This window comes from Arvicola amphibius, chromosome 6 (assembly GCF_903992535.2).
Source record: "Arvicola amphibius chromosome 6, mArvAmp1.2, whole genome shotgun sequence".
NCBI classification, from domain to species: Eukaryota; Metazoa; Chordata; class Mammalia; order Rodentia; family Cricetidae; genus Arvicola; species Arvicola amphibius.
The window spans coordinates 75,347,148-75,486,187 of NC_052052.2; the positions used below are offsets into that span (position 1 = coordinate 75,347,148).

A 139,040-nucleotide genomic window follows, 5' to 3' on the forward strand; every position below is an offset into this window, starting at 1 on the left:
AAGAAACTCAACATATCCTTGCCATATTTCTGGCTAACTATCCCACCTGAGAAATCTAGCCTGAAACATTCTTATCTGAGGCCCAGGAGACCTGGTCACTCTGCAAGGTCTTCTAGGCCTTTGCTCTGGGATCCTCCTGGCAGAAAAGCCAAATCATCTTTTCTCCTCCAGTGGCAGAGAATCTCTGATACAGCACAGCTCAGGCCAGCCGAGCAGTTTTTAGATAGCATTTAGAAATATCCAGTAGGGCAAGCGTCAAACCATGTCACCTGATCTGTAGTTTATGGGACAGAGGTTTCTGCAGACAGAGGCTTCTGTCTGTTAGTCTTTCAGCTAACAAAACTCAGAGTTAGCAATAGCAACCAAAATATGTAGTGACATACAGAGTGCATTTTGTGTGTCAGGGTATTTTCTTTTTAAAAAGTTCTGATTTGTTTAAGGAATTAATAGCCTCCTTTTATAGAACAGGAAACTGAGGTTCAGAGAAGGTAAAGTTTTCCTCCAGGGAAACTTGATCGGAATCTGTGGTTGTAAAGGCCCAGCTTTCCCCATGAGCACAACAGGAGCTTTCAGTTTAACCAGAATGTATTAGCTCTCACTGCTAGGCACTGGCACAGACAGAGCCTGATGGAAGAGAAAGGCAGGGGTATTAATCACAAGTTCTAGTTCTAAGGATGATGAGTGCCCAGGAGAAGTAATTAAGTCATGTGGGTGGTTCATTTTATTTGTGGTACATATGTCTGAAAGCCATCATTAATCCTTTTAGGAAGAGGCAGGGGTTGAAAGATCAGGGTTATAAACAAAGGACAGTAGGGAAATGTATGTGTGTGTGGGGTGAACTCCCACTCAGAAATTCAAGTCTCCTAGAGGATGTGGCATTTTGGTTTGGGATGAGGAACCAAAAGAACATGGCTTGGGGGAGGGAATGCCATGTCCACTCCCTTATTAAGGACAAGTAAAAATAGAACTCTGGTCAGTACTTGCTAAATATTGACCTTCAGAATAATATATAGCCCTCTCATTATTTTGCCCCCTTTCTTACACAGATAGGTCTATAAAGACACAGCCGGAGACAACCTCACATTCAAAAACAGAAAATTCACACAAAACACAACACTGATACACATGCACACATTATTATGTTAAACATATCATATGAATTTATACAAGTTCTTATATTCACAGACTCACAGATACACACAATCTTCTCAGAAAAACAAATGTGTTTATGCTTTCATACACAAGCTTGAACATATCCTCTCTCCACCCACTACTCATTCAGGCAAATAAATGCATGCTTTCATTAACACGCACGAGTTCACACACAAATCTCACCCTGCCTGTCTGGTTAGAGGCGAATGACTAATGGGAAACCATGCACAAAGGCAAGCATCCTAGAAGAGGCCAGGGCTGCTCTTAGCAGTGAGGCTGGTGGGACCGGACTAAACCATCGGAAGACAAACTTGATCTACCAGGCTGAACTTAGAAGTTGCTCAGCCGAGGCTACAGAGTCGGACACTGCACTGGATCCTAGTGATGATGTAAGTTTGCCTGCCTGATTTCCAACGTCTTCCAGAGTTTAATGTCATCCACGGTCAAGTTATGCTATCAGCCCCACCCCAAGGCCGGCCACAGGCTGGAATCTCTGGGGATGTAGAGGCAGTGCAGGCTGCTTTCCAACCTCAGAAGTGTCCTGACACAGTGCAACCCCGAGTGGTTAGTATTAATGATGGTTTAGAAGGGTGGGTCAAGCACTAAGCCCTTCGTGTACATGATATCATGCTCACAACAGCTCTGTGAGGGGGATGGGGTGTGTCCTCTCATCTCACCATTTAAGTGGTTGAGAACACTGCTTGAGCCACAAAAACACTCAGCAAGAGGTGAGGAGTTGAAATTCAACCTGGTCCATCCTATTCTTCCCGAGGTTCGGGTCATAAAGTGCGCATGCGAGTGTGTCTCCCTTGCACCCGAAGCTTGCACCCTGTGCTCACGATGGGACTCTAGACGGTCCCATCCAAATTAGTCCAGCGCCGGACCCTAGCAGGTGTCTGTTGGGGGTTCTAGGACTGACTTGCTGAAGCTGTCAGCAAGAGCTTCAGTTTCCCCATCTCTGACATGGGGGTGGCAGTGCTGACACTGCAGGGAGGGGGCCAGGCTCTCTTGAGGAACAAAGTGAGTGTAGAGTACCCATCTATATACGGCTGCCACCTCCCGCGCCCATCGCCGCAACGCAGCCCCGTCCCCGCCCGAGTCGGGGTACCGCTCGGCGTCCCCATTGTTCAGGAGGGCGGAGATGCTGCTCCCAGCGGACTCCCCGCCCCGGGTCCAGTTCGGAGCCCAGTGGAACAGATGACTTGGCCGGGTGTCTGCTGCGCGGGGCGCGTCCTTTGTCTGCTCGGCGGCGCCGGGTGCCCGAGGCCCGCGTCCCGCTCCGTGGTTAGACAAAGCCGGGGCAGCCGCGAACCGGGCCGGCTCCAGCGCCGCTCGCGCCTCCTGACGTCCCGCCTGCTCCCTCCTGCGTCCTCTGATTGGTCCGCGCCGCTACAAAGAGGCCGGGGAGCGGGCGGGTCACGTGGGTTGACGCGGCTTCCTATTGGTGGATCCCGGCTGTCTATCGAGGAGGGCGGGCAGTGCGCGCTCTGCCGGGTCTCTCCCTCCGCTCCGAGGCCCGCCCGCGGGGCCGGCCGCCTGTCAGAGGGAGGTGGCGATGGTGCGCCCGGTGGCGGCAGCGGCGGCGACGGCTTCCTCGGTTGGACGGCAGGGAGGAGAAGATGACTGACCGACCGACCGGATGAATGAATGAATGGCGGAGCCGAGCGCGCCATGAGGAGCCTGCCGAGCCTGGGCGGCCTCGCCCTGTTGTGTTGCGCGGCGGCCGCCGCCGCTTCAGCTGCCTCGGCGGGGAATGTCACCGGGGGCGGCGGGGCGGAGGGGCAGGTGGTCGTGTCGCCCACCCCGGGGCTGCGGGACCAAGCCAGCCACCCCTTCCCTAAGGCCGCGGCTCCCACGGCGCAGGCCCCGCGGAGCGGCCCCCCGCGCAACACTGTCCGCAGAGCCGGGGCTGCGACCCCGCCAGCCGGCTCCCCGGAGACCACCCCTCTCCGCCCCACCGCGCCACCCGCCGCCACCACCTTCCCGGCTCTAGGCCCTTCGCCCGCCACCCCTTCGGAGGAGGGACGCACTCCAGCCACCCAGCCACCACCCTCCGGACCCGCGCCCAGCACCCTTGAGAGCACAGCTGGCCAGGTGCCGACCACCCCCATAGTCACCACCGCTCAGGCGCCCAGCACTGCCGGGACTCCGACTGCCGAGTCCTGGAACAGCAGCCGCCACAGCAGCGTCCCGCCCACCGCACCTGCCACCGAAGCCCCTGCGCCTCCTCCCCCAGGTGAGTCTAGACGCTTGCTCGCTCTCTGTCCTTTCCCCAGGCACTGCCTGTCTTCACCCCAGCCTCTGTCACCCCGTTCTGGGCACTTCGTGTCCTATAGACTCCCAGGGAAGATCCAGGCTCCAGCTAAGACTCAACACCAATCCTTCAAATCTAGAAAGCCTTTTGTCCCCCCTCACCCGGTGCTGTGCTCCATCCAGAGGGAAGGCTGCTTAGTGCCTCTACCTAAAACAGGGTTTTCTGGCCTTTGTCAGAGTCCCAGAGTGGACACAAACTTTTGGGATCCGCTCAGAAGGCCACCTTGCCTGGGTTATTTGGGGGGAAGTTTGAAAGCCAGAATGGTGCTCTGTCAATCCCCAGGTAAAAACCTGAAGGGATTCCTCGGAAGTTCCAATTTCCTTGTTTCTTTTTATTGGTGTAGTTAACAGATGCTGGTGTGTGTGTGTGGAGGGGGCTGGGGTGGAAAATATACAGAGTGAATTTTGCCTACAAACAGGTCACTTTGGGGCCTGAAATTAAAAATAAAAAATGGCATTGTAATCCATATCTTCTCTGCAAGAGAAGTAGACTTGGTAGATCATTTGGGACAGGTGTGTATCTAGGTTGAGCACATTTATAAATTAGGTTAAATCCCTTCCTTGCACTACTTCATTTTGTCTCAATTCTAAGGTCAGTGCTTGGGCAAATGCCATTTAAGCAAGGATGTCCATTTTTGCCCGTTTAAATCTAGGATGTTCCTTACTGCTGATGTTGACATACCAATTTCTGTTTGCGCTCACAGTAAGAAATACAGCTCTTCTGCTAGTGAAACTCTTGAAGCAAAGTTAAGAGGCAACTGCTGTTCTTTCGCCCTTTGTATCTTAAGTGGGCCAGGAGCTCAACCAGTAATTCCTACCTCTCTAAGACATTTGACAAGTTTCTGAGATCCTTTGCTTTGCATTGGGGTGGAGATTTGCCTAAAGCACTTGTCTAGCTTGATCTGATTCATTGACCTAATTCTTTGGCTCAGTGGTTTACTGTGGAGTCAGGTATGGACTTTGGACTATAATTGAGCTGGTAGAGGATTTTCCCAGATGGTTAAGTCTTGAATTGTAGTTGGAGCTTGGCAAAGGCATAAGTAGGAATGCAGATTATTCACCCCCAAGAAGCCACATTTGGATCTCTTTCAGTTTCAAGGAACATATTAACTAGCCATTTTTTAGACCTGAGATACTTTTTGGCTTTTATAAAGAGATTGACATATTACTAAAGTTAGACTAGTAGTTAAGTATGGACTCTGAAGTCCATTTTTAGGTTCGAATTACAGCTTATTGCCCCCCCCCCCATTTGCCTGTGTAAGTATGAACAGGTCACTTTGCTCTCACTTTCTTCAGTTTTGAGATGAAGGTTATCATAGTCCTTATAGGTTGGCTGTGCAAATTATGTAAGTTGGGCTGAGTGTGTACAGTGATATACTGAGGAAGCAGAGACAAGATCAGTTCAAAGCCAGCCTTGACTACATACCAAAACTCTATCAAGAAAATCAAAAACAAGGAAGAGAAGTTAGGAGAGCAAAAAATATTTCCTTAAGTTAATGCATACCTAACTAATGCTTAGAATAGTTCCTGGAGCATCATGCGCACCACGTGTAATGCCACTTTTCACTATGACCAGCTCTTTTTCTGGTCAGAAAATTATTAGAGAAGCTGAGTGGAGATTTGTGATTTTTATATTTTGTTTTAATAATAGAAAAAGAATGTCAGAATCTTTAAAGTGTTAAGATTACAATATTTAAGTAGAAATTGCATGCTTTTGTTAGTATCTGATAAATACGCATGATGTCATTTCACTTTTATCATTTTAAGTTCAAAAGAAATAACTAGAACCCTACAAAGAAAATGGTAAACATCACTTTATCGCTTCGCTAGCTCCATTCCCTAGAGGTTACTCTTCTTAGCAGTTTGGTGGAGCTTTAAAAGAATGCTCTGGGCATATATCAACACAAAATGCTTTAAGATAATCTTTAGGGCTCAGGGATAGAGATTTGCTTGGTTTGCACCGTCTCTGACACCATCAAAACTTAATCAAATAGTTTGTAAAATTAAAATGCAATAATTCTATACATATTGTTTCAACTTGGTGTATTCACTTACCTAAGTAGCGTAAAACTTAATTTTTTCATATCAGTACTTAGCATCTACCTATTCCTTCCAATAGTTGTGTTTTTCATTGTAAATGTACACAGAATAAGCAGACTTGTTTAACAAGTTCCTTATTTCATTTAATTAATTTATATATACATAGATTACTTTGAAAATCACAGAGAATTCTTAAGTCTATCTGTATTTATTATGTTCTCTGATACTTTGATACCAAATCAATACATATAATTCAAATTAACTTGAAGCGAAGCAAAGCTGGGGTGATGCATATTTACCAATCTGACCTTTCAGTAGTTTCCATGTTGTAATACTCATATGGTTGTCTATCTGTAGCAAACACATTCACGATATCAAACTGAGGTCATTCACCTTTGTTTAAATAGTCTGTAATTTATACTCTTCTGTGAATTCATTCTGTTGTCTATATTTAGTTCTCAGAGACTCAACTGACTTTGTGGCCTTCTGGTAGGCAATTTTAGCCTTACAGTGATATAATTAAGTGGGACTTTTTAATTGTAGCATGAGCTCCATTCTACTTTAGATAGTGAGCATAGCTCTTCGACAGAGATAAACTTCTATTTGAATTTGAAAAAGCTGATTTGGCTTGCAAAGCTGGATATCCTGCCATTGGGGAAGATGGTTGTAGAATTTTATTTCAACATTTCTATGAGGACTGAGTACCATTTACTATATCATTTGCTTGAGCAGGTCTTATAGCTACTATATGAATCAGTAAGAATTTGTCTCCTGGAGATTTAGCTGAAAGCTCTTACCTACCTATCGGTTAGGGCCCAGTTGTTTACAGGGTCACTGATCTGCAAACTGAAACTAATTACCCAGCAGGCAGGCCCTTTCCACTCACAAACCTAGTACAACACTATATGGATTGGTTGGATGAAGAGTGGAGAGAAATGCTGTGATCTTACTAGAGAGTAATAATCAGCAGTAAGGCCCTGAGGTAAGGACAAATGCTTGCTTACTTGTTTGTTTTAAATGAACTTCTGAGGCAGTTAGGAGCTTAGAAGCCACTAAAGGCCAGCATGGCTTGACATTTTAAAAAATACTTCTATAGTCTTAGGTGAAACACCTCTGCCTGTACCTAACACTTGACTAGGCAGAGTCTGGCCTTTGGGAACATGTACAAGTCTGCTTTCCCTGTGCATTTCTTCAGATTTTGCAGATGTGATCGTACTCTGAGTTTAGCTAAATAACTTCAACTTCTTCAATTGGTCTTTGACATGGTTTCGTATTTCTTCACTATCCTGGTCACATCTATTCTGAATCTTTTCAGTCTTTGTGTGACTCCTAAAACAGAGCTGAACTGACCCTAATAATCTGCTTGTCCTCCAGTATAGCTCATAGCAGAGAGAGTGGTGACCATCGTTTAGTACTGATTATGTATTTAGTTCCCTAAGCACACTTTCTTCCTTCCTTTCTTCCTTTATTTCTTTTTTTTTATTTTTGGCAGCCAAATTATGTTGTTGACTCATTGACTATATCAAGATATCAAACTATTTTAACTTATATATAATATATTTAAAAATATATGCTAGATAAATCTTTTATCAGGACTTAGAAATTATTGTAGTTTTCTAAAAATATAGTCTGAAACATTTTCCAAGCTCTTAAGACTGATTATGTTAAATTCAGATGATCTTTTTCACTCCAGATTTGTCTGTCTGTTTACTCCACCTAGGTTGTTCATGACTTGCAGGGTGTTCCTACAGACCAAGTCTAAGCACAAGTCAGGGCAAGTTATAGTTACCTCACTGGAAAAAGAAATTCATGGATGTTAAAACAGTTTGGAGGGAAAGGGGTAATAGTTTAGATTAGTTCTTAAGGGTCTCTCTCTTCCAGCTCTTAAGTTTTGTGATGATTAGATGTATATGATTCAAGGTACCCCATAAGCAATCTTAATTATTTATTTATGATTTAAGATGTTGCTTGGCCAAGCCAGAGAATCCAGTTGAAATCTCTAACTACTATGAGGTATGAATGCAACATTGCAAATGGATTCTTTATTTGCTTGATTTTGTTTAAGATAGGGTCTAGTTGTATAACTCAGGCTGACCTCTAAGTTGTCATCCTCTTGTTGCTGTCTCCCTGGTTTTTGAATGTGCCACTATGCCTGGCTCTTTAGAGTCGATTTGAAAGGAACATTCTAGAAACTCAGGATGCTCCTAGCTGAACCAGAAAATGTTTTCTTTATCCCAACAGTCTCTACTACTAAAGCCCAGAGTTGTCTTATGTGTGGTTATTTGTGACTGTAACATTTATTTTATGAAAAAAACAAACTCTGTAGGCTCCAAAGATAAAGATTCAGAGTCTTTTATCCAAAACCTGTGTGTCTTGATATATTGGAGAATATTTCAGATTTTAGAAAGTTGACAAATACATCATGGTGAAGTTAGGACAATATCTACTAACCAGACTAATGAAGAGTTCCGTATCAACATGCACATTTAGTGGGATAAAGACTGTAAGTAACCTTACATTTGACCAGGTCAGGCTTTGTTGACAAGACAGCATGGTTCTTTACCTGTCTTGGAATACATGCAAGTACTTCTCTCTGGCATTTAGATAGGTTTCACTATGTTACCTAGATTGGTCTTGTATTCAAAGATTCAAGTCATCCTTCTACCTCAGCCTAAGTAACTAAATTACAGGAACTCACCAACATGCCTGGATTCATATAATTTTTCTTCAGCAACTAGTCAATATTTAAGAGCCACACTTGAGCCCTATCTCTGGTGTTGGTCATTTGGCAAAAGCAAGGTAATGCAAAGTCCTAGCTCAACCATGCCAAATGAGAACAGAAAAATTTTATGGCCAATATTACTCTGTGCCTGCCTAGGAAGGGGACTGTATGAGCCAAGTCAGGATCTTTAGCCTTGGGAGAGGGACTATAGGACGCTGATATTAAGAATAGTTCAGAGCTGGGGGATTCTCAGTCAGCACTTAAAGCTTTATAGGTTACCCCTCATCAGAGCTATAGTTCAGGAGCCCATCTTAAACATTGTCCCTTCCCTGGACTAGCTGTGGCTTGGTCCTAGAATTGGTCTGCCTCCCTACCCTCTACACCTCAAGAACTGGAGTAAGTTAGAGGGAAACAGCATGGGCATTTGGATAAAAACATGTGGGCTCCAGACACTGAGAATGCTCTGCACAGCCTTCTGCTTTAAAGACAAAATGGGAGTCTAGTGCATTCTGTGTTTCTCCTGCCTCAGGGCCAGACTGAAGTGTGGGGTGTATAAACCTTAGCACCATGGAGAGATTAAGGGTGGCTGGTACCTCTCCATGGTGTTGTTAAAAGGGAGTCTACTTGAGGCTAATGAAGCTTCAGCCTCTTTTGGTATTTGTTCTAAATCTTGGTACCTTTTGCTACTAAGAGTTACAGAAAAAAATATTTGATTTTGGATCTTCCACTATTTAGCATCAGGTTTGAAGGCTATGAACCACTGTAATAGTAATTGCAAACATGCTGTGCTCCTGGCACAAAATATCTTACATGTGTTAAGTTATTTAATCCTTTGAACAGTGAGATACTGAGTTATATATTATGATCCTTGTTTTTTTTCTGATGCTAGGGATTAAATCCAGGCACTTACACATGAGAAGCATATACTCTATGGGCTATAAACTCAACCCATTTTATAAATAAGGAAGCAGGCCCAGAAGCAGTGCTCTTTGGTATTTATTTTGTGCTGCTCATCCATCTTTAACTTTTTGTTTTATAATGGTTTATTGCTGTGATATTAAACTATAGCTCATCTTTTGATTAGGATTTATCTTGCTTTGATGGATATATTCATCTGAATTATCTTTAGGTCCAGACAGAGATTCTTACATTTTATTGTGTCTTATTCCTTGCCTTAGTGCCTAGTTTTGTGTAGACATTCCTTTATCTGATTAGTTTCTGGAATATCATAAACTCTATAACATTAGTTTAGAATCTTTCAAATAAAATTTCCAGGAGGCCTCTGACTAGTTGAAAATTTACACATTGAAATAATCAGACTAGGTCTTTTATCTTGATTTAACTAAAGACCCATAAAATTAAAGTACATTACTTTTCATCTCAGCATTCTAAAGATGTGTGCATTACCTTTCAGACATCCTGGCTCCCTTATAAAAAGAATGGACCAAAGTATTATATTGCTGTTTTTACTGATTGGCAAATTATGGGTAGAGAATTACTGCTCTAGGGACATTTCATAGAGCAGAAGTAAATAGAGAAAGGTGATCTTGTTTAGCTGAAAGAAGGTTAGATAATATTTTTAGTTTTATATAGCTTTAATCTGTGCTTTTTGCCTTGGTCTTGATTTTTTGTTGCTTTCCTTAAATATAAAAAATCTTTATTGTTAATTTTGGCATTATGTTACAGGTACTTCAGGTCTTTTTAAAATACAGATTTCAGTTTACCTCTTTTTTTTAGTAGAAGCAGTTGCACCATCTTCACTTGTACCTTTAAAAGGAGAGTTTTTTTTTTAAAAAAAAAATTGTGATAAAGAAGATAAAGATTGTACCAAGATCCATATGTGTTTAAATTACAGTAAATACTTACTCAAAAGTAGTAATCTTTTAGGTCTTTCTGCCCAAGTATGTCCAATAAATTATGTAAAATAGTCTCTTTAGTAATACTACTTTTCCATGGGTTACTGTCAGAGAACTCTTTCCCTACTTTCCTTCTCTATTTGCTAATGTGTTCAGTGCAAACTTTTCCTTGTATTCTTCTTACTCTGTCTCATTCTTGGGCCCTACCCGTCTTTCTGTGTTATTTAAGGAGCCAAATTACTCTCTCTGGTGAACAATTTACCACTTTGTCCTTCTTCAGTGCCTCCTCAAAGCCTGATTCTTCTAAGAGATCTTTCTAGATGAACAAAAAGTCCTTGAAGATGTCTTGGTGTCAGGGTGCATGGGGTTGAACCCTTTTTGTGCAGAACAAAACCTGTCTGGTTTTTTTCCTGTGACTTTGACTTTCTTCTTGATGATTTGGTTTTAGTCTACATAATTTAGATTATTAAGCCTATTTGGTAAGGAAATAGCATTTATATAATAAACACATGTAATTCTTTTCAGTACAAGGTTGCTGGAAAAAATGATGAAAGTATTTCAAAATGGATAATATATGTTGTTGTTGTGTTTTGCTTTTTAATGTTGGGAATCAAAGCTTGAATACTGGAAAAGCATTATCACTGAGTCATATATCCAGTCCTGAAGTTTTCATCATTTTTCAGCCTTCCATTCCTTCTAAGGAACAATAAAGAAAAAAGAAACTTTCCTAACAATAAAATATAAACCTTTTAGGGAGCAATTTTCATTTTCTGTTTATGAATAATAAAGCTACTTCTTGTTACATTGATTTGGTATATGAGGCTTAATTTGGTTGAGAAACAAATATTTTCATCTTTCAAATGACAATTTTCTCTGTAGAAATAAAATTAAAGTTAATAGTGAACAGAATGAACCTAATAATTAACAAATATGGTTCTTGAAATACTCAGCATCCTCTAGCGTTTTTCATCTATCTTAGGTTAATTTCTGTGTATTATATGAGTGTAAAAAGGCTTAGTTCCTGCCCTCTTTTGATCCTTATATTGGTAAGTTGGTAGGTTTCACATTTGATCATTTTTATTTCTAGCTGTTGTCCTTGGAATTTGTTTGTTGAGTTTAATTCTTTGGCTGGTTTTTAATTCTTTTGGCTCATATTTCAGTAGCAGAAAGATGATGGTTAGAGATTATGATTGTCTACCTTTCTTTCCTTGACACTAAATAGGGTTCAATATAATAATAATAATAATAAACCAGGCATAATTGAAAATAAGTGGTGCTGAAGATAACAAGTGAAGCAATGGAACTAGATTGGGAAACTCAAGCAAATTTCTCTTTTTCATTTTAAAATACTTTTTAGGGATAGGAATAAAAGGAATCTGTTTTAAATATCTTAATCTACTTCTTCAGCTGTGTTGCCCCAACTGAAATTGCTGGTATAAGAGAAACTTCTATTTTACATCTCCTTTCTTGTCTGTGGCAAAGAATATAGAGTACTTATATGGCCAATTGCTTGTCAGGAATTTAAAATATGTATCATCACTTCTTCAACAAGAAAGGAGTTAATGTCATCATCCTCATTTTATAGATGGCAAATCCTGGGACTCAAGAAGGTTAAAAGGAAAGGGAAAGATCAGTGAGATGACTCAGCTTATTTTTGCCTATCGATAACATGGGTTCATTCCCCTGGACCCTTGTGGCAGAGGAAGAAAACTGGCTCTTGCAAGTCTGATTTCCACATGTATATGCAAGCACACTCTTATGTGCAAGCAAGCATAAACACCTCATCCACCTGTACACTAAATATATAAATATAACAAGAGGGGAGGAAGGAATTGACTCTGACAGTTGTCCCACAAATGATCTCCCACACACTCAGCATGGTACATAAATAAATAAATGTAATTTTAAAGAGGTTATTTACATTTATATCTCCACTGATTAACCCCAACTAAAATTTCATTATTTAGTGATGAAATAAATGGAGTGATTGGTAGTTAAGAGTAGTCATGCAGTATATTCTTGAGGAAAATAATGTAATCATGATTTTTCTCATTTAAAATAAACTTCCCTCTAACTTTTTCCTTTTGCTTATAATAGTAGGGCATGTGGAACTTTGAGAACTCAGATATATTAAATTAATTATTCATTATTATGACTTGGCATTTTCCATTCTATCTTTCTTAGTTGAAAGAAAAGCTAAAGTAAACAAATGAGGATCTGATTACGTTTGTGGAACGGAAAGCTAAGTTAGAAAGCAGAGTCCTTGTCTATAAGATATAAGGACTTGGGGCCCTTTTACTAATCTCACAACTTGTGCAAATAATTTCATTTGTAAAATGAGCTGAGACTTCTGGCCTGTAAATTGGGCTCTGTGGATATTTGTGCTTCCTCAGGTGTTTTTGGAGTTCAGTATTGGCATGTAAGAGGTAAAGTGGGTTTGCTCGTGCAGTCATCAACCTCCAGTCCCGACTTGTCACTCCCATACACTACTTACCTTCCGGTCAGCTTTGTTCTCCTCTGCTTTGTATAACGAGTACAGTACATTCTTTCAGTAGAGATTAAATAATTCTACTACTCTTAAAAGTTTATGGTAAATAGATTATACTAGTTTCCGAATTATTATATAGTCATTAAAAGTCTTTCACTGGGTAGCAAAATACATAGGAAAGAGATTTACCAAAATAGTAATTGATGAAAAGCTAAGTAGGGAGATTGTGAGTAAATTTTAAGTCTTTTCTTTGTGTTTTTGATGAAATTTCCAAGTTGTTTTTTTTTGTTTACTGTATCCAATTAATTCTGTAGTCATAACATAAATATAAAATGAGAACAATGGACAATAGTTGTTATAAGCATGATAAATCTCTGTGTATAAGAGATTAAGTCAGATTATATCACACAAAGTCATTTACCTACAATTCTGTAGTAAGTTTGATGTGCATCTGAGATATTTACTCAGCATCAGTGAGAGGTAATCCTGAAGAAGGAGTCTGCAGAAGATGCTATCTTGATATAAGAAACCTACTGAAGCCTGACAAACCTTAGGTATGCAGAGATGATGGATCATATATATTATACACACACATATGTATATGTGTGTTCTTTGGGGAAGATTAACTGTGTGTTCTTTTTATTTTTTATTCTTTTTTTTATTTTTATTATTATTATATTTTTGGTTTGTTGAGACAGGGTATCTCTGTAGTTTTGGAACCTGTCCTGTAACTAGCTCTTGTAGGCCAGGCTGGCTTCGAATTCACAGAGATCTGCCTGCCTTTGCCTTCTGAGAGCTGGGATTAAAGACATGCACCACCACTGCCCGGCAAACTTTGTATTCTTTAGGAAAGCTGAACATAGGAAATTTGGTCTTTTCTCCATTTTATTTAGTTTAAAGAATTGAAATATGCACTTTAAAATCAACTTATCTTTTACTTGTATAGAAATCTATTCAAAATGGAACAAAAACCTTACTTTAAAACTTGAAACATTCTAGCCGAATATAAGTTCATTGAGTTGTACGGTTTTGGGGTCTGGTTAATGTGGATGTGTCATTTTTATTTGCAATTTTAAAAATATATAATAAAATTTAAAATAAGAACAATTAAAAATTATTTTGTTAAAATAAACTCTGTTTAAATTAAAAAAATACTTTAATTCATGGCATTGTTCACTGTCTTTACCAATAGTGATCTATAATTTTTTCCCCTTAAAGACACAGAGCCCCCTAGAAGTTTGGTTTCAGTCTGCCCATATGGTTTGCAATTATATCAGAGGGGTTGCTTTTATACTGGTAATAGAACAGCTGTTCTATAAGATGTCTTGCCAAGGAGACAACTAAGCTCCAAGGAAAGGAGAAATTTATTCATTTGGAAGAAGGAATGTATTCTGCCTAGTCAAAGAGAAAGTGATAAGGAAAAGGAATGTTTTCAACTTGCATGAGGAATGCTAAATAAAATTTAGTTAGTCAACATTAGGCCCTTGAGATTTTGAAAGCATGTCTCAGTCTTGCATGGTTCTTAGCAACTAGCATATTTTCAGAGATCTTCTTATATTTTCATGATTTATTTTAAGCCTGATTCCTTTACTTCATGTATGTGGGCAGAGAGGAGAGCAGTGAGCAGGATATGATAGTCACAAGTTCCTTTCTAATGTTCATAAAATGTGATTTTTTTGGTTTTAGTATATTCTAGGAAATTTTTGGATATTGGCCACTCTGGAGGAAATTGGTTGAACTGAATAGCTTTTTAGGTGTTCTTCAGCCTTGTCAGTCGTTTATGGAAATGTAATACAGGTGTAGGCGAGGTTATTGGAAATGATGAGAGGGAAGTAGGGGTGCTTTGTGTTCCCGTGTGCTCTTCTGTACTGTTTTCCCATTGAGGCCTGCTTAGATGAGGATGGCGGGACTTTGCTGCTGCAATTTCTCATCTGGCTTTATGTTCCTTACAGTCCTAGTTCTGTGTGTACAGCATTAATAGTACAAACCGCCACCCACTAACAATGTGTGGGATAATGAATAGCTAGACAGTGCACCAAATACTCAAAGCAATTTGGCTGTTGGGTATTATTATACTGAATTGTTGGTGTATTGCCTGAAAACCTATCCAGTTTAACTGGTTTTAATTTTTATGTTAGTTTGTTGTTTCAACTTGTTCACAAATGCAGGACTGAATGGTCCAGCTAACCAGTGGAATGGCAGTCAGAGCTAAATTCCGGTCTTTCTTTCATTGGTTCTGTATGCTATATAGAACACATTTTCTGATGTTCTCATATCTTAGTATTTCTACCCATAGAATGAAATATATTGTTTCCAGTCTTCCAAGGTTTTTGAGCAGTAAAATATATGTAAAAAACACCACATGTACAAGTTTATATGTGACTTTATTTATGTTATTTTTTTTTCTGATTAAATAAACTTTTTTTTATTTAAAAAGTTTCCATCTCCTCCCCTTTTCTTCCCCCTTCCCTCCCCTTCCCCCAAACCCTCCCTCCCTCCCTTTTCAGGCCAAGGAGCCATCGGGGTTCCCTACTCTATGTTAAGACCAAGGTCCTCCCAACTACCCCCAGGTCCAGGAAGGTGATCAACCAAGCTGAGAAGGCTCCCACAGAGCCTGTCCATGCAGAAGAATCAAAGATCAGCGCCTTTGTCCTTGGCTTCTCTGTCAGCCTCCACCATCGGCCACATTCAGAGAGTCTGGTTTGGTCTCATGTTCTATCAGTCCCAATCCAACTGGAGTTGGTGATCTCCCGTTACTTCTGTCCCACCGTCTCCATGGGTGAACACACCCCTCACGGTCCTGACTTTCTTTCTCATGTTCTCTCTCCTTCTGCTCCTCATCAGGACCTTGGGAGCTCAGTCCGGTGCTCCAATATGGGGCTCAGTCATTTTCTTCATCTATCGCCAGGTGGAGGTTCTATGGTGATATGCAAGAAATTCATCAGTATGGCTATAGGAACTGGCCTTTTCAGGCTCCCTCTCCTCAGCTGCCCAAGGAACTAACTGGGGGCGTCTCCCTGGAAACCTGGGAACCCCTCTAGGGTCAAGTCTCTTGACAACCCTCAGATGGCTCCCTAAATTAAGATATATGCTTCCCTGCTCCCATATCCACCCTTCCTGTATCCCAAGCATCCCATTCCTCTGACCTCCCCCCATTCTCCCCTTCACGCTTTTCTCTCCCCATCTTGGGTCTGGTTTACTCTTTTGTATAATAAAGTATGCTGTTTTTTAAAAGTTTGGGATACTTTAGTGCTATTCTTTATTTATTACCCTGATTAAATAAAAATAATAAATTAAGCTTTATAGGTATTTAGTATTATTTCAGTTGATTTTGAGAGGTTTTGCTTGTTTTCGATTTTGGAACAGGGTCTCGATATCTTACCTGAAATTTCACTGAGTGAAAATAGAGTAGCCTTGATCTTAGATCCTCCTGCTCCAGCCTCTTAAGTTCTGGGATTATAGGCATGTGCCACTAGGTCTGGCTCATGGTTGTGCTGTTTTTAATGAATTCTATTTAACCATTTTTACATTTAAATATATAAAGATATATTCATCTTAGAAAATGTAAGTAGTTATAAAGCTTAAAAGTGGACCCAGATATAATGACATTTTAGTGGTAACCACAGATGTTTTTTATTAACATTGTTTTTCTCCCCTTCCCTGTCACTGAGATAATTCTGTATGGATATAATATATAGATACCATCCTTTCACATTTCAGTGTTTTTAAATGACATGCTTTCCAATTGAAGTTGAAAGTAGAAACTTTGGTCTTATTATGTTAATTTATTTTATCAAACTTTGAAAGCCTGGTATGTTCAAATAAACATATTGGTGCTTCCTTATTTTTATGGGAAGAAATTTATCCTATAAAACTTTTTATCACTGAGTTTAATATCTTACTGCTATGCATATTGCTCCATTTCTCAACAGCAATAAATGAGATCACTTATTTGTTAAGAAACAAAAATGCAAGTTGGATTTAGCACTCTAAAGTCAAAGATATAACAGATCTACATGGGAAAATTTATCTTATTTAAACGATTTATTTGTTCTCCATAAAGAGTACAAATCTATTTTAGACAGTGACCAAGACTCTGCATGATACTTTGCTTGGTGTTCTCAGGCAGATCCAGATCAGTCACTTGCTTTTTTGTGTTTCACCAGTACAAACATGCTTTTTCTTGGGTGCAAGGGGACCTATGGTGCCTAAAGCAGTCTGGAACCAAGCCTGGCATGTGGTGTTTTCACTCTTGTGGTGAGAAGCCAAGATACCCATCTGTCCAGCTCATGTATTGCCAAACACTTAGGTGCTATGCTGAGGAAATGGCTTAAATGTAGCTCTGTCCCTCCAGAAACTGGTATTTGTCTTAGAAAATAATCTGTACTTTCTCAATTTTGAACTTTGAAATCAATATAAATGATATAAGTGAATCATATAATGCTATTGAGAAAGGATTAGATTAATGATGTAAATCAGTTTGATAGTGCTAAATAATCCACACTTAGATTAATAGACACCACATACTAAATAGTCAAGATTAGCTTTAATTATTATTAATATTGCTTTATTACCTATCAGTAATATTTGGGTAGCATCAGAGAGAACATTGTCTATTAATTCTAGATTAATAAAGTTATCATTTTCCTTGATAGTCTGATAAGACTGTTATAATCAGGAAGACATACACATTGTCACAGATCAAACTTCTCTTAATAAGTGTTTCTAATATGCAGAGTAGGATCAGTGTTCTCGCAAAGGTTATGCATTATCCTTTAGAGGGACCCAGTTCAAGTGAGAATAATCCCATGCCATGCTGTCAGACATGACAGTACTGGTACTGCTTAGCAATGGGCTACCTAGAAACTATTTTCAAAACACAACTGTAAGTACTCAGGAGTAAGAGGCAGGAGGATCATGATAGCAATACCAGCCTGAGCTACATGAGACCCTACCTCAAAACAAATAAACAAAAACATAGAAGAAAAGGCAACAGCAGCAAATGCAAATGTAAGACTCTTAAGAAATCTTCGGAATAATCACTGTCCAGTCTGGTAGAAGTACATGCCTCTGGGATCTTTTGTTAGTATCAGGCCATAGTCACAAATGACCTAACAAAGTGAAAGTAAGAGTCTGTATGTATGTTCAGTTCTGTATTAGTAGCATGTTGTTATTCTTTTTTTCCAGTTTATTTATTTTTTATTAAAAATTGCCATCTCCTCCCCTCCTCCTCCCCCTTCCCTCCCCTCCCCTCCATCCATACCCCCACTCCCTCCCTCTCCAGGCCAAAGAGCCATCAGGGTTCTCTACACTATGTTGAGTCCAAGGTCCTCCCAACTCCCTCCAGGTCCAGGAAGGTGAGCAACCAAACTGACAAGGCTCACACAGAGCCCGTCCATGTCGTAGAGACCAAGCCCATCGCCATTGTCCTTGGCTCCTCGGTCAGCCTCCACCATCAGCCACTTTCAGAGAGTCCGATTTGGTCGCATGTTCCATCAGTCCCATTCCAAGTGGACTTGGTGGTCTCCCATTAGTTCTGTCCTGCCGTCTCAGTGGGTGAACGCATCCCTCATGGTTCTGACTTTCTTTCTCATGATCTCTCTCCTTCTGCTCCTCATCAGAACTTTGGGAGCTCAGTCCGGTGCTCCAATGTGGGACTCTGTCTCTATCTCCATCCATCGCCAGGTGAAGGTTAAGGCTCACAGTGAGCCCGTCCATGCTGTAGAGTTCACATTCATTGCTGTTGTCCTTTTTTTTTTTTTTTGGTTTTTTGAGACAGAGTTTCTCTGTGGCTTTGGAGCCTGTCCTGGAACTAGCTCTTGTAGACCAGGCTGGCCTCGAACTCACAGATCTGTCTGCCTCTGCCTCCCGAGTGCTGGGATTAAAGGCATGCGCCACCACCGCCCGGCGCATGTTGTTATTCTTAAAGAATATGAAATACACTCTGCATGTAACAAATGTAAATTATTTGAGCTCCCTGGACTTCAATACTACCCCTGTAACATGAGTATAATATTGCTAGTTAATAGAGTTCTTTAGTGTTAACCCTATCATTTAAACTCACTTCTGCCTGAATGCAGAGTTAATGCACTTTTCCCTCTGACTAAATTGTATTACATTGCCAAAGCAGATGGAAGTAGCAGAAAATGGAATAAAGCATCAAGTGGGTACAAAACTCATTTTGGCTTCTGATTTTCTCACCTTTTCTAGCCTCCTCCAGCAAGCTCATATTTTTTTTTTTTTGTTTCTTGACACTTGGTTCCAGTTGTATACAGTGATTCGATCCATTTTTGCTTTCAGTAGCTCCTACAAAAACCAAAATTAGATCAAAGAGTCTTTCTCAAAGGCAGATATGGGTGCTAAGTAGGAGTAAAGAGAGGAGTTGGTGGTGAGAATAATATGAGGACAAACAGGTGCATGAGTATGGAAATGTAAAATAGAACTGAGAAGTAACTGAGATTTTCCTTCAACACCAGATGGTTGAGACTGACCATGTCATTCTTATTAGAATTTAGCAAGTGATACCACACACTGTGAAATGGAAGTATTGATTTTTTTGACTGACAATAAGACCTTTCATAATTAGCATAATATGGACTCTAGATCAAGATGTTGATGTATCATAACATTGTACAAAAGTCATAGACTCATGCTTGTAAATATGAATCTGACTTCTGCCAGTCACTTCAGGTTACAACCATCTCCCTATTTAATGAACTTCTCAGAGAAAAGTTAGTTTCTCTTGGGAAAAGGAATAGTTAGTATTTCAGCTATAGACCCAGCTCCATCTGATACACTCACAAAACATTGACACATGATGTATAAATTTTGGAGGCTTTGTTTGCTAAAAAGAATTGGATAGCTTCAGTGTGTGGGAAATCGATATTCAACAATTATACTATCACACCTGCAAGTGGATAAGAGCAGTGATCAGGTCCAACTTCAGATGTAGAGAACACATATATAATACAAAACCAAATCATGTCATTCTCCTAATTAATAATTTAATATTTATATTGTAGTATAATAGTCCTTTAAGTAAGCAGTAAGTAATCTCTGCCCATAAAGCTCAGGTTGTTTAATATGATTTTAAAGTTCTTCATTATCTCTCTTTGTCTTCAGGTCCTGCATCCCTTTCCTTGTGCTTTAGACTAGTAGAATCCAACTGCCATATTTAGTGCCATATGCATACTTTATGTCATCATTAGTAGTGCTGGAGCAGTTGTCTGTGAAGATCTTTCTCTATGTCAGACTCTAAGCTTTAGATGAGTTTTATGACCTCATTTAATTCTCAAAAGTATAATAAGAAATGTGCATTATCATCCAACCCTGTTAAGCTGGAATTGAAGTTTGGGGATTTTAAATAGATTTTTTACGGCTAGTAGAATGTTGAACCTTGATTTCCATTCAAATCTTTCTAGCACCAAAGCCTGCTTTCTTAATCATTAAGCTAATTAGACTTTTTTTATGCCATTCTTCTGCCTGGAATATCTTTCTCTTCAGTTTAAATAGGAGTCTTAATTGTAAGTATCAGAAGTTACATTCTGATTTAACCAGAAATGGAGTTTATTACAAGGATTTTGAGGAATTCACAAAATTGCCAGGGGAACCAAATGTAGGTCGTGAAGCTGACAGTGATGCCGGATCACACCACCAAATAGGCTGCTGACAGTGGCACTGAGTGAGAACACTGCTGCCCATTGTCATACTAGATCATCCCCTCCTCAGCCACTAGAAAGGGCCTCATGGCCAATCTTTGAATCACTAGTTTCTAATTTTCAAACAAGGACGATAATTTGATTGTTTCATCTTCTGTTGCTGTGTATGTCCTGCTTGCAGGGAAGGCCAGAAAATCAAGACTCTGGCTTGAACCACTTGGTGGGGAATCAGTGCTGGAAAATGTGTATAATTCCTTAACAGAGAAAGGGATTCTGAAGTGGTGGGAAATCATAATAGCAATCTATTGAAAAGAATGTTAGACATAAAAATACCTCTTACAGAGTCTAACAAACTTATTTGTTCTTGAAAAACACCATTCATGCTTCCTTTTACTACACTTGTGTCTTATATGTTCTAACATTACTGAATATATGTTAGGATTACTTGCTTTTAAAGGACTGTTCTTTTAAATATCAACAGTCTGTGTACTAGTTCTCTGTCCTCTTTTCTAAAAGTCCGTGCTTTATTGTTGTTTGCACTTTGAAATCATCTGATGTTTAGCATGGAGGGTTATATTGCACTGAGGTGTACTTTCTTTCCACCTCCACCTCTAGAATGTCATTTCTATAAAGACAGCCCCCAACACCCAAACACAGGCTCCTAGATTAATTTTCCATGTATGTAATTCCTCAGTAATTATTGGATAGGAGAAAACTCCTGAAATAAATTATTTACCTTTGGGAATGAAACCGTAGTCAGAGAGACCTTTGAATGAGTATAGCCAGTTCAGAGCATGTGTCATAGTTTCCAATTAAGCTATAAACAGTAAGTGGGTGGAAACAGCCTATTCTCTTTGGTTTCCTCTTCCTCCTATCTAGAAGCATAACCAGAAAAGGGTAATTGGGAATTTTCTCGCAGACCTGCTACTATGGTCAATAGCAAAATGGCCTGAGGGTACCATTCTTGCTCTATACAAACCCTTTTGTCCCTTCTCCATTATAACCAGCTTTATTCATGATTGTTGTCTATTCTTGAGGAAAAAAGAACTGTTGTACAAACTGCTTTGAATTTATGGTTTTAAAAAATAACCCATTAAAAAGTTAAAAATGGAGACTGAGAGATGTCTCAGTAAAGCACTAGCTGTGCAAGCATGCAGGCCTGATTTTGATCCCCATCACCAGTGTAAAAGGCCAGAGGTGGTGTTGTAGGAGGCACATACAGGAGAATTCCTGGGGCTCACTGAAGCCACACCAGCTGAATATCAAGCCCCATGGTCAGAAAGGAACTCTATCTCAAAATACAAGAGCTGGAGATAGTAACAATGAAGATACTGATATACTACAGAAGTTTTACAACCTGGGCATGGACTTTTGTGTGCATTAATCTTAAACTTGTGCACAAGACACTTGAAATTTTTCAAGTAGATTTTAGACATTTGTAGAAAAGAAAAGGTGTTTTTAAAGTTGCTATTGCTGTTCCGATAGCAACCACTTGCCCCCATTTATAACAACAGGTCTTTTAATGTTTTATCGGAAAGTCAACATTTGTATTTGCTGTGCTTTTTAAATTGATAATCTGTGTAACAGTATCAATTTAAAAATAAATACAATTAAAGTCAGTGATTACTAGTTTTCAGGGATGATAATCACAATTGTCAAGATGTAATTAATTTGTTTCCTTATAATTTAACCAATTTTCAATGCCATCTTCCATCTTTTAACTTGATGGAGGAGGGTCATTGTCTATGTGTTACTTTCATTGGTTAATAAAGAAACTGCCTTGGCCCTTTAATAGGACAGAAAATTAGGTAGGTGGAGTAGACAGAACAGAATTGTGGGAGAAAGAAAGCAGAGTCAGGCAGACGCCTCAGGCAGTCGCCATGCCTCTCCTCTCCAAGACAGATGCAGTTTAAGATCTCTCCTGGTAAGATACCACCTTGTGATGCTACACAGATTACTAAATATGGGTGAAAGCAAGATGTGAGAATTAGCCAATAAGAGGCTGAAACTAATGGGCCAGGCAATTTGTGTGTTATTATTTCCGGGGCTAAGCTAGCCATGTGGGAGCCGGGCGGGATGAAAGGCAGCCCACCCGCCGCTCCTTCCTACATTAACTTAGTCATATAAATTTTCAGATGTTCGTTTCTCTATATGTATCTGTATCTATGCTCAATTTTTTCCACTATACTTCATTAGCATGCTTAAACTCCACATTCCCTTCTTATTTATTGTCATTCTGAGGATTGAACTCAGGGTCTTCAGCATGCTCAGTGAGGATTCAACCATCAGCTAATCATCCAGCTCTGTATTTATTTGTGTTTATGTAATAAGGCAAAGGGTGCACTTTTGGTAATAACTTTACATTTGCTTTACTCATAGCTATTATTGGCAGTTCTTTTATTCATTCATCAGGTCTTTGTAAGTTTTCCACTAGGCACTGAGTGTCTGTTAATGTAGCTACTGGGGGGACAAATAAGACAGTGGAGAATGAGAAAATGGGTAGAGAATAAGAGTAGCAAAGAAGGGACTCCCCACTCAGTTTTCTAAGATGTAGGAGGATGATGAGAAAAGCTTTCTGGATGAAGTTTTCTATGAGCTGAGTCTTGAAAATAAATAGGAAATGTCCAGGTGGTAGAGAAGGTGAATGTAGGGAAATTACATAGAAAAAAGTACAGAGGTAAAAGGGGACATGGATGGGGCATTTGGAAAGTCTTGAGTGGCTAAAACATTATTGGGGTGGTACAGAGAACGGTGAAGTCTGAAACTGGAATGAGTTAGCAGTTTCAAATCATGAACTGCTTCCCATATCATTTTCAGAAATTTTTCTGAAAGCCATGATGAGTTGCAGTGTAACCCAGGAAATGAACATGGTAAGGTTTGTGCTTTGAAAAGATTGTTGTGGAAAATGCACTGTTCTTTCAAAAGTGTGCTGACTCCCAGCAAATGTAATTAAAGGCCACTGGCTATTTCTTTTATTCTTTTCTGTCACCAATTTTCTGGATTAAAGGGCTTTGATGCTAACATAATACTAGAGGGGGCATGAATTAGTTCTCTATCCTCTCTTGTTAAGAAAACATTTGAAACCTATTTGGCTTGTTGATATAATGTTTAGCTTAGATGATTAAAGTAAATCAAATAAAACCAATAGTTATTTTCTTTTATGTACATTTTACTTTCTAACCTTACTGTAAACCTATAGGATCTGGTAAGGGAACTGAGGAGAAATAATGAATTTTCTCAGGGTCATATTTAGTAATGCATAGTTAATAAGCACTATTCAATATTTTATCCTTTTTTTTCATTTACCCCTACCATATTTCATTACTTTACCTGACAAGGCAATATTTATACACTTTTAGCCTGAAGTGTTCCTCCCCCTTAATTATTTCCAGTGCCAACCAAACCAAACCAAACCAAAACTAGTATTATGAGAAAATGTTGGCAAAGCACTTAAACAGTAAGAACTCAGAAACCCTAACAGACCTTAGTTGTTAGAATCACTGTAGGAATAGCAGCTTATCTATGTTCCAAAAATAGTGCATTTGAACTGTTTTGCCATATTCAAATTAATCTTGGTGAAGAGCCTTTGTCTGGCACATATTTGCACTCTGGTTTCTTGTTCAGGAGCTCAGAAACTTTGTCATCACAAATACTGATACAAGGAAGTATGCCATGTGAATAGCTTAAACATGACTTCATTGTGGGAAGAAAATTGGGGCTTTTGCCAAAATTAACATAATAGGATTATAACGACTTTTTCACCTATTATCCATATGGGCAAGCATTTTCTGAACACCTGAATAAGATATTGTCTCTTTTTTATTGAGCTTTACATTTTTCTCTGTTCCCTTCCCTGCCTCTCCCGTCCCCACTTCAACCCTCCCTCAAGGTCCCTATGCTCCCAGTTTACTCAGGAGATCTTGTCTTTTTCTACTTCCCATGTAGATCATGAATACCTTCATCTGTTTAACTTATTCTGAAATTGTTTTGAAATAAATGACAATCATTGTATCATCTACGAATATTTCAGAATGTAATTTTGAAAGAAATGGCTTTCCATTCAAAATCATACTTAAACAAAAATTAAAATATTTCTTAAACTAATTTAATGGAGATTCAGAAAGCCGTTTTCTTTTTTAACCAAAGAAATCTTTGGTTGCTTGCTTCTAGGTACATTTAGAGGCTTGATTTAAAAAACGTACAGTATAGTGACCTTTCTTGTACTTGCTACCCATTTGGACTGCCATCACCCCATGTTGTACTCTGCCTTAATCAATACTCCCCACCCATTTACCTTGCTAAAGCTAATTCTAAGGCTGAACTTGTCCTTTATTTTTGTTCTTATTATTGAGAATTGGTGGTTTTTGTTATTGTCTCTGTCCTTCTAAATGTCTCCTACAGTCCAACTGAGGATAGATATAGCAAGGCACCCTGGGGATGTTTTGGTAGTGTAGGATACATATTATTATCCACTTTCTGAATGTAAGGAGACTGGTTCAAATAGATGGCTTACCAATATTAAGGCCTTAAGTACTGTTGAAAATTCTTATTTGAACCATGCTAATCCATAAATATATATTAAATGAAAGAAGCTGTTTGTAGTTCTTTTTTGAGGTATAATTTTATGTGCATAAATGTTTTCACTGCATATATGTAAATGCACCACATATGTGCCTTGTTCCTGTGGAGGTTGGATGTTTTTATATCCCCACAAACTGGAGTTACAGAAGGTTTTGAGTTGCCATGTAGATGCTGAGAATCAAACCCAGGTCCTCTACAATGTCACCAAGTGCTCTTAACTACCAAGCCATCTCTCCAACCCCTCACATTTTTTATTGTCTATTACCCACATATTTTTTTTACAATTATGCTACTTCTGTCTTTGAATATCTAATTTCTTATACTTTCTTACATTCTTATTTCTCTATCTTAACCTACCTAACTTGAGTAACTTTAGAGCTAACATAGAAGAAATTTTGGTCTCCAACAAAGTGTCAGTTGCAACTCTATGAAAACAACTCAAGCAAATAGTCTATTGATAGAAGAACTTTTCATTACAAAATGTTCTTTTTAAACTCCAGGATATTGGTTGCTCAGTCACTGAGGAGTCTGTACTGCCATTCACTAGCACCCTGGGTGTCTGAGCAGACCTGGATAGGAATGCACTGTTCGTTTTGAATAAGAGAAAAGAATAGGGAAACTGCCTCAAACATTGCATCATCCAAGCCAAACATTCTATTTGTTTGGTACAAGCTATTGATCTTAGGGAATATCCTCAGATACAAAGAGGTTTCATTGTAAGTGGGCTTATTTTTACTGCTCTCTGTGGGTAAATAAAATTGTTTAATGTGTGTTAGGTCTGGTGTTGTCATAAAATGTGCACTTTGCCCACCATCTTTATTTCTGTTGAATTTTCAAGCCCTGGGGCCTTATAATTACCCCAACATTTGCATGCTGTCCACTTGACAATTAGAATGTAGTGCTAATGGAGTATGTCTTTTATATTAGCTCAGTTATATATCTGGAATGTTTATTCCCCAATGCTTTCCAACTGAGGGAGCCCAGCATGAACTCCTACTTTGGAAAATATCTGAGTGGGCAGGCCTGTTTGCCACATTACCCTCATTGTCTGTCTTTGTTTATTCAGCTGAAAAGCAGTACTTGCCTCTTAGCCAGCCAGGCACGAATCTCCAGGTTTCAGAAGCTATTCAGATGGGTAGGAAAATTGTTTGGGAAAGAGAAAGGATGAAAATTGTTATCAGACATTAACACACTGTGCAGGTGAAGATGTGTTCTTATATGAAGAATGTAATGATTTTTGGTGATTATGTAGCCTAACTCTGGAAACATTTTTGTGAACTGTTTTATTAAGGTCTTTGATTTCATTTACCTTCTTAAATTCAGGATAAGAGGCTCTACTACTAACTTACTGACAAGCTTTATTTGTTTTTACTACAGTAAAAAATACCCTAGGTTTTTAAGACCCAAGCTGCAATCAGGTACAGGTGATGATGGAATTCCTGTGTCTAGATTAGCAGGCACATATTCTTGGCAGTTTTCTTTCATTGTCTTTATCTCTCAAGTGAATTGTTTTAGTGGGCTCCTGAAATTTTCTTTGTTTTTATTCTTACCCAGACTTTTTCCATGTTGCCTCCCGAGTTATAGTTCTATAATGCACATCTATGATTCTTATGTAAAATTCTTTCATGGCTACTCAGGCCTCATATGTCACCACTTCTGTCTTATCTTCTTGCCCTAGTTACAGTGAACTGATTTTCAGTCTCTAGGATATTCTTTCTTATTTGCTCATCACCCACATACTATCTCCTTTTCTTAGCCATGCCTCCTCAATTCTTTGTTCCTAGGTTAGATGTGTCTCCTTCAGAAAATCTGAACTAGATGTTTGCATGTGCAAACACATGTGCTTTGTTTTTCTTTAACACCATGTGCATATCTCTGTGTAGTACTTAACAGGATATATTGCTTCTTTCCTTTTCGTTTTTCCTTCCATAAGACAGTAAATTGTTGGAGATCAGGGATCATGTCTGCTTTAGTTGTTGTATCTCCATTTCCTAGAAATTATAGTCTCCATTTCTGGCATAGTGTAGCTTGCTGAATGATTGAATTAATAGACATGTATTTTGTTCAGAATCTTTTCTTTGGTGAATGCAGAAATTTTAGCTCTTTGTTCTTGTGTTCTTGAACTTTTCCTTCTTATGTTCTATTAATTTTCATTTGTTCATTCATTGATTGTCAGTCTGCCAAAATCTGGAATCACCTAGGAAACAACCTCCAGACACACCTGTGAGGGATTATCTTGATTAGGTTAGCCTCTGGCTAAGCATGTGAAGGATTATGTTAACTGAGATGGAAAAACCCAATGACTATAGGTGGCACAATTCCATAGGTTGGGGTCCTGTACTAAATAAAGATGACAGTGAGGTGAGCATCTCACTCTCCACTTCCTGACTACAGGCACAGCATGACCAGCTATCTCAAGTTTCTGTTGCTAGTTCTTTTCCACCCAATGGACTGTACACTTGAACTGTGAGCCAAAATAAACCATTCCTTCCCTAAGTTGCTTTTGTCAGGGTATTTTATCATAGCAACAGGAAAAGAAAATAAGACACCCAGTTATTCAACAAAATGTTGCTTTGAACTTTTTGAACCTCCATGCCTTTTCCTGATTCATATGCAGAGATCTGAAAGGAGAACTTCAGCTATGTAAGATTGCACTATGACAGCAGGAGTAGCCCCTGTTAGGCCCCCTTTTATACTTTAACATTTAATAATTTTCTAGCTACTAGATGATCGATCAAAGTGCATTGTTCCTGAATTTTGTACAGATGGGAAAACTCAGGCCCACAATTAAATGTTAGAACCATTGTTTGGATTCTAGACTACTTAGCTTCAAAATTGTTTTGGAAAATATGCATACTTCTTTTGGCTTCAGTTACGCTTCAGTCAAGAGTAGAAAAAGAAGAGAGTGATAGAGCAGGTAAGCAGATGTTTAAGTGTAGGAACTTAAGACTCCTTCAAATCTATGGTCGGCAAAGAAATAAACGAAAGTATACTATATAATATTAGTTTCCTCCCTAAAACTAGGCTAGACCCATGGAATTTGCCACTTTGTCATATAGTTCAGTAGTATTTTATGTTATCTCCAGAAATTTTTATCTTGCGAACCTGAAACTCTGTGCCCATTCAGTAGCTCCCTATTTCTCCTTCCCTAAGCCTTGGCAACCCCAATTCTGTGGTTGCTTTTTATGAATTTAGTTACTGCAGATAATATCCCTATGGGCAGTCATACAATTGTTGTCTTTTTGTACTTTGTGATTATCTTTTCACTTAGTAACTGAAAATTTCACTTATGTTATAGCATGCCACATTTTTTAAGTATTCTGTGGTTTGTGTGTATGTGTATAAGTGTGTTTGTGTTTGTGTGCCACATTTTTAAAATTCATTTGCTTATCAGTGATTATTTAGGTTCTGCCATTCTTTGAAAATGAAATATCTCCCACAGTTGCGTGTGTTTGAATACTTTGTCCCCAACTGGTGGTGCTGTTTGGGGAAATTGTGGGACCTTTAGGAGATGGAGCCTAGAGGGTCACTGAAATGTAAGCCTTGGGGAATATACGTAATGCCACTTCTGGCCCAAACACTTTGCTTCCTGATCCACTGAGATATTTGGAGTAAGCCTGGTCCCATGTGCCCATGGACACCTATTGCCATACCTTCCCTGTCATAATAGACTGTATTCCCTGAACCATGGTCCCAAATAAATCCTCTTTCCTCATGTTGCTTCTGTCAAACATTTTGTTAAGGACAAGGGAAATAATACAAGTAATCTCTTCCTTGTGGTTCTTACGAGCACAACTGTTTAGAGTTCTCTCTGAAGCCCTGTCTAATGTTTTAGACATATACACTCAGACATATTGGTTCATATGGAAGGTCTATTTTTAATTTCTTGAGGAACTGCCATACTGTGATGGCTAATTTTGATTGTCAATTTGTTGAAATTTAGAATCACATGGAAACATGTGATGAGTGTGTCTCTGAGGGTATTTTCATAAAGGCTTAACTGAGCAGGAAAGACCCATCCTAAATGTTGGTGGCTTTGGTACCAGACTCAAGGCATGTAAAGCAGCATTATTCACAAGGCATTGCTTCCTGTTTCAAGTGCAGTGTTGGCCAATTGCTTCACCTTCCTTGCCATAATGTATTGCAAACTATACACTGAAATAAACACTTCCTCCTTTACCTGTTGTCAGGTATTTGACCACAGAAATGAGAAACATAACTAATACACATATTATTTTCTTCTTTCATCTTCCTCCCCCTTTCTTTCCATGGTTCTGGGAATCAAATCCAGGGCCTTGAGCATGTTGAACAAGGCTTTTATTACTGAACTGCATCTTCCCCAACCCCCTTTTGGAGGAAGTTTCTATATGTGGCATCATACTTGTGATCTTTATGCCTCTGGCTCCTAAGTTCTAGAATTATAGGACAGTACCACCACACTCAGCCTGCCATACTATTTACTATAGTGGTGCACTGTTTTATGGTCCTACTGACACTATTGATACACCGAAAAGCAAATGGAAGGAATGAAAACAGAAATGAAGTAAGAAGAGTAGGCAGTTTTGTTAGTATCAAGGGAAACATCACTAAGCAATTTACTTCCTTTAGATTTTTCAGCTAACACTGCCTTTTATCCTCACCCCTAGGGCAAATACTTCAGGAAGAAACCCAAATTATTTTAAGTTATTGTTAACAGTCATTGATCACTGAGAATTTCTAAGATTACTAATTTTGATAGTACCTTGGCAATTATTAGGGAAAACTTGAGAATTATATTTTGCATTTTTCTCTGAAGTTTCATTTTGGAATGATGGTAACATGAAACACTATTAAGAATTTCGATGTCTTTGTGAATCCAAATTCTTATTTATTTATTTTTTAAGTGAAGTATCTTAATCTGTGTTTTAGCTGCTAATATTTAGCATTATGAGTTCTGATGTCTTAGCTTCCTCTTGAGGATTCTGTAAGTGTGTTTATTGCTGATGAAGTGGTTGAGTTCCATCAATGTGTGTAAGATAAGGAGCCAACAATGTAGTAATAAGAGGGATTCCAAATAGATTAAACTTGTAGCCCTCTCATCAACTGTAGATGTATTTTCCTCTTTGCAATATTTATTCATTAAGAAAGCAAGCAAATAGACTCAATTATATAAAACAAAGAAAAACTCTATTACTGTGCCAAATCTGTGTGTTTCAAGAAATAGTTTTACTAATGATTCTGCCCAAAGTAGGATTTTCCTTTATACAGCTACAATAATTTACTAATAAATATATTGCCTCTGTTATCTTTTTTCCAATCCTTCCTTTGTCCTGCTGTTCTAATCCCAGATGGATTCCATGGCCATCTGACCATTGGAAAGTTACTTAATTTCTCTGTGCCTTCCTTTCACCATTTTATCCTACAGCTGATAAACACCTTTAGTAATGTGGCAGGATGCAAGATCAACTCCAAAAAATTAGTTGCCCTCCTATACACAAAGAACAAAGAAGCAGAGAGGGAAATCAGAGAAACATCACCATTCACGATAGCCACAAATAGCATAAAGTATCTTGGGGTAACTCGAACCAAGGAAGGGAAAGATCTATTTGACAAGAACTTTAAGTCTTTGAAGAAAGAAATTGATGAGGATACCAGAAAATGGAAGGATCTCTCTTGCTCTTGGATTGGCAGGATCAACATAGTAAAAATGGCAATTCTAACAAAAGCAATCTATAGATTCAATGCAATCCCCATCAAAATCCCAACAAAATTCTTCACAGACCTTGAAAGAACAATAATCAACTTTATATGGAAAACCAAAAAACCCAGGATAGCCAAAACAATCCTATACAATTTTATCCTAAGATAAATATTGTACATATCTTTTAATTTCTTAGTAAATTTCCAATAATTTAGGGCATGTAGAATACATAAGACAATGTCTGATGTGCAATAAGGAAGTAAATTAATAAAACAGTAAATATTCATAGAGGTAGATACTGTTTGTTTATTGCTATTATTATTACTCGTTTTTGCTTCTGAAGCAGATTTCTGGATACTTGTTTCAATTAGTTTTATGTAAACTTGACACAAGGTACAGTCATCTGAGAGAAGGGGACCTCAATTGAGAAAATGTCTCCATAAACTGTAGGCAAGCCTGTTGAGCATATTCTTAATTAGTAATTAATGGAGGAGGGTCCAGGTCATTGTGGGAGGTTCTATTCCTGGACTGATGGTCTTGGGTTCTTTAAGAAAGCAGGCTGAGCCAGGCAGTGGTGCTACATGCCTTTAATCCCAGCACTCAGGAGACAGAGGCAGGTTGATCTCTGTGCATTTGAGGCCAGCCTGATCTACAAAAGCTAATTACAGGACAGGCTCTAAAGCTACAGAGAAATCCTGTCTTGAAAAACCAAAATGAAGAAAAAAGAAAAGAAAAATAAAACAGGTTGAGAAAGCCATGAAGAGTAGGCCATTAGGCCAGTAGGCCAGTAATCAACACAATTCCATGGCTTCTGCATCAGTTCCTGCCTCCAGGTTTCTGCCCTGTTTCAGTTCCTGTCGGGATTCCCTTCAATGATAAACTATGATGTGTAACGGTAATTCAAATAAACCCTTTCTTTCCCAACTTTCTTGTGGTCAAATGTTTCATTATAGCGATAGAAACATTTACTAAGACACTACTTTATTACACTGATCAAGAATTCTGCATTTTCCTTTGCTTATGACAAACCTTTCAGAGACATTAGAGTAATACTTCAGACTTGTAGTGATGCATAATCCTGAGTACCTTACCAGATCTGGATAAACCCCAGGAATTAGTGTATCACTGTGCTCTCTAGCTAGTGGTGCTGGGATCTTTGGTGGTGAATCATTCCATGCAGGATCAAATGCAAACTTATCCTAGATTCGGGGATGCAGATAACTTTTTCTCTTTCTATTATTCCCTATTATTTTTTGCTGCAGCGTGGTAAGTAAATCTTCGCTTCACTCAACTCTCTATTACTATAACTTTTGAAGTTTCTTAGGATGCTATAGTACAACTCTGAGATCAAATACATACATCCTCAGTAAGCTGTCCATTTAATAATATGTTCCACAATTGGTTGCATTTGAGTGTTAGGATATAATACATAATCTTCCTTAGGTTACATCCCCAGCTACTTCAGGACAGCAGCTTTCAACTGACCTTTCCTTTGTTCCCTTTGCACTCTTCTGAATAACTTTTTCAGGCATTACAGTGAGTAAATAATTTTAGGCTTTAAGTTGCTCAGCTGGCTTCTGTAAACGGAGAAACAAAGGCAGATTCAGTCCAATGACAAAAAAATAGTAGTATTTGAAATTGAAATTCTATTTTATCTTATGTTTCTATTATGTTGGGAATAAGATGAAGACATTAGAGTATTTGAGTGTATTCAGATTTCTCTGGTGGTCTTTTTAGTCTACAGTTCTTTCTGTCTGTAGTTACACCTACACCACTTTCCAGAAAGAGTGCTTACAACAATAATATAGGGTAGAGAAAGAAACTACTTCTGTAGATATTCTTTTGCTTTGTATCTTCTAATTCTCAAGACACTCTTCAGATAGGGATCAAGTGTCCTGGTTTACAAGCAGGCTTGAAATTCAATATTACAGAGCAATGGACAGTGGTTTCAGGTTAGACCCCAAATCCCTTGACCCCACAGACTGATTTCTTTTTTTTTCTTTTTTTAAATTGATTTTTATTGAGCTGTACATTTTTCTCTGCTTCCCTCCTTGCCTCTCCCCTCCCTCCTAGAACTCTCCCCCTAGGTCCCAATTTACTCAGGAGATCTTGTCTTTTTCTACTTCCCACGTAGATTAGATCTATGTAAGTCCCTCTTAGTGTCCCCATTGTTGTCTAAGTTCTCAGGGATTGTGATTTGTAGGCTGGTTTTCTTTGCTTTATGTTTAAAAACCACCTATGAGTGAGTACATGCAATAATTGTCTTTCCGTGTCTGGGTTACCTCACTCAAAATAATGTTTTCTAGCTCTGTCTATTTTCCTGCAAAATTCAAGATGTCATTTTTTTCTGTTGTGTAGTACTCCATTATGTAACTGTACCACATTTTTCTTATCCATTCTTTGGTCGAGGGCACATCAGACAGAGGTCTGATCTCCAAAATATACAAGGAACTCAAGAAGAACAAATAATCCAAAAAGAAATGGAGTACAGACCTAAACAGAGAACTTTCAACAGAAGAATCTAAAATGGCTGAAAGACTCTTAAGGAAATGTTCAACATCCTTAGTCATTACAGGAATGTAAATCAAAACAACTCTGAGATTCCATCTTACACCTGTAAGAATGGCCAAGATCAAAAATACTGATGACAACTTATGCTGGAGAGGTTTGGAACACTTCTGCATTGCTGGTGGGAATGCAAGCTGGTACAGCCCCTTTGGATGTCAGTGTGGCAATTTGTCAGAAAATCAGGAAACAACCTTCCTCAAGACCCAGTAATACCACTTTTGGGTATATATCCAAAGGATGTTCAATTGTGCCACAATGACATGTGCTCAACTATGTTCATAGCAGCATTGTTTGTCATAGCCATAACCTGGAAACAGACAGATTTCTTTCTACTGTTCTCTGAGCCAGATTTTAGGCTGTTCAAATTACTATGTTTACTCTTCCAACCTCTTCTGTTCCATTAAACTCTGGGCAACTGTGATCATGCTCTCAGAGAAAAGACCCATATATATTCGAAAATGATTTAGATGGAGTAACAATCCTGCAGGTACTAAGATAGAATACTTTTTAGGCCTCAGCTAGTTTAGCAATAAGTTTATTCGTTTAGTGCGTTTTAGATTTGACAGTGACTTGGGAGAAGAAAAATAGTTTTTTATAAATTTATTTATTTTTAATAAAAAATTTCCACTTCTTCCCCTCCTCCAATTTCCTTTCCCCTCCCCCTATCCCCTTCACCCTTCCTTTCCAGTCCAAAGAGCAGTCAAGGTTCCCTGCCATGTGGGAAGTCCAAGGTCGTCCCACTCCATCCAGGTCTAGGAAGGTGAGCATCCAAAGAGACTAGATTCCCACAAAGCCAGTACATGCAGTAGAATCAAAACAGTGCCATTGTCCTTGGCTTCTCAGTCAGCCCTCCTTGTCAGCCACGTTCAGAGTCCGGTTTGATCACATGCTCCATCAGTCCCAGTCCAGCTGGCCTTGGTGAGCTCCCAATAGATCAGCCCCACTGTCTAAGTGGGTGGGCACAGCCCTCGTGGTCCTGACTTCCTTGCTCATGTTCTCCCTCCTTCTGCTCCTTATTTGGACCTTGGGAGCTCGGTCCAGTGCTCCAATGTGGGTCTTTGTCTCTAGCTTCATCCATCACCAGATGAAGGTTCTATGGTGATATGCAAGATAGTCATCAGTATGGCTATAGGATAGGGCCATTCCAGGTTCTCTCTTCTCAGCTGCCCAAGTGATGGAGGAGTGGGACACAGCCCGCCGCTTCCTTCTACACCCAAGGATCTACCTGGGGACATCTCCATGGACACCTGGGAATACCTCTAGAGTCAAGACTCTTGCCAAATCTAAAATGGTTCCCTTAATTAAGATATATACTTCCCTGCTTCCATATCCACCCTTCCTCCATCCCAACCATCCTATTCCTCCAAGCTCTCCCCATCCTCCCCTTCTCACTTTTTTCTCCCCATCTCCCCTTACCTCCACCTCACCCCCACCCCCAAGTTTCCAGTTTTTGCCTGGCAATCTTGTCTTCTTCCAATATCCAGGAGGATAACTATGTTTTTCTTTGGGTTCACCTTCTTATTTATTAAATGGGAAATTTTTCACGTAGCCTTGAAAAATGTACGTTTGGAGAAATAGTAGCACAAAGTTATGTGTTTGTCTATTTTTTTTTTCATTGAGCTATATATTTTTCTCTGCTCCCCTCCTACACATTCTTCCCTGTTTTCCTTCTACTCTTTCCTGTAATCCCCACCCTCCCAATTTACTCAGGTGATCTTGTCTTTTTCTACTTCTCATGTAGATTGAATCTATGTATTTCTCTTTTAGGGTGCTCTTTGTGCATGTCTGTCTAGGTCCAGGTAGCAGGTTGTTAGTTTAGCATAGTCCATCCCTGGAAGTCTTGGTCTTAATTTAGCACAATTTCTTTTATAAAGATACTTGAAAACTAATTCATGGTATTACTTTAGTAATAATGGTGCATTCAAATAAATTAAGCCAATGACAAATATTAAATCATGAGTGTGTGTCATTGGCTCTGTACAGTATATTAAGACTTGCAAGCCAAGAGCAAATTCAAGATGCTCTGTGTCACCAGTTGAGAATTAATTTTGTTTCTTGAGCAACTGTTTCCTCCTACCCACCATTTGGTAATCATTTGACTTGATGTCACTTGCTTACAGAGAAAGCAAATGAAAGAGATGGATTAGACATAATTGGTAAGTGGCCCATCTCTTATCTGAAGGAAGAAGGTTGTGTGATGAAGCAAAATGAACAAGGACATCAGAGTAAAACAAGTGTAAGTGTGCCTTCTGCCTCAGCCACTTACTACAACTGTGGATTCAGGCAGTTACTGTGCATCTTTAAGTTTCTGTTTCCCTATTAATGTACTTGGGCTTAAAAGCATATGAGTGCTAAATGTTAATTGAGGTAAAATGATCAACAAAGGTTGGCACATTGTTGATAATAGTGAATGGTAACTTTTGATTGTAATTAATAATAATAAGGTTGACTATGCTAGTAAGGTTTTTATTACTATGAAAATACCCTGGGAGAAGTGATTTAAAAGGAAGAAGGATTTATTTTCAGTCCCAGTTTCAGAGATTACATGATCAAGTGGCTACTGGTTTTTGAGCCTGTGGTAAAACAATATATGGTGTTAAGTATGTAGCAGAGGAGGCAAAGATGTCTGGGACAAGACACAGTCTGCAAGATTACACCTCTAGTACCTACTTCCTCCAACTAGGCCCTACCTCTGAAATATTCTGAGCTTGTCTTAGTTGGGTTTTTATTGCTTTAAAGAGACACCATGACCATGGAAACTTTTACAAAGAAAACTTTTAATTGGAGTGACTTACCTACATTTTCTGAGGCTCTGTTATCATCATGATGAGAAGCATAGTGACATGTAGGCAGATATGCTGTTAACTCAGATAAGTATAACCTTCAGTGGGTGACCTTATAACATGTAACTTAGAAATAGGAGTCTTATAGAGAACCAAGGAGAAAAATCATCTAGAATAAGTTCATCAGAATGTTTCTGTGTATCTCAAAATGTAAAAGTTAATAATTCCTATTAACTAATGTTTGATAGAAGATAAAATGGAAAACAATCAGTTTTAACCACTGCTGACAATGAGTAAACAGTTTAGAGGTAATTGCCACAAAATTTATATCAAACATATACATAATATAATTTTTAATTATAAACTTTTACTGATGATATAGAAATCCTGAATAAATAAATTGTAAAGTATACCAGTACTTCTAGTTGGAAAATTCAAGTATTGTAAAAGCTACTCATCTTTAATTTTTAGGATAAATGGAATTTTTAGGAAAATTACTATAGTATTTTTTGGAAGGAATGTGACAACCATGTTTAGAAATATAAATAATTATGGTAATGTGAGATGTTCTGTATATGTGTTGCTTTTATTGGTTGATGAATAAAGTTGTTTGGGCGAATGGCTTAGCAGAGTGAAGCCAGGTGGAATATATTAGAACAGAGATATAGAGAGAGTAGACAGAGTCAAAGAGACACCAATGTAGCTGTTGAAGGAGACAAACGCTGGAACTTTACCAGTAGGCCACAACCTTGTGGTGATACGTTGATTAATAGAAGTGGGTTAATTTAAGATATAAGAGTTACTTAATAAGAAACCAAACAGTGTTGTAATTAATATAGTTTCTGTGTGATTATTCAGGTCTGGGTGGCTGGGAAACAAAAGAGTAGTCTCCGGTTATGGAGAACTAAAGGCAAATGTGGAGAAGAACAATTAAGGAACATTTTATAAAGCTGTAGTTAGTAAAACCATTTTTCTTTTACTGGCATACAGACAGATCAATTTAATAAGTTAAAAATTAATTTTGATGTTTAGAAATGTATAGTGTGTGTGTCTGTATGTGTACATGTGTGTATATGTGTGTGTATGTGTACATGTGTGTATGCTTTCATATGGGTCTACATGTATGTGGGTGTGTGTGCAATTATATGCAGGTAGGTGGAAGCCAGAGTCAACTTTGGGTGTTATTCCTCAAGCCATTCTCCTCATTTACTCAAATTAGGGGGCTCCCTGAAGGGGAAGGAATTCTGCCAACAGCTGTTGTCCAGCCCACCCCCATCTCACATGCCTCAAGACAGCAGAGTTTATGTGTAGGTAAAGCAAGCTGAGATCATCTGCTTTATTGCACATGTGCATCCACTTAAATAGTGGAAGCCTGTCAACTGTGATTGATTAACACATTATCTCAATTTGTGAGTGCTTATAATACCAGGTTCTCTATGTGGAGGTAGCCCATTAAAGGAGACATGGAGAGTGCAGACTCTTGTGCAGGCCAGTCACCAACTACTCATGCTACTTCAGAATTCAGTATTCTGATTTCTGGGAAATGTTGTGCCATGCTTCTTATTTAGAACAGAATGCCAAATAGGCTGGCTGCTAGCTCATGCCTGTATTTTTACCTATAAGTGTCTCTCATTGGTCTGAAGCTTGAGGGGTAGTGAATCAAATATATGCCGTCACACACTGTTTTTTGATGTGGATTCTGAAGATTGAACTCAAGTCCTCATGTTTGCATAGTAGGCACTTTACCAACTGAGATATCTCACCAACCCAGACCTTGAAAATATGTTAACATAAGATATAAAAAGGACCACAGTTGTTCAGCAAGTCACTTGTTAACGCACATTTAGGTTATTTCCAATTTGATGATTATTAATAAACATTTGTTACATTTACTTTCAGGAACATATTGTCCCTTCTCTTGATGAATATTATTGGGTCATATAATAGGTATATATTTATTAGAAAAATGTCAGATTATTTTCCAAGGACTCATACTAGCATTATATGGGAGTTTTAGTTGCTCAGAACTTGTCATTTTTAAAAATAGATGTGCCATAGTATTAGATTTCATTAAGATTGTAACTAGCATTTTCCAGATGAATGATGCTGAGTATCTTTTCATGTGAAGTATCTATTGAGATACTTTCCCCATTTAAAGGTTAATTATTTTAGTTAGGATTTCAGAGTTCTTTGTGTATTTGTACAATAAATATGACTGCAGATATCTTTTCCTGGTCTGTGACTCATGTTTTCATTTTCTGAACAGTCTTTTAAAGAGTACATTTTGGGTTTTTTTTTTTGTTTTGCTTTATTTTTATGATTTTTTATTTTTTTATTTTTATTTCTATTTTTTATTAAATTATATAATTTTTACAAATTTTCACCTCCTCCCCTCCTCCCATTTCCCTTCCCCCCTGTTTCCCCTCCCCCTCCCTCTCCAGTCCAAGGAGCAGTCAGGGTTCCCTGCCCTGTGGGAAGTCCAAGGTCCTCCCACCTCAGTCCAGGTCTAGGAAGGTGAGGATCCAAACAGACTAGGTTCCCACAAAGCCAGTACATGCAGTAGAATCAAAACACAGTGCCATTGTCCTTGACTTCTCAGTCAGCCCTCCTCGTCAGCCACGTTCAGAGAGACCGGTTTGATCACCTGCTCCATCAGCCCAGTCCAGTTGGCCTTGGCGAGCTACCATTAGATCAGTCCCATTGTCTCAGTGAGTGGACGTATCCCTCGCGGTCCTGACTTCCTTGCTCATGTTCTCCCTCCTTCTGCTCCTCATTTGGACCTTGGGAGCTCAGTCCAGTGCTCCAATGTGGGTCTCTGTCTCTATCTCCATCTATCGCCAGGTGAAGGCTCTATGGTGATATGCAAGATATTCATCAGTGTGGCTATAGTATAGGACGAGTTCAGGCGCCCTCTCCTCAGCTGCTCAAGGAGCAAGCTGGGGACATCTCCATGGACACCTGGGAATACCTCGAGACTCAAGTCTCTTGCTAACCCTAAAATGGCTCCCTTGATTAAGATATATACTTCCCTGCTCCCATATCCACTCTTCCTCCATCCCAACTGTCCCATTCCCCCAAGCTCTCCCTATCCTCCCCTTCTCACTTCTCTCTCCCCCTCTCCCCTTAACCCCATCCTACCCCCACCACCAAGCTCTCAATTTTGCCTGGCAATCTTGTCTACTTCCTATATCCAGAAAGATAACTACATGTTTTTCTTTGGGTTCACCTTCCTATCTAGCTTCTCTAGGATCATAAATTATCGACTCGATATCCTTTATTTATTGCTAGAAACCAATTAATGAGTGAGTACATACCATATTCATCTTTTTGGGTCTGAGTTACCTCACTCAGGATGGTGTTTTCTATTTCCATCCATTTGCATGCAAAATTCAAGATGTCATTGTTTTTTTACCACTGAGTAGTACTCTAATGCGTATATATACCACACTTTCTTTATTTTTATTTTTATTTTTTTTGGTTTTTTGAGACAGGGTTTCTCTGTGGCTTTGGAGCCTGTCCTGGAACTAGCTCTTGTAGACCAGGCTGGTCTCGAACTCACAGAGATCCGCCTGCCTCTGCCTCCCGAGTGCTGGGATTAAAGGCGTTTAATATACTTTAAATTTAATAAAGTATAATTTGTATGTTTTTCTGTTTGTGAATTTTATTTCTGTTGTTATATTTAAAAGCTCTTCATATGATGCAAGGATTTGTCAAACCCAATCAAATTTTTCTGGGTTTTCTTCTGGTAGTGTTGTATTTTCTTACTGTGTATTTAGGATGATGTTTCTTCTGATAAAAAATTTTGTGTAAGGTATGAGGTTAGATCAAATTTTGGTCTTTTTTCCTATGGAAACTTAGGATAGTGTTAACTGTCAGCTTAACAAAATTTAGAATCATCTGAGAGAGGAGTCTCTGAGCATGCCTCTTAGAGATTTTTCTCACTGAGTTATTTAACATAGAAAGACCCACTCTGAATGAGGCAGAGAGAGCTGAGCAGCAACCATGCATTTGCTACTTTCTTCTGACTGTGAACACAGTGTGGATAAGTGCCTCAAGGTCTTGCTGCTGTGCCTTCCCAACACTGATAAACTGTAAACTTAGAACTGGGAGATTAAAAAAAAACTAAGATAAACCCCAACTGTTTAAAATCATTTGTTTTGATAAAAAGAAACATATACTTTTTACATTCACTTGACATTTCTTTTTGTTAAAACATGGTTGATATCTATGAAGGACTTGTTTGGGGCTTTGGGAGGGGTTGAAGTAAAGACACAAACCAATAAATATATAAAATGTAAGGGCAGAGAGAGTGATGTATTTGTACAAATAGTGTAATTGTACTAATAATACCTAATTCAAGACTTAAAGTTGATAAAATAGTAAATTTTGCCAAAATTGAAAAAAAAAACTCTTTAAAAAAATAAAAATATCAAGGAACTAATAAACCAATAAATAAGAAAAATGACCCTATTATCCATCTAGTGACATAGTAACCTCTTTACATACTAACCAGTTTTGTATAAATATTTAGCCTTGGATGCTTCTAAAAATTATTCAAATATAATTTAATTGAACTTGAATTGTATTTTGCAATATATTGTTATTATAAATATTAAATACCATAGTTGCTCACTGTCTACCGTATACTATACTAAAAAATTTATTTTGCAGAACCCTATAAGGTATTGCATGAGTGTTTGTGTATATGTGTGATATATGTGTGGGCATGTGTATCATGGTATATGTGTGAGGTCAGAGGACAATGTTGTGTCAGTTCTCTCAATTCCCTCCTTCCAGCTTCATATGGATTCTGGGTATTGAACTTGGTTTCCGTCTTGCTAGCTAGTCAGTGTATAAGGTGTCTTTTGAGAAAACAAATATAAAAACAAACCAAAAAAGTATAATTACAACACTTCTTCTGTTCTCCAAGCCCTCCCCAACAGCTTTTGTTTTTGAGACAGGATCTTACTATATAGCTGTCCTGAGATTTACAATATAGAACAGTATGACCTCAGACTCTCATAGATTCTCCTGCTTCTGCCTGTTGTGTGCTTCTTCAACCTGTCCCTCTCTCTCTTCTCCCTCCTTTTTTTCCTTTTTTCTTTCCTTCCCTCCCTCCCTCCATCCCTCCTTCCCTCCCTCCCTCCTTCCTTCCTTCATTCTTTTCTTTCTTTTTTTGTGCAGGATTTTGCCATGTAGCTCAGAATGAACTGAAATTTGTGATGCTTCTGCCTTGATCTCCTTAGTTCTGGTAATTCAAGAATACTGGCCTTGCTAAGCAAACAGTGACTTATTGAATAGATGGAGTCTAGTTAGGTATCTGTAGCCAGAAAGGGAAAATAGTTCTAAAAATGTTGTTATTTGTGTTGCTGGGAATGGAACCCATATGTTGTAGACAAGTGCTATGCTACTGAATTACATCCTTGGCCCTGAAGCCATTTCATGTGACTGACTGTGATGAAAGTATCTTATATAGGCCACTGGGTATCGGGTGCTGTGTGACAGCAAATTACAAACCTCAAGATCATAAATCAACATTAATGATTTATTTCTGTTTCTGGATGATTCTGTTGATTTCTTCTGGGCTTACTCATTATTTTAGTTTGCTTTTCTGTTGTAATGATAAAACACTGATCAAAAGGAGCTTAAGGGAAGAAATAGTTTGTTTTATTTTACAATTCCCATGTCACTGAGGATTCCCGGGTCGTTGAGGGAAGTCAGGACAGGAGTTCAAGCAGGAACTTGGAGGCAGGGACTGAATCAGGGAACATGGAGGAGTGTGAATTACCGGTTTACTTGTGTTTTGCTTCAGTGATGTGCTAAAATGCTTTTCTTATATAGCCCAAGCTCTCCTGCCTATGGATGATTTTGCTCACAGTGGTCTTCTTATATCAATTAGAAATTAAGAAATGGCCCACAAGTATGCCCACAGGACAGTCTGATCAAAACATTTTCTCAGTTGAGGTTCTCTATTCCCAAATGACTAATCTGTGTCTAGGTGACAAACCAGTATTATTTGTCAACCCATGTTGTTGAATTGGTGCATTAACTAGATCTAGAGAATCTAAGATGGTCTTATTCATGGTTGGTGCCCGACTAGGGATGTGTGTATAGCCATCTTTTCTAGCCATAGAATTTATTTTAGAAGTCTTTTAAATTAGATTTATTTATTTTACTTCATATGTGTTTTGCCTGCGTGTGTGTGTGTGTGTGTGTGTGTGTGTGTGTGTGTGTGTGTGATTGGTGCCTGCAGAGGTCAGAAGAGGAATCAGATCCCCAGGAACTATAGTTAGCAATGATTGTGAACTACCCTGTGGGTGCTATGAATTGAACCTAGCTCCTCTGCCAGAGCAACAGGTGCTCTTAACTGTTCAGCCATCTCTCTAGCTCCATCTGTAGAATTTCTTCTTCTTCCTTCTCCTCCTCCTCCTTCTTTCTTCTTCTTCTTTTAGTTTTTCAAAACTGTTTCTTTGTGTAGCCTCGGTTGCCCTATAATTTGCTCTGTAGACCAAGCTGTCTTCAACTCACAGAGATCCCCTCTGCCTCCCAAGTACTGGAATTAAAGGTGTGCACCACCACGGCCCAAAGAATTTATTGTATAGTTTTTTTTGGTTTTTGGGTCTTTTTGGTTTTTTTTTTTTTTTTTTTTTTTGGTTTTTTTAAGCTCAGGTTTCTCTGTGGCAACTGGGTCCCAAACTACTGAAGGCAAAAGATGTAAGGTACTCTGAGACCAGGTTTGGAACTGTCACCTCACTTATGCCACATTTATAAGACCAAATCTTCTGATGAGAACATCACAGTGTAAGGAGGTATAGCACAGGCAAAATTCATTGGGAAACATTATTATTAGGATCTTCAGTGACAGGCACACAAGCAAAAAGATAGGAATTAGCATGGTAAGTTCTCAGTGAATACTCAGAGAGTTGTTAGAGACTTAAGTGGAGAAAGGACCCAGAAAGGAACGAGAAGGTATGAGAGTGTAGCTTAGGGATGGATCACATCCTTAGCATGTGTGAGGCTCTGAGTTCAATAACCCTACCTTTCCTCCCCACCTCCCCCCCCCAAAAAAGAAGAAGTAATCAAAGATTAAAGTGGTAAGTGGCTTAGGAAGGCTGGTGTTTTGTATCCTTAATTTTTGAGAGAGTATTTTCAGTAGTTCAGAAAAAGATTACAGAATATTAAAGAAAAAACACATGGTAAAAAAATCTTTCATTTTGGGAACTTTATTTGGAAGATGAATGGTTGTTATACGGGACAGAAGGTTAAGGTAAATATATCTTAGACTCTTAGAGCACATATCTGAAGGCTGATCTGTAAAAAGTGAAAGATTGAAAAGGTGTGAGTGGAGACAAGTGTAGAGAGGGGAGAATCACGAAAAGAGCTGGGAGAGGATGTGGCAAAGAGCACAGCTGCAAAGACCAGTTAGTTCATCTTGAAGGAGCTGGACAGTATGAAGCTGGAGAGAAAGTTAAGTGGTTGTACAAATGGAGGAAGAGAAACAGTCTGTGTCCATGAAACTGGAAATAAAATAATTTGTGTTTTGTAAAGAAAAGTATTTTCAGAAAGTCTTAGGCAGTATATGTAACCATAGATAATTTGACCTTTTATTTACCCATTTTATGGTGAATGATGAGAATCAGAGCACACCCCAGAGCATTTAAGACTCATCAAAGAGCACAGAGCTAGGAAATGAGCCCTAAAGTATAACTTTAAGTGGTTATGGCTTTGTCTAATGGTATTTCTTTATTTCTTTGGTTCTAGTTAGTTATATGATTTATTTCTTCTGCTGAGTATCAGATTTCTCACTCAAGATCCCTATATCCCCAGATTGTAGTAGATAACAAGGGAGGCCATTCATGTTGTTTCTAATGTTATATCTGATATATGTAGCACATATTAAATGACTGGTGATATCATTTTCTTACTAGTGATAAAAACTAGCTGTTACCTTCTTAGACTTTATCATCTTGTCCCATTAATTAGATGAATTGTCCTTGAATTGTGGAATTCTGGCAGGGATAAGCTACACTAACAATATAGCCTTCGCTGTAAAACAGAAAAATTCGTGCAAAATGTCTGCTCCTTTGTTCTCAAATGTCTGCATTAAAATAAATTAAATGTTTCACTGTAGAAAATTGAGTTTAGGAAGTTTTGTGGATACATCTTTATTTTTAAGAGTTAATTTTAGAGCTTTGCTGTACAAGCAGTGACTTTTAAACTTTCCACATTTCTATGAAGCCTGCTTTAGCTCAAGAAACTCATCAGCTTTAACATTGTTTCCCAGATCTTTAAATATTTATGACCCTAACCTAGCATAACATAAACATGAAATGTAACTCGAATATCAATGCTATGCTCGGGTAAGACCCTTTATGAAAGTAAAAAACAGTGAATTGTTCCTTTTCCTTAGAGTGAAGCCTTTCCAAGATTCCTTTTCTCCAGATATACTAGAAGTGAAACACAGTCCTAATAAAAAGTACATTTTGAACACACCATATCTTTAGGAAATCAGGCCTGTGGTCAAAGTATGTTTTCTAGTTTTTTGTTTGTTTGTTTGTTTTGGTTTTTCAAGAGAAGGTTTCTCAGTAACTTTAGAACCTGTCCTGGAACTAGCTCTTGCAGACCAGGCTGGCCTTGAACTCACAGGAATCTGCCTGTCTCTGCCTCTGTCTCCCGAGTGCTGGGTTTAAAAGCCTGCGCCACTGGCGCCCAGCATTTTTAAGAATCACTTGACGTGGCCTGAATCAGCAAAGGACACAAAAGGCGCCCCTGCCCTAGACTTTTGGGTCTGTGGCGGCCACAAGCATCCAGGAGCTGGTCTGGTGTCTCTGATGCCAGGTGATCAGATGTCATCATACTAAGAACTGCCTGAGGTCTCTAGGCCCGGGAATAGGGGAGAGGAAAAGCAACAGCTAAGCGTCATTCCTATGGCTGGGTGGGCAGTATTCATCCAAGTCCCACCTGTGACCCAACTGAAAGCCCATTTGCTAGGTGGTTGGGCCCCATAGTGGTGAGAGAGTACAGGATACAGAAGTAGAAGAGAGGGAGAGGTAGAATGGTTTGTGGGCTGGGGAGAGAGGTGGATCCAGAGAGGTGAGGGTGGTAAGGAACAGGCTGACATGAATGGCTAGTTGGCCACCCAAGACCAGGGAGATGTCTGGGCCAGGACTATGACTAAGAGCTAGGCATTGATCCAAGACCCTGGAGCAGCTGAGGAAGTTTGAGTTAATGTCTGTACTAATGTCATCACTGGGGTCCTGCAAGGGCCTGTGGTGGGGCAACATTGGTGTCCAAGGACCTCGCTGGTGTTGGGGAGGCCATGCCAATCTGGGTGCCCAGGGTCTGGGTTGCAACCTGTTGGTGTCCAAGGACTGTGCTGCTGCCAGTGCCAGGCTGATTCTGGTGGCAAGGGGTGTCAACTAGAGTCATGGTATTGTCTGGACCATGGGAGAGCCTTGTTTGGATCTGTGGCCCTGCCACATTTAGGGTCTATGTTGATGTCTGTGACTTCTGAGACCATCAAAGACTGTGCCAATGCTGGGAGTCTAGGCTGCCATCTGGAGCCATGTTGGTATCCACAGGCCATGCTGCTGCAGGAGCCATGCTGGTCCAGATGACCTGCACTGCCACCTGGGGCCATTGTGATATCCTGGCCAGGCTGCTGCCTAGAATCATGACTGGGTCTGTGGTCCTACCACAGCCAGGGTCTGTATTGATGTCTATGGCCATGTTGAAACCAAAGGCCACATAGATGCCCATTGTCTGAACCATGCTGCCACCAGAAACATCCTGTTCAGAGTGGCCTGTACTGTCACCCAAGGCCGTGATGTCATCCCTGTCAGGGCTACTGCAGAGGGACATGACTGGGTCTGTGGCCCTACAGCAGCCAGGGTCTGAGTTGATGGCCAGGGCTCCTGTTGTCACTGAAGGTCATGTGGAGGACCGGGGTCTGGGTTGGCCATCTTGGACCATGTCATTGTCTGAAGACTGTGCCACACCTAGGGCCATGCTGATCTGGGTGGCCACCTGGAGCCATGGAGACATTGGGCATGGGCTGTGGCTAGAGCCATGTCTGGGTCTGCGGCTCTGCAGAAGCTGGGGTCTAAGGTAATATGCATGGCTCCAGTTGCCACCATGGGCACTGTGGATGACCAGGGTCTGGTCAGCCACCTGGGACAAGGTTGATGACCATGGACGATACTGCTGCTGGGACTGTGCTAATCTGGTGAACCTGTGCTGCCAGTGGGGTCATTTTGGCATCTGGAACCTAGTTTCTGCAAAGGGCCATGTCTGGGCCCATGTCCTGCAGCAGCTGGGCTCTGTGATGATGTCCATGAGCACTGTTAGCATGGGGACCATTGGAACCATGCTGTGCTGAGCCAGCCCTGCTCTTCACTGGTCCTAGGATGGCTGGTCATGCTTCTAGCTGGATATTTCAGTAAATGAGCTGGCTCTACCCCTCAGGTGAGAGCTCACCTCTTGAGAAACATTGTTCCACCCATCACCATGGGTGTGACCCTTACCTGGGAAGCATAATAGAGCCAACCCTGCGGCCAGGAACACAAGTGAGCCAACCCTGAGGGCTTGAGACTAGGAGAACTGACCCTGCCCCTCTTTGTCTGCCATGTGGTGAAAGCAGCATCTTCTTCCTATCTGGGCAGCAAACTAGAGCTGACCCTATTCTCAGGGATTCGGGTGAGCCAGCCTGAAGGCATGAGAACGACAGAGCTTCAGCACACAGAGGAGTGGGCCCTGCACTCCACCTGGGCAGCACAGTAGAGTTGACCCTGTTGTCTGAGGGCATGAAACAAGAAAGCTGACTCTCCCCCACCCCATTGTTGTCCACTACAGAAATTGGGCAATTGCTGGGGCAAAACAGTAGAACTGGCCCTGGTGATAAAAGTGAGGGGAACCAGCATATGGGGACCAAGAATAGAAGTGGTCCCATTTCCTTACTGTAAGGCTACATTGGTTGAGCTAGCAGGAGAGCTCATCTGGGTAGTGGCAATGATGAAAAGCTAGCTAGTTGACCAACACAGCTATCACCCTTGCCCAGAACCAGGGCTATGAGTTGGCCCATCATAACATGCACTGAATCTATGAACTGTTGGAGCTGATGAAGGGGATGAACCTAAAGACCCAAAACAGCAGGATCTCCATGACATAGAACAAAAACAGAATATCTAAGAAGAGCTCTAGTGAGAGCCAATTATTGGTGATGTAACAGAAACCAGAGGCCTCAAGCCAGACAAATGACTCACATAATGAACACTTGCAATTAAAGATGAACAGACTAAAGAGTAAACTGTGTGTCTCAACGGGCAATATTATAGCTTCCACAAGATTCTTCTTTTTGGTGTTGTTTTTATTTCTGTTTGTTTTTGTTATTTGTTTCTTTGCTTGGTTTGGTTTTTGGTTTTTCTTTTAAACTTGGTTTTGTTTTGGTGGGGATAGGGAAGGTTGCAAGATGTGAGGGACCAAGGAGATAAGTAGGATTTGAAAGCATGATGGGAAATCCACAAAGAATCAGGAAAAAAACTCTACATGCTTCACACCAAAATCAGGGAGGCCAGGAGAAAATGACAACACTTGAAGTATAAAAATAAAAATAAACTGTTCAGTTAGGGAAAAAAGTATCACTTGATGTATCACTTGTGTTGTTCAATGGAGTATTCCTTGATTTTGGCAGTCCTCTCCCCTTCCTTCTTCAGTTTGAGAAACAAGAGATAGTTTTTGTAGGCTTCTTGGAAAATGGTGACATTCCATGGAAGATGAACTGGACACACCTAAAGTTACTATACTTAATGCATATTTCTGGTCTTACTCTGAAACAAGTTGGACTTAAAAAAATCTCAAAAAGAAATAAATATATGATAAAGGGGACAGAATTACTATAGACCTTCTTCTTTCACCCTGTTCTCGCTCTGCATAGAACCCATTGTGATCCAACACTTAAGTTTTTATTAGTTACAAATATATTTCTTGGTATCTCTGTTTGAGTGCAATGTTTATTTTATGACCATTTTATGATTATAAATTTAAATTTTCTTTTTCCAAGAAATTTGCATAATAAATAGACCAAGGGAAGTTTTTCATTTTCTTATTTAAATAATTGGTTTGCTGCTTTTTTGTTTTGCTTGTTTTTTGAGACAGGTATAGTTCCTTTGCCACTGTAATTGCTAACACACTATTGTACTAAGTTGATTGAGCTTTTGGACATCACCATTTGTTCTAAGATTTATAACATTCAGAAAGAACTTTTAAAGACACATTTGCTAGGATGTGCTAGAAGTGTTAGAACACACACACACCTATCGTTTTTGTTTTGTTTTTGTTTGCTTGTTTAAGTTTTGAGATAAGGACTCAGATATTTCAGGTTAGCACTAAACTTACTATATAGCCAGGATTGACCTTGAACTCCTCGCCACCTTGCTTCTGCTTCCCAGCTACAGATACCAAAAAACACTGAAAGTTCTCTAAAGGGTATAATTGACCTCTGTATATGTGATACTGGGGATTGAACCAAGGACTTCATGAACTCTAGGCAAAATCCCCTTTCATGAGCTATATCATCCCTAGCCTTTTTACTATTTTGAGACAAGGTCTCACTAAGTTGTCCAGATTGGCTTCAGACTCATAATCATCCTGTCTCAGCCTGTAAAACAGCTTGGATTGTAAGAATATGGCACCACTCCCAACTGAACAAACCATAGATTATTAAAGTTAGAGAAACAAAAAAATTCTCAGTATGTACAAAGGCTCCCAAGAAGTCAGTTATACATTAATGAAGATAATGCCCTTCGAGAATAGGTGTTTGCATATGAAAAAGACACTTAACAGAACTTGCAAGAAAAATCTTCCCTGAAAGCCAATGAGGTTTCATTTATTGATCTTTAGAAGAGGAACACTCGAAGAAATGTGCTGATGGGGGTAGAGATTCAGTGACTCGCATGATACTTTTACATTAAAATCATTCCATAAATTTAAGTTCTCAGGAGAACTACTGTCTTTCTCTGGGTCTTCACATTTCTAGTCTCAAACACTTAAAGCAGGGCTGGAGAGATGGCTCAGGGGTTGGAGGCACTTGCAGAGGACCCAAGTTTGGTGCCCAGCACCCACATGATGGTTTACAACCATCTGTATCTTTAGAGCCAGGGGCATCCATGTGGTATGCAGACAAAAACCCGTGCATATGAATTAAGCATTAAAAACAAAACAAAACAAACAACAACAACAACAAAAAAACTTAAAGCCATTTAGTACCAGACTTTAGGTTTTTTTTCAGGGTTCAAATCACTTTATTACATTATTCTTCAGAAACCAGACAACAAAATGTTGCCCAATATTGTAGTCTGTCTGTGAGCATTTGCATTAGTCCTTCTAATTATATCTTTATAGAGTTTTCCCCTAGGATTTCAAGGCTTTGGAAGATACACACTTGACAAACAGTATTCCATATTCACTCCTAGGAAACTGAATGAGCTTTGCATCCTGTCTGTGATGAGCTTCTGTTATTTCATCTCCATTAGTGGCTGTATTGGTGACATCATTAATCATGCCATAGCCCCCTTGTGTTACTCTGATGTCTATGATTCCAACTTACTAAAAGTCAGTTCTTCCTCTGTTGCCTTGGGCTACATGTTCTTCATATTATTTTATCAACTGAAATTTCCTTTTTTTCATTTTTATAGAGCTTTCCATTAAGGGGATTTCACTATTTATGCATTAACACCTATGGTTCCACATGAATGTCTAGAATTGTAAATGATCTGAGATTCTTCTTACAAGTTACCAAATTACCTTGACATAATATAATGGATACTCACAGTATCCATATTTATTGCAGTTGCTCATCTTTCATTTGATGTGCATAATTTTTATTTGTGGACCATCTCTGAGATAGAGGCCAAAATTCTGAGCACATATACCCTCTCACATTTGTCCTAGCTTCTTGTCCTTGCTTATGTTTGTGAGATTTTTGTGATATTGCATCATTTTATCTTTTCTATTATTGGATCCGTCTTTTTGGATCAAATATTTGTCACTTACTCTGTTACTGTGAGTATGGCCTAACACCTTAATACCAAGTGTTTCTAATCAATACATATTTTTTTCATTCTCCTTGAAAATTCTGTCTTAAATTCTTTTATTATCATCACTATATCATGGGCATATCATTCAGTACTGCACATGACCCATAAGATATAGCCAATTATAACAGTACTAATTCTGTTTTCCAGACATTGTCCAAAAATGATCTTTCCCATAGGGCATAACAAAACTGTGGCCTGTGAATCTAACATCTGAATTACATTTGTACTATTTTTTGTGGCATCACCTTCCACTGTTTTTCTACTTTTCCTTCAGTTATTACAGTACTTCGGGCCCTATTTGGAACTATAATACAAATGCTATTATTCTACACTGTATACAGATTAAAGAAAAAAAAGAAACCAGAGTAACTTACTTAAGACTATACAGTTAGGAGGTAAGAAGGCAGAATTTTAAACCTCAGCTCACCACCTCTTTGCCCATCTTTCTACATTTCTCTCATATGAGAGTTACAGGAAATATGTAGTATTTTGTTTCACATTGATAAAATAAATTTTAGCTTTTTGTTGAATTTGATTGTATGAAAGAACATTCAAGAATATAGCAGAAAATGAACAAAGATTCAGAGATAGGCTTAATGGGTATTTTTAGGGAATAATGAAAACATTTAATTTTCTCCATAGAAATAATATCCAGTTATCTTGACATTCAAAGTTTATCCACTAGAACTCTACTAAAGAAATACTTTGTTTTAAAATGTATACATTTTAGATTAATTAGATTTTTAAAAATACTACTAATTGGAGATTTACATAATAACTCAGTAGTTTAGAGTACTAACTGCTCTTCCAGAAGACCAAATTTGATTCCTTGCACCCACATGAAGGCTCACACCTGTCTCTAATTCCAATCCCAGGGGATCTAACCTCTTTTGGCCTCAGCAGGCACTAGGCACTTGTGTGGTCGACAGACACACATGCATACAAAACACCCACATTGGAGCACCGGACTGAGCACCCAAGGTCCTGATGAGGAGCAGAAGGAGGGAGAACATGAGAAAGAAAGTTAGGACAGTGAGGGGTGCGTTCACCCATGGAGACGGTTGGACAGAACTAACGGGAGATCACCAACTCCAGTTGGAATGGGACTGATGGAACATGAGACCAAACCGGACTCTCTGAATGTGGCCGATGGTGGAGACTGACTGAGAAGCCAAGGACAATGGCGCTAGGCTTTGATTCTTCAGATGCATGGATGGGCTCTGTGGGAGCCTTCTCAGCTTGGTGATCACCTTCCTGGACCTGGGGGGAGTTGGGAGGACCTTGGTCTTAACATAGAGTAGGGAACCCCGATGGCTCCTTGGCCTGGAGAGGGAGGGGGGGTATTGGTGGAGGGGAGGGGAGGGAAGGGGGAGGATGAGGGGAGGAGATGGAAATTTTTAAATATAAAAAAAAACATAAAAAAGAAAAAAAAAACACCCATACACATAAAATAATAAAATAATATAACAAAAAGACGTGTTCTAAAAAGTAAATAAGATACTGCTAATTGTGTATAATTTGTTGAGAGTACTGATTTATTTTTAAGAAGAAATACTTCATTAGTAAGGGAATAATAAAACTTTCAGTGTTTATTGTAAGGCCTCGTCACCTTCCTTTTCCTTGAGACATTTTATTCCAGTCCAGCATTATTTGTTTAGCATGTAATGAAATTTGATCTAGCAAGAAGTGTTAGATGTATGTTGAATTTCTGCCAAATTCCAGAAGAAAGATGTTATTTTGTTTTGGCCAATTTTTGTCTAGCAAGAGGTCTTGTCATGACAGGTTTACAAACTACTGAATGTGGTTTCTTTTTTTTTTTTTTTTTTTTTTTTTTGGTTTTTCGAGACAGAGTTTCTCTGTGGCTTTGGAGCCTGTCCTGGAGCTAGCTCTTGTAGACCAGGCTGGTCTCGAACTCACAGAGATCCATCTGCCTCTGCCTCCCGAGTGCTGGGATTAAAGGCGTGCGCCACCACCGCCCGGCCTGAATGTGGTTTCTTTATATTCAAAAAAGACTGCCCACATATCCAAAGTATGAGAGAGAGAGAGAGAGAGAGAGAGAGAGAGAGAGAGAGAGAGAGAGAGAGAGAGAGAGAGAGAGAATCCTGATTTTGTGATAAAGCTGATTCCTTTCCCTAATCTTGGGACTAAAGATGTTAGAACTCTCAATTAGATTTTATAGTTCACCATTCATGCTTGAAATATACAAAAAAATTATCCACTAGTATATTCATTACCTTTACAGATTCGAAGGAAATGGGAAGAAATGAACTAATATCAAAGTTTAGGAAGAGTAAAAGCATGAGGGGTGGTTGGCCTAATGGGGATTTTATGTGGAATTCTTTGTTTTTACTTGTGTTGATATGCTATTTTTTAAAACTTATTTCTCTTTCTACAATACAGAATTAAACACCCTTATAACTTACTATGTAAGACTCTGGATTTACTGCTATCTGGTAATTTTTAAAATGATAAAGAATAATGTTAATTAAGATTAGTTAACTAATGTTAAGTTAAATTTTTGTCATTACAATGCCATTTTATATAGTGCCTTAATTATTCACAAATATAATTTTTCTCTCACCTAGTTTATCCCTATTTGTGAATGAAAGAACTGGTCTATAGGACATACACAACATTTTATTTTTTTCCTACAGTTGATTTAAAGGGCATCTTTTACAAAAACAAGCTTGCAAAGTTACTTGTTAATACTGTATTAAACTCTGTTAAAAATACTTTCCCTTTGCTAAAATGAGTAGAAATACTAGCAAAAACTTGCAAACAAATATATGCATTGGAAAGCTAAAACTAGGGGCTTCTACGTCATTTACATCCAAAAAACCTGTTTGAAATATACCTAAGAAAATGTTTATTTTCTTTTTTTTAAGCTATTTAAGAACTCAACAACAATTTCAGTTTATTAAAAATTAAAAGCTCTAGGTTCTCTGGGATTGTGAATTGTGGGCTGGTTTTGGACCCTACAACATACATGGATCTAAACTACATGGGAAGTAGAAAAAGATAAGATCTCCTGAGTAAATTGGAAGCACGGGGCCCATGGGAGAAGGTTGAAGGGGAGGGAAGAGAAAGGGAAGAGAGCAGAGAAAAATGTATAGCTGAATAAAATCAATAAAAATTAAAAGCTCTTGGAATCCTCTTATGATCCTGTATTTTTTCTTTGAATTTATAAGAAAAAATCTTTGAAAGCTAATTATAACTATGATTATATTCACTTTTGAACTGGATTTCATCAAAGCTTAAAAAAATCAGTTGAGAGACTTCATTATTATTTTCCTTAAAATATGGAAAACAGTAGACTCCAAGATATTTTGGCAATCAAATTTAAGGCCTATCTGCAGTGCTGATGTTAGATTGTTATAGGAATACCAACAGAGTGACTCTTATTAACTACACTTTGTTAAGAAAATAAATTTGCATTGTCTTATGGCTTATAAGTATATATTAGAAGAAAACAACAAACTGATCAAGGGAAGAATGGAAAGGAGAAGTTTAGCGAGGAAGCAGGAAGGATGAAGACCAAAGTGTGATGTTTGATTCGCTTCAGTTTACAATGCAGTGTTTGGTGTGTATTTAAAAGGCTCTGGAGGTCAAGGGTCAATAGCTTGATTAAAATCATCTATTTGTATTGAAGAATTTTGTCCAGTATACTTTCAACCTATGTTACTTAAATTCATTTTTTATTCAGTTGAGATTTTCTTCAAGTATTTACACATAGATCTAATAATTGCCAAAGACTACAGGCAACAGTGAAGATTTCACGGAGAGCAAGATTTAATCCTTGACATCAAGGATCTTAGAGGAGACTGAGACAGAAATAGATTATAAATGTACAAATAGCCAGGTTGTGATGGCACCCACCTTTAATATAAGCACCTGGAAGGCAGAGACAGTTAAAGGCCAGTCTGGTCTACAGGGTGAGTTCTACACAGCCAGGTATATTCAGAAACACTGCCTCAAAAAACAAACAAACCAACAAACAAAAACACAGAAAAAAAACCAAAAAAAAAACCAAGAAAGTACAAATCTTATATGACTTGCAACATTTTTTACCTCCACTTTATGATTTTGATAAGATCTTTATATTTTCTTTTATGAAATTCCCAGTAAATCCCCTGTTCAAGCCTTGCCTCCTCAGCCAATTCTCTTGGCAGTCCTTGGTTCTGAAAAGGTTGTAGAACCAGTACCTAGCTTTTCTTCTTCAACCAATGTCCTTTTCCACCTCCTGTTTGGCCCCACCAGTAAGTATACTTATTTTGACTCCTCTGTTTTCCCTGAAATATGGAAACTGAATATGCACACAAGTTTTAGAAGGTTTCAAATTAACTGGGTCTAAACATTTTATGGTGAGATTCAAAGCTGCCAGTGACTTTATTCTGTTGCAAGGCCCAATGTCAATATTTTTATTCAAATGTGAAATTTTGGGTGGCTTCGCAAGCGATCTGTTTTTTGTTTGTTTGTTTGTTTTTGCTTAGTTACTAAAAATGGTGTTAAAATCCTTTCTGATTTATAGTTGCAGTTTATCACTGTGAAGCATGAGACTTTGTCCAGGGACATAGGTGCTCCAAGGCTAAGTAGTAAACCATACTAAATGAAGTAACATCTCAAGCAAGCACCATATATTTATGCTTTGTATGTGGAACTCATAGAAACTGGAAATTGCAAAGAATTTTATGGCAAGATTACTTTTCTAATAATTTAACTTAGAAAAGATATTTGACTTGTGATTGATTTCTCATCAGGGTGAACTAGTACTTCCTTCCCTGGGCTTATTGTTCACTTCCCTTACCACTGAGTTTTAATTCTCCTTTTCTTCCGAGTTGGAACATTGAATTTCTGATTCCAGCTGTGACACAGTTTTATATGACCTGTATAGCTTACTGGAGTTAGTCACCAGAGCCTTATGCCTTTGCTGCTCACAGGAGAGTTATTTATGATTTAACATGTTGTAATTTCCAGCATGTACTCCAAGAGTCATATAGATAAGGCCGCTTTGAGTGGCTTTAGTTCAGAAGCACACGCACGCAAACACACACACACAGGTTTAGGGTAAGGAAGAGACAATGAAGACTACTGTAAAGCAAATTGAGAATGTCAGATTTATAATTATGAACTATACATATGTTTTGTAATCTGCTGTATACATTGCTCAATTTAAATAAACTGAATAATATAGAAAGTCAAAACTAGACTTGATTTTATTTGGCCTTACAAATTTGTCACAGTTGTTTATTAACAAAAATGAAGGTTTGATAATGTCTTTCTTCTCTTTTCAGAGTATATGTGTAACTGTTCTGAGGTTGGAAGCTTGGATGTGAAGCGCTGCAACCAGACATCAGGGCAGTGTGAGTGTCATCCAGGTTATCAGGGACTCCACTGTGAAACCTGCAAAGAGGGCTTTTACCTGAATCACACTGTTGGTCTCTGCCTGCCATGTCACTGCAGTCCACGTGGATCTCTTAGTATCCTCTGCAACAGGTAAGCAGCAGAGGGTGGAGGTGAAATCCATTGCATTTTAGTAAGAAAAAAATATACTGGGGAGCTAGGAGGAGTCAGAGGAAGAGTAGGGGATAGGAATGGCTAAGATTACCTATGTATGTGTGTACACATGTGTGTGTACACGCACACACACACACACACACACACACACACACACACACACACACACATATATATATGAATAAAAAAACAAAGGTTTCCCCTGTGGAGAATCAGTCATTTAATTAATGGGGAAAGTCACTGTGTCATAGATTTATAAAATTTTATATACACTAATTCTGTCACTTTGTATATTATATTTAATATCATAATTATAAAACATTCATTTTCTGCTTTAGTTCATTAAGAGGACCTGGGCTTTGTAATGGTTTTTCTAAGTTTCCTGGAAAAAAAAAATCAACGAAGGATTCTGTTTACTGGAGGGAGTTCCTTTCAAGCATTTTTAATGGAATATTCTTGTATTTATTAAAATGTAGCTGTATATTAAGGTAACATATTCTTGATTTACTTTTTCTGTTATCAAAAGTCTCAAATTTGTGTGCACTATTTATTGTTGATGTTTTTGTTTTCTTTCTTATTGTGGGGAGGTGTGTCATTGCACTTGTGTGGAAGTCAGATCTCTATTTATATAGAACCTAGAAATTGAACTCAAGGCATTAGGCTTAGTGGAAAGCACCTCTACCCACTGGGCCATCTCAGCAATCATACATCTATTTTTTAATGAGTGGATAATAAACTTCATTCTTATGGGGGAGATGGGTGTGGGAGAGATACTAAATTAAATTATTTTCTATTTGGAGGTGATTTAATCTTATGGTCCATGTTCTTTGACATTTGCTTTGTACTACATGAAAGTAGTTATTCTTTGACCTTTTATGAGTGAATACCTGATGTTTTGTGAACCTCAAGCTAAGAGGCTGAAGACCCAGCATTTCAGTGACAAGAGCATAAACTTTAAGTTAATGTAATCTGGAAATGGACCCAGTATCTGGAGCCATTTCTGAGCTGCACTGTGCTGTGGGCAATTCCACTTATTTCAGTGACTCAGCTTCTTCTCAAGGCTGCTATAAAGCAAAATGAGTTTTAAACAATATATTTTAACAATATAGTTTTAACAATATATTTTAAACAATATAAATTGTTTAGCACATACAAATCAAGAAATTCATACTTCGTTTCAAAGGAATATTGTTGAATTAATTGAGGATTTTTAAAATAATAGTTTAATTAAATCTTTGAGAATTTAATATATGCATACAATGTATATTATTACATTTATACCATACTCCTTATGATGAATTTTTAAGAATTTTATAGCTCCATGATTTAAAATATGCTTTAGAGTTTACCAATATATATTTTAGGTGCTTTGTAAATCATTGTTATTATATAATATTACATAATGTGGTTGTATTAAAATATAGAAATAAATTTGACTGAAAACTTTATATTTTGAAGTGCAACAATAATGAATGTTTATGATGTTCAGTATCTTCAAAGTTAATGTTGCCTTAATCCTTATAGTAACTCATTATATGTAGGTTAGTAGGTCACAAAGATATTAAATGACAAGAAAAGAATTCCAAATTAGGCCTTCCAAGTCCAAGTCCTGGCTTTACCACCATGCCTCATGCCACCTATAATGAAAAGATACTCTGGTTTTTGAGATTGAGACTGTAGTACTTTTTAAAAGACAAACAAACAACAAAAACAACAAACAGCTGTTTAGCCCTGGATGACTTGGAACTCTTAAACCAGGCTCTTCTCAAACTCATGGAGATGTGGCTGCCTCTGCTGCCTCTGTTTCTGTCACTTCTGCCTCTGCTTCTCAAGTGTTGGGATTAAAATCGTGCACCACTATTCCTGGCCCTATTTAGAAATTTCTTACTATACCTCCAAATCCATGCCCACACAAGTCATAATTTAGAAACTCCTCACTTAGTTTTACTGTGGTACTGGTGACTGAACCCTTGTGCATGCTAGACAGGCACTCTACCACAAAGCTATAATCTAAGGCCAACACACTTACCATTTTGAAAGACATGATGCTAACAAGCTGATAATTTGCTGACAAGCGTAATATCTTAAGATATATGTACTTTCTGAACCTCAATGTTTTAATTTATAAAATATGATTAATATATTTAGCATGAAGGATATCAATGAGAATTAAATTTTGTGCGGTATGTATGTATTTACATTGTAAGCTACATTTAGGTTTGGCTCAATAATTCAATAACTCTAGGAATTGAATCTGATTTGTTTGTTTTGGTTTCATTTTAAAGTGAGAAATAGAATAGGTGTCTCACAAAGGAGAAGGATTAAGTCAACAGGCTTGGATATGAGTACAAAATGGAGTCATTTGTTAGTAAGTTATAGGAGAAACTATTCATTATAAAAGAAAAAAATGCTTTTTTCTATTGTCATAAACTCCAGTATAGCATTGAAAACTAACATTCTATATTTTAGGAAAAGAATATCTAAAAATAATTGAATATATGCTAAACAATTATCTGTGCCCTTCACAATTAAACATTATTTCAAGCATATGAAGTAGACACTAGCATTGCCATTCTTATTACATTGCGGCTTTGAACAGTTGCCTAGGTGGTAGCTAGTAAGATATAGAGTAGTTTCTAAAATACCTGCTCTCTAGAACTAGAGTACATACTCACGTCTACTATCATGATACATCCTTTCTCAGAACCAATAGAGTAAGCATTGTCATTTTGAGCTCTGATCCTTGATTACTAATGTTCAGAGTACTTGAATTGTACTTGAATTTCCTCCAGTGGTCTTCTGGTAATCAGATCATGCTAAATCATAACTAATCCCATTGTAGATTTAGAAGATAAAGATCAATCCTGTAAATAAGTAACTTCTGTGATGCTTATGTTGCTTTCTCATTACACTAGCACTTTGGAGTGAAAATATACATTTGTTCTTATCAGGAAACATATACTCTGTAAAGACTAAGGACATAGACTACTAAGTAAAAAGTAACACAAAAGAGTGTCTGTTATCTGCTGGCCTAGTCTGTCACCTGGGACCCTGACCCTTTAAGAGACAAATCCCCACCCATTCCCAAACTGCCCTTCCACTGAGGCAAAGGGATTCTTCCTCTCTCTGCCCTCTCCCTTCCCCACCTTTTCTTTCCCCACTTCCCCCTCCATAATTCACTAGATAAACTCTATACCCAAACTCTCTGCGTGATGTATCTGTCTCTCACCTGCCCCACCTTGGTCTCCCACTTGCCCTCAAGACCTCAGGTGACCCGCTGCTGCCCCTCGTGGGATCAGTCCTCCCCCACTTTATGTTTATAAATGATAACAGTGTCTGAATGCAAGCCTTTTATCTACCAAAGGAACTGAGATGCGCCTTTTTGGGTTCTGATTTAAGGAAGTAGAGCGATAAGACCTTATTGTGGGGAGGTGACACAGAATTCTAGAGAATTTCCTAAAATAATACAAGGAGATGAGAAATCGTGTCCCTCAATGCCTGCCTAAAATCTTCGTTTGTCTTGATCTCTCTGTTCCCATTAATAATGAATAGAAATTCTGACCTGACTCTTTCACACATTGAAGGTCTATGGAATAAACAACTGACTTTTTAAAAATTCATTTTGCCACTCTTTCTGTCCGTATGTTCAATGGGAGTTGCTTCAGTGAGGGTAGATTTTGGTTGTAGGAGGCAGATGTGGGTTGAGCAGTGTCTTTGTGTGCAAACACAAAGTCCTCTATGTACTGACAGAAGGTCACCCCCTCATGTCAGTATTGGTGTTCCAGTCTGTTTAATTGGCCTGTAGCATCTGAACTTTTTTGTTTTTTATTTGGATCACATTTCTGGTGTTTTCCTGATCACATTTTGATCTTCAATAAATAAAGAAAGAAACAATAATTTTTTAAGTTTCTTATTCATTTTACATACCAACCACACACAGTTCCCCCTCCCTCCCCTCCTCTGGCTCACTCCACTTTACCACACCCTAACCCCATCTACTCCCCAGAAAGGGTAAGACCTCTCATGGGGAGTCATTGAAGCCTGACACATTAAGTTGAAGCAGAGTTAAGCCCCTCCCACCTATATCAAGGCTGAGCAAGGCATTCCAACATAGGAAATGGGCCTCAAAAAAACAAATCATGCACCAGGGATAGATCCTGGTCCCACTGCTAGGGGCCCCACAAACAGACCAAGCCACATAACTGTCATCCACATGCAGAGGGCCTAGTTCAGTCCCATGCAGACTCCCCAGCTGTCAGTCCAGAGTCCATGAGGGTCCCAGAAGCTCAGGTCAGCTGGCTCTATGGGTTTCCCCAAAGAGATAATATTTGATTTAAAAAAAAAGCATTCTGCTAGTAATGTCCTAAATCTTTTCATAAATAGCTCTTAAGATATTTTCAGATCTGACTTTATATGTAATTAATTAAATGTATCTACAATTTTTAAATATTCATAATATTAGGATACATGATTTGGTATTTTAGGTGACCTTAACATGGTAAGTTCTATGATGATCTAATATTCTTCCCCTTAAAATCCATGTTTACTGCTATATAGTATATCTTGAAATTCTTATTACTTTGCTTTTTCAGTTATTGGAAGATGCTGCAGGTGAGAAGGCAAATGTTAATTATGTCATAAACAAACACCAAAATTAATTTCAAATAGAAAGATTCCAGAACTCCTCCAAGGCTTATGTCCATAGAGGGCACAGAAAATAAATTTTTGTGTGTTGTATTTGAGGGGAAACAGCTGGTACAAAAATCACTGCTTTATTGTGAAGTTCTAGAAATTTTGAAAAGAAAACTTTTGATCACTGAAAGCAACAATGTGGAAAGCTTTGTCATTTCATCCACCCATTGTTTCATGTAATATAGACAATTGCATTTGCCAGCCATGGCAAAAGATATTATCCCTATTCTCAAGAAATTCACACATTAGCAGAAGGGTAGCTGTGAAAACCAGATGTTAGAACTTACAGAGTATGCAAGTTAATTCAGGAAGTTCTTAGGAGAAAATTCATATTAAACTGAAGTTTGATAAGTAATTAGAAATTTATATGAAAAGAAAGGATCACTATTTCTTGAAGGCAAAGATTGGTAGTGGTAGAGAGGAAGATTTGAAAGAGAATAGGAAGTAGGACTCTTGTCTGTTTATTTTCTGTTGTATCTCTAAAGTTTGACTGTAGTAGACACCCAATAGGCATGTGATAAGTGAAAAGAATAGATGAATGAAGAATTAATAGAGCAAGATCATGAAGGAACTAGTGTGCCCTCACATTCACTAAATGTGGTTGAATAGGAGGTGATTCATTTTTTAGATAAATTATCTGCCATCCATCTTGGTGAACGGAAACAGTATAATCAGGCAAGGAAACCTATAAGAAAGTCTTCTCTGGAAGAACAGCACATGCTCTTTCTGTTAAACAGAAAGCTTGATAACAATTTAAGCAAGAGAAGAGAAGCCCATATCTAAAGCACAGAGAAGGGAACTAATTTTAGGGTTAAATGATTACTTTAAATGTATGAAGTTAATGGGAAATGACCTACATGTGTCTTTCTCACTTGGACATAGTAGTGAAAGTACCCACCTTGCCAGACCAAAAAGAAAAAAATCACAAGCTTAAGGCAAGTTGAAAGAAGATAGTGATGCTGTTTTGTTTTAATCATATAGATATTGAAATGACTGGAAATTCAGTTAGAGATGTCTGCTTGACATTTTCTTATGTTTTCTGACAAACTAAAGAAATATTCTAAGTTATTATTTTTAAAGGTTTATTTTAAAGTATATGTTTATGCATGTGTGTGGTCATGTTAGTACAGGTACCTGTGGAATTCAGAAAAGGGTATTGGTACCTCTAGAGCTGAACTAACAAGTGGCAGTGAGCTACGTAATATGGGTGCTGAGAGCTGAATCCAGGTTTGTAAATGCAGTATACACATAAGATACTATACTTTATACTGTTTTGTAGAAAAAATAAAACAGCACTTCATAACTTTATTCTATATACCAATTATTATTCCTTTAAGTCACAAACCTCAAGTTTAAAGTATTTTTTTATCCTCTAATATACTTTTTCTTAAAAGATAATCATAGTGGTAAAAAGAAGTATATAACTCAGTCTGTATCTTTGATCTTGGCTTATTTGTTTCAATAAGCATTTGTACATTGTCAGGTTATGTTTTAGGAGACATGGCACATAGGTTTGTGGGAAAACAAGTTAGGCTGAAGTATGACTCTTCAGTGTTCAGAAACGGGCACTGAAAACACTGAGGTGTTTATGGAAACAATGCATATCTAATGTGGTCTGGAAAGAGTGGTCTGTCTTATATCTGAAGACTCCATTTCATGGCAGGCACAATTTGCCCTTCTAGTCATCTAATTATTAACTAGATAGCAGCTGTAGGCAAATGAATGGAAGAAAGAAAAAAATTCATTCCAGCCACTAGTGACCTTTGGGACAAGGTGTCACAGTGAATTGATACTGTCGTTGAACAAACATGTTACTGTTTCTAAATCTTATCATAGACTCCTCTTGTTTAAGTCAGTTTTAGAAAAGTTTGGAATTTTGAAAGTAGTATTTTAATGCTTTATTATTGGTAACATTAAACAATCATTTATTTTGCTTCTAATAGTCTAGTCTACTTCATCTACATGCTAATAGTAAAATCAAGTTCATATAAATGTTGTAGTTTATATCAAGGTATTATTTGCTTAAGGTAAAAACTGACTCATACCACAACACGCCTTTAATCCCAGCACTCGGGAGGCAGAGGCAGGCGGATCTCTGTGAGTTCGAGACCAGCCTGGTCTACAATCGCTAGTTCCAGGACAGGCTCCAAAGCCACAGAGAAACCCTGTCTCGAAAAAAACCAAAAAAAAAAAAAAAAAGATTTATTACTTTTTAAATTATATGTATATTACTGTATGGGGTTTGAGCAGACGAGTGCAATTCCATAGAAGCCAGAAGTGGGGATTAGATTCCCTGGAGTTGAAGTAATAGGTAGTTGTGAGTTGGCTAACATGGATACTGGGAACTGAAAATGAATCCTCTGGAAGAACAGTACACGCTCTTAACTGCTGGGCCTTATCACCAACTCCCTAGCAAGCTATCCTCAACAGCAGGAGTAAGATCAGCACTGTATTGTAGCAATATCCAGTGTAGTTATGTGTAATGGTGAGTGCTTAAATGCAGAGTGAAAATTAACAAGGATCTAAATGAGTGTAACACAACAAGAATAAGAGAATAGTAAGAAAATTAAGAGTAGTTTGAAGGATAAAGTGTTGTAATAGCCATGTTCCTGTGCATAATCTCTAGGAATTAATGCTTGGATTGACGCAAACAAATGTAAGGGTAGTTTGTTCATAAACTGAATTAGTAGAAGTGTGCAGCAGTGCCAGCTTCCTTCTCAGGTCTATACCCTCTCTATGTGCTTTCTATTCTGTTGTTGCAGGCTGCAGGGGTTGAATTGCTATACCCACTATACCTCGGGAAATTTTAATCTCCCCAAGTCTTGCTGTTGAGTATCAAACAGTGCCTCTATTCCCATGTTCTTTATGTGCTGCTAAATATAAATCCAAGGATCTTGAAAGAGTTTTAAGAGCTTTCTTGTAGGGAGGCCTTTGGTGTACAAACGTAAGTCAACAACTTATATGGTTTTTCACAAAGTTTGAATGAAATTATTCTTGTAAATACTTAATTTCTACTTAATTACTTTGACCCTCATATGCAGTAGCAAAAAGTGCAGTGCTTTCCTTTTAAGGTCACCCATTCTCCAATAGTTAATTACTCATTGTTCAGCAACTCTGGGGGCAAACCTCCTATAACACTAAGGGAATGATTCTCATCAGTTCACTGATGTTTTTGCTGATATATGGAATTACTGATAACAGCTTGGTCCCTGAAAAACTGGATGCCTGATGCATGCTCGCTGTTTTGATGGTACTTTACCAGTCTGGATCCTTACAAGTAGCGGTGATCTTTAATCCTTCAATGCCAAGTTCATGCAAGTATTCTCTAAACTGGGATTCCTAAGTTACAGATCTTAACAATTAGTATACACAGACTGCCATATCCTCTGTGTTCTTGCCAGGGCCAAGAATATTTTTTAGAATTTCTACTAATAAATCTGAAATTCTTCCCCTTCCTTTCATAGACATTCAAAATGAAAAGGGCTTTGTTAAATCCTTCTCTCCAGATAATGGGACTTGTCCAACCCATATTTGCATAACTGAGGGAAACCCAAGTTAAAGAATTCAGTTTAGGAGGATCAGCCTCAATGTTATTTTCGACCTCTGTTCAAATGTCAAAGCAACCATAAGTTTCTCCTGCTTAAGAAGAAAGAAACCACAGAAGTAATCTAGGTAAATACCTTCTTCATAGGTAATTTCATTAAACTTTGAAAGTTTTAAAGCCTTACTTCCCTGCTCTGTCCCTCCTCCAACCATTCGACCCCCTCCCTCCCAGTTTACATAGGAGATCTCTTGTATTTCATCCTTCCCAGGAAAATCTATATGTTCCACTTAGGGTCTTCCTTGTTACCTAGCCTCTCTGAAGATGTGGCTTGTAGCCTAGTTATCCTTTACTTTACAACTAATATCTACTTATGAGTGAGTACATGCCATGTTTGTCTTTCTCAGTCTGGTTACCCCACTCGGGATGAATTTTTTTTCTAGTTCTATCTAGTTGCATACAAATTTCATGATGTCGTTTTGTTATAGCTGAGTAGTAGTCCATTGTGTAAATGCACCACATATTCTTAATCCATTTTTTTTTTTGGTTTAGGTGCTTCTAGTTTGTTTCTGAGTAACAGGGAGGAGAACATTTTGGGGGTTAGGGAGAAACCTGGTGCCAGGGAGACTCCAAGGAATCCACAGGATAACCCCAGCTAAGACTCTTAGCAATAGTAGAAAGGGTTCCTGAATTGACCTCTTGTAATCAGATTGGTGACTACCCTAATTGTCATCAGATAACCTTCATCCAGTAACTGATGGAAACAAATGCAAAGATCTACCAGTCAAGCACTTGGCCAAGCTCTGGGAATCCTGTTGAAGAGAGGGAGGAGGATTGTACAAGCCAGATGGATCAATTTCATCACAAGGAAACCCAAAGAAACAACTAACCTTGGCTTGTATGAGCTTACAGATTCTGGACCGACAGCTAAGGAGCCTCCATGAGGTGAACCTAGGCCATGCATGAGGTGAACATATGTGTGACAGTTGTGTAGAGTGGTCTATTTGTGGGACTCCTAGCAGTGGGAACATGGCCTGTCTCTAAGGCTTGAGCTGACTTTTGGGAACCTATTTTCCTTACTAGGTTGCCTCACCCAGCCTTAATACAAAAGAAAGAGCTTAATCCTGTGTCAACTTGATAGGCCTTGCTTTGTTGACACCCAGGGGAGGAGGCCTGTCTCTTTCTAACTAGAAGCAGAGGAGAAGTGGATAGGGTGGGGGGGGGAGAAGTGGGGAGGGAGCTGGAGTAGAGAAGGGAGGAGAAACTTCAGTCAGAATGTAAAATATATGAAAATTTTAACTAATAAAAGAGAAAAAAGTTTTAAAGCCTTATAAACATGAGTTTTGGTCTATAGTCTGACTTCCTTCTAAGATGAAAATACCATATAATTAGAAAACCCTACTGACATGTTACTACATGCTATATAACCTTTCTCTAAAATGCTTGGAACCAGAAGTGTTTTACATTTTAGATATTTTTATTAACTTTACTGTTTAAGCAACCATAATCCAGAAATCAAAAGTCTGGTGCAGAATTTCCAACCAAAGCTATTTCAAAGTTTCAAGGTCATAATTGACAAGGAAGGACATTGAAGTTACAAAATTGTAGAGACTCCTTTGAGATGTGACTAGTAAATGATGGGTGATAGCCTGAGAACCTGCAACAGAAGACATAATGGGAAAGTCTGTAGTTATCAGCAGTCATGTTAGGGTTCTCTAGCAAGATAGAACTCATAGAATATATATATTATTAGATATTATAGAAAGAGAGATAACATGAATATAATATTCTACAAGACAAGATATATAGATATATATATATGGCTATACTATATATAATACATGGGGTATTATATCTATATCTTTAGTATATATATATATATATATATATATATACTATCTGTATAGATATATCTATATCTTTAGTATATATATATCGATATATTAGAATGGCTTACAGACTGTAGTTCAGATAGTCCAACAATGACTGTCAATAATGGAGGGTCCAAGAATCCAGTAGTTTTTCAGTCCACTAGGCTGAATGTTTCAGCTGGTCTTCGGTGTATATCAGAATCCTGAAGGAGTAGTGTGCTGGCTAGTATTATGTCGACTTGACGGAAACCAGAGTCATTGGAGAAGAGGGAACCTCAACTGAGAAAATGCCTCCTTAAGATCAGGTATAGGTAAACCTGTAGGCCATTTTTTAAATTAGTGATTGATGTAGAAGGGCCCTTGTGATTTGGGGACACTCCTGGGCTGGTAATCTTGGGTTCTATAAGAAAGCAGCCTGAGCAGGTCAGGTGGAGCAAGCCATTAAGCAGCAGTCTTCCATAGACTCTGTATCAGCTCCTGCCTCCAGGGTCCTGCCTATTTGAGTCCCTGTCTTGACTTTCTTCAGCGATGAACAGTGATATGGAAGTGTAAATCAAATTAAACCCTTTTATCCTTAAGTTGCTTTGGTCATGGTGTATTTTTCAAAGCAGTAATAATGTTAACTAAGAGAAAAATAGGCTCCAATGGCAGTGAGAGAATGGATTTGCTAATGAGAGTGAGGGCAAGTAGGCAAAGAGTGTTTCCTTCTTTTATGTCCTTTATATAGGCTGCCAGAAGAAGGTGTGGCCCAGATTAAAGATAGATCTTCCCATCCCAAAAGATCTAAATTAAAAGTGGGTCTTTCTGCTTCAAATGATGTAATTAAGAAAAAAAAACCCTCATGGGTGTACCCAGCTGCTTGGATTTTAGTTAATTCAAGATGTGTTCAAGTGATAACCATCACATCAGTGTATGTTAACTTCTCAGTCTATAAATGTTCAGTGGTTATATATAATATTTAACTAAACATTAGGGGAAGTTGGGTGTCTTAGGGTTTCTGTTGCTATGAAGAGACACCATGACCATGGCAACTCTTATAAAGGAATACATTTAATAGGGTAGCTTACAATTTCAGAGGTTTAATCTATTATCATCATGTTGGGACATGATTGTGTGCAGGCAGATATGGTGCTGGAGAAGGAGCTGAGAGTTCCACTTCTTGATACACGGGCAATAGGAAGTAAACTGAGATGCTGGACATAGTTTGACCATAGGAGACCTCAAAGCCCACTCCCACAGTGACAGACTCCCTCAAAGAGACCATATGTACTTTAAAAAAAAGCCACATCTTCTAATAGTGCCACTCCCTGTGAACTTACGTGGGCCAGTTGCATTCAAACTGCCACATTGGGAAAAAGCCATGTGTTGCTGGGTCCTAACATCTCCCTCAGGGGAAAAGGTGAGAAGGCACAGAGTCAACAGCAAAGATTCAGAGAGTCAGGCAAGTGCCAAAGCAGACTCATTTATTCAGCAATGGGGAAAGCCTTATTTTTTTAGAGTCTAATAAAACAAGGCATAATGTTTAAGGCAAAATTCATGAAGAAGGTATATAAAATTAATATAAGATCATATTTTTTCATAACCTTTGGGGGAGGAGGCACAAGAATTTAAATAGTATAAACATTCTTTTTAGAATATTAGCCATTATAAGGTTACATAAATTTGATACAAGAGGACTATATCTTTTCCAGAAGACAAACTCCATTATTAGTTCACATTTCTGAGTTACATTTTAATTATGTATATACTTATATAGCTATTTCTAATATATAAGACTTTAGGTACTAAAAATTAAAGATGTCAGAGCATATATAATAATTTGACAAAGCAGAAGTAACACCTTTTCAGCATCTTGTCAGCATCTGAAGCCCCCGACTTTACAGAACGCTAAGGCTGATTATGCAGACAGTCTTTCCCATTGTGTTCTGTTCTAACAAAAACCAAGTGGACTCAGAATGCAACAAACCTCAACACAAGTCTGCACATGACTGTTAGAAAGTGACCACTGGAGTCAACACTGTTTCTCAGGAACACCAGTACTGACCATGTGAACTGTGAGAACAGGGATTCTCAACTATCCCTATACACAAAACCATCCAACTTATTTATAATTCCAATAACAGCAATACCAATCTCATCCTAGTTTCTTCTTCCAGCTGGAGTTTTGAATAATATACAATTTTATTCAATTTGCTCATGGCAAAAGGATAAAGTATGTTCTAGTAAATGCAGACAGTTTTCTGCATGTAAATAACCTTCACTAAGCTACTAGATTTAATACATGCATAATACACACATGAGACTGAATATTCTATCAATTATTGAGGCTGACTAATGCTAAGAAAAAATCTAGCAGCACCCATCAAGACCACCTCCTAAGTGTTCAACTGTGAGCTAGTGGAATGTTTAATTTAGTCCTAAGTAAATGGAGATAAAAAAATGTAAAAGAACAGTGGCACTTATACATATTAAACTACCCTCTTTCAACTTATAGAAAAACTAGCGAGATAACATGCTAATCCTCAGTGACAATATTTTCCTAAGATGCTACAAATATGACAGCAGAGGAACTTCTGTTGTCCTTTGTGGTAGCATATACATTTAAATAAAATACTATATAAAAGATACACTTTTCTTCTGAGTGCATAGTGGTGGGAGTGGTGCTTGATCCTTGCTTCCAGTGGGCTCTAATCTCCTGACACAATATGATTAAGATTCCCTCTCCAGAATTCCCAAACACACACCAACAGTGGGCCCTGTTGTAGCAAAGGAAATCTCTCAGGATCAGTGTTTCTCCAAGTCAATGCAGAAGACCACAAGACCATCACTTATATACCCTCCTCCCAGCACCCAGGCTGTGTTCAGATCCATTGACATTTCATAGTCACATGATCAGGATTCTGGCAGAACCTGTTGCTAGACCCTCAAGCCTACTCCAGGTTGGCTCAACTCTAGGCCTTGTAGGCTTTATCTTCCTTCAGCATGTGAGACCTTTGTATACTTTAAAGACTCTTATTTAATCTCATATTTTATGATTAAAAGTCAATAGAATCATTATTGAAAGCAGTCAAGAAAGGTAATATGGATAGCATTGTTGTCTTGACATGAGAGGAGAGTTGGTCCTAGCGATACTTCTTAGGCTAAAGGAATAAATATACTTCGTTGTATATGCACATTTAGATATATAACATTGTGGTAAGAATATATAATTAAACTAAAGGCTAATTTGCCGGGCGGCGGTGGCGCACGCCTTTAATCCCAGCACTCGGGAGGCAGAGGCAGGTGGATCTCTGTGAGTTCGAGGCCAGCCTGGTCTACAAGAGCTAGTTCCAGGACAGGCTCCAAAGCTACAGAGAAACCTTGTCTCGAAAAACCAAAAAAAAAAAAAAAAAAAAAAAAAAAAAAAAAAAAAAAAAAAAAAAAAAAAAACCCCAAAAAAAAACAAAAAAAAAAAAAACAAACTAAAGGCTAATTTAATTACCTTTCTTAAGATTTTAGAAGAAGACTTTCTAGAACCATGCTAATAGACTTAGTTTGAAATAGAAGGAATTCTGTTCCTAGAGAAAAGACATTATTTTTCCCCGTGTCTTAAATCAACAAGACTTTTTTCATTTTCCATCTCTGATTTTTTTTCATCATCCCACCGCCCCAAAAAAGAAAGGGTCGTAGTAGGCAAAGTTACTGGGATGTAGAGCTTTCTTTTTTCTACCAGAATGTAATTTCCACTCAAAATGGCTAAATTTTTTAACCCAGGAAAAGGATTTGGTTATGACATTTCTCCAGATTTCCTAAAAGAAAGGCTTAAGTCCATCAGCAGTATTATTGTGGCCTTCAAAATGTAAGTTTGGTTTTAAAAAATCTGTTAGTCATTAGTTCTCTGATATATACAATGCACTTTGACAATTATTTACTTAATTACATTTTCACTCATATATAAAAACAAAAGTTATAAAGTACATGTATGCATTGTTCTATTTGCATTGAAAATATATCTATCTCTTCAAACATATATCCTTTCTTTACGGTAAAAAAAAAAATTTAAGTCATTCTCTCAATTTGTGACAGTGAAAAAATTAAAATTTTTCTTATGTCCTTTTGAAATGCACAGCACATACTTGACATCAGTAGTCACCTTAAAGTGCAAAGGCACACCAGAACTCTTAGTCCCCTTCCCCTCACTCATACATCTTTCTTTCTCATTTCCTAGTTCTACTCTTCCAGGGCTCTGGTAACTACCATTCTATTTTCAACTTCAGTGAGATCAACTTTCTATTTTACATATGAATGAGGTCATGTAGTATTATCTTTCTGTGCTTGGCTTATTTCATTTAACATAATGATCTCCTATATTACCACAAATGACAGAGTTTCATTATTTTCTACATCTGAATAGGGTTCTGTTGTGCATACTTCTTTATCCATTCTTCAAGTGATGGACAGTAGGGTTGTTTGTATTTCTAGATTCTTGTGAATAGTGCTCCAATAAACATGAGAGTAAAGATTCCTCTTTAGCATGATGAATAAATTTCCCTTGGTTATATAACCAGTAGTGGGATTGCTAGATCATATAGTTGCTCTTTTTTAATTGTTTTAAGGAACTTCTGTTCTCTTGTTTTCATCATAGCTAGTAGTAGTAGGATACATAGCCAGCAATGATGCAGTGCTTCCCTTTTTCCACTGAATTTGTCAAACTTCTACTTGTATTAGTAAATTCAGTATTTTTTGTGAGAATGTTTATTTGATAATATTTATGAAGCAATTTACAATTCATAGTATTCTAATTTGATTCAGTAGCAACTTTGAGAATTAGATAAGTGTGATTATCCCGCAAATTACAGATAAAAGATAATAATCAAAAGGTTATATAAGCCCAGATTTGGTACCTATTACTATCAGACTGAGAGGAGTCAATTTGATATCTTCTAACACTGCATTTTCTTTCACTACTTTAAACTCCCATGAACTGTAGTATCATAAAGGAGGCGGTACAGAAAGAGATCACAAGTTCTAGGGTAGCCTAGGCTAAATAGCAAGCCCCAGTCTCAAGGAAGAACAACAAAGAAATAACAAGAACAAACCCTACAGACTTCTATAGCATTCAGTGCTGTGTTAGTTTGAGGCTCTGTGCTCTAGATCAAGAGTTCTCAACTAAGAGGGAGACACAAATATTTGAATAAGTACATTTTTCAGTAGATACGTTCCATAGTATTGGATAGGTTCTCAAAGATATCCCAAGGGTTAAATTTTATTATAATTACTACACTGGAAGGGCATAACCATAATTTCCATGTTGTCAAAAAATACTATAATGAAAAGACAGCCTCTGATGTCAATGACAAACCTCTTTCTCTTCTGTGTCTAATTTTCAACACATACCATGACAATTTCATTTATTTTTACCTTTTTAATCTTGTAATAATCCTTTAAAGAGTTTAGAAAATGGATAGGATGTACAATACAACAGATGCTATAGCTATTTTAGGGAAATCTTTACAAGGAAATGTATTACTTTTCTTGACTGGCCTATTTGTTCAAAGAAGCAACATAGTCCAGGAAAAATATCAGGGGAAATAAGGAGATTCATGCTAATGAATGTGGTTAAACCTCTGTGTTTGATGCTTTACATGTACACACTCTCCAACTCCTGACAACTCAGTCCTCATTCTCCCAGGGTAAGTTACTTAGCGACATGCAATAATTATTAAATAGCACAGTTCCTATTTGATCTAAGGGAAAATAAACCTAAGGACTTGCACATGTTAGACAACTGCTTTTGAACTTTATAAATGGAATCTTAGAGTTAAAAAATAGTTGAACTCAGATCTGTTTGGCCCAAAGACTCTTCCCACTGTACATTGAAATAGAACATGGAAAGATTATAAATGGCAGTGTGGGTATCTCATGGAAGTGCTAGTTGGTGTGTGTGAGCATGATTCATTGCTGTAGGGGTTGCTCATTAAAGAGATAAATTTAGAAACCGCATTGGTCCACAATGACAATAAGTATTTTATAGAAGGAAACATGAAGTAGTGAGAGTACATATTGAGAATCATTTGAAAAGAAAAGAAAAGAAGTAGGGCATAACAAACTGATTTGAAGAGTCAGAATATGTCTTGGAATTTTAATTAGAGGTATTTTACTTTTGGAGATCTAAACACAAGTGTCATGGATTTATTCACTGGAGTGAGAATAGGGCAAATAGGGCAACTAGGACTAATAGCCAAACACTGCAAAGCTAGAGACAGTAATCGTAATTCCATTATTGAGATTAGAGAGAGTAAGGTAAAAAGGTATTGGAGCTTAATGACACACCCCTGGGGTCATTTGCCTGAAGTAGATTAGAATTCCTGTCAAGTTAATAGTATAATTCTGAGCCTAAAGATGGAAAGTTTACCAGGAAGGGCTAGGACTGTAAACATTATGAAATATCTAGTGTTTTTTTCAAGTTAATTTAATACAGTTTGTCTAGTTATGGTCTCTGATCAGCAATATGAGCATAGCCTGGGGATTAGTTGAAAATATAAATCCTAGGCTCAAGCCAGACTTGTTGAGCCAAAACCTCTGAGATAGGGCTCAACAATGAAGCAATGAAGGTTACAATAAGTCCTCTGATAATTCTGGTGAATTCTACAATTCCAGAAGCACTGATAATAGTGGACAATTAAAAAAAATTGTTGCCAAAACCCAGTCAACATATGTACATGAGCAAGAAATACAAGTGAAAGAGGATGATAGAGGAATCCCCTAGTCTTTGCTTATATAAGCTAATGAAAGCTGTTTGTTAGTCTTAATTGATTAAGCAAATTTATTAAGAGAGGTTTAGCTGAGGTAGGGGTGATTCATTTGGTAAAGTGCTTGCCACACTAAGTTTGGATTTGCAGTACCCATTTAAAAAGTTGGACATTGTGGCACACACTTGTAATCCAAGCCCTTGGAGGACAGATACGGGAGGGTCACTGGAGCTTCCTGACCAACTAGTTTTGTTGAATAACAGAGCTTCAGATAAAGAAAAAAACAGTGGAAAGAATAGATGAAGATTCCACCATTTCTTTTTCCGGTAATCTTTTCTTTGTCTTGTTTTAAAGAACAAAATCTAAGATCTCTGATGTGTTTATTGGCCCATCAAGGACCTGTCATTAAAAGGTTTGTTCTGGTCACCTAGAATGTCATTTTATTCCCAGAATTTAAAGGAGTGTACAAAATGTGACATAAAGGACTGGGACAAAGTGCATGGGAGATACTAAATGTACTAGTGCAAACAGATGTAATGCAGTTAGAGATTATCATGAGTTAATGAAGAAATTTCATGAATTTCGAAGCCAAATGAAGATTGCGTGACTGGCTGCTGCTACATAACAAGCTATGCATTGGAAATACAGCAATGGATAAAGCACATAAAGAAAATACGATACATTTACACAATGGAGTACTACACAGCGGTAAAAAAATAATGGCACATTTAAATTTGCAGGCAAATGGATAGATCTAGAAAAAAAACATATTAAATGAGGTAACACAGACCCAGAAAGACAAATAAAATATGTACTCACTTACAAGTGGCTTCTAGACATAAAGCAAAGAAAAACCAAGCTACAGTCCACAACACCAGACAACATAGACAACAAAGAGGACCCTAAGAGAGATGTACATGTATCCACATAGAAAGGAGAAAAAGACAAGATCTCCTGAGTAAATTGAGAGCATAGGGATCATGAGAGAGGGTAGAAGGAAAGGGAGAGGGAGGGGAGCAGAGAAAGATGTATATCTCAATAGAAAAATAATTTAAAAAATTATGAAAAGGAAAAAAATTCCTTGACTTCATAGAACTGATTTCTTAAAGGAAGAGAGAAAGTGAACAAGGTAACAAGAAAATAAAATATGTACTTATATAAAGTAGTAAAAAAAACAGAATTTTTAATGTGATTAGGTAAGTTCTTATAGAAAATAAAGCAATTGAATAAGAAGCAGAATTAATTAGGGGCATGTCATCGACCTCTGTTTTGGAAGAGTATTGCCAGTGTCTCTGATAAAGGAGTATGCTTAGGTATTTGGGCAATGCAGAGTCATTGTGGCTATAGTGGTGAAAAATTGAAAGTAGTCATTAGAGAAGCGAAATGCTTAAATATTTCAGAGATATGCAGAATGCTGCTCTTTTGACAGGTATAGTTTCAAATGTTCCCATAACAACATTGGTGGGAAATAAGATGACAGCAGTTCAGACACTGTCAATCTAGCTTAGAGACAGGCATATAGATAAGATAGTGTGACCCCTAAGATAGCTTATATGCACAAAGACACAAACATGTGGCAGAAGAAGTTCTCAGGAGTAGAGGCAAAGGAGTTTACTTCCCAATAGATCTTACTAGAGTCTTGGTTAACTGATACTATTATGAAGAGAGTGTGGTTGTACCCCTAATTTATAACATACACAAAGAAAGATTTCAGACAGATTAAAGATTTAAATGTGAAAGCAAACATAAAGTTGTAGGAGACAGCACAGAGAGATGCTTTAACAGTAGTATAAAACTAATGGCAGCATATATAATTTTTAATATGTCAGACATTGTACTACATGCATGCCTAACATGTTTACTAAATTAACCTTTATGACACTTGTATGAGATGCTTTCTCCATCTTACAGGTAATAAAGGGGGTTAAGTAATTTATAAAGAGATAAGAAAAGGGATTAAATGATAGACCCAGAACTAGAGAGATGGCTCAGCAGTTAAGAGCACTTGCTGCTTTAGTCTTAGTCATTGTTCTATTGCTGTGAAGAGATACAATAACTACAGCAACCCTTTTAATTGGGATTGCTTATAGTTCCAGAGGTTTAGTTCGTTATCATCTCATGGTAGGAAGCATGGTGGCATGCAGGCAGATATTGTACTGGAGAAGTAGCTCAGAGTTCTACATCAAGATCCTTAGACAGCAGGAAGAGAGGTAGTTGCTAGGAATTACTTGGGTTTTTGAAATTTCACACCCCACTCCCCCGCCCCCACCCCGCCAGTGACACACTTGTTCCAACAAGGCCACACCTCCTAATCCTTTCTATCAAAGTCTCAATGCTGTTTAAAAGTTCAAAGTCAGTTGCCCTCCTATATACAAAGGATAGGAAGCAGAGAAAGAAATCAGAGAAGCGTCACCTTTCACGATAGCCACAAATATCTTGGGGTAACTCTAACCAAGGAAGTGAAAGTCCTTTCAGCTTTTTTGACTGCAACCTTTTCCTTCTTAGGCTGGTTTGACACCCAGTCTGCAGTTTTCTTTAGAAGATATCCCACAACCCTGACTTCTCCAACATCTTGGAGTTTCCAGTGAAATCCAGGCTTCACCTTTGCAGCTTCACAAACTGGCCTCTCTGGGCTTCCATATAGGGACACCCATGACAGACAAGCTTGGCCTCAGAGGCTTTCCACAATCCCTTTCTTGTATACTTGATTCTAAAGTCAGAACCATGTGACCAAAGCTGCCAGATTCTACTGCTTGCTGGGGCTAGAACTTGGCCCCCATGTTCAAATACACATTTATCAGTTTTTAGTTTCCAGTGGTTTCCTTCACTCCTCAAGTTTTTGTTTAGTTCTTTTTCACAAATTGGAAGCTTAGCTGGGTAGGATCTTGCCCCGAGGTCTCCACTCCTTTTATTTTCTTCAGCGTCAGGCTTTTCTTTAATTTTTTTTTTTTATCTCCTTGAGTGCTAGACTTAACTCCATTGCTTAACTCCTCAAACTGTACATTTTGCATTTTTTCTTGCTCCTTTTATTGTAGATAGTCATAGGCGTCACCACTAATAACCACTTGACGCAATCAATACTAGGCTGTCTTGAAATCTCTGTTAATGCCATTAATCCAAAACTCTTCCATTTAGCCTCAGGCAGATTTTTTTTTTTTAACAAGGGCAAAAGCAGCTACATTCTTTACCAAAATATCACAAGAATGGTTTCTAGGTCACTTAACTAATAGTCTTCCTTTCTGAAACTGCTTGAACTGCACTCCTGTCATTTAAATTGCCTTCAGCACTGTTTTCCATGCTCCCCCTAGTATGGTCTATTAAGCTTCAAAAACAATTGTTCAAAATTTTTCTAATTCAAAGTCCCAACCAAAAGTGTGCCAACCAAAAGTGTGATCAGGTCTTTCTTAGTCATCTATTGCTGTAAAGAGATACCATGACCACAGCAGCTCCTATAAAGGAAAGCATTTAATTGCAGCTTGCTTACAGTTTCAGATGCTTAGTCCATTGTCAACATGGCTGGAAGTATGGGCATGCACAGGCAGACATGGTGCTGGAGAAGTAACTGAGAGTTCTATAGCAGGATTCACAGGCAACAGGAAGAGAGACAGCTGCTGGTCCTGCTGTGAACTTTTGAAACTTCAAAACCCATCTCCCAGTGACACACTTGCCCTCCTAATCCTTTCAAATAGTACCACTCCCTGGTAACCAAGCATTCAAATCAGTGAGCCTAGGGAACCATTCTCATTCAAAACACCACACTGTTCTTCCAGAGTACCTAAATTTCAATCCATGATAGAGATAGATGCATGTAATCCCAGCTCTAGAGGATCCCACACTATCTTCTAACCTCTGTGAGCACCCATGTACATGTGCATGTGTACATACAAATTAAACATAAAAAACATAAAAAAATTCAACAATATTTTTTGGTTTATTATATATATGAATATATACATACATGCATCCATGTTTGTATACCACATGTGTGCCTGATATCCATGGGATTCAAAATAGGGTGTTAGATATAGAACTGGAGTTATATATGGTTGTGATCCACCATGTAGATTCTAAGAATTGAATTCAGGTCCCCTGCAAAAGCGACAAGTGATCCTATCTGCTAAACCATCTCTACAGTCTCATTTAAAAAAATCTTTAAAAAAGTATGATTTACATAGAATCATATGACTAGTGAGAGAAGGAAGATTTGAATTCAGGCAGTCTAATTCCTGAGTTTGTGTTTTTGTGTTTATTTTTCACAGATACGTAAAATATAAAAAGTTGTACATCAGTGTCATGCATACAATACTTTAGTGCATATACACTTTGTTTTTTATTTAAATCTGGTTAAATATATCTGTCTCCTCAACTACTTTTCCATTTCTTTATGCTGAAAACTTTTGAAATGCTTTCAGGGTTTTTTTAGTTAAATTTTTATTTGCATGGGTGTTTCGCTTGCAAGTATATCTGTGCATCTCTTGCATGAGGCCAGAAGTGGGGACATAGGGTCCCCTGGGCCTGGAGTTACAATTGTGACCCACCATGTTAGTGCTGGGAATAGAATTTGAGTCCCCTAGAGGATCAATCAGTGCTTGTAACTGCTGTGCCTCACCAGTCCCTTTATTATGTGTTAAATGCATTAAACATTATTACTTAAATGTGTATGCCCTTAATTTTGCTAAACTAATCTTTAAAATATAAAAAGGAAAATTCTGATCAATTTAACTATATTAAAAGTTAAAAAAGTAGAGACTTCTGTTTATGAAAAGATCTTATAAAGAAAGTAAAAAGAGAAACCACATTTTGAGAAAGGACAGTTACAGCATTTGAAAGTGACAGGACTGCTTTCCCAGAAACATTTCTAGAGTTTCTAGAAATAAATGTGAAAAGCACTTGGGAGACCCTTTACTGAAGAGCAAACTCACATGACCTGCAGTTATGAAGACACACCTCATCGCTTTAATAATCACAAGAATGCCAAGTGTTGCTGAAACACAGAGCGCTTTGCTTCAGTTCAAAACCTGCACTGCCTGGTAAAGTCAGTTGCCTAGTAATTTATTCCTTAGGGGGAATTGTACTCAGGAGCATAAGGGATATAGAAGAGGTTTGCAGAATGCTGATCACAACAGTTCAAAAGTTGAAAACAAACCAGGCATGGTGACACACATCTTTGATTCTAGCACTTAGCAGACAGAGGCAGGGGGATCTCTGAATTCAGGGCCAGCCTGATTTGCATAGCAAGTTCAAGGTCAGCCAGGGACACAGAATGAGACCCTGTCTCAAAAAGAAAGAAAGAAATCACTGTCCAAGTAATGAAGTAATTGAGTGGGCTGAGAATTCTTAGAGCTCTATTTCTTCTCTTAAAAAAAAAAATGTGAAGGGAATGAGAAATAACTTTCCTCTCTAAGTTAAGCCAAGCTTCTGAGTTAGAGCTCTGGGAATATATTTTTGCTGTTTTTGCCTCTGTTTTGCTTTTGCATTTTCAAATAGACTTTTAAATTTGATGATAGTAAAATTAGTTATCAGAAAATGTTTGTACTGAGGCAGTATATTTTAATTAATAGGAATTTCTGTTTGAATTCGACTTTCCTCTAATATTGTGTGCTGTTTGTTCTTAAAAATTACAAGGAATGTTTGGCATAATAGCCCAGTGTTTTCAACAATAAAGCTACCCTTTTTCCTCCAGAAAAGGAGCTTTGCTCATTGTATAATGATCTTTTCCATGACTAGAAAGATAGGGAACAGACAATCTTCAGCCAAAATGTCCAATTGTTGAGTGTTTCTGCTAATAAGGCAGGAAACTATTTTTTCATCCCCTTTACAAAACTATGGCTCAAAATTAAATTGAAGACTTGTCAGGAACTTTTATTTTATTTTCCTATGTAAAACCTTTTTCACTGGCTAAATTTTCTTACTACCGCTTAAGCCTTACTTTAATAGTTTGAGAGAAGTTATAATCAACAGAGTTTGGGGGGTTGTTGGTTTGTTGGTTTGTTTGGTTTTGGTTTTTCATGATAACTTTAGAACTGTGCAAGAACTAGCTCTTGTTTCCCAGGCTGGCCTCAACTCACAAACATCCTACATCTGCCTCCTGAGTGCTGCAAGTAAAGGCATGTCCCACCACTTCCCTGCTTCAACAAAGTTTTTTTCATAATTCTATTTTAATTACCCATCTCAATCTCTTGCCAAACTAAATCATTTCTCCTCCTTAAAAAAAAAGAAAAAATAAAATTGATAGACATAGAGACATAGTTAACATAATTTTTCTGTTTCTTGTTCTCTCTGTCAGAGTGTCAACATGTAAACTAACTGAGAAAGAGAAGAGTAAGGATCTTCAGGGACATGTCTATATATATTCTCTCTCTCTCTCTCTCTCTCTCTCTCTCTCTCTCTCTCTCTCTCTCTCTCTCTCTCTCTCTCTCTCTCTGTGTGTGTGTGTGTGTGTGTGTGTGTGTGTGTATGTGTGTACAGATGTGTGTTGTATATAAGGGTGCCCACCTCGGGCCAGAACATTGCATTGAATCCTCTTCAGCTAGAGTTATAGGCAGTTAAAAGCTTCAGGGTATAGGTACTAGAAACCAAACTCTGTTCCCCTATAAGAACATCAAAGAGCCATCAGGGTTCTCTACACTATGTTGAGTCCAAGGTCCTCCCAACTCCCTCCAGGTCCAGGAAGGTGAGCAACCAAACTGACAAGGCTCACACAGAGCCCGTCCTTGTCGTAGAGACCAAGCCCATCGCCATTGTCCTTGGCTTCTCGGTCAGCCTCCACCATCAGCCACTTTCAGAGAGTCCGATTTGGTCGCATGTTCCATCAGTCCCATTCCAAGTGGACTTGGTGGTCTCCCATTAGTTCTGTCCTGCCGTCTCAGTGGGTGAACGCATCCCTCATGGTTCTGACTTTCTTTCCCATGATCTCTCTCCTTCTGCGCCTCATCAGAACTTTGGGAGCTCAGTCCGGTGCTCCAATGTGGGGCTCTGTCTCTATCTCCATCCATCGCCAGGTGAAGGTTAAGGCTCACAGTGAGCCCGTCCATGCTGTAGAGTTCACATTCATTGCCGTTGTCCTTGGTTTCTCAGTCCTCCTCCACCGTCAGCCACATTCAGAGAGCCCGGTTTGGTCCCCTGTGCTATCAGTTCCATTCCAACTGGACTTGGTGGTCTCCCGTTAGATCTGTCCCACCACCTCAATGGGTAAACGCACTCCTCACGGTCCTGACTTCCTTGCTCATGATCTCCCTCCTTTTGCTCCTCATCGGGACCTTGGGAGCTCAGTCCGGTGCTCCTACGTGGGGCTCTGTCATTTTCTCCATCCAATGCCAGGTGAAGGTTCTATGGTGATATGCAAGATATTCATGAGTATGGCAATAGGATCTGGACATTTCTGGCGCCCTCTCCTCAGCTGCCCAAGGACTGGAGAGGGAGGGAGTGGGGGTATGGGTGGAGGGGAGGGGAGGGAAGGGGGAGGAGGAGGGGAGGAGATGGCAATTTTTAATAAAAAATAAATAAACTGGAAACAAAAAAAAGAGAGGCAGCTGGAGCTCTGGCTGCTGTGTCAAGCCAAGCAGGATGAACTCCTTCACAGAAGAGTCATTTTCTGAAGCCATTCCTCTAGTCATAGCTGTGAGAACAGTAAAATGAGTAATATCAGAATGAGATCCCAGCCCTCTCCAACCTTTACCATAAAATAAGACTTAGAACCAGAATGGAAGGATAAAGTCAAGCTCACACTTCTCCATGCCTCTGTTTTCTACATTTTATGAGAGTTAATCTCCAGAAATAAATATGAATATGTAAAAAGTCAAAAAAAAGAACATCAAGTGCTTTTAATCACTGAACCATCCCTCTAATCCTAGTGACCATTAATGCATAATTTTATATATTTTAATTGAAGTTAATGACATTATATTTAAATGTATACATAAACATGGAGTTTATATCCTGCAAATCTTAAGAATCATATAGACAGATGGCTTAATGAAAAAAATTCCAAGATATTTGATATTTAAAAAGTAAATTAAATCATTCGCTGATGGATACAAATGGTCCAGCTGACTTTGATTCTATATAAGGTAGGACTCTCCAGAGTTTTCTCTTGAGGACTGTACATTTTCTTTCCAGAAACTATTTGTAACCTTGTATCATGATATATGTCTTTCCCTAGCTACCTGTTACTCCAAACTAATGAAAAAATTAAGTGTTTACCATTAATTTAGTACCAATTTTAAAGGTTTTATAAATTGAATCTAAAAAGTAAATAACTCGGAGTCTTTCCTTTATTTAGATACTATAAATTCCACATCTTCTAATGTCTTGAGGGAAAAACATGATCTAATGCTATTGTTACCATCTTCACAGCTGCTTTCACGTTTGAGTTGAAGTCTGTACTAACATTGTATGTACGGCTTTTATCTTCACTTCATAAAGGAGAACAGGGAGGCTACAGGAGAGCTTGTGCTTTGTGCAAGCTACTCACCAGGACAGCTGGATGAGAACCAAGCTCTATTTCCTCGAATGCTTTCTATAAGCTCCAATAACTTCTTTCCTATCTTCCACCCCTCTCACGTAGTCAATATAATTAAAAAATAATGGAAATTCTGAATACTCTATGTCCACACATCTTAAGCAAAACAGAACCTTTAAAAAAACAGCTTAGTGAGTACTTTTTTACATGGATGTGTGTCACATCTTGAGATGCCAGACTTTTTAATTTCTTTTTGAAAAATGAGTAACTAATCATGTTGTAAGACAACCAACTTGTTTAAATATTTTAAGAAATGCACTTATTGGGGTAAAGATTAAACCCAAAGCCTTACACATGTTTGTGTGCTCTGCAAATTGAGCTATGCTGTCAGCTATAAGAAATAATTTTCTAAAACTTTTACTGAGTTTTTTTGACAAATCATTCACATATAATATTCATCTTTTATAAACTTTCCTGAAGTAATAACTTTTTAAGTATTAAAGCCTTGCAATATTTATTGATACTAATGATTGTGCAAATTCTGTAACTAAACATTGGTACCACAAGAAAATGTAAAACCATATTTGTATAGTTTAAGATATGTGGGGTATATGCACAGTTTTCTTAAATAGAGTAAACTGATTTTCAGTACAATGTTCACAGTTTGCGAGAAATTCAAATCCCTAGGAAACAACAGCAGAGGAACAACTTCTACCTTAAATGTCTTGCTAGCATATCTTACAGATTTTTGATTTCTATTCAAGAACAAACCCTCTTTTTACAGTCCCTTCCCCACTTTAATATCATTGACCTTTGCTTCTGAATGCATTCAGCAGTCTGTAACAGGAAACCCATGAAGGGGTGCTGTATGGCTTTGCTCTGTCATACAGACAAAGCTTTACGTTTGCTGAGTAATTGAATTCTTTATTGAAATTGATGGTGGGCCATGAGTATCCTGATGGAGAGGCACTTTTAGTGTACATCCCATAAGCAAACTTCCCACCTCTACTCCCTCGAATTTTTTTAAGTGAAAAGAAAGCAACTTCTTGCCTGTTATTAAAAAAAAATCTACTCATGAAAAGTGAAGTGTGATATGTAGATTCAACAATTGACTTTGTCAGGATTCCTGAATTAAGTCTGGTTGGTCCTAAAATAAGGAACTAAGAGATAGATTCTCTGGAGAAAAACATGACATCAGTGTTTTCCAGCTGACATGGGTGTTCTGAATGCCCAGAACAGAATTCAATACTTCAAGTCTTTAATATAATTCCTCCTATTGTTGTTGCCCCACACATGAATTTTTCTTGCTATTTCATGACTGTAATTTTGCAACTGTTATGAATCATAATGTAAATATCTGAAATACAGGATATCTGATATGCGAACTCCAAAGGGGTCATGAACCGCAGGTTAAGAGTTGACAGCAAAAACTAAGAAAATATGTCTATTTATAGCTGTGGGATATTTCCAATTCATTGTCTCATGGTAGATCCTCAGAAGTAACTCTTGATCCACTTGTATATGAAGTAATTTCTTAGTGGAATGAAGAGCAAGCATGTTTCCATAGATGCCTCAGAATTCTTAAAACGTGGCTAATAAAATGCACGTAGCCATCTTCATTATGAGTGATATTTCCTTGTGATTTTCTCACATGTAGAAGGACTTAAGTGATCCTTCTTCTTACAGAATCACAAAATCTTGCTGTGTTTCAGACATGACGAAAGTACATGCTCTTTGCCAGTAGCTTTGAGATGTATTTGGGGAAGACTAAATATGTATTGGGGTATCTTTTATATTTTTCATAGTTACTTAAGAGGATTTTCTTAACTAAATTCCTATTGGATTTTATGAAAGAGCAGTACTCACCATCTATATGGATGGTACAAAGTTTAAAACTGTCATCTAGATTGAATATCTGAATACCTGCTATTGTATTCTCTGAGAACCTTGGGCTTTGTTACCCTACCACAGCTTTTCAAACTTCCGATTGTTTATCTTCTATTGGGGAAAATTTGACTTTTACTGGAAGTGAGAAAGGAACAAAATTTATTCTAGACAAAGTATAAAAGAATTACTGCTCAGAACTGTAGGGACAGTGAGCTATGATGACTGGGATTCACAGAATGATGGTGACAAATAAACCCAACCCACTGACTATAGACAATAACTGCCTTCTCAAATAAAATTAAAGGTTATGACTTCCACCTAGAACAGTTACTTGAAGAAGAAGGAGATTATGTATTAACATAGCTCTTCAACAGAGGGGCTCATTGTTTTTTTTTTTGTTTGTTTTTTTCCAGTTTATTTATTTTTTATTAAAAATTGCCATCTCTTCCCCTTCTCCTCCCCCTTCCCTCCCCTCCCCTCCACTCATACCCCCACTCCCTCCCTCTCCAGGCCAAAGAGCCATCAGGGTTCTCTACACTATGTTGAGTCCAAGGTCCTCCCAATTCCCTCCAGGTCCAGGAAGGTGAGCAACCAAACTGACAAGGCTCACACAGAGCCCGTACATGATGGTGGAGGCTGACCGAGGAGCCAAGGACAATGGCGATGGGCTTGGTCTCTACGACATGTACGGGGCTCATTGTTTTTATATTATTGTTGTATTGGTACTTCTTTTAGAATGACTCCATTTTAAGGTTTTTTTTTTCTGCAGATTCACTTATTTGCCAAAAATTTACATGGCTGAATAGACTAGGTAGCTTTAAATAGAAATGCAATTCAATGTATTTTTTTACTTAAGATACAATAGTTGAAAGGTGGTGTAGCACAAATCCTAAATGTTCTTAATAACAAAAACCTGGAGTCTGCCATCAGGGCTAAAGCTGAAAGATCAGAGAAGTAAAAGAGCCAGCCACTAGGGAGTTCTTAACCTCTACCAATGCTCAGACCAAAGAGGTGATCATGTCCCTACGAATCATCAGACTACATACTCTCTCTACAAAACCTCAGACTGCATCTGAGGTCCTGTCTCTTCCCTCCTTATTTTCCTCTTTCTGTCTGCTATGTCCCTCCTATCTCCACCTTGCTAGTGCTGGGATTAAAGGCATGTGATCCCAACTGCTGGATCCCCTTTGTGTGAGCTGTTTTTCTCTTTTAGACAGATTCAGTCTCATGTAGCCCAGAGTATACTTTAGTGCACAGAGATCTGTCTGTCTCTGTCTCCCAAACGCTGAGATTAAGGTTGTGGCCACCCCTGCCTGATTTCTATTACTAACTTAGTGGGTTAGCTCTGCACTCTGATCTTCAGGCGAGCTTTATTTGTTAGATTACAAACAAAATATCACTACAAAGTGGCAAGTATATAATATTAACACAAGACCGGCCTTCTTTCCTTCTTTCTTTCTTTTCTAGACTAAATTTGAGTAAAGCTGCACTAACTTTCCATGCAAAAATGAGGGATTTTGTTTCAGCTTTTCTGCTCCTTTTGACAATTCTCCACATAGCCATGACAAGAAGAGGAAAGCTGTCTTAGTTACTTCTCCTGTTGTGATAAAAATGCCTGGGCAAAAGCAACTTATGGCAGAAAGGACTTATTTCTGCCCTCAGCTCCAGGCTACCTACAATCAGTAATGGTGGCAAAGTTCTGATACCAGAAGCTTGGGACTGCCGGTCATAATGCATCTCCAGTCAGGAAGCAGAGAATAATGAATAATAATGAATGTTCGTGCTTAGCAGCCTTCCTCCTTTTTATGCATTCCAGAACCCAAGCCACTTTTAGGATGGGTCTGCCCACCTCAAATAACTTAGTCAACATAATCTCTCATAGGTGTTCCTCAGGTCTTGCCTTCTAGATGATTCCAGATCCTATGAAGCTGGCCATCAACACTAACCATCACAGAAGCAAAGTTCAACTCTGTTTAAAATTTTTTCTTAGGGGTAGAAGGTAAACTTACTGGTTGGACTAGGAGCATAGTAAACTAAGAAGCATATCTTAGTTAAATAAATAACACCTTCAGATTTGTAAACTATAGTCGAGTATCATGGTTAAAATTTATATTCTGCAAAATTCAGTTCAAAGTCCCAATAATCTTCCAATTTAGAACTTCTATTTTTATTGCACTAATAGAAGTAGGGAGGTAATAGGGAATTGTATTAACTGACATGCATAAGAGCTGTGTAAGTATTAATAGTTTTATCTTGGCCTGCTGAACTGAATCAACAACTCCTTAGGGAATCACTATTAGAAGCTAAATCTCTAAGAAATCTATTTTTAAAGGTAGCCTTCAGTTAAACTGTCTCCTATACAATGTGACTGTTGCCAAGATCTGCGTAGACAAAGTCTAAACTTCTGAGGTCTAGATGAGCATCTAACAAAAGTCATGCACACCTGTAGTCCCAGCATTCAGCAGGCTGAAAAGAGGGAGAAGCCCAGCTTGGACTGGATGACCCACTGAATGCCTATCTTCAAGAAAATAAAACAACCAAACAAAAACATTATCCCTAGTGAAGAAAAGAGGGACAAAGAGAGAATACTTTAGTTCTTTTTTCCCCAAGAATTCTGGTAATTAGTGTTTTTAATCTTTTTTTCTTCCCAGTGCCTAATTCTAAATTTTTGTCTATTTATTGAACATTCATCAGTTATTCATTAAATGTGTACAACAAACCAGGCATTTACGTTTTTGCATTTCTGAGGTTATCAGGTTGCTTATATACAACCTTTGGATTGAAATACCCATTTAACAAGGTATACATTAAAACACTCTGTTACATGTCACTGTACTTGTGTTAGATCCTGACACAAGGAAACTACTTGATAAGTCTTTGTTTTTGGAATTTTATAATCTAATGGGAAATTAAAGCTTAACATGTTGAAAAATATAGAACACATTGTACTTTTATTAAAATGTAAATATGAGACCCACAAGATCTTTGTGGACCAGCTAGGAAAAGTTTCATTGGAAAAAGAACCTTGAAAGCAGCAAAAATTATACAGGTAAAAATGAAGAAAACTATTCCAGAAAAGTTTACAGAAGAAATAACTGTGCCAAAGTTACTTGAGGAAAATTTTGCAGAAATGGCTGATAAACCAGAGATAAGTGAATAATTGTAAGAAGTGCAAAGAAGGAGTTAAAAATATCCAGAGGGATCACTGTGGGAGTATTAAATGCTGTCAGAGTTATATCTTATTCAGCCATTCTGAAATGCTGTGCTCTGTGCTATGTGTTCCAGTCACTTTGATGACTTCTGAGATAGTGGATAGAATATACTCGGCTGTGATTTTTTTTTTCAGACATGTCTGAAATAGATAGTCAGATCCCCCTGAATCTGATTTTCAGATTCCCTGGGGCTGGAACTATATATGGTTGTGAGCTGCAGTAAGAGTGCTGGGAATGAACTTGGGTCCTCTGCAAGAGCTGTGAGTGCTCTTAACCAGTGAGCAAACTCTCCCGCAAAATACTTTGTATATTTCTGCCCCAACTAGCTGTGATTTTCCTAAAATCCATGTCATTATTTCTCCAGGAGCCTTTGTTCAACCCTTTCCTGCTTCTTGCCATTGATGTACCACAGGCCCAACCTGGTTCCCAGCGCTTGTATTAGTCAGACATTAGAAGCAACCTAAATTCCATCTTGTTGCTATGAAAGAATTATTTGAGGACTGGGGTTGAGTGGTTGAGTGTTTGCTTGGAATATTATATCATGCTTGGTTTAAATCCTCAAAACTGAAACACAAACCTGATATGGACCCTCTCTACTAGATATTTATGTAGATGACACCCATGAGCACATCTTCCTTTTGTTCCTTCCGTTTACTCTTGGCCCTGATCCTCCTGTGTATGGTGGAAGGCTGTCTTATATGGATCACAGCAATGGATGTCCTCCTGTGTGTAGTGAAAGGCTGTTTTGCACGTGTCACAGGAATGAATGTTCTTGCCCTTTGACTTGTGTTTTGATTCATTCAACAGGAGTTATTAAACTGGATGTGGTAGAACATGGCTTTAACCCCAGCATTTAGGAGGCAGAGGTAGAAGGATCTCTGTGTGTTTGAGGCCTGCTGGTCTACATAGTGAATTCCAGGACAGCCAGGATTACATAGGGAGACCCCATCTCAAAACAAAAACAAAAATTTTAGTGTTTAAAAGAAAATAACCAAAAGTTTTATGTTTTAATTATTGGAGAGGATTATTAGTGTTATAATGGTCATCTATGAAAACAAAATAAATAGAGATGAGATAGTAAATAAAAATTTTAAGTATTTTATTTTAAGTTCAAGAGGTTGATGATCAACCTAGAATTTTTATAGGATTTAGTGGAGAAGCTGAAGAAATTACTTTGTGCTTAAGAGTGTTTGCTGTTCTTACAAGGGACTAGAGTTCAGTTGCTAGTACCTATGTATGTCAACTCATGATTGTCTGTAACTTTAGCTCTAGGGCATCCAAGGCTGCCTTTGGGCATCTGACATATACGCAGACACACAAATACATAAAGATAAAATTTTGACAATTTAGTGTAAAATGCATCAGATGTCCTCATTCTAATCGTAATAGCTTAATTGTGAACTCCATCTTACTTACCAGAACTATGATTTCAATACATTGTAGGCTCAAAATAGATAATTATATCAAATTCCTAGTGTAGAAATAAGTGTGAACTGGTTCTCTTATCAAGATCTTTTTGTCCATTTGTTTGTTTGGAGTTTATTTGTTTGGGTTTTTTATTGATTTTCATTGAGCTCTACATTTTTCTCTGCTACCCTCCCTGCCTCTCGCTTCCACTTCAGCCTTCTTCCAATTTACTCAAAAGATCTTGTCCCTTTCTACTTACTATGTAGATTTGATCTTTGTATGTCTCTCTTAGGGTCCTCGTTGTCTAGGTTCTCTGTGATTATGATTTGTAGGATTGTTTTCTTTGCTTTATGTTTAAAAACCACTTATGAGAGATTACATGTGATAATAGTCTTTCTGGGTCTGGGTTACCTCACTCAAAATGATGTTGTCTAGCTCCATCTATTTTCCTGCAAAATTCAAGCTGTCGTTATTTTTTTTCTGCTGTGTAGTATTCCATTGTGTAAATGTGCCACATTTTCCTTATCTGTTCTTCAGTCTAGGGGCATTTAGGTTGCTTCCAGGTTCTGACTATGACAAACAATTCTGCTGTAAACATAGTTGAGCACATGTCCTTGTGGCACGACTGAGCATCCTTTGGATATTATAGGGCGAGAGCCTGCTTGTTCTTTTGGCCACCTGGCTAGCTTAGCCCTGAAATAATCACACAGAAATTGTGTTAATTAAATCACTGCTTTTCCATTACCTCTAGCATCTTATTGAATAATTCTTACATCTTAATTTAACCCATTTCTAGTAATCCATGTCTCACAATGTGGTGGTGGCTTACTGGCAAAGATTCTGCATGTCTGAGTCTGGAGGCTCCATGGTATGTCTCTGACTCTTTTTTTCTCCCAACATTCAGTTCTGTCTTCCCCGCCTACCTAAGTTCTGCCCTATCAACAGGCCAAAGCAGTTTCTTTATTCATTAACCGATGAAAGCAAAATATAGACAGAAGGAACTCCCACACAAGGATATATACCCAAAAGTGATATTACTGGGTCTTGAGGAAGGATGTTTCCTTATTTTCTGAAGGTTTTTGTGTTTTGAGACAGGATTTCTCTGTGTAACGGCTCTGACTGTCCTGGAACTAGCTTTGTAGACCGGTTGGTCATAGAAACTCGTCTGCCTCTGTCTCACAAGTGCTGGGAATAAAGGCATGCGGCACTGTGCCTGGTTCATTTATCAAGATATTAATCTTCACATTTGTGAGAAAGAAGCTAAGTAAAGACTGGCTTATTTTCTCCAAATTGGAACAGATGCCTGTTGAGCTGTGGGATTATCTTGAAATGGGATACAGCAGTGGTATAAATTCTAATTCCCCACTGCTCATTAGAGAAAGGTTTTACACTGGTAACTCCATGGATCCTTTGTCATGTACTTTAAATAGAGGATGGAATTGTCATAAAGTATTGTTATTAATGTTATTCACTGAATTATATCCTTGAAGTTCTCTAGTTTTGAAATCTGGGGCTAGGAGATTATGACTTGTGGCAAGCCTGAGCTACATAGAGAGGTCCAGTCCAGACTGGGCTACACAGTGACACTCGCGTTCCAGAAAACAAAACCAGACAAACAAAAGCCCTTTAAAAATCCCTATTATGCCTCTAGGAAGTAAAATCTAGTAGAAACTCTTGGATGAGTTCAGATGATCTGTGGAACATTAGAAAATGCAGTTTTTAAAAACCACTAAATGTTTGTTCATTGTTCATTGTCTTTTATTTTATTCGTAGTTCTGGGAATTGCCAGTGCAGAGCAGGTGTCACTGGGTCCCTGTGTGACCGATGCGAAGATGGACATTATGGCTTTAATAAGACAGGCTGCTTGCCCTGCCAGTGCAACAACCGGTCTGATAGTTGTGATGTTCTCACAGGTACGTAGTTTCCTTAATTCATATGGAATTACTCTTTATTTGTTCAATCTTGAAGTCTTTTCATTCTTTTCAAATATAATTTTTTCTTTTTTATAATTTTTGTTCTTTTAAATAGATATAATAAATCGCATGGCAAGCCAGACCTTTATAACAACAAATGTATTTCATGACTTTCAAAGATAGTATTGATTGAAGAGTTCTACAAGTATGGAGATCAACACCAAGTGAAGTGAAGACTTAGAAAATGTGTTAGAATTTTTACAAGCAAGCCACGATCACTTGGGAAATTTTGTGTGAAAAAAAAACTGAGGCTCCATGAGACCTGAGAGAGAGTCAGGTAGATCCAGGATTGCAGGGTGCAATTTACTGGGCACTCATGTACATAAGAATGGTCAAGGGTAGTAGCAAGATTTGCCAGTCCTCACAACTTGGATGAGCAAGTGAAAATTATGTAGTGTTACAAGGACAAAGGTGACTTTCAATAAACCTAGAATGAAGCTAGTTTATCTCACACTAACATCAAGGATGCCAGGCACATTCCTGGTGATATTGGACAGGTTCTAATAGTGAAGTTTCATTTACCGTACCACTTTATAATTTTTATCTGAAGTGTGCAGGGGAGCTATATAAGAAAGGACATAGGGTTACTTAGACATAATCATGAAAGTTATGGCTCATGTTTTCTACAATTAAGTCAGGCTACATGTTTCTTTTCAGGGGAGATTTGCTGGTTCTGGGTGTGGGGTGAGGAGTAAGGTTTGGCCCCAAGGAAAGGATGTGTACTTGAAGAAGAGCTTTGACCATGATTTGGAGCCTGCAGGACAGTTGGAAACTAGAAGATCCCTAAACAGAAGACTGGTTTCCCCAAGGTGACTATGAGGGAAATAGATGGCAAGGCCAGAAGATTCTTTATGCTGAGGAGACAAAAGATTCTTAATCCAAATATCATGTTAAGAAATAGTCAAGAAGTAGAAACAGATACAAAAATTGAAGTCTATGTAAAACCCACTTCCATGCCTGATTGAATTGGAACTATCATTTTCTCATATTTTCCTAATACAGGAAAAGAGGACCCTTTCTGGTTCCTTTATGTGTCAGGTATGATATACAATAATAAATAACAGAGACTACAAAAATGGAGAAATGTGGCCAGTGATAAGCAACAGAGTCAGCACTACGAGTAATAGTGTTATAAGAGTTAACTTTAAACCTTTAAAATACCTAAAATTAGTAAACTGTGTAATTAGAGGGAAAATCAGACAAAATGGGTAAAAAGAGATAAAATGTTACTACAGAACAGCACTACACTGAACATGCACACACACACGAGGTGGGGTAGAGATCATGAAGACTAGGGAGGGAGGTAGTTCAATGAAGTGTTTACTGTGCAATCATGAGGACCTGAGTTCTAACCCCAAAGCTCATGTAAAAAGAGTATAAAGTCAACCTACAGATCAGCAATCTGAGCAACACCCACTCTATAACATAGAAAACCACATTTGTACAAACACATTCATCTTGTCACAAATTCCCTTAATGTAAGATTAGAGGAACTTGTTAGGAAGTTTTTAAACACCAACAGAAAAAATCCAGGACTTAAAAGAATTCGATAAACAAAAGAGTTTATGAGAAGAGAGTATCAGAATATTTGAAACTGAATGGATTCCCAGAAGAAAGTGTGCTAGAAACTTATACTTTATGCTAATCCTCTATTCTCCAGTGAAGTGTGCATAGAGAAATCTGCTTAGAAGATATTGCGTTATATTTTCTGTGTCATCTGGCCATCACATACCTGTGCATGATATTGCCTACTGTCCTTCTTTATTGATATATGTGTGATTCCAGCCTCTCTTCTATTCCAGAGTTATGAATTGTGATATTTCTCCTTCCAAGAATCACCTTTCTGAGCCACCTCTATCCACATTGCAGACCCCTTTGTCTTATTAAGTCATATTCTTCCTTTAGGTCTGTCTTCATTAGCATTTCCTGATGCTCCTCACAAAACGCAAAGTCCTTTGTTATACGTTACCATGTGCACTTGTAATTTTTCAGAGCACTTGTCACAAGTGATATTTACATGTTTACTTATGACCATCACTCTCATGTGCTTACCCACTACATGGTAAGTTCTATCAGGTCAGGAACAGCATCAGCTTCATCGCCATCGTTTCCGCAATGTCTAGCACAGATATTACCACATACTGAGCACTCACTAATGGGAAAAGATGAACAAAAACAGTGAGGTTCAACATTAGATAACAAGAAGAATGCTTCATTGTCTTGAACCTTTAGTTGCTCCCAGGGTCTTTTACAGTACCAGAAAGCCATGTACAAGATTCTTTTCCTTTGTAACACTGAGGCAGTTCTCACCCCCACATGCACATGCTCTGGAGATAAAGTAAAATAAATCCTTTGAATGATTCTGGTTTCTAAAAGAAACAAATGTTTACCATATTTTAAAAAATGCATTTAAAGAAGTGACCACCTGACTTAGAGCAGCCAGTTCTTATACAACTTTTCTAACAAGTGAGTTTTTAACAGTGCTGGGATACGGTTGCCCTCTGGTGGCCACGTTGTATGTTTGCTCAGCTGTTCTTCCCAATATTTCTGGAATTTCTGTTTTAAATTGATTTCAAAGTTCTGATTTTGTAGTAAAAATAAATCGGTGACAATGGCACAGGGAGAATTTTGACAATAGATATAGAAAGGGTCTTAAAATGTTTGACCCAGAAATTCTATTTTCAGAAACCTTCCGAGAATATAATTCTAAATTCATTAAAAGGTTCATGTTGAAAAAGAAAATGCTCATCAGAATGGTAGGTATGATCCTAAAAAGCTAGATACTAAAATTCATAACAATAGGCAATCAATAAGCCTGGGCAGGTCTGTACTCTCTCTCTCTCTCTCTCTCTCTCTCTCTCTCTCTCTCTCTCTCTCTCACACACACACACACACACACACACACACACACATATGGTTAGAAACCTCATTCAATCAAAGCCACCTAGTAGGTTGTTGTAAAATTAACTACATATCATCATAAGAAGCCGAAAAATGGTATCTACTAGAATTTCATTACAGGGCTTTTATGACATATAACTACACGACACTGAATAATCAGATTATAAAATGACAAGTACCATATAATTAGACTGATTCAGTGGCAAAACCCAAATCTTTATAAATAAAGAAAGATTTCAAGAAATGTGTTCCAAATGTTAATGATAGTGTTCAAGGAACTTTTATTGTTCTTCTTCTTGTTTTCCAGATTTTCTTTATTTATCTAATTTTTCTTAACTTAAAAGAAAATGTAAGAAAGTCAATTACTTTCTAACTACAAACTTTTCCTTCAGATTGCAGGCTTATTTTTAAGAACTCCAGACCCTACTGTGTGTTGGTAGTTCCATACAACAGATTCCAGCAGCCTGACTCACTGACTGCCTTGACTGCTCAAGAACCACTTTGCTTCAAGATGCCACATCCTCCTGGCTTTCTTTCTGTGTGGCTGCTTTTCCTTCTCCATCAGCTGTGCTCCCTCTCCCTTAGTCAGCTCTACACTAGTGCCTTGGGCTTGAAACTTAGTACATTTGTCCCCTCTGCTTGTCCTTTTCCTCTGAGTGATCTCAACAGGTCTCAGATTTAGCTTAAATGACATCAATATATGAGCTGTTGTCAGATTTTCATCTCCCTTGGTCTCCATGTCCAAACATCTGTGTGTCATTCTTCAGTTTTCGTTTCAGCCAGTGCTGTCTTTAAGACCCTTGTTTGTATATGTAGATAGTTCATTCTTAACTACGAATTCCAAACTATGAAAGTGCCACAATTTATTTACTCTTCTATTGACATATATTATCTTTTTAATAATTTGTACAAAGTTAGTCTGTTTTAGTGTGTAGCCAATTAGCCAATAATGGCATATTGTGACTATAATCACACACCCAGCTTTTTTTTTCTCATAGGACACATTGAATTCACAGACAAGTCTAGATCAGGAATAAATCAGGAAGGGTTGGAAAGATGACTCCACAGATAAAAATACTTGTTTCTTGGAGAGGCCCCAGGTTGGGTTCCCAGCACCTTCTGTGGGCAGCTGACAATCACCTGTGACTCCAGTTCACAGAGCTACAATCCCCTCTTGTGCACTCTAAGGGCGATTTCACACAAATGCTGAACAGACACAGGGATAGGCGTCCACACACATACTCATGAACAACTAATCTTCTTTTTATTTTTTATTTTTTTCATGGTTTATTTTTTTATATTTAAAAATTTCCATCTCCTCCCCTCCTCCTCACCCTCCTTCCCCTCCTCCTCCCCCTTTCTTCCTCTCCTTCTCCCCCTTCCCTCCCCTCCCCTCCACCCATACCTCCCCTCCCTCCCTCTCAAGGCCAAGGAGCCATCAGGGTTCCCTACTCTATGCTAAGACCAAGGTCCTCCCAACTCCCCCCAGGTCCAGGAAGGTGATCAACCAAGCTGAGAAGGCTCCCACAGAGCCCGTCCATGCAGAAGAATCAGAGCCCAGCGCCATTGTCCTTTGCTTCTCAGTCAGCCCCCGCTGTTGGCCACATTCAGAGAGACGGGTTTGGTTGCATGATCCATCAGTCCCATTCCAACTGGAGTTGGTGATCTCCCATTAGTTCTGTCCCACCGTCTCGATGAGTGAACGCACCCCTCACATTCCTGACTTTCTCCCTCATGTTCTCTCTCCTTCTGCTCCTCATCAGGACCTTGGGAGCTCAGTCCAGTGCTCCAATGTGGGGCTCAGTCATTTTCTCCATCTATCGCCAGATGGAGGTTCCCTCACGGTCCTGACTTTCTTTCTCATGTTCTCTCTCCTTCTGCTCCTCATCAGGACCTTGGGAGCTCAGTCCGGTGCTCCAATGTGGGGCTCTGTCATTTTCTTCATCTGTCGTCAGGTGGAGGTTCTATGGTGATATGCAAGAAATTCATCAGTATGGCTATAGGAACTGGCCTTTTCAGGCTCCCTCTCCTCAGCTGCCCAAGGAACTAACTGGGGGCGTCTCCCTGGAAACCTGGGAACCCCTCTAGGGTCAAGTCTCTTGACAACCCTCAGGTGGCTCCTTAAATTAAGATATATGCTTCCCTGCTCCCATATCCATCCTTCCTGTATCCCAAGCATCCCATTCCTCCGAGCTCTCCCCATTCTCCCCTTCACACTATTCTCTCCCTATCTTCCCTTGGCCCAGTCTCGCCCAACCCTCTAGTTCCCAATTTTGCCTGGCGATCGTGTCTATTTCCAATATCCAGGAGGATTACTATATCTTTTTTTGGGAGTTCACCTTCCTATTATCTTCTCAAGGATCCCAAATTTATAGGCTCGATGTCCTTTAATTATGGCTAGAAACCGATTATGAGTGAGTACATCCCATGTTCATCTTTTTGGGTCTGGGTTACCTCACTCAGAATAGTGTTTTCTATTTCCATCCATTTCCCTGCAAAATTCAAGATGTCATTGTTTTTTACCGCTGAGTAGTATTCTAGCATGTATATATTCCACAGTTTCTTCATCCATTCTTCCACTGAAGGGCATCTAGGTTGATTCCAGGATCTGGCTATTACAAATAATGCTGCTATGAACATAGATGAGCATATGCTTTTGTTGTATGATTGGGCATCTCTTGGGTAGATTCCCAATAGTGGAATTGCTGGGTCCTGGGGTAGGTTGATCCCGAATTTCCTGAGAAACCGCCACACTGCTTTCCAAAGTGGTTGCACAAGTTTGCATTCCCACCAGCAATGAATGAGTGTACCCCTTACCCCACAACCTCTCCAGCAAAGGTTATTATTGGTGTTTTGGATTTTAGCCAATCTGACAGGTGTAAGATGATATCTCAAAGTTGTTTTGATTTGCATTTCCCTGATAGCTAGGGAGGTTGAGCATGACCTTAAGTGTCTTTTGGCCATTTGAACTTCTTCTGTTGAGAATTCTCTGTTCAGTTCAGCGCCCCATTTTTTAATTGGGTTAATTGGCATTTTACCGTCTAGTCTCTTGAGTTCCTTATATATTTTAGAGATCAGACCTTTGTCAGTTGCAGGGTTGGTGAAGATCTTTTCCCAGTCAGTAGGCTGCCTTTGTGTCTTAGTGACAATGTCCTTTGCTTTACAGAAGCTGCTCAACTTCAGGAGGTCCCATTTATTCAATGTTGCCCTTAAAGTCTGTGCAGCTGGGGTTATGCGTAGGAAACGGTTCCCTGTGTCCATTTGTTGTAGAGTACTTCCCACTTTCTCCTCTATCAAGCTCAATGTGTTCAAATTAATATTGAGGTCTTTAATCCATTTGGACTTGAGTTTTGTGCATGGTGATAGATATGGATCTACTTTCATTCTTCTACAGGTTGACATCCAGTTATGCCAGCAACATTTGTTGAAGATGCCCTCTTTCTTCCATTGTGTACTTTTGGCTCCTTTATCAAAAATCAGGTGTTCATAGGTTTGTGGTTTACGATCCGGGTCTTCTGTACGATTCCATTGGTCAACTTCTCTGTTTTTATGTCAATACCAAGCTGTTTTCAATACTGTAGCTTTGTAATAGAGTTTGAAGTCAGGGATGGTAATGCCTCCAGAAGAACCTTTATTGTATAAGATTTTTTTGGCTATCCTGGGTTTCTTGTTTTTCCATATAAAGTTGATTATTGTCCTCTCAATCTCTGTGAAGAATTTTAATGGGACCTTGATTGGGATTGCATTGAATCTATAGATTGCTTTTGGTAGAATTGCCATTTTTACTATGTTGATCCTCCCAATCCACGAGCAGGGGAGATCCTTCCATTTTCTGGTATCCTCTTCAATTTCTTTCTTCAAAGACTTAAAGTTCTTGTCAAATAAATCCTTCACTTCCTTGGTTAGAGATACTCCCAGATATCTTATGCTATTTGTGGCTATTGTGAAAGGTGATACTTCTCTGATTTCCCTCTCTGCTTCCTTATCCTTTGTGTATAGGAGGGCGACTGATTTTTTGGAGTTGATCTTGTAACCTGCCACGTTACTGAAGGAGTTTATCAGCTGTAGGAGTTCTTTGGTGGAGTTTTTGGGGTCGCTTATGTATACTATCATATCATCTGCAAATAATGAAAGTTTAACTTCTTCCTTTCCAAATTGAATCCCCTTGATTCCCTTATGTTGTCTTATTGCTATTGCTAGAACTTCAAGCACTATATTGAAGAGATAAGGAGAGAGTGGACAGCCTTGTCGTGTTCCTGAATTTAGTGGGATAGCCTTGAGTTTCTCTCCATTTAATTTGATGTTAGCTGTCGGCTTGCTGTAAATAGCTTTTATTATATTTAGGAATGACCCTTGTATCCCTAATCTCTCCAAGACCTTTATCATAAAAGGGTGCTGAATTTTGGCAAATGCTTTTTCAGCATCTAATGAGATGACCATATGGTTTTTTTTCCTTCAGTTTATTTATATGATGGATTACATTGATAGATTTTCGTATGTTGAACCAGCCCTGCATCTCTGGGATGAAGCCTACTTGATCGTAATGGATAATTTTTCTAATGTGTTCTTGGATTCGGTTTACCAGTATTTTATTGAGAATTTTTGCGTCAATGTTCATGAGTGAGATTGGCCTGTAATTCTCTTTCTTGGTTGAGTCTTTGTGTGGTTTAGGTATCAGGGTAACTGTAGCTTCATAGAAGGAATTTGGCAGTGACTCTTGTGATTCTATATTATGAAATACCTTAAGGAGTATAGGTATTAGGTCTTCTTGGAAGTTCTGGTAGAATTCCGCATTGAAACCATCTGGTCCTGGGCTCTTTTTGGTAGGGAGGTTTCTGATAACAGTTTCTAATTCTTCGCGACTAACAGGACGATATAGAGCATTTACCTGGTCCTGGTTTAACTTTGGTATATGGTATTTATCTAAAAAACTGTCCATTTCTTTTACATTTCCAATTTTTTGGCATACAGGCTTTTGTAGTAAGATCTAATGATTTTCTGAATTTCCTCTGTGTCTGTGGTTATGTCCCCCTTTTCATTTCTGATCTTATTAATTTGCGTGTTCTCCCTCTGCCCTTTGATTAGTTTGGCTAAGGGTTTGTCAATCTTGTTGATTTTCTCCAAGAACCAGCTTCTTGTTTCATTGATTCTTTGGATTGTTTTCTGTGTTTCCATTTTGTTGATTTCTGCCCTCAGTTTGATTATTTCCAGTCTTCTACTTCTCTTAGGTGAGTCTGCTTCTTTTTTTTCCAGAGCTTTCAGGTGTGCTGTTAAGTCACCAATGAGCGCTTTCTCCGTTTTCTTTAAGTGGGCACTTAGTGCTATGAACTTTCCTCTTAGCACTGCTTTCATTGTGTCCCATAGGTTTGAGTACGTTGTGTCTTTGTTTTCATTAAATTCAAGAAAGACTTTAATTTCTTTCTTTATTTCTTCCTTGACCCAGGTGTGGGTCAGTAGTTGACTGTTCAGTTTCCATGAGTTTGTGGGCTTTCTGGGGGTAGCATTGTTGTTGAATTCTAATTTTAATCCATGGTGATCCGATAAGACACAGGTGGTTACTAATATTTTTTTGTAACTGTGGAAGTTTGCTTTGTTACCAAGTATATGGTCAATTTTCGAAAAGATTCCATGAGCCGCAGAGAAGAAGGTATATTCTTTCCTATTTGGGTGGAATGTTCTATAGATGTCTGTTAAGTCCATTTGGTTCATTACCTCCATTAAGTCTTTCAATTCTCTGTTAGGTTTCTGTCTGATTGACCTGTCCATTGGTGAGAGAGGAGTGTTGAAGTCTCCCACTATTAGTGTGTGTGGTTTGATGGCTGCCTTGAGTTCTAGAAGTGTTTCTTTTACATAAGTGGGAGCTTTTATATTAGGGGCATAGATATTCAGGATTGAGACTTCATTCTGATGGATTTTTCCTGTTATGAGTATAAAGTGTCCCTTTCCATCTCTTCTGATTGATTTTAGTTTGAAGTCAACTTTGTTGGAAATTAGTATGGCCACACCCGCTTGTTTCTTAGGGCCATTTGCTTGATAAACCTTTTCCTAACCCTTTACTCTGAGTAGGTGTCTGTCTTTGTGGTTGAGGTGTGTTTCTTGTAAACAGCAAAATGTTGGATTCTGTTTTCGTATCCAGTCTCTTAGCCTGTGCCTTTTTATAGGTGAATTGAGTCCATTGATATTAAGTGATATTAATGACCAGTGGTTGTTAACTTCAGTCATTTTTAGTAGTAGAGTTTGTGTGTTTCCCTTCTTCTAGTTGGGCTGGTGAAGGGTCGCTAGATGCCTGAGTTATTGTGGGCGTTGTTGGACTCCTTGGTTTGTGATTTTCCTTCTATTACTTTCTGCAAGGCTGGATTTGTGGCTGCGTATTGTTTAAATCTGTTTTTGTCCTGGAATATCTTGTTTTCTCCATCAATGGTGAATGCAAGCTTTGCTGGGTATAGTAGTCTAGGCTTGCATCCATGTTCCCTTAGTGTCTGTAGCACATCTATCCAAGCTCTTCTGGCTTTCATGGTTTCCATTGAGAAATCAGGTGTAATTCTGATAGGTTTCCCTTTATATGTTACTTGACCTTTTTCCTTTGCAGCTCTTAATATCTGTTCTTTATTCTGTATGTTTTGTGTTTTGATTATTATATGGCGTGGGGATGCTTTCTTTTGATCCAGTCTATTTGGTGTTCTGTAGGCTTCTTGTACCTTCATAGGAACATCCTTCTTTAGGTTGGGGAAGTTTTCTTCTATAATTTTGTTGAATATGTTTTCTGGGCCTTTGAGTTGTAATTCTTCTCCTTCTTCTACCCCAATTATTCTTAGGTTTGGTCTTTTCATGGTGTCCCAGATTTCCTGAATGTTTTGTGTTAAGAATTTGTTAGATTTGTTTAGTTATTTAATCTGTGAATTTATTTCCTCTATAGTATCTTCAGAGTCCGAGATTCTTTCTTCCATCTCTTGTATTCGGTTGGAAATACTTGTCTCTGAAGTTTCTGTTCGTTTACTCAGAGTTTCCATTTCCAGTCGTCCCTCAGATTGTGTTTTCTTCAATACCTCCATTTCATTTATCAGGTCTTGTACTGTTTCCCTTACCTGTTTGATTGCTTTTTCTTGTTTTTCTTGGGTATCTTTGAGAGATTTATTTATTTCGTCTACCTTTTTGTTTGTCATCTCCATTTCTTTATGGCAGTTTTTTTACCTCCTGTTTAAGGTCCTCTATTATTTTCATAAAGTACTGTTTAAGGTCGGTTTCTTCTATATCTTCTGGGGTAGGGTGTTCAATTCTTGTTGTTTCGGGATGTCTGGATTGTGGTGATGTCATGTTGCCTTTCATGTTGTTGGAGGAGCTCCTGCATTGGCGCCTGCCCATCTCTTCCTTCAAAAGGAGCCCGGAGGCGCTTGGTGTCCTAGACCAATCTTTGCTGTGACTGAAACTGGTTGGATCTCCCCAGTGCCAGAGGAGGACCTATTCCTTGCGTCACAATCTGAAGAAGCCCGCACTCCCTGGCAGGAATCCTCAGACCTGCCTGGAGGCCAGAGTCTGACCCCTTTGGGTGGATGGCCTTAGAACAGGAGCAGGACACCTGAGAACACTAGGAAAGCTTGGGAGAGACAGGAACCGGAGAAACAGAGACAAGCCTGCAGAGGGAGCTTGGGGGAGAGGGTCTGTGCTCTCTTCCAGGGCAGGTTGCCCCAGGGTCCGCATTCACTCACCAGTTCAGATGGGATGTCAGTGCACAGGATCAGGGATTCCCACAACTAATCTTCTTTAAAGTTAGGTGTATTCATTTTATTGTTTTGTGTATATGAATGTTGGGCCTGCATGTATCCATGTGTACCTGGTGCCCGCAGAGATCAAGAGGTCAGAAGAGGGTGGTCTCCACTCCTAAATCTATCTATCTTTCTTTCTTTCTTTCTTTCTTTCTTTCTTTCTTTCTTTCTTTCTTTCTTTCTTTCTTTCTTTTCTTCCTTCCTTCCTTCCTTCCTTCCTTCCTTCTTTCTTTTTCTTTTTCTTTTTCTTTTTCTTTTTTATAACAGAATAGAAAGCAAACACTACTCCTGTTATTTTTTTCTATGTAATTTTATGGTCTTCTTGTTGCAAGCAGAATTTCTGAAAGTTTCTTAACTCTGAAACAATTATTTGATTCTTTTAGGTGCTTGTTTGAACTGCCAGGAAAATAGCAAGGGGGATCACTGTGAAGAATGCAAAGAAGGATTTTATCAGAGTCCTGATGCTACTAAAGAATGCCACCAGTGCCCTTGTTCAGAAGTGACTTCTACAGGCAATTGCACCATAGGTAAGGACTTTTTTTCTAGGTCTTCACTTCCTTTGGTGAAGTACAGTGCATTGATGAATTAGGTTTGGAGGATGTAAGTGAAAGTGAGATATAAAAATCACAGTTGTTTCCCTTTCTACAAATTTACAACCAAAGCCTAATACATATATGAAATGATACCTCAGATGTCCTAATAGCCAACACTGTGCATGTATCTGGGTTGTTTCTTGTAACATATCTTCAAAGTTCACCTATATTGTAATATATATCAGTAATGCCTACTTCTTGTTGTTGAATTATACAGATGCCACACTTTATTTATTCTTCCCTGGATTGGTGGACATTTGACAGTTATCTAGTACAGCAATACTATACAAGTGTTTTCATTTCTTTGGGGTATATAACTAGGAGTGAATTTTTTATGTTATTTATCAGTTCTGTTTAACTCTGTGAAGGAGTACAAGATGTTTTATCAAAATTAAACTTTATGTTATCATTTTGTTGGGGGTGGTACATGCATAATGTGTATAAGTTTGTGTGGACACAGCACGTTGTGTGGAAGGCAAAGATATATATGAAATATCTCCTGTCTCTATCCACCCTATATTTTTAAGATTTTCTTTATTTTTAATTATGTGTGTGTGTGTGTGTGTACCTGTGTGTGTGTGTGTGTGTGTGTACCTGTGTGTGTTATTATGTGCATGTGAACGCAGAAGACGGCATCCAATTTCCAATATTCTAGGTCCCCAAAGGTGGAGTTATAGGCCATTGCGAGCTGCCCTACATGGGTGCTGGGACCTGAGTTCTGTAAGAACAGTGCTTGTTCTTAACCACTGAGCTTTTTTTTTCTAGCCTCCCCCCCCCCCCATGTGGGGGATAAGATTTCTCAGTAAACCTGAAATGCACTGATTTGGATTGACTAACTAGCAAGGTCCGGGGATCTACCTATCTCTATCTTTTCAACAGAGATGTGTGTAGCACCATGCAGTGTATTCCCCATGGTTCCTGGCACTCTGAACTCAGGTCCTCGAGCTTCCACAGCAAGCACTTTACTGATTCAGCTGTCTCTCTATTCCCTACATTATCATTGGTAACAAGAATATCCAAGGATTCTAAATCGTTCACAGCCTCAACAACACTTAACATCTATCTTTTTTTTACACCTATCGTCTTCCTAATGGATGTTAAATGGTTTTGCATTGTGGTTTCAATTTGCATGTCTCTAATGGCTAATTATATGCTTATTGACCACTTTTGTATTTCTTTTGAGCAAATACCTCTTGAATATTTTTTCATCTTAAAATTATAGTATTTTTATCATTGTGTTGACAGAGTTATAGATTCTAATCACTTACCAGATACATGATTTGTAATAAATAAGAATATAACTCTATAGGGGAGCTATTGCCCAGAGAGTAGGAGGTCCTAAGTTTGTTCTTTAGCATTGTAAAATACTTGAATAATAAAGGTTTAAAACATAATCACTTGTAAATATTTTCACATATCCCATGGATTAATTTTTTACTTGCTTGATTTCGTTTTAGCACAAAAAAATTTGTTTTTTTGATTTCACGGGCATTCAGTTTAATTTTCTCTCATTGTTTATGTTGGCTTGGAATTTCTTATGAGACTGCAGTCAAGATATTAGTCAGGGCTGCAGTCAAAAGTCTGAGGCTTAATTGGAACTGTAGAATCTGCTTTCAGTATGACTTACTCATATGGCTTGCTAGAGGCAAAAATATTATGATAGTCACCATGGGAACTTCTTCATTAAGCTACTTAATATTATTTCAAAATGACTGCTGGTTTCCCCTAAAAGTGAATGATCAAAAGAGGGCAGTATGGGAGCTGCAGTGTATTCTTATCATTTAGTTTCTAAAGCCATAGAGATGTTCCCAGTGCCACATTACTTCCTCATGCCTATCCCATCCAGTATGAACATGTCATTACCAGGGGTAGGGAACATTTGACAGAATCTGAAAAATCAGTTGCTATACCTAGTAATAGGAAATGCTATATTCTTCTTTTTATAGGAAGCTCTAAAAAATTCTTTCATTTATTTCACAAATTATAATTGAGTACCTAATACATGCTTGTCATTATGATAGATAAGAAAGATAAAAGTCTAAAATACACTCTTTTTTTTCTAAAAGACTATTCCATGTCATAGAGAGTAAAATACACAAAGCAAATAAATTTATGGGTATGAACTTACAGGACACGAAGAAGGCTGAGCCATTTTCACTAGGACTGGATTTATTAACCCCTAAATGTTCCTAAAAGAGATGATGCTTTTACATAGCATAATTTGATGTTTATCACTATATATATATGCATATTAAACATTTCGATGTTATGACTATCATCTTGAGTCAGGAGTATGAAAATTGGGTGTTAATATTGAAATTTGATCAGCAGTATTAGAATTCCAGCATACATAGTAACATACTGTTAGTGACAATTTAAGATTTAAGACTTTTATAGGATTTGTAAATAAGACCTTTGGCTACATAAGTTTGGCTTATTTTGAGTAACATTTTTTAAAAAGGCTTTACTTGGGATGTTGCTTTTTTAATATTTAATTGGGTAACTGATTGAATTCTCTTTCATATGATAAATATAAAATGTAGAATTTGGGGGCTGGAGAGATGGTTCAGTGGTTAAGAACACTGTCTGATCTTGCAGAGGACCCAAATTCAATTCCAAGCACCCACAAGGCAGCTCACAACTGTCTATATCTCTAGTTCTGTGGGATCTAACATCCGCACACAGACACACATGCAGCCAGAATACCAATGTATATAAAATAGAAATAAATCATTTTTAAAAAAAATATAGAATTTCTCTGTAGAAAAAACATCCCTGTGAAAGTAATGTATTTGAAATTCTTTGTTCATTTTTTATTTTTTTAAAAAGAAAACAAATTATCATTTTTTATTTTACATACCAATCCCAGTTCCCATTCCCTCCCCTCCTCCTATTCCTTCTAACTTCCCCCAACCCATGCCCCACACACTCCCTAGAAAGAGAAAGGCACATTTTCCAAGAAAGGACCAAGACCCCCTCTGTTATATCCAGGCTGAATGAGGTATCCATCCAAAGAGATTGGGTTCTAAAAAGCCAGTACAAACAGCAGGGGCAAATCCTGGTGCCACTGCCAGTGGCCCCACAGTCTGCCCCTGCCATACAACTGTCACCCACATTCAGAGGGTCTAGCTAGGTCCTATATGGATTCCTTCCCAGCTGGAGTTGGTGAACTCCCATTAGCTCAGGTAAGCTATTTTAGTGGGTGTCCCCATCATAGTCTTGACCTCTTTGCTCATATTCTTACCTGTCCCACTTTTAACTTGACATGGAAGCTCAGCCCAGTGCTCCACTGCTGGTCTCCGCCCCATCTCCATCAGTTGCTGGATGAAGGTTCTATGGGACATTTAAGATAGTCATCAGTCTTGCTACAGGGCAAGGCCAGTTTGGGCATCCTCTCTGCTATTGCTTAGGATCTTAGCTTGGGTCATCCTTGTGGATTCCTGGAAATTTCTCTGATGCCAGGTTTCTTGCCAGCTCTGTAATGACTCCCTCAATCAAAATATCTCTTTCCTTGCTCTCATCTCTGTGCTTCCCCTATCTCAACTATCCCGTTCCCTTAAGTTCTCCTCAACTCTTCCCCCTTTCCCCTCATCCTCCCACACCCATGCTCCCAATTTTGTCAGGAGATCTTGTATAGTTTCCCTTCCAAGGGGTATCTATATATGTTCCTCTTAGGGTTCACCTTGTTACTTACCTTCTTTAAAGTTGTGGACTATAGTCTCTTTATCCTTTGTTTTACAGCTAGTATCCACTTATGAGTGAGTACATGCCATGCTCATCTTTCTGGATCTGGGTTAACTCAGGATGGTTTTTTTCTAGTTCCATCCATCTGCCTGCAAATTTCAAGATGTCATTGTTTTTTACCACTCACTAGTACTCCATTGTGTAGATGTACCACATTTTCTTTATCCATTCTTTGTTTGAGGGGCATCTGGGTTGTTTCCAGGTTCTGGCTATTACAAATAATGCTGCTATCAATATAGTTGAACAAAGGTCCTTGTAGTATGATTGAGCATCCTTTGGGTATATGCCCATGAGTGGTGTTGCTGGATCCTGCAGTAGGCTGATTTCCAATTTTTTGAGATGCTATCATACTGATTTAGAGTGGTTGTACAAAGCTGCATTCTCATCAGCAATGGAGGAGCATTCACCTTACTCGACATCATCTCCAACATAAACTGTCATCAGTGTTTTTGATATTAACCATTCTGACTGGTATAAGATGATACCTCAGAGTAGTTTTGATTTGTAAGTTTTGATTTGCATTTCCTTGATGGCTAAGGATGTAAAACATTTCTTTAAGTGTCTTTTGTCCATTTGAGATTCTTCTGTTGAGAATTCTCTGTTTAGATCTGTAACCCATTTTTAATTGCATTAAATGGAATTTTGCTGTCTAATTTCTTGAGGTCTTTATATATTTTGGAGATCAATACTCTGTCTGACGTCGGGTTGAGGAAGCTCTTTCCCATTCAGTAGGCTGCCTTTTGTCTTACTGACTGTGTTCTTTGCTTTACAGAAGCTTCTCAGTTTCAGGGGGTCCCATTTATTTATTGTTGCTCTCAGTGTCTGTGCTACTGGTGTTATATTTAGGAAATGGTCTTCTGTACAAATGCGTTGAAGGATGCTTCTCTCTTTCTCTTCTATAAGGTTCAGTGTGGTCGGATTTATGTTGAGGTCTTTGTACTTATAATGTCTGTTCTAAATACCATGTGCTCCACAAGGGTAAAGATGATATCTATATTTTTAATAATTATATACCCAGTGTATTGTTAATGTCATTAGTACATGCTGAATAAGTAGAAAGGGATACAGCTATAACTCAGGTAGAGAGTAGTCAGGTATGTAAACCTGGAGTTTGGTGAGCTTTGGAGGGACTTATTTTTCCTACTGCGAAGTACAGAAAAATCTTTATGAAAAAAAGTTATGTATGAACTGGACCTTGCAAAGTAAGGACTGGGAGGACACTTAGAAATTTATCCATGTAAAGGCAGTAGATCACAACCAGACTAAATTGGGTTGGAAGAAATCTAACTAAGGTATGCATGTGCCTGTAGGGGTAGAAAGTTCTAAGTCAATTCAGTTTGATACTTTCAGAGATTGCTGTTTGTTTTCTTATTCTTTACTCATTGATGGACCTGTTAGCCAGCTCACAAATAAGAGAGGCTTATTCTTTCTTATCAATGGCCAGACTTACTTTAACTTGTTTCTAATCAATTTTTCTTAACTTAAATTATCCGATCTTCCTTTTACCTCTAGGCTTTTATCTATCACCATTCTGTATACCTTTCTTTACTTCTAGTTCTGTGCCTGCTGTGTAACTGGGTGGCTGGTCCCTGGAGTCCTCCTTTTCTTCTCCTTTCTCCTTACTTCTTGGCCTTTTCTTTTCCTCCTTCTATTTATTCTCTCTGCTTTGTAGTCCCACATATTTCTCTCTCCTGCATTGACCACTCAGCTCTTTATTAAACCAATCAGATGTTTTAAACAACCAAAGTAACACAGCTTCACAAAGTTAAACAAGTACAACATAAAAGAATGCAACACATCTTCACATCATTACACAAATATTCCACAGCATAAATAACTGTAACACATCTTCAACTAACATTTCACAATAAGCAATCACTGTGTTTAATGCACAAATAAGTTTTGTGTAGTGATTCAATCTATGTACAGTAGATGCACTAATAGGATTTCTAGTTGAGGTTTCTATTACTGTGATAATACACCACTACCAAAAGCAACTTGGAGACGAAGAGTTTGTTTCATCTTAAAATTTCAGGTAACAGTCTATCTTTGGGCAAAGTCAGGATAAGAACTCAAGCAGGGCAGGAACCTGGAGGGAAGAACTGAGACAGAAGCCATAGTGGAGTGCTGCTTACTGGCTTGCTCCTCCTGTCTTAGCCTGCTTTTTCATAGCACCTAAGACCTACAGTCAGGGATGGCACCAGCCACAGTGGACTGGGTCCTCCCACATCAATCGCCAGTCAATTTAATGTCCCAGGTTTGCCCATTTTCCAATCTATTGGGGGAAATTTCTCAATTGAAATGCCATTTTCTCAAATGACTGTCTTGTGGCAAGCTGATGTAAAACTAGCCAGCACAAAGGGAAGCACTCTAGGCTAGTGGGGGAGTATCAGTAATAGTCTCAGAAAGAGGTGGTCGTGTGGTGAGAGTTAATGGAAGGAAGGATGCTTCAAGTCAGCAGTAGGGACAGAGAGGCAGAAGGATCACAAGTTTAAGACAAGCTTGGTCTACATAGTGAGACACTCTCTTTAAAACAAACAAACAATCAAACAAACAAGATAAAGTCACGAGAGGAATGTTAAAATCACTGATCAGATACTATAGGTGAGGCCGAAACAAAGTACAAGCAAGGAGGAATAAAAGAAGAGGCAGATTGTGAATATCATGTCATGAGGTCCACGGGATATGAACACTAGAGATATGAAACACTGTTACAAGCCTTGATTTCAACCCTTCAATCTATTCTAACTGTAATTTTTGAAAAGAGTTTGTGTGCTATAGCTATTAACTATAAAAATGTAAAACATGCTAACATTGTGAGTTATAAGCTTCTCCAAAATAAGTAGAAACTTTTTATTAAGTATTTTTTCTACCTATCATCTGTTGCAAGAATTATGAATTCACTCAGTTGTAACTGTTTTGTACAAAGTAATTTAAGAATTTCTGATTTAAAATCCCTTAATTATAATATGGAAAGCCAAGGTTCTGAGTTTATGGACTTATCTTGATGCCATGTGACCAACTGGGGCTATAAATGCTAAGTAAAATTTGTTCCTCACTCATACAACTCTGTGGATTATACTGAAAAGTCATGATTTTGACACTGGGGATGACAAATTATGGATTGTTTCTCAAATGAAATGCACTTTTCATACAGAGTCTGAAATGAGGTACCTTGCTGCCACTTTCATTGACCTTGTAAATTATTCTTTTCATAATGAATTCACTATGTAAGATGAAATTATCCAAGTATCAAACATTTATTGAGCAGATACTGTGTGCCAGACACTAGGAAAAGATTGAAGATAAAGATGGTACATGCGTAGCTTTTAGTGTGATGGATGAGATAGACCACTAATCCAATTATTACCCCTTTGGTGTTATATGCTATGACTAGTATCAGACACAAGCCCCACTTTACCCTGCCATGGTCAGTTCATTGAGTACTAGCCTGAACTAGGGAGGGGAAACAGGGTGAGCAGGGGCAGGGCCAAAGGAGCTCCTGAAACAGCTATGAATTCTACTGGAAAGAACACCTGCGATCCTCTTAGTGGACAGTGCTATTAATGGAAGGGGCAGGGGGCAGTTATACCCTAGGAGGAATGGCCAGTTGGGTCCATACAGTGGTATGCCATAGGTTGTGGAAAGAACATCTAGGGGTTCTTCATTTGCATACTCTGAGACAACAGGAGCCAGGGGAAGGAACCTTAGAAGGTCATATAGAAAGTCCAGCCAGGAATATTTCAGTGGTCAGATATGGAGCACATCCGCGCATGCATTTGAGGAAACCCAACTGTTTGGGGCATGGGGTGGTGTCAGACACTACTATTGCTCTCAGGATGAGAAAATCCAGGGTTTTAGGCATGCCTCCCCCTTCTTAGCTTCAGGCCAGACCCACGGCTGAACAGAGTATCTCTAACCCAAACAAAGAATCAGGTACAAATTTTTGTGCTTCTGAAAAGAAAGACCTGAGTTAATTTTTACAGTTTAAATTTGCAAAGTGATTAGTGGTAAGAAGGCAAGATTATGCTGTGTGTTGACAAAACCATAACACAACATTTCAGAGAAGAAAACAGGCAGTCTCTGGGAGTACTCCTAAGCCATCTGATAAGCTTGAAACAAAGTAGGTGGTGAAATGTGGAGAGAAATGAAAAGAGCTAGGAAAAGTAGGCAGGGATTAGATTATTTTCAGTAGAAAATTCTATTAAGTTTTCACTAGTCTGACATTAGCCCATTAGAATTGAAGCAACTTCTATAGGTTGTTAGGACATGTACTCAGATTCACTCTGAAGATGATAGAGACTGTAGAAGTGTACTACACTAAACAGCTTTAGGAAATATTGAGAGCGCTGGAGGTAAGAAATGATGAGAGCCTTACCCAGAAGCATAACACTGGAATAGAGTCATGCCAGTGTAGGAGTCTTTTAAAAGATCACTGACATGAACTGCTAACTGCTCAAAAGTGGGAAGGAGATGGAGGACTGAGAGTTGGTCCTTACGTTTGGGACCTAGGCAAGTGGATGGATGTTGGGACCATCACTAAGGTGTTGAGGACAGCCATCCATGTTAAATTTGAAAAGTTTGTAGACCTAGGTATACGGGCAGTTTGTATATCATATCCAGTTTGTAATATAAGACAGAGGAAATGGAGCGGAGATACACTCCATTTTCCTTTGTTAACTGTACAAGTGAATGAACTCACCCATGGGTAAATGGATAGAGTGAAAGGTGAAAGAAACCAAGTAGAGACTTTCTGGACAGGCCCATTATTCCTTCAGCATGCTGAAAAGTTAACAAACTATCTCTTGTTGCAGGAGCTCCTTCTGCTCCTTCAGCCAATAGCCACTGAGATACCAGCCCATTGAGGCGTGGTCTCTCTCTCTTTAAAAAAGCGGCCACTTCCCTCTGCTTCCAGCTACTAGGCTCCCTTCCTGATTGCACAGAGGGTTGTTGGCTGGGACGGTGATCTGTAAGTTTTTACCCTTTAAATAAATAACCATTCTATTAATCATAATTCCAAACTGGTGTGGGATTGTTTGTGACTACGCCTTCAATCTCGAGTGTTTTTCCTGCTTATCTCTTAACAGTGAGTGAGAGAGTATACCAGGAAGGATTTGTAAACATTTTTGGAGGGCAAATAATTTACTATTTTTTAATGTAGCTTGAGAATTAACTGAATTATTTTATGTTCTTTCTATTTTAGAATCTGGTGAAGTGGAGCCTACATGTGTCCAGTGTAAAGATGGTTACACAGGACAGAACTGCAATAAATGTGAAAATGGCTATTACAATTATGACAGCATCTGCATACCATGCCAGTGTCATGGCCATGTGGACCCAACTACAACTCCAAAGATTTGCAAACCCGAGAGTGGTGAATGCATCAACTGCATCCATAACACCACTGGGTTCCTATGTGAGGACTGCCAAGAAGGGTATGTTCGAGACCTCCAGAACAACTGCATCAAGCAAGGTAAAGCTCTACCTAAGATTACACATTTAGTATCTAATGCCAGCTATGAATGTTTCTAGACAACTGCATTTAGCTTTGTAAACCTTCCAGTTCCACCAGAGGAGTTTCTAGAAATAAATTTTGATAAGTCTTTGCCTAAAGGTGTTTCTTTCCCTTCCTGATTGTCTCCTGAAACTATGGCATCAAATCTAGAACTGTGAAGACTAAGACAAAGTCGGTGCGACAGTGAGACGAAGTGTGCTCATGTTTCCTCCTATCTGTCTGTTATAGCTGAAAGGTCCCGCCATTTGTTTTCCTCAGTGATCATCAAAGGCCTTTTTAGGTAGGGACCTATAGTCTGCTTAGAAGTTCCTCTGGAAAACTGGAGTTCATTCTAGCCTCTTCACCCTTTGAGCTGGCATATCTCTGTCTGTGGTATATGAAATTTCATTAATATTCCTTTTGGTTTTTTAAAAGAAAATGCCATTCATACAATAGAATGTTTCTTGGAGAGAAATTCTGTGAGGATTAACAAAAGTTAGGAATTCAGGAGGAGCTAGGGATATTTAAGGATTATTAGAAGACAGAGATGTTAACCCCTGCTCTTGTACAAACCACTCCTTGTGATATTCTAATGCACACTGATTACTAAGCTGAGGAACAGTTGGTCTGTGACCTGTGGCATCTTTCTGCCATGTTATTGATATTTGTACTTTAGTGATTAGATTGTACCACATCACTAGGTAGAAATGTTGTCACTCTGCATCCACCATGTGGGAGGTATACCTTAACCAGTCCAACGAGTACCAAGAAGACAGACTTGTTAGCCATGAAGAAATACAAGCTTTGCCTGTGTTAGGTTAATTGATGTAGTGTACTGTGGAGATGAATAATACTAGTTATTTTTATAATAATTTTATTGAGTATCTAAAATGTTCATTGAAGTCTTCCCAAAATCTCTGTGAAGCAGGCATTATTACCCATGTTTAACAGATGAAAAATCTAAAATTCTGAGATATTGACTTACTTGTAATAATACAGTCTTAACAAGTTCAAAGCTTCCATCCTCCCATTGAGCTATGCTTTTGAGTAGAAGTCTAAAATGTAGTTCCTTGGTTATAAAAATAGTTCAAATATACACAAAGCAAGAACTCTACGTATGGAATTAAAGGAAAAGCTCTTTTATATATTGGCTGACATCAACTCTGAGCATTTAAGTACCATTTTTAATAGATTTTTAGACTTCCTCTTAGGAAACTTTTACCTTCATGAAATGCCATCACATGTATTGAATATATTTTTGGTCACATAATTATCAGCATTAACCATGGGATTTACAACTTGGTGGTGGCACATTACTGGCTTTACAGAAATGTCTGAGATTATCAGTGAATAAGGAGGGATGGAAAACTTCTATGTTAGAATTTTCTTAAAGTTTCAGAATGGGTGTCATACACATTAAAGATGTAATAAGTAGGCTTTCTAGATCCCATATCTTATCATTATATTTATTTAAAAATTATTTTTACCTTGCCTTACCCTGGGCAGAGTACCATGTCAACATCCCACATCAACTTCCACTCTCATGTGTATTTCTTTTATTGTTTCTCAAAACTAGATAATTTTGTCTTTTACATTTCATTCTCTGTTTTTATTTTCAGAAGTTATTGTTCCAACTCCTGAAGGTTCTACCATTTTGGTTTTCAATGCCTCTTTGACCACATCAGTGCCCACCCCTGTTATAAATAGTACATTTGCCCCCACAACCCTGCAGACTATCTTTTCAGTAAGTTCTTCTGAAAACAGCACCTCAGCTCTCGCCGATGTATCATGGACCCAGTTTAACATCATCATTTTGACAGTCATCATCATTGTGGTAGTGCTGCTAATGGGATTCGTAGGAGCTGTGTATATGTACCGGGAGTACCAAAACCGGAAACTCAATGCTCCCTTTTGGACCATCGAGCTGAAAGAAGACAATATTAGTTTCAGCAGCTACCATGACAGCATTCCCAATGCAGATGTGTCAGGATTGTTGGAGGACGATGGCAGTGAAGTGGCTCCCAATGGGCAGCTGACCCTGACGACACCCATTCATAACTACAAAGCTTGAGGAGCTGGGCTGTCCTCCTGGAGTGTCAGGACATGATACTCACTAAAACGCATCTGCCCTCCGGCTCCACATAGCCTGGGTAGAGTTTGCTGAGAACGGCATCATGCAAATGAACTGTTCAGGTACAAACTGTAGTGCGCTTAGCCTATCTGTTGCTCTTAATTCATCCCCATGAAGATCTGAAGCACTCGTCATCATTGAGGACTTGAAGTAAAGTATATTTTTGTAGCAAACCACATGTGTGTATGGATAGGCTGAATCCGACACAGTAGCTCAAGTCTACCCAGCCTCTCAAAGGACTGCTGGGAAAGTGTTCATCTCAACAGCCGTGACAAAATGCTGATGTGGAGGGGGAAGACTATAGAAGACGTCATCTTCGTTTTGGAAACATACATTTTAAGAAGAGGCAGGGATTGTGTTCATTTCACTGTACTAAAAGCTATAACTGGTGAAAAGCTGATGTCTAGGCTGAACCACACTAAACAATCTTGGCTCTGTGTAGACCGAGGGCAGAAAAGTTCCAAGAGGATCTGTAGAAGGGCTTGGCTTTCCTCCCATGAGTCTCCTTCAAGGATGGGATGAAAGCACAGGATAAGCCTCTGTGGTGAGGGAAGTGCAGCACCCGGAGAGCAGAAAGTTGATGATCCTCCTCAGGGGAGGTTCCTGCCTCTAAAGAAACAAGGTGTACATAGTTAATGTAGCATACCTGCTCAACATTGTACTTGTATCTATTTGTAAAAAAATCATGTCCTATTTTACCATCTAGACTTTATTTGTATAGCAGTTAATGGTGTTGTAAAAAGAAGATATGGAAATTGGTTAAAATACTGTAAAATAGGTGGCAATATTGCTAGAGCTGGGACTCTGTTGAACACCATTCATTTTTCGTTCCTGTTTGGACACTGTTGAAATTTACAAGAGGTCAAATGTTTCTAATCTTTCCTCTCTCAACCTAGAGTCATATACTCTTTGACTTACCATAGATTCAAGCAATAGATTTGAAGTCTGTATTATTAAACTGGGACACAGGCTGCATTCTCTAGTCAATTAGCCACTCTGTGTGTTTTACATTGCTCAGTGTAAACATCATCAGAAAAAGACTTCTTTCCTGAATGTAAAAGACAGTCTTCCAAAGGACAGAAATTTTAAATTAAAAAAGAAAAGCCATCACATTATTTGGGGCCCCTTGTTTTTATGCCCATGAAATACTTATGTACCTCCCATAACCTCCAAAATAAAGGCCTCTGACATTTGAGCATAATCTGATCCCCACTAATCATGAGGGATGTTTGACTTCTTCAGTGTAGAATTCATCCTTCTTCTTGTCTGGCAGAGGGTTACTCTGGTTGAGTGTGCATTTAGTCCTTGTTTGTAGGTGCCACTTCCCCTGAGGCTGAGTACTGATTTTTTTCATCTGCTATGCACTGACAGGTTGTAGACTAAGCAGGTCAAAAAAGGTGACCCAGTCCACGTGGTTAGGGAAATACAAAACAAAGACTATACCTAGGAAACTCAGACTTACCTTCCTCGCAGAGAAAAACAGTTTGTTCATCCTCTGTAGGCGACCCCAGATTTGTCTCAGGTTTTGGAAATGACTGGACTAAAGGATCCGGAGGCAACCTGAGGGTGCTCTGCATATGTGACTTCTTTATTAGAGTAAACACTGCATCTCCTTGTACGGAAACCATTTTCAACTGGCTGATGAGCTTAGCATATGAGTTTAATAGATTTAATTCCCCACAACAGATCAATATTTTTATTGTTCTTTGTCATTTACAAAACACTTTCTTTCCCATGTGTATTCTTTGATCCAAACCATGCCCTTCTAAGGAAATAGTCTTGTATCCATTTTAAAAATGAAGAGAGACTAAATCATTTTGGGCTATATAATAATGCACACTATTTTTATGCTTGGAATCAATTCTCACCTCTATGGCATAGTCATTTGGCTATATGATAAATCTCTCTATATATATATATGAATCTACTAGTCCTAGGCCCTAGAAGGCTGGGATGAAGATTCACATATGTGGATGATTCTACTGGAGTCCCTATGTGCTCTCAAGTGTGCTTCCCTTTTGTGTGTGTGTGTGTGTGTGTGTGTGTGTGTGTGTTCCTGTGTCTATGTGTCTGTGCATGATGTATGTGCTTTGCAAGCACAATTCAGGACCACATAGCTACAAATGACTTTGTGGATAGAACGCATGAGGATTTCTATCTAAAGTAAGAATTAATGATGAGAAGGTAAAACTGCCAGTTAAAGTTCATTAAAATGATTGAATTACTGGAATGGGGGGGGGGGCTTTCTCTAGCAATTGCAGCACAGGTGTGAACTGACTGCATCACACAAATTACAGAGCATTATGCAGAGTGATTACCTCACTGATACCCCATCTCCAGCCAAAAATAAAGATAAGGAGATAAAAACCAAACATTTGTTAAACAGATGTTTACCCAAGAAATAAATAAGGAGAGTTTGTAGGAGCCTAAAAACCAGTCAAATAGTCAAGATTCCAGCTCAGTAGAGATTCCTTGAAACAAATATTAAAAGATAACACAGAAATTAAACCACAAAGACTGTTTAGCGAGTAAGGCTCCTAGGTCATATTAATATTTCACATGATGAAAAGTTATAGCCTTAAAATGTATTTTAAATAATATTATTTAGTGACCACAACACTCTGCTTGTAGAAATATTTTTGGTCTAAAGATCAACCATGAGGTAATCTCTTCAAATTAGAGTAGTAAACCATCATAAAACACAATGCAGGGTTTTCATTCTCTGGAGGCTTCACCAGCCAGCACCAAGTGTCCTCTGGAAAATCTAATGTTTGAACAATTTTTGTCTAAGTATTGATTATGTTTTCTTTTTAAAATATAATACCTATGTGAACCTTGCTGAGAAATAGTCATCACTGCTGTAAATGAACTGATGCTTGCTTGCATCTTCATTAGCTATTTTAGTAAGCCCTATGCATTTCCAATAGCTGGGTGTTCTCATCAGATTCAAGCATGTCTTTGACCTCCCTATTACTAACGCCCTCCACACTGCTTCCCAGGGCTCTCTTATTTACAGTCTTTTCAATTATAGAAAAGGAAAAAGGATAGTAAAATCTCTTACTTATTTGAACATCCTGAGTGCATTATTTTTCCCCAGGATACAGGAATTTTTAGAGAGGGCAAAAAGGCAGACATAGACTAGGAAGATAGGGTTTTATTTGTTTTCTTAACAAAATTATCTAAGTCCCAATTGATATCACTATTCTGTAGTTCCAATAGTCCATGAACCATTAACCATCAAAGCAACACTTATTGACCTGCCAGTTAATCTTGATTATTTTTTCATCAAGATGTAATTTGGAAGATGAGAGACAGTTGGAGCTTGATTATTGATTATTCACCCTGGCCCTATACCTTTTTTTTTGTTTGTGTTGTTGCTTGTAAACATAAGATTGATTCTAAATGACTGTCCCTGGTTTTTTACATTTTGAAATAGTATGTGGGTGGGAGTTGAGTTTCTGTATCTCTCAAGGAAAGTTCTGACATAATATTCAGAATAAGTTATAAAAACAAACAAACAAACCCAGTGTAATCATTAGGGTAGCAGAAGTCTTTGTGATCTCATACACACACACACACACACACACACACACACTAATCTGTTGCTACTTTTGACAGCAGGTGGTATAGGATCTGAAATGGGTTTAATGGGTTTGGTGTCTATGCTCAGGGTTGGAAGAGGTGATGGAGGGTTAATTCATCGTTTCCTTTCACTCTGAGCCAGTGACTGTGCCATGGGAAGAAGCAAGAAAAACAGTTATCAGTCTGAAGAAGTCAAATAAATAATATCTAATGGCTAACGGTTATGTATCGTTAAAATGTCAGTGGTTTGAATGATAATTTTTCAAAGGCCTTGGGGATCTTTCTTGTTATGTATGCATATTCAGAAACTGCTGCAGCCCTGGAATGAGCCCAGAGCTTCAGATTCAAGCTAGCCCAAAGCTAAGTGACTTCTAGTCAGTTGTAATGCTAGGCACAAGCACTCTGTATTCTTAAATTTCAACCCAATTAATTAGGTAATGTTTCTAAAACATTAAACTTGTATTTATGTCACTAAAATCCTAACCCAAAATTTAAAAACGTGTCTCATATGTGTACTGTACTAGGTTTCATGATGCATTTCTAAATTTGTGTATGATTTAAATATATGAAAGATTTATACAAGAGTGTTATTTAAAATTATTAATAAATGTATATAATTTGTACCTATTGTGGATTGGTTTCACTTTTTATGTAGTGAGAAATTTTAGAAGTCTTCAGGTAAGGCCTGAAGGTCATTTGTCAGCTCACTTCATGGAAGGCCTTGAATCCTTCATGTACAGACCAACATTTTATATTAGTTCATTAAAGGAGAGTCTACCCCTTGGGGACAAGATAGCACATGGAACAATTCCTTCTCATAAAGCAAATCCATACCAGAGTTGAAAATATATATTCAAAGATAGTATTGGGTAGGGATTTGTCTTAGTTGTAGGGCACTGCATATCATGCACATGGGTCCAGGTTCCATCCCCAGCTTTTCCAGTAAACAAACGATAGCATATATTTTTGTTCATACTGCTTTATGTCCTCTTTATCATTCACTGGGCTATCTATCAAAATTGTGTTGAGAGTGACTCCCTTTGAATTTCTGACTTTCACGTGTGACACTTTCTGAAGTCTGGAAATGAACATATTCTATGTTGATTAGGTAAACCCTAACAAGAGTGCATCTTTGTATTATTTCCAAGTTCCCTTGAAGAGGCTCTCTTTTGACAGTTAAACCATGTTTAATGAGACACTGTCTGCATATCCCATTAAACATCCAAGGGGTAATTTGAAAAGAGGCTACAAGAAGCCTAATTTCTTTGTACTGAGAACTTTATAACCTTGAACCAATTTATTCTATCTCAGAAGCTCATAACTCACACCTGTGATCCCAGCACTCGGGAGGTCCTGTGATCCCAGCACTCGGGAGGTGAAGGCAGGAGGATCAGGAGTACAGGGTCATCCTGCCGATATAGTGAATTCTAGTCCATCTTAGGCTATGTCAGACTATCTTAAAAAGAAATTATGTTTCAGTTAATTAATCTGGAATTTTAAAACATGATTTTTTGTCCTTAACTTTACAATCAAACTTTAAGAAGTTAACATCATCTAGACAGATCTGTCTAATGTATATAAATTGGGTATTTTAAGAGAATGGAAAAATTATGCCAGAAAGTTAAACAAATTTTCAAGACAAAAAAAATGTATACAAACTCAGTCACTAGGAAAAATTTCACTAAAACAATAAAGTATTTTTATGCTTCTGGTGAAAGTCTATAAAGACATCTCCATTCCATTATCACAACTGATTGTATTAATTTTCTGAAGAAAGCAAGACATGCCAAATAATCAAATGCTCTATTGTAATTCAACTATGAAGGCAATTGTAAGTAAAACATTATAATTAGTTTTGTCTTACTGATATTTCTTGCAGTGCTGGACATCAGTTCTCATATCTGCTGAACTCTAGGCCTTGTTTAGTTATATCTTCAGAATGAAACTAGAACTGGTGGGATGGCTCAGCTGGCAGAGGTGCACAAGCCTGCAGATGTGCGTTCGGTCACCAGGACCCAGGAAAGGTGGACGATAGTACTGACTTGGCAGAGTTGTCTTCTGACTCCAAGGGCATGCTGTAGCCCACATGAGTACCCACTCATAATAAAAAAAATAATTAAAAAGCAAAATTTTTGCACAAGTTGATAGTGTTACTAATGAGAGCAGCCTGAAAAGCCAAGTCTACATCAGGTTAAAGTCAGTTTCACCTGTAAGTCAACTTTTAGTTTTAAAAGCCATTTTATTTTTTATTATTTATTTATTTATTTTTAATTAAAAATTTCCACCTCCTCCCCTCCTCCCATTTGCTTCCCCCTCTCCCTATCCCTCTCCCCCTCCCTCTCCAGTACAAAGAGCAGTCAGGGTTCCCTGCCCTGTGGGAAGTCCAAGGTCCTCCCCCTTCCATCCAGGTCCAGGAAGGTGAGCATCCAAACAGACTAGGCTCCCACAAAGCCAGTACATGCAGTAGGATCAAAACCCAGTGCCATTTTATGAAAAATAATTACAGTAAATATTTTTCAAGTTTTCTAAAATTCCTATTTATAAAATGAAAGCCATTGGACAATGTTAAAATGTATTGTTTGAGGATGCACTTGATTATATTAGTCGGTAATTTTCAAACTGGTGTGAAAGAGCTGGGGAGATGGTTCCATCGGTGTTTGTTGTACATGCATGAGGACTTGAGTTCAGATCCCCAAAATTCACATAAAGGGCCACATATGGCAGTATCTGTTTGTGATATCAGTGTTGTAGAATCAGAGAGAGGCAGATCCCTGTAGCTCTCTGGTCATTTGATCCAGACAAATCAGTGAAATACAGGGACAGTGCAAGACCCTGTTTCAAAGAATCAAAAACACTAGAAAGACACATCTGATTCTAACCTCTGGGCCTTCACACACACTCCCAAATACATATGTGCACATGCATCTGCTTGCACACTCAAATGTACACACACACACACCACATGTGTGTGTGTGCCCCAAACAAAAACCATGTGTGCTGCTGAATTGAGCACTGCACTTCACACAGTTACAGAATAAAAGCAGAATATTTATTATGTGTGCGATAGCAAGCTTTTGTAATAAAATGTTTGGGAGGAGAATTTTTGTGGTTCCCTTTGTGCTTTCAGATCAACTGCTAAAATCATGTGTGTTGATAATTTAATTTCTGTCCCAAATAAGGACTCCCAGCTCTTTCCCATGCTCATTATTACCATTCAAATCTACCACTTTCAGCACATGTATAATTTCCCATATATATTCATCTTATGAACTTTTTCCTTTACCAGTGCGGTTTCCCATACCTATAACATCCTGAGAATGTTCATTCTTCATAGCCCTTTGGTAGAGAGCTTGTGGCTTCTTAATATTTGAAATGATATGAACACTTCTTGCTGCACCTTACTGAAAAGGCCTTTATTCCTGCCTCTCACTGTAGCCTCATTTCCCTTACAACCAGGAGCTTTTCTTCTATCTCTGGTGTCTGTATATTGCTAATACTTCATGAACTCTGAGTTGTGGTGGTTTAAAACAAATGAAACTTAATGGAGTCAGGCAGAATTGGTGTATGAACTCACTGGGCTTAGTATGATGATGTTATGGTAGGATGCTAGAGTTCCAGAAGGGTTGATCAACCTAGGAATTCCTGTACTGTCTTCACCCCCAGGAGGATAGCAGTATGGAGGTGATGAAATTTTTTAAAAGATGGGCTGAGTGAGAGGTGGTCAGGTCTTAAGAGGTATTGATGCTTTTATCCTGGAAGTGTGTGCTTCCTTTCACAAGGGGGTCCCAAAAGAGCAGCTTGCTAGGTGAGTCCTGTCCTTTCTTTATTTTTGCTTCTGGTCACTATTGAATTTTCCCCCACCCTTTTTAATCCCATCTACTGTGAAGCCCTCCCTAGAAGCAAGCAAATGCCAACCATGCTCTTGAGTTTCCTGAAATGTGAGCTAAATAAAGCTTTATAAAGTACCCTGCCTTAGGTATTTCATTATAGCAACACAGATAGACTAAGAGAAGTACAATATTTCTAATGCAATAGCGCTCTCGACATACAGGTTTCAGAGGGTTTGAGAAACCCTTCAAATTCTTAATAGATCTAGCTTTTGTTTATTTGTTTGATTTTCACTTTTTGAGTTTAAGGATTAACAACTGCTTGGATGGGAATTATTTCTCTTTTTTTAACAGTAGATATTCTCCCATGGAATGTTAATTGGTTCAGTTAGTAAATTGGTCTTGACATAAAAAAAAATCTGAGACCTAAAAAAGCAGAGACTTCTACACAAGATTTTTTTTCCAGTCTTGTGTGCAAAATTTCTAAAATGGGAGAAAATTCTAGATGTTCAACAATAGGGAGATAGCTTAATGCAGATTCTTGTTAGATAATATATAGCCAGTAAAAATGATTAAGAATTGTTAAAATGCAATGAAGATTAAGAAAAATGGGAAATTTAAAGACAAGCATGAAATTACACTCCTAGGACTACTAGATTTAAGAACTGCTTATGTGTACGCACCAGATTCCTTGTTGAGGTATTATTAAAGCAAGATAATTAGAACCAGGTTTCTATCCTGCCTGGTTTCTGTCCTCCCACCAGGTCCCAAAGCTGTTTAGCCCTATAGAAATCACACAGAGGTCTATATTAACGATAAACTGATTGGCCCATTAGCTCAGGCTTCTTATTAACTCTTATAACATATTAACCTGTAGTGAGGTGCTGCGGGCAGGCCTGTTTCTCATCCCACCCGGCTCCAGCAGGGCTAGCTTTGCACCCGAAATAACAACACACAAATTGTATTCTTTTAAATACTGCCTGGCCCATTATTTTCTGCCTCTTACTCACATCTTGACTAACCCATATCTAATAATCTGTGTAGCACCACAAAGTGGTGCCTTACCAGGTAGATTCTAGCGTACGTCCATCTTGGGCTGGAGCTTCATCGCATCTGGCTTCTCTCTGAGGAGAGGCACGGCAGTCTGTCTAACTTAGGAGAGGTGTAGCATCTGACTGAGCCATCTACCTCACTTCCTTCTTCCTGTTCTGTCTACTCTGCCCACCTAAAGGCTGGCCAATCAAATGGGCCAGGCAGTTTCTTTATTAGCCAATGGGAGCCCTCCATCATTTCCCCTTTTTCTGTTTAAACAAAAAAGAAAGGCTTTAACTTTAACATAGTAAAATTACATATAACAAAACAGTTATCAAGTAAGAATTAGTTACAATATTTATATCTACTTTATCTTTTATCATAACAAAGGAAAACAACTATAATTATCAGCTCCATCAAAGACTCCAGAAGGACACAATATTACCTAAGTAAATAAGAAATATGCAATTTCCAAACTCTAGAAATGATAGAGACATCTCGCTGCCTGGACAGTCACCCAAAGTTCTTTTGTATTGTTGGGGCATCTATCTTCGGCCTATAGGCCCACAGTATCCAACAGACTTTCCCATGAAGCAGGAAATTTCAAAGACAGTTCAGTCACTATCTGCTGTGTCCTACAGAATGTCTCGCAGACTCTTTCATGAATCAGGAACCCAGAGAGATCATCTCACCTATAGGCAAGTTCAGCAGTCCTCTCTCTGCAGGTTCTCTGTGTTCAGTTTATGCAATAGTCCAGGCAAGAGTAGTTTCTTGCCCAAATGGCTATCAAACTCTATAAGTAGCCTCTTCGATGCCCATCTTCCTCTTGAAGTAGCTGGTGCTGCCAAGAGCAGATGTGTCTCATTATCATGAAAAGCCCTAAGTTATTAAAACATTTTAAATGCCATATTCTATTGCCTTTGAAAGATATGAAGAATGCCTATTTAACTTAAATATATCTCTATATATCTAGAAAATCTAACTTACATGACTATAAGCTTTACTATTATCAATGATTATCCATTAACAACCTATATTTCTTAATTACACATTACATTTTTTAAATGAACTACACAATCACAATACCTTAATCAGTATCAGAAATATATATACATATAACAAAACTGACCTTAAATTTAAATCACTAAATCAAAATCCATATCAATGCAAATTACTCATCTCCACATTATATCCCCCTTTAAATGTAAAAGAACACTTATAAACAATATTTGGGAATATGGACGTAGATATTTCTCCCCAAACTGCTTCCTGCTGAATGGGGACGCTGTTAATCAGATCTTTCATGGTGTAACCTGTGTGCCAGGTTCATCTCAGTCATCATTTGGGTGAAGTAATTTTCCGAAGGTGTTCACAGCAACCTTTCAGGAGGGCGTGGTCTATCATACCATATTGGGATAGAAGCAATCCAACGGGTCTCATTTTCTGTAAAAACAAAAGAAGAATCTCTTTTCCAAAGTATCATATCCTTAGATCCAAATTCTGAAGTCAAGGTATTTTCAAAATATCTATGTCGAATTAGTTCAGCAGCATTTATAAACAAATATCTTTTAGCAGCTGTTGCTCCTTCCTCAGCATTCAAACAATTCAAAGAGAGCATAATAGCATACAGTATCAAGATTCTCCGTATATTTTCCATCTTTATGTGGCTTTATTTTTACCTCTATTTCATTTATTTTTACTTTTACTTTCTAAAACACATTCTCTGTATATCTCTGTCCTGGAATAACTCTGTAGACCAGGCTGTCCTTGAACTCTCAGAACTGTCTCTGCTTCCCAAGTGCTGGGATTAAAGGTGTATGCTACCACACCTTGAACTCACAGAGCTCTGTCTGTCTCTGCCTCCCAGGCATTAGGATTAAAGGTGTATGCTACCACACCTTGAGGTCACAGAGGTCAATCCACCTCTGCCTCCCAAGTGTTGGGATTAAAGGTGCGTGTTACCACACCCTAGCTACTTCCTTTTTTTTTTCTTTTTTTCTTTTATTTTACTTTTAAGAACTTTAACCTTTAGCCTGCAAATATTTTTAACACAGTGTAAACCACTTAGACGTTTTCTTCGACTTTGAATTTTTCTTTTACTGTATATCTCTCTTTCTGACTACATGAGTCTTTAATTTACCAAACAATATCAGTAGGACTAAAGCCGTGACTTTGGCGGCTAGATCCAGCCCATTCCCTAGCTTTCCAGCCTCAAGGCAGAGGTACCACAACTCTTTGGTAGTTCAAGGTCCCTGCCAGCAAGCAAGCAGCAACAGTGTTAAACAACACTCAAAAGCTCCATAGTCAGGACCGCCTGCTTGAAAGAGTCAGAGTTTGCCCTGGCAGAACGGCCCAGAAAGCTGGCATTTTAAAACAACACAGCTTTTTTCCTGCTATGGCTGAAAACCGAAAAGCATGCAGTTGATTTTCATCAACAGCATTTAAGTGTTTTGTAGCCGAACCTCTTAAAAGAGCTGCAATGTTTTGCAGCTGAAGCTGAGTAAGGAAGCTTCCCTTAGATGGGAGTGCTTGCTTGCCAGACCCGAAAAATAGAGCTTTACTCTATTCTTTCCCAAGCTTTCTCAAGCTTTCTGTGGATTCAGTTATCCACGTAGGCGCCATTCTGTAGTGAGGTGCTGCGGGCAGGCCTGTTTCTCATCCCACCCGGCTCCAGCAGGGCTAGCTTTGCACCCGAAATAACAACACACAAATTGTATTCTTTTAAATACTGCCTGGCCCATTATTTTCTGCCTCTTACTCACATCTTGACTAACCCATATCTAATAATCTGTGTAGCACCACAAAGTGGTGCCTTACCAGGTAGATTCTAGCGTACGTCCATCTTGGGCTGGAGCTTCATCGCATCTGGCTTCTCTCTGAGGAGAGGCACGGCAGTCTGTCTAACTTAGGAGAGGTGTAGCATCTGACTGAGCCATCTACCTCACTTCCTTCTTCCTGTTCTGTCTACTCTGCCCACCTAAAGGCTGGCCAATCAAATGGGCCAGGCAGTTTCTTTATTAGCCAATGGGAGCCCTCCATCATTAACCCATTATTCTTATCCATGTTAGCCAGATGGCTCAGTACCTTTTTCAGTGGGCCAATCACATCTTCCTTCTTCTTTGGTTGGGACAGGACTAGGGAGGAATGGGCTTCCTCTTTCCCAGAATTCTCCTTTTCTCAAAGACCCGCCTCTACTTCCTGTGTGGTTGTCCCACCTATACTTCCTGCCTGGCTACTGGCCATTCCGCATTTATTTAAACCATAATTGTAGTGAGGAGCTGCGGGCAGGCCTGCTTTTCATCTTGCCCAGCTCCTGCATAGCTAGCTTATGCCCCGAAATAACAACACACAAACTGTATTCATTTAAACACTGCCTAGCCCATTAGTTTCAGCCTCTTACTCACATCTTGACTAACTTATATCTAATAATCTGTGTAGCACCACGAAGTGGTGCCTTACCGGGAAGATTCTAGTGTATGTACATCTTGGGCTGGAGCTTCATTGCATCTGGCTCAGAGAGGAGAGGCATGGCAATTGTCTGAGTCATCCACCTTACTTCCTTCTTCCTGTTCTGTCTACTCAACCCAACTAAGGGCTGGCCATTCAAATGGGCCAGGCAGTTTCTTTATTAACCAATGAAATCAGCTCAAACAGAAGACCCTCCCACATCATTTCCCCTTTTTCTATTTAAACAAAAAAGAAGGCTTTCACTTTAACATAGTAAAATTACATATAACAAAACAGTTATCAAGCAAGAATTACAGTTACAATATTTATATCTACTTTATCTTTTATCATAACTAAGGAAAACTATAACTATCTATTTATTCTTCAACTCCATCAAAGACTCCAGAAGGATATAATATTACCTAAGTAAATGAGAAGCAAGCAACTTACAAAACGCTAGAAATCACAGAGACATCTCACTGTCTGGACAGTCACCCAAAGTTCCTCTGTACCATTGGGGCATCCATCTTCGGCCTTCAGGCCCATAGTTTCCAGCAGACATTTCCATGAAGCAGGAAATTTCAAAGACAGTTCAGTCACTATCTACTGTGTCCTGCAGAATGTCTCGCAGACTCTTTCATGAATCAGTAACCTCGAAAGATCATCCCACCTTTAGGCAAGTTCAGCAGTCCTCTCTCTGAGGGGTTCTCTGTGTCCAGTTTATGCAACAGTCCAGACAAGAGCAGTTTCTTGCCCAAATGGCTATCAAACTCCATAAGGAGCCTCTTCGATGCCCATCTTGCTTTTGAAGTAGAATGGTGCTTCCAGGAGCAGATGTGTCTCATTGTCATGAAAAACCTTAAGTTATTAAAACATTAAATGCCATATTTTGCAGTCTTTGAAAGATATGAAGAATGTCTATCTAACTGAAATATATCTCTATATATCTAAAAAATCTAACATGACTACAAGCTTGACTATTATTGATGACTATCCATTAACAACCTATATTTCCTAATTATACATTACATTTTTAATGAACTACACAATCACAATACCTTAATCATTATTAGAAATACATATACATATAACAAATTTAAATCACTAAAGCAAAATCCATATCAATGCAAATTATTCATATCTATATCATATCCCTCTTTAAATGTAAAAGAACATTTATAAACAATATTTGGGAATATGGGCGCAGTTTTTTTCTCTCCAAACTGCTTCATGCTGAATGGGGGCACTGTTAATCAGATCTTTCATGGTGTAACCTGTATGCCAGGTTCATCTCAGTCATCAGTTGGGTGAAGTAATTTTCTGAAGGTGTTCACAGCAACCTTTCAGGAGGGCGTGGTCTATCATACCATATTGGGATAGAAGCAATCCATAGGGTCTCATTTTCTGTAAAAACAAAAAAAGAATCTCTTTTCCAAAGCATCATATCCTTAGATCCAAATTCTGAAGTCAAGGTATTTTCAAAATATCTATCTTGGATTAGTTCAGCAGAATTTGTAAACAAATATCTTTTAGCAGCTGTTGCTCCTTCCTCAGCATCCGAACAACTCAAAGAGAGCATAATAATATACAGTATCAAGATTCTCTGTGTATTTTCCATCTTTGTGCAGCTTTATTTTAACCTCTATTTCGTTTGTTTTTATTTTACTTTTTGAGACAAGTTCTCTGTATATCTCTGTCCTGGAATAACTCTGTAGACCAGGCTGTCCTTAAACTCACAGAGATCTGTCTGTCTCTGCCTCCCAGGCATTGGGATTAAAGGTGTGTGCTACCACACCTTGAAGTCACAGAGGTCAATCTACCTCAGCCTCCCAAGTGTTGGAATTAAAGGTGTGTGCTACCACACCCAACTACTTCCTTTTTTTCTTTTTTACTTTTAAGAACTTTAACCTTTAGCCTGCATATATTTTTAACACATAGAAAACAATTTAGATGTTTTCTTTGACTTTGAATCTTTCTTTTACTGTATATCTCTCTTTTTGTGACCACATGAGTCTTTAATTTACCAAACAATATCGGTAGGACTAAAGCCATGGCTTTGGCAGCTGGGTACAGCCCATTCCTTAGTTTTCCAGCCTCACAGCAGAGGTACCGGCTGTAGCCATGTTTATCACCACAACTCTGTGGCGGTTCAAGGTCCCTGCCAGCAAGCAAGCTGTAACAGTGTTAAACAACAATCAAAAGCTTCATAGTCAGGACCGCCTGCTTGAAAGAGTCAGAGTTTGCCTTGGCAGGATGGCCCAGAAAGACAACATTTTAAAACAGCACAACTTTTTTCCTGCTACGGCTGAAAACAAATAAGCATGCAGTCAGCTTTTCATCAACACTGTTTAAGTATTTCCTGGCAGGACCTCTTAGAAGAGCTGCAGGGTTTTGCAGCTAAAGCTGAGTCAGGAAGCCTCTCTTAGATGAGAACGTTTGCTTGTCTCTAGCAAGAAGAGCAGACCTGAGAAATTGCTGCCACCTAGAAGCCATGCTTTACTCTATTCTTTCCCAAGCTTTCTCAAGCTTTCTGTGGATTCAGTTATCCACGTCTTGGCACCATTCTGTAGTGAGGAGCTGCAGGCAGGCCTGCTTTTCATCCCGCCCAGCTCCTGCATAGCTAGCTTATGCCCCGAAATAACAACACACAAACTGTATTCAACACTGCCTGGCCCATTAGTTTCAGCCTCTTACTCACATCTTGACTAACCCACATCTAATAATCTGTGTAGCACTGGGAAGATGCTAGCGTACATCCATCTTGGGCCGGAGCTTCATTGCATCTGGCTCAGAGAGGAGAGGCATGGCAATTGTCTGAGTCATCTACCTCACTTCCTTCTCCTGTTCTGTCTTCTCCACCCACCTAAGGGCTGGCCAATCAAATGGGCCAGGCAGTTTATTTATTAACCAATGAATTCAACTCAAACAGAAGACCTTCCAACATCACATAATTAATAGAATATAGACAATTGTCCCTCACCACTTTCAAAAAAAAACCAAGAACATCCATAGACCATTTTTTGGGAATATGGGCATCGTTTTCCAGGCTACTTCCTGCTAATTGGGGGCACTAATAATCTTATAGGGACCTAAAGAAAATTTAGAATTGTGATCAAGTCCTGACTGGAGTATCCTATGAGTCTTGATCATCTCAGGCAGCAGCCTTGAATCTGTTCTGGATGTAGAACTTAGACATCCAGGTCATCTGTTCCTACTGGAGATTTCTCAGGTGGTCTTCCTTTATCAAATCTGATTTTTCTTAACTCAGAATGAATCCACAGCCTCTGATTTCCTATGGAAACAAAAGCAAAATCTCTTCTCCAAAGTAACATACCTTTGACTTCAATTTTGAAGTCAAGGTATTTTCAAAATACCTATCTTGGATTAATTTAGCAGCATTTATAAACAAATATCTTTTAGCAGCTGTTGCTCCTTCCTCAGCATTCAAACAATTCAAAGAGAGCATAATAACATGCAGTATTCAGACTCTCTGTACTTTTTCATCCTTACATGGCTTTATTTTAACCTCTATTTCTTTTATTTTTACTTTTTATTTTTTGGCTTTTTGAGACGGGTTTCTGTGTATCTTTGTCCTGGAACTCACTCTGTAGGCCAGGCTGTCCTTGTACTCACAGAGATCCATCTGTCACTGCCACATGTGTGCTAGGATTAAAGGTGTGTGCCAACACATCTTTGAATTCACAGAGATCTGTCTGCATCTACCTCCCAAGCTTTGGAATTAAAGGTGTGTGCCACCACACCTTTAGCTCACAAAGGTCTGCATGCCTCTGTCTCCCAAATGTTGGGATTAAAGGTGTGTACCACCATACTCAACTACTCTCTTTCTTTTTTTTTTACATTAAGGCCTTTAACCTTTAGCCTGCATATATTTTTAACACACTGTAAACCATTTAGAAGTTTTCTTTATCTTTGACACTCTCTTTACTGTATATTTCTCTTTTTTTCTGACCACATGAGACTTTAATTTGCTAAGCAATATGGAGAGGATTAAATCCGTGGCTTTGACTGCTAGATCCAACCAATTCCTTAGCTTTCTGAAATTCCAGGCTCATGGCAGAGGTACCACGTTTATTGCCACAACATTATGGAATTTCAAGGTTCTTGCCAGCAAGCAAGTTGCAACAGTGAGTCTATAAACAACACTCAAATGCTCTTTCTGTAGCCAAACCTCCTGCTTCAAAGAGTCAGAGTTTGCACTGGCAGAACAGCCCAGAAAGCTGGGATTTTAAAACAGTGCAGCTTTTTTCCTGCTATCGCTGAAAACCCAAAAGCATGTGGTCTGGTCAGCTTTTATCAACACCATTTAAGTGTTTCATGGCAGGACCTCTTAAAGAGCTGCAGGGTTTTGCAGCTAAAGCTGAGTCAGGAAGCTTCTCTTAAATGAGAGTGCTTGCCTCTCGCAAGCAGAGCAGAGCACATCTGAGAAAATGCTGCTATCAATAAGTCATGCTTTACTCTATTCTTTTCTGTCTAGAATTAATTCCCAAGCTCTGTCAGGTTTTATGTGGATGCAGTTGTCCACTTGGATGCCATTCGTTGTCCGGGTTTCTGTCCTCCCACCAGGATCCACAACCATTTAGCCCCAAAGAAATCACACAGAGGTCTATATTAAAAATAAACGGATTGACCCATTAGCTCAGGCTTCTTATTAACTCTTATAGCTTATATTAACCCATTATTCTTATCTATGTTAGCCACATGGCTCAATACCTTTTTCAGTGAGCCAATCACATCTTCCTTCTTCTGTGATTGGGACAGAACTGGGGAGGAATGGGCTTCCTCCTTCCCAGAATTCTCCTGTTCTCATTGACCCACCTCTACTTCCTGTCTGGTTGTCCCACCTATACTTCCTGCCTGGATACTGCCCAATCAGCATTTATTTAATACATAATTGACAGAATATAGACAATTGTCCCGCACCACTGTCCTTAGTTTTGCATTCCATTAAAGTAGAGGGCTAGTGTCCTTCATTCTAGAAAAAAATCAGAAAATATTAATAAATGTGAAATAAAATCCTGGGTAAATGTAGTGGACCCCGCCTATACATTGCAGCCTGGGACTTTGAATTTCTGTTTGATTCGAAGACCAAAGAGGCTGGTGTTTGGGTAAGCATCAAGTCCTCTATGAGGGATCCTCACAGAAGTACAGCCTTCTTGACTAGTAGAATGATGCTGATATAGCAGACTCCTTAGGGATGCCTCCTCTGTGGCCTGGACTAAGGATCCTCACACTTCCACACAACATCCCTCATGCTGAGTGGGTAGGAAACAAACCTTTTCTTTTACACATACACACAAACACGCATGCACACATACACACACACATTAAACATTTTCTAAATGAGTCACTGTCTTCAATCACCATGGAAAAAGTATTATACAGTCTTGCTTAAAGGGATTTTTTTCTTGCCAAAAGATAAAGTTCTCCCAGACAAGAAGAAGGACATTAAGGATTGCCTATTAAAATTCTGTTTTAATTTAGATAATAATTTGTGGATAATTAACTAAATTGTATAGACACCAATAAACGATGAATCTCCCAGAGGAATTGCCTAAGATGCATAGGACTTAAAGTATTGAAAGAACAGATCAGAGCCAGGAAGTGGTGGTGCATACTTTCAATCCCAGCAGTCAGGGCACAGAGGCCACAAAGCTGGCCTCAGTGATTCTCCATAACTACAGAGGAAGATTACATGACACCGTTACTTGTGTATTCTTCCTGACACTAAAGATAACACCAGAAGGAGACATACCATTTATGCTCAGATCCAATTAGCCAGGTTTTTGTTTGCTATAGCGAATCTTAGCTGGACCCTGATGGGGTGCTGAGGCTGGTACTCAAGGATCCTATATGAAACCTTGCATATTCATATACACTTAAAATTAGTCTTTTCCCTTTATTTTTAATGAAGAAAACTTATGGTAAAAAAGCTATTTATTAGTTGACACATAACTCTACTCTGAGTTTCTTGGCAACCAATGGAACATGAATGCTGAGTCTTAAAATGTCAATAGAAAACCTATTTGTCTGGGTTCTAAGTAACAGGTCACTCTACAAACAACATTTTTTAAAGAGATACAGCTTCCAACACAAGCTTTCCAACTAGAGGCTTTTAAGACAGTCATCTAAACTGGCTTAACCCGACTGTAAAAAGAGGAGCAGACTTATCTCCTACCATTGCCGTGCTGCTTGGTGAAGCACCCAGGCACACTCAAGCCCTACAGTGCATGGCAGGTCCCTTCCTCTCTCCCTGATACTTACCAAGTTTTCAAGGAGGACATAACAGAACAATAGAGTGTTGTCCTTACTCTGGTGAGTGAAGAGCTGGATCAGGAACAGTGAGCTTTGTCTTCTGATGACAAGGTCAACGCACATCCTAGGGTTGTCATCAGCCCACTGTTAGGTTTGGGGAACATTTGAAACAGGATGAGTTGCTGCTGTTTCTGTGTTTTCTATAGGTGAGCCAGAGAACTGAAAAGGTACTGTGATATCTGGACACATCCTGTGGCATCATGGGAATCACTGTGCTCACCTGTTAGAAATGGGTGTGTGTGCATCTCTGTTTTGTGAAGTAAGAAAGATGAATGCTTAACAGTCTGCACACTTTGAATCTGATCCATGCCCTAAGCTTCCAGTGATCGTGGACAACATTGACCCCATCTGGAACTAATTCAGTTTTCCATGGGTATATCAGGAGATTTTGTTGCTGTTCTTCACAGGGGCCTTTATATTACTGATTTCTCTTATTTGAGAGCAAAAGACTATTTATGGGTTCAGGTCATTGCTTCTGGTTAAGACTGAGTCATTCATGCTTTCAACAACATTTAATGAAGACTCACCATCTTCCAGGAACTGTAATAGACCCCAGAATGCAGAAATTAAAACCCTCCTATTCAGAGGAGACTTACACAAAAGAGAACATAAATTACTCTGTGATTGGTTTAATAAAGAAATTAACTGGCCGATAGCGGGACAGGATAAGGTTATGTGGGAAAAACAGACTAAAGACCTGGAAAGAAGAAGGTTGGAGAAAGAGGAGTCCCCAGTGAGACACAGAGAGGAAACAGGAGGTGCAAGATGAAAATGAAGTAACACCACAATTAATGCAGATTAATATAAATGGGTTAATTTAAATTGTAAGAACTAGTCAGTAATAAGCCTGAGCTATTGATCAAGCATTTATAATTTATATTAAACCTCTGTGGATATTTTGGAGCAGCTGCCAAGACACAGAAAAACTCCACCTACAAGAACACATGGGGCGCTACAGTTACATGAACACTCAAATCCTTAACAGGGAGAGAGAAAGATTTCCACTAGGTCACTGGGGAACTTTTAGAAGTAAGGGAAATCTTTTCTCTTTATGCTAAAATAATAGTTAGTTGCCTACTATAGCTAGGTAGACTTAGGCTAGTTATGGACAATATAATACTTCAGGGCTGGGGGTATGGTTCTGTTGGTTGAGCTATTTTCTAACATGCATGAAGTATTGGCTTAGAAATCCCAGCATCATATAAACTGTAATGATGTAATAAACCTGTAATACTATCATACAGGAGGTAAAGGCAAGATGATCAGAAGATTAAGGTTATCTTTGGCCTTATGCATTTGAGGCTAGCCTGTGATACACAAAGACCTTGTCTCAAAAAAATCAATAATGGTGAAATGCCTCACATCAAGAAATCTCAGCAATGCAGTAGTAGAGACAGGAAGACTGCTGTGAGTTCTACTCCAATCTTCATTATATAGTGAGTATCAGGCCAGTCTGGGCTACAATGTGAGACCTTCCCTGTCTGAAAAAAAATTCAGTCACTCATTCATAAAGTTATATTTGCATGTTTCCCTTGACATGTGTAGCTGGTAGTTACTTTATTGGACACCAGAGACTGAGAATACTACTTATTCCCTCAAAGTTTTGTCGAGGAATACCATGAGATATCCTACTGTGGAAATGGTTACATAGATGTAAGCTTTCTGGAAATAAAATTGGTTCAATATAAAGTCAGGGAAGCTGAGGCAGGACAATCATGGGTTTAAGACCAGCCTGGCAACACAGCAAATGAGACTCCCAAAAAAGAAATGTCTCCGAAATGGATCATCAGGAAAAGTGCTTGTGGCAAAGCATTTGGATTTGAGTTCTGATCCATAGAGCCTATTTATAAGCCAGGCATGAAGGTGAATTTATAACCATGGAATTCAGGGGCGAGAGGAGTGAGGACATGAAGACCTTGGGTCTTACTAACTAACCAGTTTAGCAAAATCATGAGTGTCAGATACAGTGACAGAGACTGTCTAAAAACTAAAGGGGAGAATAATGAAGGAAAACTGATGTTGACCCCTAACTTCTACACATTTACAGGTGCATGTACATTCAAACATACCTATGAAAACACACACACACACACAAAACAAACACACACACATACTTGATCACACAAACAAGTGTCACACAGGTGTACTGATATGAATATCACACATGCATTCACATGCAAGCTCAGAGCACTGTGGAAGTTGGGGCATAGATGGGGCCCTAAAACATTCTCCTCAACTGCAACCACAGGGGTTTAATGAAAAAGTGATGATAGGCTTAGCATATATGAGGCCCTAGGTTCAATCATCAATACCAAACACATTTCAAATCTGATTTGGAGGACACTAGGAAATTTACAGTATAAGCAGTAGAAACAGTCTCCTCCACGGACTCACTGAAGGCATGCTTCCAAGCCAAGAACCCTTGTTGAACACAGCACTCACCAATGTTTAGTCTCTTCTTGTTTGTGGGCTCTAAGGATCTGTTCAGGATGAAGCCCGTGCAGGGTGCCTGGCACTCTGTCAGACAGAGCGGCCAGGGTCTGGGTGGAGGCAGAGAAGCCTGATGCTCATCCCTCTGTGGCAGGAGGCACTGTAGCCTTCCCAGGCCAGCACTATTCTCTGCTACTCACAGACTCTATGTTCGCCTTTCAATCTACAAAATGTCCAGGCAATTTATTGACTTGATGATCCTTCTTTGCCTAGAGCAATTGTTATTTTACATATTTAATAAAGGGCTGTGAATGATGATTATAAGCATTCTCTGAAATTTTGGGATAAATTCCCCCGTAGCCTTTGGCTGTCTTCTGGTTTTAGATATCCTGAGACGTACCTTCGACACTGAAGCTCATCAATCTAATCTCATCATATATCTGTGTCTCTCTACGTTTTATGATGTTTACCAGTGTCAGCTTTTGAAGAACGGGAATTGAAGCTCAAGTTCATGAACTTGCTCCATAACTTCTGACAAAATTGGTGCATAAGTCTGAGTCTCAGTTCATTTATCCCAATAAGAATTGAATAAAAGCTTCTCTCAGGGCTGTTTTGAGGAAGTATTAAGAGATTAAGAACAGGGACTGGAGAGATGGGTCAGAAGTTAAGAGTACTGGATGTTCTTCCAGAGGTTCTGAGTTCAAGTCCCAGCAATCAAATGATGGGTCACAACCATCTATAATGAGATTTGATGCCCTCTTCTACCATGCAGGCATAACACTATATACTGAATAAATAAAACTTAAAAGAGAGAGAGAGAGATGCAGAACAAAGTTGGGCCTAGTGGTACAGGACTGTATTTGGCAGGTCGAGGATGTAGGCCTTAAATTAAGTTCAAGGCCTGTCAAAGCTACTCAGTGAGTTCAAGGACACTCTGGGTAAATTTTCTCTCTCTCATACAAAACCAAGAATTGCCCACTCCTACAAGGTTCAATACTGTATAGCACATATCTTGTTGCCCATACCACATACATTAAAGAATGAGGCACAGGGTTTGTAAGTAATGTTAAACAGTTGCGCATCCAATTGGAGGTTTTGCTTTCTTTCCATGAGCCTCAAAGAGTAACACCACTGTGGTTTTGCTATATTCAGGTTTTCCTTTATAGGGAAGAGATCTAATTTATAAAACTTTTTCCAAAACCTAGATCACAGGAATTTGATCCTTATCCTGATTTTTTTATTTTTCTTATGTTAATAAAATAAGGTTTTTTCTTTTGTGTGTAATTATAAATATTTAATTCAGCAGCTTGAGGGAAGAGATTTGAGCCGCCCACCAAAAGGAAAGTTTATGCAACTTAATAGTGAGCATGGGTTTCAGAGTAAAATCTGGGCTCAAATTCCAGCTTTGCTGTTTAGATGCTTGCATGGTGGCAAGAAGAAAAATACTTTATCTTCTCAGGTTCAGTAGCCAAGATATCAATGACTTGAACTAGCAAAAGACACATGTTTTATAAACAATTATATGTACAAGAGTTTATACAAAAGAAGTAAAACTCAGGGAAGTGTGGGCCAGTCAGTTGATTTAATAAAAAGAAAGAAGAGTTGGCCTTCAGGAGATGGTAATTCATTGGGAACTGACAGTAGACCATCACAAAGGGATGCTTATGCTTTGATTTTAGGAGGAAAGGGAGAATGTAAGTAATCTTTCCTTTATCTTGCTGGTCTTATTTGCTTTTAGCTGCAAATGATCCTTAAGCCAAAGAGACTCACTTGATGCTGACATGTTAAGTGACCAGTCAAATTTGTTCCTTCCCTCAACTTGTCAACTGTAAATCTGGAACATAAGTATTCCTTCATGGGGCTATTGTGAGGGTTCAATGCACTTGGGTCAACGTTTACAGTATTCAGTGAGCTCAAGTCCTGGTAGCTCATTTCAACTATTCATGAAATTTCTCAGTTGAAGAGGCCTTGGTGCTGTGATGCAATGCATTCAGTACACTGGTAAAAATAAAACAAAATAAAATACTAGAGTCAGAAGGTTGAATTGGCAAGTGGTGCTAAGTAGTTGGGTTTTTGTTTGTTTGTTTTTGTCAATTTGATATAATCTAGAGTCATTTGAGGAAAAAGAATGTCAATTGAGGAACTGCTTCCACAAGATTGGACAGTAGTAGGCAAGTCTGTTGAGCATTTTCTTGATTAATCATTGATGTGGGAAAGCCCAGACTACTGTGGGTGTTACCAACCCAGGCATATGCTGACCCTGGAGTATATAAGAAAGCAGGATGAGCAAATCAGTAAGTATCCTTCTTCTTTAGTGTTTACTTGAATTCCTGTCCGGATTTGCTTCAAAAATGGACAGTGATGTGGAAGTGTAAGCTAAATAAATCTTTTCTGCCCCCAAGTTGGGACATAGTGTTTATCTCAGCAATGGAAAGCAAACTAGGGCACAAGCCAAGTGTAATGTCATATTATATTGATACTTTCCCAACAATTTTATCCTGTTCCTCATAAAAGGGTGTTTCTTATCCCCTTCCTATTGTTCAATTTTATTTTAGATTAACATAATAATAGTATACCTAAGTGTATTTCAGTACATGTACACAAGATATGCCGATCAAATCAGAACAGAAAGGATTGTTGGTTCCTTATTTCTTTATGTGTGGATACTTTGAGTTTTTCTCATTTGGTTCTTTTCACATATATAAGTCTTTGTGAACTATATCCACCCTGCTCTTATCATCTTGAAAAGAAGTCAGGATGTAATTAATTTAACAAACTGGCAATAACATTTACTGTGTGCATAGCTTTAGGCTAGGTGTTGGATTTATTGTAGTGTTGATAAACCAGCATACTGTGAAAAGGAAGTGTGTGATAATTGGGAGCTATCTCTCCATAAGAATGTTGGGTGTTGCGTTCTAGCTGGAAAGAGGTCTTCAGAATAAGGAGGTCTTTCAAAATACTTCTGACCTTGGGATCAAACAGGCTGGTTTTTGATCTTGGCTTGGCATAGCATGGGGTTAGAAGAGCTTGCCCAGATCGAGGGCAGTTTGTGCAACAAGACAGATAATAGCAGTTGACTTTAACACACAAAATAAAATAAATTTATGTAAGGCCTTACTAATGAAAATAGGCAACTGTGGTAGTCTGAATGTAATTGATCCTCATAAAATAGACAGTGGCATTTTTAGGTCTGGCTTTTAGAGTAGGCATGGCCTTGTTGGAGAAATTACGGCACTGTGGAGGGGCACTATGAGGTCTCATGTGCTCAGCCCACACCCAGTGTCTCAGTTCACTTGCTGTTCCCTTCAGATCAAGATGTAAAATTCTCAGCAACTTCTCTAGCACCATGTCTGCTTGCACACTGCCATGTCTCACTTACTGTGATAAAAATGAATGACAAACATCTATACTATAAACCACCCCAAATAAAAGTTTTCCTTTAGAAGAGTCATGGTCATGGTGTCTTTTTACAGCAATAGAAATCCTAAAACAGTAATTGAATAAACGGTTAATAAGGGATGATGAAAAAGTTCATCCTTAGAGTTAAATTTCAATAAATAACTTTCAATAATAGAAAGAAAAGGATGGAAATACAAAATCACCAACTGGCAAATGACATAGTCTTGATTGTTTTTTTTCTCCAAAACTGTTTTGTATTTATATAGAGGAGTGTGTGTGTGTGTGTGTGTGTGTGTGTGTGTGTGTGGTGTATGTATGTCATTGTGTGCATGTGGAGATCATCGGACAACCCCACATGTCTGTCTTTGCTTTCCATCTTGAGAAAGGATCTCTTTCTTGTTGTTTTCTGCTAGTTTTCTTGTTGACCTTGCAGGGATTCTCCTTTCTCTGCCTCCCACCTCTGCATCGGAGCCTTCTGCAGCATCAGGCTTTCACATGGATTCAAATCAGTTTATCATGGTCGTGTGGAAATTGTTTTCCTATAGTTGCATTGGGTAAGATTTAGGCACACATGGTAAAATTACTGTAGAAGTTTGAAAAACATATATTGAAATCTCAAATAGTTCAAATAGCTCCCCACAAGAGTCTTTATTTTTTCTTGTTTTTTTTTTTTTTAAGTCAGGGTTTCTTTGTGTAATTGGCTGTTCTAGAACTTGCTTTGTAGACCAGCTTGCCTTGAACTAATAGAGATATTCATGCTTCTGTTTCCCAAGTGCTGGTATTAAAGGCACATGATGCCACCACCTGGTGTGGGAGCATTGTCTGTATTCTGTCAATCATGTCTTAAATAAATGCAGATTGACCAGTCAGGAAGTATAGGTGGGTCAACCAGACAGGAAATAGAGGCGGGGCGATGAGAACAGGAGTATTCTGGGAAGTAGGAAGCTCTCTCCGTAGTTCTGCCCAGACCACCGAAAAGGGAAGATGTGAGCTGCCCCACTGAGAAAGGTACCAAGCCATGTGGTTAACATAGAGAAGAATAATGGATTAATATAAGCGACAAGCTTATATTAATCCATTATTAAATAAATAAATTTATTTAAATTATTAAATTAATAAATAGCCTGAGCTAATGGGTCAATCCATTTTATAACATAAGGAGATCTCTGTGTGATTTTCTTTGGGGCTTGGAAGTTTTGGGGAACTGGGCAGGACATGAACCCCAATAAGCCAGGCCTCATGTTATAATCACCTGGCCCCAGAAGATTCTTATTAATTACAAAAGAAAAATAATACTTATATTATGGGGAACTTGGCATATGAAAACCTCATCTAAAATATGAGTTGCTATCCCACTCAGTAAATATATCAACTTCACATGCCTCCTTTTCTACACCCTGAGAAGACCATAGCATCTCAATTTTGTAATATTCTAACTATAAACATATCATCTATAGTTGATTGTGAAAAAAATCACAGACACCTGATTGAAAAACATTCTAGAAAATACCTGGCATTAACTTAGGAAGTTGATTCTTATCATGAAAAATAAAGATATGTCATTTACTAGAGGAAAGGAACGAGTTGTGACAGTAAAGTACTGTGTCACCCTTTATACAATCAAGGACCTGTAAAAAACAAAGCTAATGAGCAATCTGAGTACCTTGCAATCAAAACTATAGCAAATTGTATTGTATCAGTGAAACTTCTTTTTTCTTATGTTTGACAGCAGCTGTATTATATGTGTATAACATGTGAATATTTCAGGGAGTTAGGTAAAGGTAAATATGAAGAATTCACCCATACATACACGTGCACACAACACACACACACACACACACACACACACACACACACTCTTGATGTGGATGCTCTAACCTCAAAATATATAGTCCATGTTGGCCTCAAACTCATGATTCTCTTGCTCTAGCCTCCTGAGTCCAGGGACTGCAAGTGTGTACCACCATACTTAGCTTTCTTATACTTCTTTTGCAATATTTTTTAAGTCTAAAATTGTTCTTAAATGAAAATCTAAGAAAGTAGATATGGCCATTGACAAATCTCTTTTTCCTCTCTGAGTATAATTTTCTCTTGTTAAAATCTCTCCACAGTGAGGGAAAGATGCTTGAGGTAACCAGCTCATAAAGGAGAAAGGTATATTTTGAGGCATGGTGTCTGAGGCACTAGTCCATCGTTATTTAGCCCCGCTGCGGTGGCACAGTACATCATGGGAGGTTGCTGCTCCCCTGCTGGTAGTCAGGAAGCAAATACTGAGGGAGAAGGGAGGCATCAGAATCCTGTTATCCCCTTCAAGTGCATGCCTCCCATGACCTGCCTGCCTTAAAGTAGGTTCTACCTCTTAAAGATTATACCATCTCCCAAGGGGATTTGGCTGTGGCTTCTGTCTTTCAGCTGATCAGTGAAGCTGATTTGGCTGGCTAGGCTGGTGCCCCCTTCCTCTTTCACTTCTTCATGTGTGCCCTTCAGGAAGCTGCAGGCTCCACTGAAAATGGCAACCTTCCCTGATGGAAGAGAAGTATTCTTCCATTAAGGGCATAGGAAAAGTTGGACTCCCCTGCTAGAACTACAAGCAAGTTCTCAAAGTCCACCATCTCCTAATAGCATCAGAGGCTTGTGAATAAACTTTGATATGTGGAACTCTGGATACCAACTGTAGTGTTGCTCATCTGTATGGGGGTGGGACAACCATCCTCATCAACTTCCTAGTGTCAGGAAGAAAAAATAGGCTACTCCAAAGAGCAATGTGAACATTTTAATCTGCAAAATTTATTCTTGATGTTAGTAATAGTAACTCTACTGTCTTGAGCTGCTACAACTTCAGAGGGTTCCTGCCAAATCAAAAGCATCTGTAAGCAAATGACTTCCAGCCACGCAGAATGCCCTTGTCCAAAGAAGTAATAATGGTGTCTTTGTGGGTGGACAACTGTTGCCAAGGAGATGGCTCCAGAGAACCCAAACGGCTGATGGGGTGATTTCACTTCTGGGGTTAATGGGAAGAAAACCCACAAAGAGAAAAATGGGGCAATTGCCTCTCTGTCTCTAATCATGAATATGCTCCAGTCGCAGGAAAAACAACTTCCGATACAATTTTTCCTTTGTATAATTGATTCTATTTTCAGT

At 38.6% G+C, this 139,040-nt stretch overlaps 1 protein-coding gene across 1 annotated transcript; it reads left to right on the forward strand.

Annotated features, from left to right (window-relative positions):
* Window positions 1-2,702: 2,702 nt before the first annotated feature.
* On the forward strand, window positions 2,703-116,054 carry LOC119817781 (multiple epidermal growth factor-like domains protein 9). Its single transcript, XM_038335190.1, has 6 exons — window positions 2,703-3,388; window positions 55,226-55,427; window positions 89,024-89,163; window positions 100,271-100,414; window positions 109,428-109,697; window positions 111,338-116,054. Exons 1-6 carry the CDS (start codon window positions 2,800-2,802, stop codon window positions 111,787-111,789), a joined length of 1,797 nt encoding a protein of 598 aa, XP_038191118.1. The 5' UTR covers window positions 2,703-2,799; the 3' UTR covers window positions 111,790-116,054.
* Window positions 116,055-139,040: the final 22,986 nt, after the last annotated feature.

Bases quoted from the DNA above. Each gene is read 5' to 3' on its own strand.
- LOC119817781 (XM_038335190.1), top strand. From the start codon at position 2,800: ATGAATGGCGGAGCCGAGCGCGCCATGAGGAGCCTGCCGAGCCTGGGC. The intron at 89,164-100,270 runs GTACGTAGTTTC...TGATTCTTTTAG, and splicing joins TAGTTGTGATGTTCTCACAG to GTGCTTGTTTGAACTGCCAG. The intron at 109,698-111,337 runs GTAAAGCTCTAC...TTTTATTTTCAG, and splicing joins GAACAACTGCATCAAGCAAG to AAGTTATTGTTCCAACTCCT.